The following is a 144179-nucleotide window of genomic DNA, read 5'->3' as shown; positions in this document are numbered from 1 at the left end:
TGGGTGTGAGGAGCCGAGCGATGCGAATCGCTGAGTAACCACAACACATTCCCAGCTGAAGAACACTGACTGGGACAACGCGCTGCACCATCGAGTCGAGGATCTGACCTGGAACACGTCCACTGTCACACACGGCACTCTGCTATATGTTTTACAGAATCTTACAGGCCAGAAGGAGGCCATTTGGCCCATCATGTCTGTGCTGGCCTTTTGAAAAAGCTACTCAATTCAACCCACTCCCCACTGCTCTTTCAGTGAGTGACACTTTCTTTCACCTCTGATTCAGAAGAACGTGGGTCCAGGTCCCACTCCAGAGGCTTGAGCACAAAATTTAGGCTAACACTCCGAGTGCAGCACTGAGGGGTTACTGCACTGTCAAAGGTGCTAACCTTCGGATGAGACAATAAAAACCAAATCTGCCCTATTATGTGGATGTCAAAAATCACATGGCCATTATTATAAGAAGAGTAAGGGTGTTCTGCCCAGTGTCCTGGTCCTATATTTATCCCTTAATCAACATCTCTAAAACTAATTATCTGGTCATGATTACATTGCTGTTTGTGGGAGCTTGCTGTGGACAAATTGGATGCTCTATTACCCACATTATAACAGTAACTATCAGTGTGGGAAAATGCAATAAATATATACCACAGGAAGATACAGGGCTATGGGGAGAGAGCGGGGCAGTGGGATTAGGTTGGGATTGATACAGGGCTATGAGGAGAGAGCGGGGCAGTGGGATTAGTTTTGGGATTGATACAGGGCTATGAGGAGAGAGCGGGGCAGTGGGATTAGTTTTGGGATTGATACAGGGCTATGAGGAGAGAGCAGGGCAGTGGGATTAGTTTTGGGATTGATACAGGGCTATGAGAGGAGAGCGGGGCAGTGGGATTAGTTTGGGATTGATACAGGGCTATGGGGAGAGACTGGCACAGTGGGATTAGTTTGGGATTGATACAGGGCTATGGGGAGAGAGTGGGGCAGTGAGATTAGTTTGGGATTGATACAGGGCTATGGGGAGAGAGTGGGGCAGTGGGATTAGTTTGGGATTGATACAGGGCTATGGGGAGAGAGTGGGGCAGTGAGATTAGTCTGGGATTGATACAGGGCTATGGGGAGAGAGTGGGGCAGTGAGATTAGTTTGGGATTGATACAGGGCTATGGGGAGTGAGTGGCAGAGTGGGGTTAGTTTAGGAATTGCTCTGTAAAGAGTTTGCACAGTTGTGATGCGCTGAACACCCCTTTGAGCTTGAGGATAGTTGGAAGAATGTGGAGGTGCCAAGAACAGAGATTAAGCCCCCTCCCTGGATATTTGAATGAAGCCCTGCCTACCTTTCTCAGGGCCAGTGTTGGTCACACACTCATATTTGCGGCACCACTCGTCCAGCGTGCTCAGTACACTCTCGGGCTTCCCATGTGTCGAGTTCATCAGAACATAATGGAATGCCTGATCTTCCCTTGAAATTCCGGTCGGGCAAGTCCTCAACCAGCTCAGGAATCGGTGATGGAAGAAGTGGATCAGCTAGCGGTGATAGTGGCTCACCAGGGCACTGCAGACAGGCAGTAGGACTGCAGCCAGAACAGGAAGCCAAACCTTCATCTGCGAGTGACACAATATACGAAGCTTTATTCATCTCTGAGGAGGCTCAACATCCTGCAGTAATTACTATTGAAACCATTTTCTACTAAATGTATCAGTTATTCTTCAGTGGGTTGATCTCTCTTGCCCCTGAGTCAGAATGTTGTGGGCTCAAGAGCTACTCCAGAAGCTTGAGCACAAAATCCTGCCTGCCATTCCTGATGCATATACCAAGGGAGTATTGCACCATCAGAGGGGCAGCGCTGAGGGAGTGCTGCACCGTCAGAGGGGCGGCGCTGAGGGAGTGCTGCACCATCAGAGGGGCAGCGCTGAGGGAGTGCTGCACCGTTAGAGGGGCAGCGCTGAGGGAGTGCTGCACTGTCAGAGGGGTAGCACTGAGGGAGTGCTGCACCGTCAGAGGAGCAGCGCTGAGGTAGTGCTGCACCGTCAGAGGGGCGGCGCTGAGGGAGTGCTGCACCATCAGAGGGGCAGCGCTGAGGGAGTGCTGCACCGTTAGAGGGGCAGCGCTGAGGGAGTGCTGCACTGTCAGAGGGGTAGCACTGAGGGAGTGCTGCACCGTCAGAGGAGCAGCGCTGAGGTAGTGCTGCACCGTCAGAGGGGCGGCGCTGAGGGAGTGCTGCACTGTCAGAGGGGCAGCGCTGAGGGAGTGCTGCACCGTCAGAGGGGCGGCGCTGAGGGAGTGCTGCACCGTCAGAGGGGCGGCGCTGAGGGAGTGCTGCACCGTCAGAGGGGCGGCGCTGAGGGAGTGCTGCGCCGTCAGAGGGGCGGCGCTGAGGGAGTGCTGCACCGTCAGAGGGGCGGTGCTGAGGGAGTGCAGTACTGATGGGATACTGCACTGTCGGGGGGCAATAATGAGGGAGAGCTGCACTTTTGTGGAGGGGCAGTACTGAGGGAGGGATGCACTGTCGGAGAAACAGTACTGAGGAGTGCTGCATTTTTGGAGAGTCAATGCTAAGGAAATAACACAGAGTCGGAGGGGTAGTACTGTAGTAGCACTGCACTATCAGAGGACCAGTACTGAGGTGGCACTGCACCATTCAAGGTGCTGTCTTTCGGGTGAGACATTGAACTGAGGCCTCTGAAAAGAATGTAAAAGATTCCACTGTCACTATTTTGATGAGAAACTGGAGCGTTACACAGTTTGCAGTTCTACTGCAGTGTGCATGAACCTGGAGTGGTGCGTCAGTAACTCCTGAAGCACTAAAAGACTGACCTGATCCAGCTTCAGTAGTTATACTGTACATCCTGCATTGGTGAAGCATGAAAACTCAACTCATGCTGACATGAAACATGCAACGTAATCGTCCTGTAACAGTTTCACAAATAGCCTGAGCCTTAAAGAAATGCTTTGTCACTGTCTTCACAGTGGAGGAAACAAGAAACATTCCTGAAATAATGGGAAACAAGATAAATGCAAATGGTACAAAAGAGAGATTTACATCGAGCCCTTACCATGGATGGTGACAGAGTGTTAACAGAGTGGTCTGCCCACCTTTACTCTCAAGCTGGCCTGGAGTTTGCTCAATTTGTGATCTGGGATGCTCTGGGTTTGGAACCCGATTGAATTGTTAACACCAAGACTTCTGGTCTAAGAACATTCATCTCACAGCAGCGTCAAGCATAGCTGACAGCCATTAGCAGTCAGATAATGTGTTGTTTCCGTCCACCTCCATAATCCATTCTATCATTGACAAGAGCCAGACACAGGAAAAGGAAGAGGCCATTCAGCCCTTCGAACTTACTGAAATATACAGTTGGATCATGACTGATCTGTGCCTCAGATCTATTTACCCATCTTTGACTCATATTTCTCAACATCTTTACCCAATTAAAATCAATCCATTTCAGTCTTGAATGTTCCAGTCGACCCCCAGCATTTGCAGCCTTTTTGAGGGAAGGGAATTCTAGATTTCCACTATGCTGTGTGTGAAAAAGTGTTTCCAGATTTTACTGCTCACGGACCTGGCTGCCATTTTGAGTTTATGCCCTCTCATTCCTCATTCTAACATCAGGCAGCTTTTAACGCTCAGCAATAACAGAATGTATTGGAAGCACAGAGCAGTTGGAAGGGTGGGGGGTGGGGGAAGAGGAGGGCAGGCTGACATTCTAGGCCAGAGAACCCTTGTCCTTCCAGATCCCCTGCAGAGCTTTGGTTAACTTACCCGAGTGGTCATTCTTCACTCGCAAGCATTTGACAGTGATTATCCGATAGATTGTCGACCTAGTGCGGCATCACATCCAAAACTGTCTGCGTGCACCACCTTTCTGAAGCAGGGGCCCCCTTGGTGTTTGGCCAGAGAGGTCACGTTGACGGCAACCTGCACACGACACAAAAGCAAAATACTGCGGATGCCGGAAATCTGAAATAAAAACCAAAAATGCTGGAAGTATTCAGCAGGTCAGGCAACCTCTGCGGAGGCAAGGGTCAGCCTTTCAGATTGAGATGATCTTTAACCAGAAGCCCCTGATGAAAGGTCACCTCGACCTGAAGCGTTAACACGTCTCTCTCCGCAGATGCTGCCTGACCTGCTGAATATTGCCAGCACTTTGTGCTTCTATTTCAACAAATGATTAGCACCTTTAACATGGCAAAATCTCTCAGAGCGCTTCCCAAGAGCAATGGCCAAACGGAATTTGATGCCAAATTGCGCAGGTATTGCATAGATATTAGGGTAGGTGACCAAAACCATGGTCAAAGAGGTAGGTTTTAAGGAGCATCTTAAAAGAGGAGAGAGAGAGGGGGAGAAGTTTAAGGAGGGAACTCCAGAGCTGAGGACCCAGGCGGCTGAAAGTACAGCTGCTAATGGCAGAGTGATTAAAATTGGGGATTGCACAAGAGGCCAGGGCTGGGTGGAGTGCTGAGATCTCAGGTTGTCGGGCAGGAGGAGGTGATAAAGGTTTGGAGGGCTGAGAACATGGAGGGTAACTTGAACACAAAAGGGTGAGAATTTTAAAATCGAGGTTATGGCCACGCCAGGAGTCAACGTTTTCCTGGGTTTTCCATGATCCAGCTGGGATATCATTGATTCGGAGGATGCCCAGGCTGCAGGCAGCTTCAGGGTGGTCCTACCCCTTTCTACAGGCACTGAATAAGATTGATTTATGAATGAAAGGCAAGCGCATGCGCAGCGGTGTAGCCAGGCCATAGGGCTGATTCACTACCGAACTGCACTCTGGGATGTGAAGTCCGCCATTAACGCCGCTGGCAACGTTTCTTCAGCTTTCGAGCTGTATTAATATAGGCCCAGAGCACCTAATGGATCAAGCTCTTTCTACTTTAAATATTTACGTACACAGTTTAAAAAAATGTTTGCTCCTTTCCATGCTAATTGTACAAATGTTTTTTGTTGTTTTTTTAAAAAAAATTCAAGTTTCACCGACTTCCAAAACAAAAACAACTGGCTCCAAAGCAATTCCAATATTTCAAAAACCTTGCTGGGTAGGAAAATGTCAGTCTGACTGGAACAGTGAGGTTCGTGGGGCTGCCTACTTCTGTCACTATAGTAAGCATTTAGAGAGAGAGAGAGAGAGAGAAAAAAAAACCTTCTTACCAAACCCCGGGGTTAAGTAATTACCCGGACCAGTTGATAACGTTTAAAATAGATTGCTTGAAAAATCCGAACGGAAAATTTACCATCGAGGCCCGATTGCTACGGGTGAGCCCCTCAGAGAGAAAATCCATGTAACGTGACAGACTTCCAACCGGAAGGGTCGTCATGTTAAAAACATTCTGCAACACCAAGCGACCCGGAGCCAAAGGTGACGGAATGAAGTTGTACCCTATCAGCTACTTGGCGAATTTTGGTTATTTTATGAGCAATTATTGGGTTAGAAATGGGGCGAGGATAGGGAGGGATTTGAAAAGACGGGTGAGAATTTTAAAATTGAGTTATCGCACTGGGAACTAATCCAATTCAGCGAGCATAGAAACGGGACTTGGTGCGAGTTAGGAAATAGTTGCAGAGTTTATCGGCCACGTTCCTTTGATTCCACACTCTGGAAGTCCACGCATTAACACACACCTCCCTTTCATTCTTTACAATTTTCATTGGAAAGTAAATAAATGGGATAGATCAGTAAAGAGATCTTGGAATACAAATAAATCACAAAGTATCAACACAAGTCGATAAGGCCATAAAAAGTGCAGGTATGGGGTTCATTTCTAAACAAATAGAATACAAAAGCGGGGAGATAATGTTAAATTTAACTAAAATCTTAACTGGACAATGCTTGGGACAAGCGTGCCCATTTCTGGTCTCCATGTCACAACAAGGTTATTAAAGTACTGGAAAAAGTGCGGAAAAGATTTACAAGAATATTGCCAGAATTGACAGGGGGCAACCATCAGGATGGGTTGAACAGGCTGGGAGTCTTTTGTCACAGAGAAAACAGCAAGAGAAGACCTGACGGAGGTTTTTAAAATTATGATACATTGGAAGATCTTTCCACTTGTGGGGGAGAATTGGATGCCCTGTCTTCATTCTGAGGCTCTATCGTGTTGTGTGGCACTACCACCATGCCAAATGGGGAAGACTTAGAATAGATCTAGTGCAACACTGGGTAAAGATGAAGTACTATAGGCCACCAGGAGCAGCAAAATTGTATTCTACTTATTATGAAAGTCAATTTACCTTAAAGTCCGGACAGACCTCGGAGTTTTCGTAGACCAGGAGCGGGCTGCACATGCACAGTTCTGCATTTTTTTTAATTCTTTGGGCCTAGCACGCCTGTGCATGAAGAAAAATGGTGGAAAATACGCAGGTCAGATGAAGGGGAGTGGAGCACCGTTGAAGACAAGTGCCCCAGGCAGGGGACAGGGAGAGAGGTTCCAAAATAGTCCCAAACAGGGGAACGGAACAAAAAGAAGTCCCAAAACAAAAACAAAAATACCTGAAAAAACTCAGCAGGTCTGACAGCATCTGCTGAGAGGAACACAGTTAACATTTCGAGTCCGTATGACTCTTCAACAGAACTAAGGAAAAATAGAAAAGAGGTGAAATATAAGCTGGTTTAAGGCGGTGGGGGGGGGGGGGGGGGGGGGTGTGTGTGTGTGGTTGGTTCAAGTAGAGCCAGTGATAGGTGGAGGTAACCAAAAGATGTCATAGACAAAAGGACAAAGAGGTGTTGAAGCTGGTGATATTATTCTAAGGCATGTGATAATAAAGGTACAGATAGCCCTAGTAGGGGTGGGGGTTGGGGGTGGGGGGGGGGGGGGGGCAGGGATTGAAATAGGCTAAAAGGCAAAGATAAAACAATGGATGGAAATACATTTAAAAATAATGGAAATAGATGGGAAAAGAAAAATCTATATAAATTATTGGAAAAATGGGGGATCGGAAAGGGGGTGGGGATGGAGGAGAAAGTTCATGACCTAAAATTGTTGAACTCAATATTCAGTCCTGAAGGCTGTAAAGTGCCTAGTCGGAAGATGAGGTGCTGTTCCTCCAGTTTGCATTGAGCTTCACTGGAACAATGCAGCAGGCCAAGGACGGACATGTGGGCATGAGAGCAGGGTGGTATGTTGAAATGGCAAGCGACAGGGAGGTTTGGGTCATGCTTGCGGACAGACCGAAGGTATTCCACAAAGCAGTCACCCAGTCTGCGTTTGGTTTCTCCAATGTAGAGGAAACTGCATTGGGAGCAACGAATGCAGTAGACTAAATTGAGGGAAGTGCAAGTGAAATGCTGCTTCACTTGAAAGGAGTATTTGGGCCCTTGGACGCTGAGGAAAGGGGAAGTAAAGGGGCAGGTGTTGCACCTTCTGAGGTTGCATGGGAAGGTGCTGTGGGAGGGGGTTGAGGTGTAGGGGGTGATGGAGGAGTGGACCAGGGTGTCCTGGAGGGAACGATCCCTGCGGAATGCCACTAGGGGAGGTGAAGGGAAAATGTGTTTGGTAGTGGCATCATGCTGGAGTTGGCGGAAATGGCGGAGGATGATCCTTTGAATGTGGAGGCTGGTGGGGTGATAAGTGAGGACAAGGGGGACCCTATCATGGTTCTGGGAGGGAGAGGAAGGTGTGAGGGCGGATGCATGGGAGATGGGCTGGACACGGTTGAGGGCCCTGTCAACCACCGTCAACACCTCTTTGTCCATGACATTTTTTGGTTATCTCCACCTATCACTGGCCCTCTATCCAGCTTTACTTTCCCACCCCCCCAACCCCTTAAACCAGCTTATATTTCACCTCTTTTCTATTTTTCCTTAGTTCTGTTGAAGAGTCATATGGACTTGAAACAATAACTGTGTTCCTCTCTGCAGATGCTGTTAGACCTGCTGAGTTTTTCCAGGTATTTTTGGTTTTTTTTTGGATTTCCAGCATCCGCAGTTTTTTGCTTTTATCTTAAAGAAGTCCCAGTTAAGTTAAAAGTAGGAAAAGGGCCGCAGTTAGCAGACATCAAGGGAAGAGGGGTCTGGAGAAGCCCTGGTAATCAAAGAAGGCAGAAGGTTGTTGACTACATGCTGCGAACCATTGGGGCGAGGGTACCCCTTTGGAGCAGTAGTGTCCTGCTTGGTGAGGCTATGGAGCTGAAGTTGTGCTCATGAGTTGGTTCGAGTGCAGATTCGGTAATCCAGGGAATGGAATTTCGGGAGACAAGATTCAAACCCTGCAAGGTGGGCTGTTGTTTAGGCAGTCTGAGCTCCAGCGACTCTTGGAGAGAATTCTGTTAGATCTTCAAAAATGAAGACTGGAAGCTCATGTGAGAGCAACAGAATTTCAGTGAGATTGGTTGACTCGGTGTTTACTGGTGTTTGCGTAGGTTGTTGAGAAATCCGTGGACTCTGTCTTGGTTGCATTTACTGCAAACTGCAATAGTGTGCAGTTTGGTGTGTTTGACCACAGTTTGCCTGTTAATTCACATGTACTTCATATTAGCCCTGAATTTTAGAGAATAAGATAGATATTGCAAGTTGCTTACTCTACAAGATCAGAAAGATAAAAGTTTATTTTTGTTTGTTCAAAACACATGGCATCTTGTGGTTTTATTCACTGAGCAAGTGTCTTGAATCTCAAACTTTGTCTACTTTAAACCAAACATTATTGGTCCCTAACCAAATCTTACCAAAAACCTGGGGGTCTGGTCAAAGATCATAACATAAGAAAACTGAAGTCAATGGGAACTGGGAGAAATTTCTCTGCTGGTTGGAATCATACCTAGCGCAAAAGGAGGTTGGTTGTGGTAGTTTCAGGCCAATTAGTTGAGCCGCAGGATACCGCTGTAGGAGTGCCTTAGGGCAGTGTCCACACGCAACCATCTTTAGCTGCTTCAGCAATGACCTTCCCACCAAATTAAGGTCAGAAGTGGGGATGTTTACCATGAATAGTTTAGTATGATTTGCAAGTCCTCAGTACTGAAGCAGTCTATGCCCGTATGTAGCAAGACCTGGGCAACTGATTTGGGCTGATCGAGTGGCAAGTAACATTAATGTCACACAAGTGCCAGGGCAATGACCATCCCCAACAAGAGAGAATCAAACCATTCTCCCTTAACATTCAACAGCATTACCATCACTGAATTTCCCACCATTAACATCCTGGTGTTGGCAGTGGGGAGGGGCAGAAACATAACTGGACCAACCATATAGATACTGTCGCTACAAGAGACAGTCAGAGGCTGGGAATTCTGTGCTGAGTAATTCACTTCAATAAATTTTGCAATACAACTCGCATTTATATGGCCTTCACAGGAACTATTATCAACCTTGACCCAGGCCACAAAAAGAGAAATTAGGATAATTGGTCAAAAGATGAAGGTTTTAAGATGTGTCTTAAAAGAGGACGAGAGAGGGGTAGAGATATTTAGGGAGGGAATCCAGAGCTGACAAGGGCTAGCACGAGGAAAAAGTGACCACAAAAACAATTTGATTGTTTTAACAGCTCCACTGGTCCAAAAATCACCCTTCAATGAAGGGAATCTGCTACCCTCACACACTCAGGTCTGCACGTGACTCTAGTTTCAACAAGAGCCAGGTAGTGAGAGATGAGCAACACGTTAATTCTGGGTCGCCTTCAGAGCTCTAAGCTGGAGTGCAAAGTCATAAAACTGTGCGACAGAAATTCCTAGCCAGCCTTTAGTTACAATCAGTGAACGTTACAACTAAGAATTTACAAAATGGAGCAGCCACACTATTAGCATTTAACTTTCTGATTCAAGGTTATGTTTAATAGTTCAATGGTAACCAAAATAGAAACTTTAGCCATATACATTCCAACAAGTTGTTCCAGTGGAAGCTACCAACATTGCAATCTTTTTAAAAGGACTTCAACATTCCAACCAAAAATGTGTCACAGTGAAACCTTCAATTTGATGCATGTTTGTTGGGAACGGAAAGAAATTGAAAACTTGTATTTCCTTTGACTGATGGAAGACATTAGACAAGTTCGAATGACATTGATTGCTTCATTTCAGAATAGCATTTCCATCTTTGTCTCAATATAGCAGGCTGGGTAGTGGAAACTTTGGTGTGTCTCAGCTTAAGCCCTATAGTTCTGGAGCTGCAGCACTTCCTACAGGTATCACACTGGAGCACTCACTTGGTACGTAAGCATTTTATTTTAATCTTGTGTGAAATTTAAACCATTATTAATTGGTTATGAGGCAATTTGTCAAGTGGGAATTTGTTCAGAGAACATGTAAGCAGTGTTATTCAATGCAGATCGCATCATCGCAACTGGCAGGGCCCCACATTGCTGCAATTGGCAGGGGGCAAGCCCTGTATTGTACCCGAAGGTAAAGCTGGGTGTTATTGGGGGAGGAAGAGGAGAGAGAAATGCTGTGATGTCAATGGGGAGATTACTAGAGCAGCTGAGGAGGAACATGGAGCTGAAAAATTGGGTTGCCGTTAAGATAAACACATGCTGTGAATGGATTTCTAAAAGAGGCGTAATACATATAACCTGAGGTGGAGATAAGGGTGGGCAGCACACTGCAGCCTTATTTTGTCTTGGAGGTTACCTCTTTACTACTGCATTTATTCACACTGTTTCCAAATCCGACTGACCCGGATGTGCTCTTTAGTCATCGGAATACCCAGAACAGGCCTTTTTGAAACCTTTCATTAAAGCAAGATTGGAATATACAAGTTACACCAATCCCAACGGGTGCAAGGAGGTAGTCAGCTTAAAATAATCTACAGGTGTATAAAACCTGAGAAGGCAAGAATTCTGCACATTGAGCTAACTGCAGCCAGTTTAGCTCCTCTATAATAGGACGCAGGCCATTTCTTGACTCTAATTTTTGCACATTTTGGAGAAGCTTGAAGCTGGCAGTAGTTTTACTACAAAGCGCTTTTTATGACTTTAGCAGAATAGTGATGAGAGATTAAATGGAATCTTCATCATAAAAACATTCTCTCTCTGTTACGGTGAATGTTATGCTGTTATCTTGCACAGCACTGAAGTTTCCCGTCCACTAGTTTTAACCCACTAACTTAGAAGTTTGTGTTTAATTACAGTCTGCTGCTTGTTAACCAACTGATTACCAATGGCTAAAATAAGGATGTTCTGGATTTAACAGAAACTGCAGCTGTAGTCAGTCAATTAGGACTAGGGCAAACCTGGGTGAAAGATCTGTGGCAATAATTTGAGACATTGAGGAGGAGTGGAAACCACAGGAAATAATTCACCCCAAATCAACTGTCAGTGTCCTTTGTAATCCTGAAAATGTTATTTAGATGACCTCGAGATATCCCACTCCAAGGAGACTGAGGCCAGCCTTCTTAACCCACCCCCTCACAAACAAAATCCCCGAGAGTGGGAATTATCAGATGGATTTTTAACAACATTTATAGAATGAGCTGCATTTGGGGTGGGTGCAAAACATTTCACCCACGATTACTGTTACGCAAGAACTTGTGCAGACAAGTGTGGCATAGCAAGAGCCCAGAGACATGGTTGGGGCAGAAGAGCCTTTCATCTGGTTCCAGGAGGAATGCTGGCCAGACACTGGAGAACTGACTGAGCTTCTTGCTACAGCATGGGATCTTCCAACAAGTGCACTGCCACACCTGATCCTCCTGCCGCAGGGAAACAGAGGGACACGATGCAAGGGCTGTACAGAACATCAGCTCTTCAGTGTCAATGTAGGAACATAGGAGCAGGAATAGGCCATTCGGCCCTTTGAACCTGCTCTGCCATTTGATAAAATCACGGCAGATTTGACTGTGGTCTCAACTCCACTTTCTTGTCTGCCCCCATAACCCTTGACTCCCCTGTCTACCAAAAATCTATATAACTCAGCCTTGAATAAATTCAGTGACCCAGCCTCCACTGCTTTCTGGGGAACAGAATTCCATATACTAACAAACTTCAGAAAAAAAAAATTCTCCTCATTCTGTCTTAAAAAGGCCTCTTATTCTTAAACTGTGTCTCCTAGTGCTAGTATTCCCCACAAGAGGAAACATCCTCCTGGGATTCACCCTTTCAACTCCCCTCAAGATCTTGCATGTTTCAATAAGATTACCTCTCATTCTTCTAAACTCCAACAATGGGTAATGGCCTAACCTGTTCAACCTGTCTTCATAAAATAAGCCCCTCATCCCAGGAATGAATTGAGTGAACCTTCTCCAAACTGCTTCTAATGCAATTATATCCTTCTTCAAATAAGGAGACCAAAACTGTGCCCAGTTTTCTAGGTGTGGTCTCACCAAGGCCCTGTAGAACTTTCCTACTTTTATATTCCATTCCCCTTACAGCTGGGAGGGCAAGAGAGGTGTATTAAAAACAGTAAGAGGGGTTGTGATGCATTTAATGTTGTTCAAAGGTTGGCTGGGATTGCCATGATGCACAGAGAACCATAGCCGCTATTTTGGCAGTAGGTGTTTAATTGCATACAGGCAGGGTCAGCTGGTTCACTGGGTTTTCAACCAGTCAAAAAATGGAGTTTAAATAAAAAATAAACGGTGTTCTACGGACCATTGGCAGAGCATATACTGGGATGTCTTTTGCTTGACAGAGTGTGGAGTGTGTTTCTGTAAATGCTGCACACAATGTACAGGATGAGAACAAAAAGGGGTGGCATGTTAAAACTGTCTGTGTATGGGAAGAAAGAGACCTAAAGGAAGTTCAGATGACGTCTTCTGAAATTAAAGGTGCACCCAGCAAGCAGGGAGAAAGCTCAGTTTAATTATTGTCATCGCCCATTTGACCAAGGAAAGTTTACATTCAATGTACAGGAACAGGTCATTCAGCCCAACAGATCCATGCCGGTGTTTGTGCTTCACAAATGCTGCCTCCCACCCTATTTCATCTCACTCTAAGATTCCGAGGGGGCTTGAAAGGGTAGATGCAGAGAAGATGTTGCCCCTTGTGGGGGAATCTAGAATTAGGGGGCACAGTTTCAAAATAAGGGGTCTCCCCATATTCGAGACGGAGAAGAGGAGGAATTTTTTTCTCTCAGAGGGTCATTAGCATTTGGGATTCACTTCTCCAGAGGCTGGGTCATTGAACTTATTCAAGGCTGAGTCAGGGAGATTTTTGACTGACAAGGGAGTCAAAGGTTATGGGGAGCAAACAGGAAAGTGGAGTTAAGGCCACAATCTGATCAGCCATGATCTTATTGAATAGATTATTGGAACATTACTTGGGGCGGGGGAGGGAATTCCAGAGATCGATGGGGCTGGGAGCGGGTGGGGAATCTGCAGGTTCAGAGCGGAGACACCAGATCATGTGAAGATTTAATATATAAATATATCTCTCCTGGGGAGCGGCTGGAGAAGAGAACAGGGCAAGCGGGATCAGTTTTCAGATTGCGCTAGCAAAGAGCAGGCACTGACATGATGGACTAAACAAATCTCTGTAACTCTCTGTGGAGAGAGCTGCTTTGCCTGTCAGTGGTGAGGTGTGCGCCAGTCTGTGGGTCGGTGTTTTTTAGCCATTGGCACAGAGCACGGCAGAATGGAAAAGGTTTGTTCCAGAAATCCCTCCAACACGGTCTTTTCTTTAATGATAGTCTGTGTAGTCTCTGGCGGGCGAGCTGAGTATCCATTTGGCGCCAGTGAGGTATATTATAATCCTCACAGCATCGGAACCCTCCATTCACAGAGTGACGTGTCGGCTTCTATCCAAGGGCCCCTTTCATGCAAATCAGCCCACGCCCGGGATGCTGCTGCGGAACGTGGGGTGCCCGGGCGGGAGTTCTGAGCGGTGATTCAGGCAGGTGACGCCCACCGATCCCAGTAGCTCGGCCCTGGCGGCAAGGCTTCCATTGCTAAGCGGTGAGGCATGGAGAGAGCCCGTGCTCCACGAGTGCGGTAGAGTCGAAGCTGCTGGCAGGTGGCAACCTCCCCAGTCTTCCTTGACTTCACTTGGGCGTTGCTGAGGGATGGGCAGTCTGGGTGTGCCCAGGGAAGGGAGACAAGGGGAGGACATCACAGACCTCAGGGTAGTATGCTCTCCCGAGAAGCTGAAATTTCCTGGGGGGGGGGGGTGGTGGGGAGAAATAATAATTCTAGTTAACAACTAGTTCAGTCACCTCAGCCTTTACTTGCTTGCTGTCTCTCGGAATCCCCTGGCCCCTCTATTTCTCTGTGCTCCTTCAAAATCCTCCCTTTAGTCACCATGACTTGTTACCTCACCTAATCTCCCTCACTTAATCTGTACCCGACCCTGACACCCCTCCATTTCCACTGTAAAGTGCCTCAGGATGTCTTTCCATGTTTTAGGGAAATTTCCTTACTCTAGAGAGTGATTAGAATGTGGAACCCACTACCACAGGGAGTGGTTACGGTGAATAGCAAAGATACATTTAAGAGTAGGTAGATAAACATGTGAGGGAGAGGGGAATAGAAGGGTATGCTGATGCGGTTAGATGAGGAGGGGGGTGGGAGGAGGCTCCTGTGGAGCATAAACACCAGCATGGACTGAAAACAGTAAATTTTAGGTAAAAAGAAGTGCCATTTAAGAACAAATTGTTGCTTTTTTAAATATAATAAAAACATAAAATTCTGGAAATATCCGGCAGGTCAGGCAGCAACTGTACAGGGAAACAGAATGAACATTTCAGGTTGAAGATCCTTCAGTAGAACCTCAAACGTTAACTCAATTTCTCTCTCCACAGCTGCTGTCTGACCTGCTGAGTATTTCTAGCATTTTCTGTTTTTGTTTCAGAACTCTGGCATCTGCAGTATTATATTACCTCTGTGCTTTTTCATAAGGTTTCACACAACAACAACTTGCATTTATACAGCACCCCTAATGTAGCAAAACGTCCTCAGCAGCTTCACAGGAGTGTTACCAAACAATCTGCCAGAGTTACATAAGGACACATTCGGACAGGTGGCCAAAAGCTTGATAAAAGAGGTCGATTTTATCAAGTGTCTTAATTAAGACAGGGTGAGTGGTAGGGAGATGGGGATGCTTAGGAAGGGAATTCCAAGGTTTAGGGCCTAAGCAGCTGCAGGCATGGCCGCCAACGGTGCAGCGATTAAAATTGGGAATAATGCAAACAGCTAGAATTGGGAGGAACACAGAGATCCTGGTGAGTTCTAGGCTGGAGAGCAAAGAGACAGGAAATGAAAGGGAAGAGTTGGAGAGAGAAAACTGTGTAAAGCTGGAAATCTGGACTAAAATCAGAAAAATGCCAAAAACATGCTGCAGATCAGCCTGCAGCTGCAATCTGGGTCCTGATTAACGACCTCACTCTTTCCGATGTTGTGCATTTCTGGTCTACACTCATGAGTAATGTCGAGGGCCAATTACACTGCATAAATCATTCATTGTCATTGGCAGCCTTCCTTTTTGTAAGACGATGGTTTGTGCCGTGGTGGGCAGCTCTGTGTTAAGCATCACCTGGTATGGCTCAGGATATCCACACTGGCATGGCACTCTCTGCCACATTTGCTGCAGCGGAAGATAGTGTGCTGAGGAACATAAATATCGCAGCTAAAACAATCTCTCCTCAACTCCCTGAATTTGTATTGGCTTAGTTACCTCCCCAAATTCAACCTTCCAAGAACCAAGACTCAGTTCCCTCGCCCTGGCGCATGCACTCTCGTCAGTAAGCACTACTGCTCCAACACATCAGGAAACAATCTCAATAGCGTTGAAAACAGATGGGTTGCAATCATTACAGAAATCCCTGATAGCGTATTTCCTCACTGATCCTTTTACTTCCTATTTGGTTCGTTTTGCTTCTCCTCACTCGTCCTAACACTTCAAGCTTCTCGGTGCTAAATAGCCTGACTCTGCAGAAGCCTGAGGCTGGCACCTGCAACTTTCCTGGTGCAGGAAGCGTTAACACCACCTCCAGATCTTTGGCTGGAATTTGATGGGTCTTTGCCTTTGATTCAGAGATCTTTCATAGAACCATAGAACACTACAGCACAGAAAACAGGCCATCGGCCCTTGTAGTCTGTGCCGAAATATTATTCCGCTAGTCCCATTGACCTGCACCCAGTCCACAACCCTCCAGACCTCTCCCATCCATGTACCTATCTAATTTATTCTTAAAACTTAAGAGTGAGCCTACATTTATCATGTCAGATGGTAGCTCGTTCCACACTCTCACCACTCTGAGTGAAAAAGTTCCCTCTAATGTTCCCCCTAAACCTTTCCCCTTTCACCCTAAAGCCATGTCCTCTCGTGTTTATCTCTCCTAATCTAAGTGGAAAGAGCCTACTCGCATGTACTCTGTCTATACCCCTCATAATTTTGTAAACTTCTATCAAATCTCCCCTCATTCTTCTACGCTCCAAGGAATGAAGTCCTAACCTGTTTAATCTTTCCCTGTAACTCAACTCCTTAAGACCCGACAACACCCTAGTAAATCTTCTCTGCACTCTCTCAATCTTACTGATATCCTTTTCATTTACCTTTGATTTGAAGGTCTTTTATCAAGAGCTGCAGGTTGCGCACAGCCTCGGCACTGCCCAAGAGGGCTGCCCTCTGATACCACTTGATTGCTTTCGTTAAGCTCACCGGGAGGCCTGAAAGCGAAACAAGAGATTGCTTGGTTAGTCTGCTCTGGTGGAAGGGGACTGCTTGCTGTACTGTTCATTCACCAATCCATCAATCCTGCACGGAAGCTGGTTTGGGGCTGGCAATCCAGAACGCTATCACTGGGCCATGGGTTTTTATCATTCTTTGACGGGTTGTAGGTGTCACTGACAAGGTCAGCATTTGTTGCCCATCCCTAATTGCCTTTGAACTGAGCGGTTTGCTAGGCTATTTCAGAGGGCAGTTAAGAGTCAGCCATATTACTATGGGCCTGGAGTCACATGTAGGCCAGATCAAGTCAGGACGGCAGATTTCCTTCCCTACAGGGCATTACTGAACGAAACCAGATGGGTTTTAATCAGAATTGGCGATAGCTTCATGGTCACCATCACCAATTCCAGACTTCTTAAAAAAAAATTAATTGCCATGGTGGGATTTGAGCCCATACCCCTAGAACATTAACCTGGATCTCTGGATTATTGGTGCAGTGACATTAACACTTCACCACTATCTCCCCTGTTTCCCATGGCTGACACTGTGAGAGACACAGGCAGGTGCAAAAGCAAAGGGAAAAGGATAACTGTAAGTTATTCCCAGATCTTACTATGTAGGTAAAGCTGGCACTATCCTCCTCCAAGCAGTAAAGGCTAAGGGGAGATTTAAGAGAGATGTTGAAAACTATGAGCATTTTAACAAAGTAAATAAGGAATAACTCTTTCCAGTGGCAGGAGGGTCAGCAACCAGAGAAAATAGATTAAAGGTGACTGGCAGTATTAGCAGGAGATTCACTCCTTCAGAATACTGCTTGCAACATTATAATTTAAGGCAAGCAATGTCAAAAATAACAGGATTGACAATTAACGGTAAATAACGTTAAAATACTGTAAAGGGATGGGATGACTTTTGTGTTCAGCTAAGTGAAGGATGTTAGTGTTGGAGGATTGGAAACATGTAGACTCAGGTCTTGTTTTCTCCCATGATTTCTGATTTGCTGGGAGCCTGGCTCCCCTCTTTAACTCTATCAAGGTTTAAACCCTCCTCTGATCAGCCATGATCATAACAATTGGCCTACTCCTGCTCCTATTTTCTATGTTTCTATGATAGTCCAGTACCTCCCAGTCCTTGCTGGTGGAACATTCCCAGAGCACACTGCGCATCAGCGTGTCCATGGGCTGCAGCCTTCTGGTAGAGCTCCACAACTCTCTGAAAGTCCTTCTTCACTCCCCAGCCCTTCTGGTAACAAATCCCCAGATGATATTGACTTGCAGAATCCTGCAAGGACAAATAACAACTCTTATACTCCAAATCTCAGCTGCGGTTGTCAAACACAAAATTTGTCATGGAGCTAAGTTAGCATGGAATCTTTATCAGAAATTTGGAACCAATATTAAGAAGTTGGGCCCTCACTGCTTCAGTGGGTAGGAACATGAGTGTAGTACTAAGGATCAAATACATTCCTAGGATTGTTTTCTATAATCTCCAACTCTTGACCATCTCCCACTCCCTTCGTCCCGCCAGTAATGGCTGTGCCTTCAGTCTGCCAAAGCCCTAAAATCTCTGGAATTCAACTAACCTTTGTGTGAAGCAGCGTTTCCTGGCAATTGCCGAATGGCCCAGCTCTAATTTTAAGGTTAAGGCTTCTTGTTCTGTGTTGCTTCATCAGGGCAAATAGTGTAGATAGAAACGACCAAACACTTTAATCATCTTAAACACTCAATCATACGAAGCCTTCCACACCAGGTCAGAACAGGAGGAATACAGTACAGGGTGGGGCAATGTCACTAAGTGAATTTCTCATTCGGAGAGCTGATGCAATCATGATGGGCCAAATGACCTCCTTCTGCACTGTAATAATTCTGAGGTACTTTTGCTGTCTTCGCTGAGGGTTTGGAGTGTATCTGGGATGTAGTCTATGCAATGGCTTTGCTGGTCATCATTTGAGAGTCTGAGTGCACTGTAATGGTGGGGGGAGGGGGGGTGGTTAATGTAGACATTTTCTGATAGATGAGCCAGAACTTCAGGAGGCCATTCAGCCCATCTCAAATAGGTCACCCCTTAATCCTCTACACTGCATTAAAAGCACAGAGTATCTTACCCCACTTTCAGATGCCATTGTCAGGTACCTGGCAGCTCGCTGCAGATCTTGGTGGGGTTCTTTTGTAAAGAGTACACCGAGGTAGGCTTGGGCCTGGAACAATGAGGGGACATATTGTATTTTATATATCAGAACAGTACTTTCACAGAGATCATTTCTTCCCCACCTCCCTCCTTCCAGCCTTTTCTTCCATTTTGTGCCTTATTTTCTCAGGCACTTCAGAAAGAGAACACTTTCATTTCTATAGCGCCTTTCACAACCTCAGGACATCCAAAAGCACGCTGAAGCCAATCTAATACTTTTGAAATACAGTCACTGTTGTAGGGAACATGGCAGACAATTTGTGCACAGCAAGCATCCACAAACAGCAATGCAATAATGACCAGATAATCTGTTATAAGTGACGCTGCTTGAGGTCAGCACACTGGGGATATCTCCCTTGCTATTCTTTAAACAGTGTTATGGGATCTTTATATGCACCTGAGGGGGCAGAGAGGACCTTGGTTTAACTTCTTTTGGATGAGATGGCACCCCTGACAGTGTAGCACCTCGCTCAGTGCTGGACCGGGAGTGCCGATCTAGATTTTTTTTTGTGTGTGTAGTAGGAGGGATCTCTCTGAGGAAGGCAGCAGGCGAGGAGGTTGAACGATCGTTTCACAGCATCTCGAGCTAGGAGTGTCAGATGACTAAAGATTAGGCACGACGGTAATAGTCAGATGTCTTGCCGACAGTCATCCACTTGTGAAACAGTGCTGCAGTTCAATACAGGCTCAGTCCCTTTGGGAAAGGAGAATGGGGACAAGAGAATAAAATTACATACAAGTTTAACAGCACAGACACAGGCTATTTGGCACAATAGGTCTAAGCAGATTTTTATGCTCCCCAAGAGTTTCCTCAGAAAACAGAGGTGACTCCTCAAATTTATGTAACCCTCTTGAAGGATCTTAGCAACTTGGCTGAACTATTTTGTACATGTGCAACATATGTTTTTTTTTCAAAGAAATATGATCTCTTGCCTCTTTGATTCCAGATTTGGCTGCCTTTTCCAACTGTTGTATGGCTTCCTGGGTATCTCTGGTCTCTCTTCTTGGTTTTACGTGCAAGAGGTACATGGCCCAGCGGAATTGGGCCATGTTGTGTCCTAGGGCAGCAGCGTTACTGTAATACAAAGCAGCCTGGGAGGGGAGGAAAGTGAATAGGATTGGACTGGATTACCATATCATAACATCTGAGACATTGCCCTACATTTAAAACACAAAGACCAAAAACACATGGTGGGGATTTTAGTACTTTATGTCCTACCTGGGTAAAGTGGTTTGTGGAAATGGGGTTACTCCTTGTATATTTTTTATATTCTTTCACTGATGTGCGCGTCACTGGCAAGGCCTCTATTTGTTGCTCATTCCTAACTTCCCTTGAAAAGGTGGTGCTAGTATACTCACATTAAGTAGGCAAACGTGTGGCACTTTAAGCACAGGCATACTACACAGACAGCAATGAGATGAAAGACTTCCTTTTTTTTTAAGAAAAAAGATCTTTTTATTATTCTTTAAAGGATATGGGCATAAGCAGTTATTGCCCATCCCCAATTGCCCTTGAGAAGGTGGTGGTGATAACTGAGTGGCTTGCTGGACCATTTCAGAAGCCTAAGAGTCAATCATATTGCTGTGTGTTTGTAGTCATGGGAAGGTCGGCACTGTGCCCAGGTTGCTAGACTAGTAATCTGGAGACGTGAGTAGGTATCTCCTTCGGGCAGCTGGACAATTTAAAGTCAGGTAATTAAATAAATCTGCAATAAAAAGCTAGTACAAGTAGAGTATCTGGAATCCAACAACCTGGGGGCCGAGTCCGTGCTGGATTTTGAAAAATAATCAGAACGCCTCGATTTAAATTGGAACACCTTAATGCAGTGAATAGGGGACGTGGGAAAACCAACTGGTGTGATTGCAAAGCACTTTAGGTTAATGGCCCTGTTGCTGCTGATATTAATTCACTTTTCACACATTGGATTTAATAGCTCTTTCATGCCTCCACCACTTCCCTACATCGGTGCACCCTGTTTAAAATAAGGAAAGATCAATCAAACTGAAATGATGTTAAAAATACCCTGTAGTTGTACCTGAAAACTATTTGATTTTTATTCACGCAAGATTGCACAGTACTCATTAATGACTCTTTTTGAACAGACTTGGGTCGGATGCAAGACGACAGCCAGTGCCCATGGTACTTAAAGACTTTTGGGAATCAAATGTTTGAATGTTTGAATTTAAGTTTCTATGTGGGTGGTCTTAATGGCATCAAAATTCAACATAGGTATCCTGTACTGTAGCAAGAATAGACGCATGTCCTGATCCCAAGTACAACACATAGCTAAATATTCTATCTCATTGGATTCTGCAAGAATCTTTTGTTCTTCTTGGGTGAGTTCAATTGCCTCTGCCACATCAGCACTGGGTTGAACGGGGTCAAGGTTTGCTGCAGAACGGGAAAATAATATCCAGTTTTTGGGGTACTCTACCTGTATCAGTAATATTGCAAATGAAACTACCCGATTGTCATTAAAAACCTATTTGATTCATTAATGTCCTTTACGGAAGGAAACTCACTGTTCTTATCCAGTCTGGCCCATGTGTGACTCCAGATCTATGTGGTTGGGCAATAAAAGCTGGCGTTGTCATTGGCAACCACATCCCATGAATGAAACAGGGTAAGAGCAACAAGTTTCCCTCTCGGGTTGATGTGGTGGGATTTGACCCCAGTTCAGTGTAACCACTATGCTATCATATCTGTTTGAGTGAGGAATGTTGACCATGTATTCTTCAAGCAATGCTGTGGGATCTTTAACTTCCACCTCAACTACAGGTTGATTTAGCGTCTGTCTGAAAAATAAGCGCCTACTGGCATGCATCACTCCCTCAGTACTGGGCTGGAATCTCCATCGCGATCATGTGCTCAAGTCTCGCAGTGAGGTTCAAATCTATAACCTCCTGGCCCAAGGCATACTGTACTTGTGGGAAAGGTGAAAAACAAACAGAATAGCAGTGAACACACGGCAGTAAATAAATGCAAGTCATTCTTTCTTTTTGTCAGATTCCTACCTTCTCCTTGTCTTTGACAGTGCCTCTCCCCAGCTCATAGCAGACTCCAACATTGTACTGGGCCTTGCTATAGCCTTGGTTGGCTGCTATCATGAAATAGGAGAATGCCATATGGTAGTCTTGGGCTTTTATGTTTTCCAGCCCTGTTTCGGGAGATATTTAACAAACAGAAAGATCAATGGAGCATAGATAGAGTCAAAGTAAGTATATCAAAGTGAACATTTTAATTAATGCCTCCATTCTATCAAAGTATAAACAGCAATTTTGACTTGGTTATTAGGTGAGAAGAGCATCTGGTTTGCATATGCCTTCATTGGCTGAATGGCCAGTCAACCTTCTTTCCTTAGACAGACATTTTAAAATTCTCAGTGGGATGTGGGTGTCACCGGAAATGCTGGTTATTGGTCATCCTTCAGCTGCCTTGAAACGATGGTGTCTGCTTTCTTGAACCCTTGCAGTCTGTGTGAGGAAGGTACACCCACAGTGCTATTGGGTACTGACATTAGGTATGGTCATCCAGATGAGGTATCCAGTACAAAATGTATTAGGTAAGCAAACTCAGGAGGGAGGGGATTCTAATCAGTAAAATTGCCTACCAATAATGTTTAAAATGGAAGAAATGCTGGACTCTGTAGCTCTCCTCAAGTTGGAAGTGGCTTGGTTTAAAACTTCTTCTGGATTGGGTTCCTCTCTCTATAAACAGACAGGATAGCAGCGTTTAACAGTCAACAGAGCAAAGCCATACTCATTCTTCTTAAAGTAAGGCTCAATACACTCCCAGGAATGCACTTGGGCTAAATATGGAACAAAATCACTCCTGAAACAACAACATTTCCCCGCTTAAGTTTTGCAGTGGAGAGAAGGGACAGTCTGGTTACCTGGAGATCTCCTCGCTGGCTATTTCCACATTCTGAGCATTGTATACCTTTTATAAGCAGCAACTCATCTGCAACACACAGAAGAACATATATGAACATACTAGAAACCTACTGGCATACAAGGTACTTGTGGAATGAAAGCAGAAAATGCTGGCACAGTCATGAAGGATAGAGTAGACTTCCTAAAAGGTTCTGTAAATGCTTAAAGAGCAAGAGAATAATTAATGAAAGAGTGGGACCAATTAGAGACCAAAAAGGTAACATGCATGTGGAGGTGACAGACACGGGCCAGGATTTTACGGCCCCACCGCTGTGTGTCTTTCCCTCAGCGGATGTGGCGAGTCATTTAAATCTCCATTCAGCTTGGCAGGATCGTAATATCCTGCCGGGCAGGAGGGGCCATAAAATCCCAGCATGGTTCTTAATGAACATTTTGCGTCTGTTTTCATAAGGAGTTATATAGTTATGGAATAACAACGAAAAGTGCTAGAAAAACTCAGCAGGTCTGGCAGCATCTGTGGAGAGAGAGAGAGAGAGAGAGAGAAACAGAGTTAATGGCCAGAATTTTACTCTGATCAGAGCTCTGAAGGAGAGTCATCCGGACTCGAAAACGTTAACCCTGTCTTTCCCTCCACAGATGCTGTCAGACCTGCTGAATTTTTCCAGCATTTTTTGTTTTTGTTGTATTACATTTTTTTTAGCCTAGGTCCAAATTAAAATAGGAATAGAAAATACTGGAAAAAACTCAGCAGGTCTGGCAGCATCTGTGGAGAGAAAAACAGAGTTAACATTTCGAGCTCTGAAGAGTCATACAGACTTGAAACATTAACTCTGTTTCTCTCTCCACAGACGCTGCCAGATTGGCTGAGTTTTTCCAGTATTTTCTGTTTTAATTTCAGATTTCCAGCATCCGCAGTATTTCGCTTTCATCCAGATGAAATGTATCCCAGGCTGCCAAGAGAAGCAAGGGCAAAAATTGTGGAGGCTCTGACCATAATTTTCCACCCCTCTCTGGCTACAGGTGTAGTGGCTGGAGGACTGCGAATGTTGTACCATTGTTTAAAGAGGAAGGGATAATCTGATTAATTACACACCAGTCAGCCTAACCTCAGTGGTGGACAAATGATTGGAAAAAATTCTGAGGAACAGCATAAATCGATATTTACAGAGGCACGGATTAATAAAAGACAGTAAGCATGGATTTATTAAGCGAAGCTTGTGTCTGACCAACTTGATTTACATTTTTGAGACAGTAACTCACTTGATGTAGTCTATGTGGATTTTAGCAAGGCTTTTGGCAAGGTCCCACATGGGAGGCTGATCAGTAAATTGAAAGCTCATGGGATCCAAGGGAAAGAAGCAGGTTGGATCCAAAATCGTTAGGAAGCAAAGTGTCAATGGATCTTTTTATGACTGGGAGGCTATTTCCAGTGGGGTTCTGCAGAGCTCAGTGGTGGGTCCCTTGCTTTTCATGGTGTATACCAATGATCTGGACTTAAATATAGGTACCATGATTACGAAGTTTGCAGGTGATACAAAATTGGTCATCTGGTTCATATTGAGGAAGATAGCTATAGGCTGCAGGAAGATATCAATGGACTGCTCAGGTAGGCAGAAAAGTAGCAAACAAAATTAAATCTGGAGAAGTGTGAGGCAATGTATTTGGGGAAGGCAAACAGGGAGGGGAATACACAATAAATGGTAACATTCTGAAAAGTGTACAGGAACAGAGGGCCTTGAAACGTATGTCTACAGATCCCTGAAGACAGCAGCACATGTAGATAAGGTCGTAATGAATGCTTTAAGGGCTACCTCCCTTTATTGGTTGAGGCCTAGTGTATAAGAGCAAGGAGGTTATATTCCAGAGAACCAGCTAGTCAAGGATGATACTGGAGACAATGTTTACTCAGTTTTACATTTATTTACAGAGTGAAACATTACAAGTATATACCTCCTAATTCACCTGACTGCAATTTCAGAGAGTATTTCTTTATATGTGCTTAGGTGAAACCCCAAATCATGCCTTCCACATGCATACAATTAAACACAAATGATATACAGGAAGGTTATGCTAGAACTATATAAAACGCTAGTTAGGACTGCAGCTAGAGTACCATGTACAGGTCTGGTCAGTGCATTACAGGAAGGATGTGATCACACTAGAAAGGGTACAGAAGTGATATTGAGGCTGTTGCCAGGAATGAGGAATTTTGGTTATGAGAAACGATTGGATAGGCTGGATTTGTTTACTTTGGAACAGAGGAAACTGAGAGGAGATTTAATTGAGGCGTGTAAAATTAAGAGCAGAGGCCAGCAAAACATTTGCAGTCATCAGCATCTTTAATACAACAGTTCTTCTGAAATACAGGCTTTCTAGTTATCGTTTCAAAGACTTTAATAGTATCAAAACATCTCACTCTGGGAAAAGCTACATAAAGTTGTCCATGTGTAAAAAACAGGCCTAGGAATATAAATACAAATTTTGTCTAGTTTGGCCTTGTAACTTGTTTATAGTCAAATTGGGAGCTATTTTGTCCTGAGTTGAAAAGACAGGTTTACATTTGATGGGCTCAATATTACCCCAGGAATAAACACTATTTCCTTGAAATCTGCCTGTTATAATTTCAATATCTATTACTGAAAGAAAGCAACTTCTAGACTATCAGTCTTGTTCCATGACAAAGTCCTTGTTCAGGATTCAAGTTTTGTAGCAGCATTATAACTGCTCCTTGCTTGAGTCTAAGCTTGTGTGGTGGCAGGCCCATTGGAGTTAGACTGTGTGGGAACTCTGGGGGGTATAGAGTGTTATCATCTCCTTCCTCTTTAGAACCAGCACTGATGTATTCTTTTAAATCACTTCACGGCTTTTCTAAAACTTTTTCATTCAAATCTAGTGAATCTTAATTTATAGCACAAAGAATAGCATTCAAATAATGAGTTATATCAAAGAACTGTCCCTGCTATTTTGCCACACTTAACCAATTCCATCATCACATTCATTTGCCACCCCCTCTCTCCCACGCCATACTTATCCTTTCCATCGATCCCATCCCATCCCTCACAAGAAATGATCTCCCCAGCCAGGGTAAATTTGTCGTTGGGCTCCCTTTACCTGCCGCTGTTTTTGTTCTCTGTCCATCCGTCCCCCCTACCGCCGTGGTTACCAGGAACTGTCGGCAGCTGGACAGCATCACGTGCTCCAGTCCTCCACATGTCTTATGTGCCTCTGTGTTCCAGGCACCATCCACCAAATAAACTCACCAACAGGTGCGCCCCTTAAACTGACTAATCAACACAGTCATAACAGCCAAAGATGATAGAAGATGAGGTGCCATGACGGACTTAACAGGAAGGACTTATTTCCATTAACAGAGAAGTCAATAACTGGGGGCATAAATTTCAAGTAATTGGTGGAAGAATTAGAAGAGTTGAGGAGAATGTTTTCACCCAGGGGGTGGCACTCACTGCCTGAAAGAATGTTAGAGGCAGAAAGACTCATCACATTTAAAAAAAAAACTTGGATATGCATTGAGGTGTCATAACCTACAGGACTACAGGCTAAGAAGTGGGAGGTGGGATTAGACAGGTTGTTCTTTTTTGATGGGCACAGACACGATGGGCCGAATGGCCTCCTTCTGTGATAGAAATATTTCTATGTTCCCATGCATAGCAGGCCAATCAGCATCCAGGGGAGAGTAAGAATAACCTACGGCTGCAGTCCTTGTCTATGTACAGAGCCAAAAACTTTTATTAAGAGTTACATGAACAGACATGCTTTTTACAATCCACAAACCACAAGTCAGGGCTGTGATGTAATACTCTCCCCTTGCTTGGATGGTTGTAGCTGCACCAGCATTCAAGAAGCTCGATAACATCCCGGACAAAGCAATCCACTTGATCAGCAGCCCACCCTGCCACTTTAGCCAATGACTCCCTCCAACACCAGTGCATACTGGCAGCATTTTTACCAGCTATAAGATACACTGCAGTACCTTGCCAAGGTTCCTTCGACAACACCTTCCAAGCTCATATAGAAGGGCAAGGGCAGCAGAGTATGGGAAAACTACCACCTGCCAAGTACTCCTCTGATTCATAAACCACCTGACTTGGGAACCTATTGGCCAATCCTTCATCATTGCCAAGTTAAAATCTTGCAAGTTCCCAACTTAACAGCACTGTGGAAACACATTCATCACACAGAGTGCAGTGATTCAAGCAGAAGATCCACCACCACCTTCTCAAGGACAACAAATGCCAGCCTTGCCAACAATGTCCACATCCCAAGAATGAACTAGAAGACTGTGACAGCTGCTGAGTTCAACATCCGCCATCTCTTCCTTTCATTTTATCTTCTACTCACCTTAAGTTACAATTTCACCATTTTTATGTCTTGATGACATCACTTCAGATGATCTTGATGCTCTTTTACAGCAGTTCTTAATTTAAAATTCTTATTCTTGGGTTTAGATCCCTCCATGAACCCTATTTCATAACCATCCCTAGCCCTACAACCCTCTGACATTTCCGTGTTTCTCCAATTCTGGGCTCTTATGCAGCCATGATTTTAACTGCTGGCCGTGCCTTCAGCTGCCTGGGCCCTAGGCTCTGGAATTCCATCCCTAAACCTCCCCAACCCTCCAGGTGTCTCACCTCCTCCCACCTCCCACTCTGACCAGTTTATTTGTCATCTATCCTTGTGCGGATCCACTGTCAAATTGTTTCTGATAACAACAATCCACTGAAGGTGAGGTACTGTAGCACAGCAGTGATGTAAATGGACTAGTAATCCAGAGTCACTAGTTCAAATCCCACCAAATTTGAATTGAATTAATTAAATAAATCTGGAGTAAAGAATCTCAGTAATGGTGGACATGAAACTACCGGATTGTAAACCCAACCGGTTTATAATATCTTTTATGGAAGGAAATCTGCTGTCCTTATCCAGCCTTGTCTATACACAACTGCAGATCCACAGCAATGTGGTTGACTCTTAACTGCCCTCTGAAATTGCTCAGCAAGACGCTCCATTGTGTTTTAAGAAGGCGGCCCACCTCCACATTCTCAAGGGCAATTAGGAATGGGCAAAAATGCTGGTCTTGCCACTGACATGCACGATCTGTGAATGGATTAAAAAGAAAAGATCTTGCAGTATCCCAAGGAGAACAGTTTGTGGTTCGTACCTTGCTCAATGCTTTCATTGTGTTCCTGCTGTTCGGTCCTTAAATATACAGCTTTGCCATGTGCAGGAGCAGATGATCTGGCTGACACAGAACTCTGGTCTGTCGAGTTACTGCTCGAGTGCGGAGTCACACGCTGAGGCAAAATGCACCGGCTGAATTCTACTGCACAAAACAAAGAAACTTTAATGGTCAGAGAGAGATTAACTCAGAAAGGGCAAGGCTTCTCACACTGTAAAAAAAAAAAATAATTTATGTGGCAGTATTGCTGATAATTGGGCTACAAAACCTGAATTTAAATGTACACAGAAACTTAAATTTCTGCCACTAGGGCTCTGTCAGTGCCATCATCTACTGGTAATGCACTGGTTTCCTTCTCCTCCTTCCCACCATGACCTAATAGGATGTTAGCGTCCATAAAATTCCACTGGATTAATTACTCAGCAAAGTACTGCAGTAGTTTGCTGTTACCTTCAGCAGTATTACTGATCAGGAAACCCTCCCGCTCTTACCACCTGCCATCAGATGTATTGGAAGGATCTACAGGCTAATAATAAAACTGTTCGGCCGTGTTATGAACGCACCTTCCGTGGCCATCAAGTCCTGGAGTGGGACTTGAACCCAGAGCTTCTGACCCAGAGGTAGGGTTGCTATCCACTGCGCCACAAGGCCTCCCCTAATGCATTGGTTTACTTTGCCTAGTTAATTAACTCAAAGCTGCACCGTTTAATTGCACTGCTGGAGTAATGCTGAGCTATGTAGATATGACAGAACCTGTATCTAATCTCTGGGGTAGCTGATTTAACCTGAGCTAGTGGTTGGGGTGTTAGAACTGGCTGCTGGGTGGGACACAAGAACATGAGAAGTAGGAGTAGGCCATACAGCCCCTCGCACCTCCTCCGCCATTCAATAAGATCATAGCAGATCTTCCAACTCAACCCCACATTCCTGCCTGATTCCCATATCCCTCGGATCCCTTTAGTGTCCAAAAACCTAACGATCTCGGTCCTGAATATACCCAATAACTGAACGTCCACAGCCCTCTGGGATAGTGATACAGGTGGAGAGGGAAGGGGAAAGAAAAAGCAGTTAGGCCTCCAAATCCAGATAATTCCTGATCATTATACAATGGCTCTTGATGCAAAATGTGTGCATGTGGATAACTCGATTTTAAAAAAAGCATATTGGGTCCTAGGTTTTTTTATTAAAATGAGGTAGGAGATACAAAAGCCAAGAGCTACTACTAAAACAAGACAGGTCATTAGTTAGCTGGAGTTAGAATAGTGAGTCCAGTTTATTTTAGGCAGATTCAAAGCCATGGACAGGGTGTAGAAGAGATTCAGAGGTAATCCCAGGATCAGAAGACTTAGTCATGAGGAGAAACTAGAGACACTGGATTACATTTCCGTGAGAATAAAGCCTAAAGGGAGATGTGATAAGAGTGTTCAAAATTATCAGGGATATTCATAAATTAAATCAGAAAAATCGAGTTACACTGGCTGGTGAGGTGATAACTATCATCAATTTAAAAACATCACAAAAGAGGAAGGGAGGAGACAAAGAGGATTATAAACGCTGGCCTTACCAGCCTTCTCGAGAATGAAAAACAAGCTGTGCTGATGCCCTCTCCAGCACTGGGTCAATCTGCCTGCTGATTTTCAATTTCTACACAGATGAGCGATTGAGGCAAGGTATACAGTGAGCTCAGTAGCTTGGCACTTATCCAAGCTAGTGCCCCAAAGAAGGGTCAGAGAATTAAGGGGCACAGGATATCATTTATACCTCTTGGCATTTGGGCCACAGCATTCTCCATAAGGCTCCCTACAGTTTCCAAAAATAGCGCTATGCAGAGGGGCTGCTGCAATCACCTTATTCTGGATGCATTCTATTTGCTCGGACTTGTGAATGTCAGACAAAGTGTGAACTTACTGATTCTGGCTGGTGCCAGTGTCGAAGTAACCATGCTACGGACACAGAAAGGTGAGGCTGCATCACTCTCCTGGATGCCACTGTGGTGAGAGAACTGATGATGAAGGTGTCTTGCAAACTGTAAAAGCACCACAGCAGTTGCACCCTGGAGAAGAGGAGGGCAGGAAGCACAATTAGTAAAGTTCGTACAAAAACAAAATATTTCAGTGCAAAGCACAGTTCAGCTGATCAACACACTGCAGCTGTGGCATTACCAGTACTCGTGCTGATCGTGGGGGGTATTGCAGCAGGTATGGTACTGCAGTGGTTATGTGACTGGATTAACAGCACAGAGGTGGAGAGCACTTAACTCACCAAAGGCAAGCTGTGAAGTTGAATTCCATAAATCTGCGAGCTGCAAAATGACTGTCTAACTGGTTCACTAACCTTCATGGAGGGAATCTGTCACACCTACCCGGTCCAGCCTTCAGTCCAGTCCCACACTCCGTGGATGATTCTGAGCTGGTCCAACAAATCACTCAACTGTAAAAGGACCCGATATTGGGGCTGCAGCTCATTGCCATCTCCGGGCAACTAATTCAATCTTACCAGTCAATCCTAGTGGTCAGCTATGGCTAAGTAGGTAGCACTATTGTCTGAGTCAGAAAGTTTTGGGTTCGGGCCCTGCTCTAGAGACTTGAACGTAAAATCCAGACTGATGCTCCCAGTACAGCACCAAGGGAGTGCTGCACTCTCTGAGGTTCTGACTGTCAGGTGACACATTAAACTGAAGACCCAATAGCTATTTCAGTTGTACATAAGAGATACCGTGGCCACTATTTCGCAGAAAAGAGGAGTTTGCCCAAGTGCACTGTTAATTCCTCAGCCACCATGATCAAAAACAGGTTATCTGGCCATAATCTTGGTGCAGTTTGTGGGAGCTTGCTTTGCACAAATTGGCTGCCATGTTTTCTACATTACAACAGTGAGAACACTTCAAACATACTCAATTAGCTGTAAAGCTTGTTGGGATGTCCTGATGTTGTGAAAGGATCTATAGAAATGCAAGTCTTTCTTTCTTTACTACTGTTACAAAGAACACTTCAATAAAAAAAAAATCTTTGTGATTAGCTCCAGAACTTCACGATTAACTGGGTGTATCTTGGTCTTGCTTCAAGGGGTAGTCATCATGACCTTGGTTATTACAAGCACACAGGTTCTCAAACTAGGACTGTACTATGTTTGGATAGAATATTAAAGGTTCCAAGGCAGGTCAGGCAGTGGCAATTTACTGACGCAAAGCTTGGGTTTTAGAAGCCTGTAGAAGGAAAGGAATGCTATACAACAACCAGCATTTATATAGCACCTTACCTGGAAAATGGCCCAAGGTTCTTCACAGGAGTGTTATCAAATAAAGTTTGACTGTGAGCCTCATAAGATATTAGGACAGATGGCCAAAGGTTTGGTTAAAGAGGTAGGCTTTAAGCAGGGAAGAGGTAGAGAGGCTTAGGGAGGCCACTCCAGAGTGTAGGGCCTTGGCAGTTGAAGGCATGGCCGCCAATGGAGCAATGAGACACAATAAGAAAGGGGTGAAGGGTCACAAGCAAGCATTATTGAATTCAGGCAGCAAGTTAACTTTAGCAAAAAAAAAAAATCACAGCTGTTTCTAAGCCTGCGTTCATTTACCAACAGCGTTCACTACATTTGCAATGATTGGGAGCAGAAACATTGGCTAGTAACTTCCTCTCCCTTCCTTTACAACCAAGAAAGATAAGATATTTTAATGAGCCTAATTACCAATTACCATCATTTACCACTGCACAGAACAGTGTTTGAATCTTGGATCCTTTCTTGGCTGTCTCACACAGTATTATGCTAAGACAGAGGGTGGGGGAGAAGAACAGTAAACTTCATAAGATAAAGAACATGACATACGCATTCAGTTCAAAATACCAGTTCTAGTCTTAAGCAATTAAAATAAATCGCAGAATGGTACAGCAGGGAAGGGGGTTATTCAGTCCACCATGTCCATCTGTTCCTGCACTTTGAAAGAGCGATTCGATTAATCCCATTCCCCCACTCTTTCTCCAGAGCCCTGTAAATTTTATTCCTATTCTAGTATTCATCCAATTTTTTTTTTTAATTCACTCATGGAATGTGGAGTTCGCTGGCTGGGCCAGCATTTATTGCCCATCCCTAGTTGCCCTTGAGAAGGTGGTGGTGAGCTGCCTTCTTGAACCATTGTAGTCCATGTGGTGTAGGTACACCCAAAGTGCTGTTAGGAAGGGAGCTCCAGGATTTTGACCCAGTGCTAGTGAAGGAACCGTGATATATTTCCAAGTCAGGATGGTAAGTGACTTGGAGGGGAACTTCCAGGTTGCGGTTTTCCCATCTCTCTGCTGCCCTTGGCCTTCTAGATGGTAGCAGTCATTTGGAAGGTGCTGTTGAAGGAGCCTTGGTGAATTCCTGCAGTGCATCTTGTAAATGGTATACACTGCTGCCACTGTGCGTCGTTGGTGGAGGGAGTCAATGTTTGTAGATGTGGTGCCAATCAAGCGGGCTGCTTTGTCCTGGATGGTATCGAGCTTCTTGAATGTTGGAGCTGCACTCATCCAGGCAAGTGGGAAGTATTCCATCACACCCCTGACTTGTGCCTTGTAGATGGTGGATAGGCTTTGGGGAGTCAGGAGGTGAGTTACTTGACACATGACTTCTGGTCTCTGACCTGCCCTTTGTAGCCACAATATTTATATGGCTAGTCCGTTCAGTTTCTTGTCAATAGTATCCCTCAGGATCTTGATTGTGGGGGATTCAGTGATGGTAATGCCATTGAACATCAAGGTGCGATGGTTGGATTTTCTCTTGTTGGAGATGGTGATTGCCTGCCACTTGTGTGGCATGAATGTTACTTGCCACTTGTCAGCCCGAGCCTGGATATTGTTCAGGTCTTGTTGCATTTGGACATGGACGGCCCCAGTATCTGAGGAGTTGCGAATGGTGCTGAACATTGTGTAATTATCAGTGCACATCCTAACTTCTGACCTTATGATGGAAGGAAGGATATTGATGAAGCAGCTGAAGATGATTGGGCTGAGGACACTACCCTGAAGAACTGCTGCAGTGATGTCCTGGAGCTGAGATGACTGACCTCCAACAATCACAACCATCTTCCTTTGCGTTAGGTATGACTCCAACCAGCGGAGAGTTTTCCCCCGTTTCCTGTTGACTCTGGTTTTGCTAGGGCTCCTTGATGCCACACTCGGTTAAATGTGGCCTTGATGTCAAGGGCAGTCACTCCCCCCTCATCTAATCCCCTTTCGAAAGTTACTGTTGAATCTGCTTCCAACAACTTTTCAGGCCATGTATTCCAGGACACAACAACTTACATTAAAAAAAAACTCTCACCTTTCCTCTGCCAATCACCTTAAATCTGTGCTCTCTGGCTATTGCCAGTTGTTAGAATGTTATAAAAAAAATCAAGGACAATAGCGACTGAAAGACGGAAGGGATAATTTTTCAGAAATACCAATTAGAAGATACCCTAACCTGACATGTCTAAGTTTAGGTTATGATAGCATAGTTATTATGTTACTAGACTAGTAATCTGATGCCTGGAGTAATGCTGTAGGGTCAGGAGTTCAAATCCCATCATGGTAGCTAGGGAATTTAAATGCATTTAATTAAATAAATCTGGAATAAAAAGCTAGCATCAGTAATAGGGACCATGAAAATACTGGATTGTTGTAAAAACACATCTGGATCATTCATGTTTTTTTTAGGGAAGGAAGTCAGCAATCTTTACCCGGACTGGCCTACATGTGATTCCAGATCCACAGCAATGTAGTTGACTCTCGACTATCCTCTGTAATCGCTCAGTTGTCAAGGAGGCTCACAACCAGGGTGGTTAGGTATGGGCAAGAAATGCTGGCTTTGCTAGATGCCATGAAAAAGGAGGATTTGATTTAGTCTCATATAATTCAGGATTTTTGCTTTCTTTACATTTGTGAGTAGCTTGTAGACTAGTACTGTGGTTAGGGATCATAAAGTGGTCAAGCTGCTCATTTGCAGAATGCTTCATGCAGTATAGATGACATTTAGCAAGAAAATGCTTTGCCAGATAGGAGGTCCTTGACACAAAGGAATGATGAATAAGGAAGTGGTCAACAGTCTCCCAGATAAGTCTCCCAACATAACAAACAGTGACAGAGATCAACAGATTACGAAGGAAAACTAACCAGACTGGAAATAACCGTATAATGAATCATCAAGGTGACGCAGATGGGTGAATGACAAGAGGCATATGAAGATCTTAAGTTTTCTGTCACAAACCAGTAAAGAGACAGGCAGAGAGAGAGAGACACACAGATGGAGCGTGAGAGAGGGGCAGTAAAGGGAGACAGACAGGGAGAGAGAGAGAGAGACAGCGAGGGGAAGACAAAAGAAAGTCAGTATCTAGAGCGAAAGTGGGTAATAATGTTTTCTCTGTGTATATTGATAAGATACTACAAAACTGGGCGGGGTTGTGAGGAGGATGCAAGGAGGCTTCAGGGTGATTTATACAAGTTGTATGTGTGGGCAAACACATGACAGGTGCAGTATAATGTGGATAGATGTGAAGTTATATGCTTTGGTGTGAAAAACAGAAAGGCAAAGTATTATTTAAATGGTGATATATTGGGAAATGTGGATGTACAAAGGGATCTGGGTGCCCTTGTAGACCAGTCAATGAAAGTAAATAGGCAGATGCAGCAAGCAATTAGGAAGGCAAATGGTATGTTGGCCTTCATTGAAAGAGGATTTGGGTTCAGAAGTAGGGGTGTCTTACTGCAGTTATACAAGGCCACACCTGGAGCATTGCGAGCAGTTTTGGTCTCCCTACCTAAGAAAGGATATACTTGCCATAGAGGGAGTGCAGCGAAGGTTCACTAGGCTGATACCAGGGTTGGCAGGACTGCCATATGAGGAGAGATTGGGTCGACTGGGCCTGTATTCACTGGAGTTTAGAAGAATAAGAGGAGAACTGATTGAAACATATAAAATTCTAACAGGGCTAGACAGACTGGGTGTTTCCCCTGGCTGGGGAGTCTAGAACCAGGGGCCATAGTCTCAGGATACGGGGCAGGCCATTTAGGACTTAGATGAGGAAACATTTCTTCACTCAGAGGGTGGTCAACCTATGGAATTCCCCACCACAGAAGGCTGTGGAGGCCAGTTCAGAGTACATTCAAGAAAGAAATTGATAATTTTTTGGATATTAATGGCATCAAGGGGTATGGAGAGAAAGCGGGAATATGGCATTGAGATAGAGGATCAGCCATGATCATATTGAATGGCAGAGCAGGCTCGAAGAGCTGAATGGCCTACTCCTGCTCCCAGTTTCTATGAATCAAAACTTGGCGAACTCAGTAAAGGCTGGGATAAAAACAAAAAACTGCGAATACTGGAAATCCAAAACAAAAACAAAAATACCTGGAAAAACTCAGCAGGTCATTCGGACTCGAAACATTAACTGTGTTACTCTCCGCAGATGCTGCCAGACCTGCTGAGTTTTTCCAGATATTTTTGTTTTTGTTTCAGTAAAGGCTGGTGTTGAGTCCGAGAACCATACACAAAATTCTGTTGTTCCTATTCTTACCCAGCCAACAGCATCCAATCCCGAAAACCGAGGCAACTGCTTGGAATAAAACCGAGCGCTCTGCTCCTTTTCTCTTTTTCTTTTCTCTCCACCATCTCCATTCTGAGAATCTGTCGAGCTGAGGAATTCACATACAAAGAAAACAAAAGCTTTAAGATCAGGATCACAATACATGGAATATACAGCACAGAGGACAGACCATTTGGCCCAACTCGTCCGACTGATGTTCATAATCCGCAAGTCACTTCTTATTCTATTCGGCCCCATCTCAAACTTCCAGCATCTTTCCATCCCCTTTTCTCTCATACCCTCATCTAGTTTCCGTTTGAAATGATCCAAGCTATTTACCTCAACCAACTCCTGTGGTAGAGTTCCACATTTTTATCATTCTGAGTAAAGGAGTTCCTCCCTAAGAACATAAGAAATAGGAGGAGTAGGCCATACGTCTCCTCAAGCCTGCTGTGCCACTCAATCAGATTATGGCTGATCTGATCTTGGCCTCAACTCCACTTTCCTGCTTGTCCCCCATAACCCTTGACTTCCTTCTAGTTCAAGAATTTGTCTATCTCAGCCTTGAATATATTTGCAGAATCAATCTCCATAGCTCTCTAGGATAGAGAACTTTCAAGATTCACGAACCTGGGAGAAGAAATTCCTCTCCATCTCTGCCTTAGATGGGCGACCCCCTATTTTGAAATTAAGCCCCCTAGTTCTAGATCCCTCCACGAGGCGCAACATTCTCTCAACGTCCACCCTGTCAAGTCTCCCTCAGAAACCTACAGGTTTCAGTAAGATCACCTCTCATTCTTCTAAGCTCCAATGCTCCAACTGCTCAATCTTTCCTCATAAGGCAAACCCCTTCATCCCAGGAATCAACCAAGTCAACCATCCCTGAGCTGCTTTCAATGCAAATAAGGAGACCAAACCTGTATGCCTTACAATTGCTGTGCTCTGTACAGTTGTGGCAAGACTTACCTAACTGTACGCTTATTTCCTTATTGGATTTACTAGTGACCATCTTATATTTATGGGCCCCTGGTTATGGATTCTCCCAAAAGGAAGTATTCTCTCCACGCCAACTATTCGTAATTTTACAGACTGACCAGATCACACAATACAGGCACAGTAAAATGTTTAATCAATGTATTACACAGTTGTTACAGTACAGAGGCAGGCCATTCGGCCCAACCTGGAACAGTAATAGGAACAGCATAATACACTGAGCACCTGCCCTGATCGCTTCCGGGTGTGGTAGGATCTTGGAAGTCAAAGATTTTGCATAATGGCCCAGGAAAGCTTTTTATTGCATTAAAGGTGCAATACTGCTGTGGTTGTTGTTTTAAAGGAGAAAAGTGTAAGGACAATCCCAAAATACAATGCCCCACCCTTTGAGTTAGAAACCCATCCTCTTTGGCTGGTAATTACCACTGCTTTAGTGAAGAACGCCTCGCATGCGATTTGGGTGTATGTATATCCAACATCATGGGGTGACCAAGGAAGCAAAGCACTCAATGGTCAAAAAAACACTCACAATCTCTCCACTTTCTCAACTACCATTTTACTGGCCAACGCACAGACAGGAAATAAGTTCACCCGCATTACCGGCAATGCCGGGTGTCTATTACTCATTCGTTAATTTACTTGTCAAGAAGTGAAATTCTTAAAAGGCCAGTCCGAGAGCAGGTCATTCGGCCCATTGTGCTTGTACAATTAACCACATCTGGATTCCGAATTAACCACGTGACTATATGTGTCTCTCAGTCACACGCCAATTTGGTTGACTCTTAATTACCCACTGAAGTTGCTGAGAAAGCTCCTCAATTGTATTGAACCCACTATCTTTGGTTTAAGCAGAAGGCCCACTACCACCTTCTCAGGGAAAGTAGGGATGGGCAATAATTGCTGGCTTCGCTACATTAGGTTAACAACTGGTGTACTGGGTGATACTGCTGTGGGCTTACTTTGAAAATGACAGTCAACTCCACACGGTGGATTCATGACTTACCTGCTTTCAAAGAGAGGGCGGGTGGAAACCACAGAGGGCGGCTTTAACACATCATCTTCAGCACAGTGAGGAGGAGGCAGACGCAATGAGGGTGAAGGGCCAGTGATAGGCCAACGGTGAAACACTGTGTGGGGGAAGAAAGAATTGGTGAATGAAACAGGAAAAGCCTTTTGATAACATTTCAAAAGCTGGGATTCAGCAAGCCGCTTAGTGTAATGCAAAGATTGCAACTGTTCAAGAAAGTGGTCCCTTCACCTTCTCCTCAGGGCGAAGTACGGGTGGGAAATAAATATTGGCATACAAATTAAAAATCATGATTCCCTGCTCTCCCTCCCTTTCTCTAAGGAGAGTTGAAGACTTCAACTCATACATTTATACAGTTCCTCTCATGATCTCAAGATGCTTTACAACCAATAAAATACTTTCTTAAACGTAGTTGGTGTTGAAAACCAGCAGTTAATTTGCGCACAGTGAGGTTCAGTAAACAGAAATGTGATAATAATCTATTAATCTATTTTAGTAATGTTGGTTGAAGAATAAATATTGCCCCATTGGCAAAAAATAACTCCCCTGTCTTTCTTCAAATACTGTGATGGGATTTTTACATCCATTTGTGAGGGTAGAAAGGCTTCGGTTTAGTGCCTGATCCAGCAGATTTGACAGTGCAGCAGTCTCTCAGCACCGCACTGATGTGCCACTCCGGACTTTGTGCTCAAGGCTCCGGCTTGGGGGGTTTGAGCTCACAGCCTTCTGAGAGTGCTATCTACTGATCCATAATTAACACAATTCACAATGTATGTCAACTGCCAACACGAGTTGTCAAATGCAGGTATTTTTTTTTCAGCCATTCAGCCTGCTAATATTAGCTGGAATGTTCCAAAGACAAGATTGAATGATGGTTCTCATTTCAGTACAGCACCCACAGCTAGTGGCGATGGTTATGTTATCATATACATACAGGGTGCAAAATCACCTACATCACACAAGAGTATGAAAAATGAGCAGCATCTATTGTTGTACTATGGGTTCTTTAAATATCTCAATGATGAGATCTTCAGACTTGTATATTTCAACATGAACCATTTATTGTTAACCTCTATTTACAGAGCCAAGGTTACTGTCTTGTAATGGTGCTGTTATCTCCATGCAGGCTGGTTCCAGAGTGTTCACTCTAGACTGTTCTGTCAGTCTAGTATCATGTGACTCTATGTATCATACCGTAGGCAATGCTATTCTCCAGTCCCACGTTAACCATTGCTCTGCCGAGCACCTTTACATTACAATGGCATGTAGGCACAAAAAACATCATAGATCATCCGTCATGTGGCAAAGTGTTGTGTGTGCATTAAAAGGGAGCAGGTCATTTTCTTGACCTTTACACCAAGGCCATGTCACAAAAGTGGAAGTCAGGATTTATAAGCAGTCTCACTGCTCCTTCCAATTAGGTTGGACTGTAAGCCGGGTCACTCTCACTGGTCACACCTTCCTCAGTGCCAACAAATGGTGCAGTAGTAGTGTTCCTACCTCTAAGCCTGAAGTTCTGGGTTCAAGTTCCACTCCAGGGCTTGATGGCCACGGAATGTGCGTTCATAACACGGTCAAACAGGTTAATTATCAACCTGAAAGTCCTTCTACCATGCCAAATGTAGGTGGTAAGAGTGGGAGAATCTTCTGGTCAGCCAAAACTGTTAAATGGCTCCTTGCAGTTTCTTGCTATTGGCTGTGTTCTGTGGCAGAGTCCTCTTCGTTTTGAGGGACTGTCAGAGAGAGTGCGAACAAGCTGTTCGTTGAACAAGCCTGTCAAGCCCAGTACATGACAAAGTCCGTGCCATTATATACTGCTTCCTTAAATGACTGGAGAGGAAGGGAAAGAATTGAGTGAATCAAACAGGAAAAGCCTTCTGGTAACATTTCAAAAGTGGGCTTTGAGCAAACCACTTAGTGTAATGCAAAGATTGCAAAGAAAGCGGTCCCTTCACTTTTGTCTCAGGATGAAGTATGGATGGGAAATAAATAAATAAAATCACCCAATTCCCTGCTCTCTCTCCCTTTCCCTAAGGAGAGTTGCAAAAGACTCACATTTATAGTGGATGGAATTTTCTGTCACTGGTGGGATGGGAAAATTTGGAGAGCCTCCAGCCAAGCTGTTCCAGTACAGCTGACACAGGCATCTAATCGGCAATGTGGAAAATTGCCGAGGTATCTCCTGTCTACAAAAAGCAGGACAAATCCCACCCAGCCAATCACTACCTCATCAGTCTACTCTTGGTCATCAGTAAAGTGATGGAAGGAGTCATCAACAGTGCTATCAAGCAGCACTTGCTTAGCAATAACATGTTCACTGACACTCAGTTTGGGTTCTGCCATGGTCACTCAGCTCCTGTCCACATTACAGCCTTGGTTCAAACATGGCCAAAAGAGCTGAACTCCAGAGGTGAGGTGAGAGTGACTGCCCTTGACATCAAGGCCACATTTGACCGAGTGTGGCATCAAGGAGCCCTAGCAAAACTGGAGTCAATGGGAATTGGGGAAATCTCGCTGCTGGTTGGAGTCATACCTAGCACAAAGCAAGATGGTTGTGGCTGTTGGAGGTCAATCATCTCAGTTCCAGGACATCACTGGAGTTCTTCAGGGTAGTGCCCTCGGCCCAAACATCTTCAGCTGCTTCATCAATGACCTTCCTTACTTCATAAGGTCAGAAATTGGGGTATTCACTGACGAATGCACAATGTTCAGCACCATTTGCAACTCCTCAGACACCGAAGTAGTCCATGTCCAAATGTAGTAAGACCTGGACAATATCCAGGATTGGGCTGACAAGTGATAAGTAACATTCGCACCACACAAGTGTCAGGCGATGACCATCCCCAACAAGAGAGAATCCAACCATCACCCCATGACATTCAATGACATTACCATCGCTGGAATCCCCCACTATCAACATCCTCGGGATTACCATTGACAAGAAATTGAACCGGACTAGCCGTATAAATAGTGTGGCTACAAGAGCAGGTCAAAGGTTGGGAATCCTGCAGCAAATAACTCACCTCCTGACTCCCCAAAGCCTGTCCATCATCTACAAGGCACAAGTCAGGAGTGTGATGGAATACTCCTCGCTTGCCTGGATGAATGCAGCTCCAACAACACTCAAGAAGCTTGACACCATCCAGGACAAAGCAGCCTGCTTTATTGGCACCCCATCCACAAACAGTCACTCCCTTCACCACTGACGCACAGTGGCAGCAGTTTGTATCATCTATAAGTTGCACTGCAGGAACTAACCAAGCCTCCTTAGACATCACGTTCCAAACTCACAACCACTACCACCTAGCAGGACAAGGGCAGCAGACACATAGAAACACCACCACCTGGAAGTTTATATGGCATCTTATCAAATACTTCTTTGAAATCCAAACTAGTTCTACTAGTGCCCCTTTATCCACTCTGCTTGATACATCTTCAAAGAACAATAATAAATTTGTTGAACATGATTTCCCTTCTGCAAACCCATGTTGCCTCTGTTGAAGAGTCATATGGACTTGAAACGTTAACTGTGTTCCTCTCCGCAGATGCTGTCAGACCTGCTGAGTTTTTCCAAGTATTTTTGTTTTTGCTTTGGATTTCCAGCATCCGCAGTTTTTTGCTTTTATCACCGTGTTGACTCTGCCTGATTGCAATATGATGTTCTAAATGTCCTGACACCACTTCCCTAACGGATTCGAGCATTTTCCCACTGGCAGATGTTAGGCTAACTGGGCTTTAGTTTCCCGCTTTCGGTCTACCTTCTTTTCTTGAATACAGGTGTTACATTTGCAGTTTTCCAATCCGCAGGGGCCTTTCCAGAACCTAGAAAATTTTGGAAGATTACAACCAATGCATCAACTGTCACTGCAGCCACTTTTTTTCAGACTCTCAGACGCTGGCATCCTAAGAACAAACTAAAAAAAGATGCAGGGAGGTCACAGTCCCAGGATAAGGGGTCGGCCATTTAGCATTGAAAGTAGGCGAAATTTCTTCACTGCTAAGGTTGTGAACCTTTGGAATCCTTACACGAGGGTGTGGATACTCAGTCATCGCGTATAATCAAGATCAAGATCAATAGATTTTTGGACTCTAAGGAATCTTACCTCTGATGTTCTTGTTCTGGATTTAGAACATGAGAAAGGGATTACACCTTAAATGGTAAGTGTTAGAATCAAGCAGAGGGGCAGGAGGGATACACAGGGTATTAAATGGGGCAGCATTAAGGTTGCAAAAAAGCAAATGGAAACATTTGCTTCCTGTCAGCCCTGGCTCAGTGCATGGCACTCTGATTTCTTTCAGCAGAGGTCAATAACCAGGGGGCATAGATTTGAAGTAATTGGTAAAAGGATTAGAGAGGATTTGAAGAGAATTTTTTTCACCCAAGAGGTGCCTGAACACTGCGTGGGAGAGTGGTAGAGGCATAAACATTTAAAAAATACTTGGATATGCACTTGAGGTGCCATTACCCAAGGGACTGTGGACCAAGAGTTGGAAAGTGGGATTGGGTTCGATAACTTTTTAATAGGCACAGACACAATGGGCAGAATGGCCTCCTTCTATACTGTAAACAATACTGGTTTTCTGTGAAGTGAGTTTGAGCCCCATTCCAGTGACATGAGCATATAATAAAACCATTTCCTCTGGTTGGGTTGGTGGGTGGGAATCCATTTTAAAATTAGAGCGAGGCCACTCAGGGGTGAAATCAGTTAACAAGTTCACGCAAAGGGTGGAGGAAACCCAGAACTTTCTTCTCCAAAGAGCTATGCATCTATTTAAATCTTCAAGATTGAAAGTAATGTTACTTGGGCTGACCAGCGGCAAGTAACATTAGTGCCACGCAATTGCCAGGCAATGACCATCTCCAACAACAGAGAACCTAACCATCGCCTCTTGACAGTCAATGGCATTACCATCGCTGAATCCTCCACTATCAATATCCTGGGGTTACCACTGACCAGAAACTGAACTGGACTAGCCATATAAATACTGTAAATACAAGAGCAGGTCAGAGGCTAGGAATCCTGCAGTGAGTAACTCACCTCCTGACAACCCAAAGCCTGTCTACCATCTACAAGGCACAGGTCAGGAGTGTGATGGAATACTCTCCACTTGCCTGGATGAGTGGAGCTCCAACAACACTCAAGAAGCTTGACACCACCCAGGACAAAGCAGCCCACTTGTTTGGCACCTATCCACAAACATTCACTCCCTCTACTGCCAGTGCACAGTAGCAGCAGCGTGTACCATCTACAAGATGCACTGCAGGAATTCGCCAAGGCTCCTTAGACAGTATGTTCCCAACCCATAAGCTCTACCACCTAGAAGGACAAGGGCATCAAATGCATGGGGACACCACCACTTTTAAGTTGCCCTCAGGTCATTCACCATTCTGCTTTGGAAATATATTGTCATTCCTTCACTATTGCTGGGTCAAAATCCTGGAACCCACTCCCTAACAGCACTGTGGGTGTACCTACATCACATGGACTGCAGCGGTTCAAGAAGGCAGCTCACCACCAACTTCTCAAGGACAATTAGGGATGGGCAATAAATGCTGGCCCAGCCAGCAACACCCACATCCCATGAACAAATACAATAAAATTGATCTTTGTCCAACAAGGGTTACAAGGACTATGGAGAAAAAGTGGGTAAATGGAGTTAAGGCACTGATCAGAAATGATCTAAGTGAATGGCTCAAAATGCTGAATGGCTGACGCTACCAGTGCGGTACCAAGGGAGAGCTGCACTGTCAGAGGTGTCATCTTTTTCATGAGATGTTGAACTGAGGCCCAATTGGTCTCGAGGATGGACATAAAAGATCCCATGGTCACTGTTTCAAAGATAAGCTTGGGAACTCTCCCCACTGCCCTGGTCAATATATATCCAACATCAATATTCTCAACCAGCATTCTAAAACAGATGATTTGGTTGTGTTTTTTTACTATTATTACTGGGGTCTTGCTGTGCACAAATTGACTGCCACATTTCCATTACTACAATAGTGAGCCCTCTAAAAAGTGTTTAATTGACTTTGGATATTCTCAGGTGACAAGTGCTCTTGGGATTACTAAAGGCCGGCAACTCCTACACTGCCTCCAATTGCCTAAACCAACCTCAAAAGGCAAGCTCAGTCATAAACTCCAACCCCTAACACAAAAGAAAACACCACAAAAATCCTCCAAAACCATAAAGCCCAAATCACTCTGGCTAAGTCCCAAATCCCAAAACACCCTCCCCTAAACCTCAAACTCCACCCTTTAAATCACAAACCAAACCCATTCACCCACACCCCTCTCCTTAAATCCAACACCCCAAGAGCCATAAACTCAAAGCCACTCCCAAAAACCCCAAATCCCCAACCCCCTTTCCTCAATGCCAAAAGCTCTCCCTAATCCCCAAACCACTCTCCCTAAAGCTTAAACCCCTCCCTCAATTGTCTCTCCATAAACCCCAAACCCCCCCATCCCGTCCCCCAAATGCAACCCCCAAATGCCAATCTCCTCCCCAAGCCACAATCTCCCCCCAATCCCCTCCCCCAAACCCCAATCTGCCCCCCGAACCCCAATTTCCCCCAATCCCCTCCCCCAAAACTCAATCTCCTCCCCAAACCACAATCTCCCCAAATCTCCCCCACAAACCCCAATCTCCTCCCCCCCACAAACCCCAATCTCCTCCCCCCCACAAACCCCAATCTCCTCCCTCCCACAAACCCCAATCTCCTCCCCCCCACAAACCCCAATCTCCTCCCCCCCACAAACCCCAATCTCCTCCCCCCCACAAACCCCAATCTCCTCCCCCCCACAAACCCCAATCTCCTCCCCCCCACAAACCCCAATCTCCTCCCCCCCACAAACCCCAATCTCCTCCCCCCCACAAACCCCAATCTCCTCCCCCCCACAAACCCCAATCTCCTCCCCCCACAAACCCCAATCTCCTCCCCCCCACAAACCCCAATTTCCCCCAATCCCCTCCCCCCAAACTCCTCCTCCTAAACCCCAATCCCCTCCCCCTAAACCCCAATCTGCCCCCCCAAACCCCAATTTCCCCCAATCCCCTCCCCCTAAACCCCAACCTGCCCCCAAACCCCAATCTGCCCCCCCGGATCACTCCCTCACCTCTACACGCCGCGGCCTTCAGCCTCCACATGAAGCCACCGCTCAGACCTCGGCCACCCTGGCCTCTCCGCCAATCAAGAACCGGGACCGGCCGCCCGCTCCCTCAGCGCATTGCGTCATCACGCATCATGCCAGTCATGGACGTAACTTCCGCCCCAATGTCTCCTCCAGACCGTATTCACAGTGACGTCGCTGCACCCCCGGCCCGCCCACTGACTTCCGGTCTGTCAAAAACCTCAGCTTCCAGACACAGCTCAGTGACTGGTCCCATTGTAAATCACCTGACAATACCCACCAGAAAATAATTGACTCCATTACAGGTTACACCTACAAAATAAAAACAAAATATGCTGGAAAAACTCAGCAGGTCAGACAAGCACCTGTGGAGAGAAACAGAATTGATTATAGATTATAACCTGTGTTTAATGGACATTTCTTTCTTCAGTTTTGTTGTACAAATTCCCTCAGCTTTATTGGTAAAATTAATTTTAATTGATAATATGTGAATAATGATATCCCAGCTTGATGATTCCTCTTAAACAGGACAATCCCTCTGCCTGATTCTTTACAATCCTGGATCTTCCTCTCCCTACGTGTTTAAACTGTCAGCCTTTGCTCTGTGGTAGTGCTCTTCCCTCTAAGTCAATGTCATATTTTGAAATTATTCAAAGAAGAGCAGCAGAGTTCTCCCTTAGGTCCTGGCCAATTTCCATTCCTCAGCCAACATCATAACAATGACTATCTTTTATCTTTTATCTCACTACTCCCTGTGGGGATTTGCTCTGTGTAAATTGGCTGTCATTTACCACCATCACAAAACTTGTATTGATTTAGCACTTGTAATGTAGGGAAATGTCCCAAGTTGCTTCAAGAATGAAAAGTGGAACTGTGTCAATTAGATAATATAACAGAAACAACACTTCAAAGGCAATTCATTGGCTCTGAAGCTCTTCAGATTTCCCAGATGGTATGAATAGTGCTTGAAATGCAAACTCTTTCCTTTGCTGCCAGAGCTTTCATTTTCCAAAAGCCCAGCCACCTGTTTGATCAGTGTTTTTCAAATCATTCGTTCACAGGATGTGGGCATTAATGGTAAGTCAGCATTTTTATGAACATACTAACATATGAATTAGGAACAGGAGAAGGCCATTTGGCTTCTCGAGCCTGTTCCACCATTCAATCAAATCATGGCAGATCAGCTTGTGGCCTTAATGCCACTATCCTGCCTACCCTTAATACTCTTTGGTTCCCTTGTTAGTCAAGAATCTTTCTAACTCGGCCTTAAAAATATTCAATGATCCTGCCTCCATCACTCTCTGGGGAAAAAAGTTTTACAGACTCATGACCCTCTGAGAAAGCAATTCCTCCACATCTCAGTCTTAAATGGGAAACCCCTTATTTTCAAACTATGTCCCTTGTTCTGGTCTCTCCCAAAAGGGGAGATGCCTTTTCAGCACCTCTCCTGTCAAGTCCCTTCAGGATCTTACATATTTCAATAAAATCACCCTTCAATCTTCTAAACTCCAATGGATACAGGCCCAGCCTGTCTAACCTTTCCTTATAAGATAACCCTTTCATCCCAAGAATCAGTCAAGTGAACCTTCTCTGAACTGCTTCTAATGCAAATCTGTACAGATTTGGTCTCACTAATGCCCTGTACAACTGGAGCAAAACATCCCTCCTTTTTTGTTCCATTCCCTTTGCAATAAACTGCAACATTCAATTTGTCTTCCTTGCTGTACCCTACTTACTAACTTCTTATGGTTCATGTACCATTATTGTGCATTCTTAATTGCTCTTGAATACAACTATGTTGTTTGCTAAACCGTTTCAGGGGGCATGTACACTGCATTGATGTGACACTGAAATCACATATCAACAAGACCATGTAAGGACATCTCCTTTCTTCCCAAAAGGAAATCATGAACCAGATGTGTTTTTATGACAATCCATTGGTTTTATGATCACTATTACTGATACTGGCTTTTTATTCCAGATTCTTTATTGAATCAACTGAATTTACATTCCATATCTACCAAAGTGGGATTTGAACCCACGTCTCAGGATTCTTAGTTCAGGCCTCTAGATTATAAATCAAGGAACATAAGCTTTATGCAAATGAATTAAAGGTTTTACAATGAAGTGGATGTATCTGCAATATCGCAGACAAGCTAATTAGCTAATAGTAACATATTAATCACTCTTTATGAGTGCTTTTTTTACATATGAGAAGTCACATTGGGGGTGAAATTGGTCTCGGGCACTGGAGCAAAATAGTGGGTAGTAAATTGACAGTTCATTTCACATCTTACCTGTTTTTATTTTGCACTGACTTCCAAGTGGGTCAGGCCAGCGTTGAAATAGGTCACAGATTCACTATTCACTTTGCCAAAGACTAATTTTAAGTTGAGTACTGTTAAATAACCAGCATTAAAATAGGTATTTGACCCAAATTCTTCCTGTGGGAAAAATGGTCATAAAATAATTGTATCTGTAGATATTTACTGTGAAAACTTGGCCCTTGTCACCTTTACACTCAACTATGTCAAAGCTCTTCTGGCTGGCTTGTCCAATCTCTGTAAACTTCAGTTCATGTAAAGATCTTCTACCCATACCCTAACTTGCACCAGCTCCAACTCACCCATGTGCACCCACGATCTCAAATTTAAAATTCCCATCCTCATGTTCAAATCATTCTAGGACCTCAGCCCTCCCTGCAATCTCTCCCAGCCCTAATTTTCCCCAGAACTTCGCATTTCCCCAATTATTCCCCCTGTAAATTCCCAATTTTCATTGATCCATCATTGACCATTGTGCCTTCAGCTGCCTAGGTCCTAAGCTCTGGCATGCCCTCTCCAAAGCTTTCCTCCTTTTTCATAGCACTTCTCAAAACTGCCTTGAAGTTACGCCATATCATAAATATCTCTTTCCTTTGGCCCGATGTCACCTTATGCTTGATTACACGCTTATGAACAAGCTTTGGACATTTTTACACATTAAAGGCACTGGAAAAATGCAATTTGTTATTTGTGACATTTTTTTGCAGATGCCTATGATGCCTGTGTCATGAATGGGCGATGGTGCACAAATAGTTATTGCTGAACTGAGATCTAAACATCACTTATTTAAGAGAAAGAGAGAACAAGATGGAAATGCTAGAAAATAACATGTTTATTTAATATTGAATAAAATCAATGAAAAGTATATTACTGACCAACAGCACACATACATACTTTCATACTTATTGCAATGTATGCACATTCTGAATTAACACAGCCTATGTTAAAACTATTTATCTGTACCGTTATTAATATAGAATATCTGTGTGAACATTTCAAAACCTCTCTTTTCGTACACAGTCATCTTAGGTCGCTCACAGATAAACCTAATTCAAAGCAGTTTCATGTTGTGGTTTCAGGGTCATTGGAAAGAAACCTTCATTCTGAATTTGCGCTAAGAGGGAGTCTGAATTTTCAGATGACCAGGAAGAGGACAGAATAAGACATTACGGTTTTAGACCCGTGCCGGCACAGATATTGGGCCCAGCCCCTCAATCACAGCCAATGCTTTTTGTTTGGAGGGTTACACTCAAAACAATCAGACATGCTGTACCGTGGAATGACAAGACACACAATGGCCCCAGTGTTTACGGGGAGACAGGTGAGCATGTCAAGGAGTGCAAGCAAATCCCAGCAAGGCCAGGCTTGTGAAGACTCTGTTGAATTTAACAGCAGGGCCTCAATATAATTTTTTTTTGAAATTTCCTTCTCCCATCTGATAACCAACCAGACTGACAGGCTAGTCGAAACTGAGCAGGAAAACCAGATACAGGAGTTAAATTTGAAACAGGCTCCCACTAGGTGAACTTGAGTAGCTGACGAAAGGATTCCCCCCTTGATGACTGGTCTTCTCCTTTTTGCCCCAAAGCATGAGCAAATAACCTAGGTTAATGCCCCAAATTTTTATGTGTTCACAAGGAAAATATGGATGAAAGTGGATAGGATCCAGATCCAAAGTAAAGCTTTATAAACTTGTTCTCACGTTGCTTTCAAGACCAGCATTTGTTGTCTATCCTCCAGTGCTTGAGGAGGACTTTCCATCTGAAGTCCTTGTGACGATGGCACTCTTGCAATGATGTCAAGGAATGACTTTATGGAACTGACCTAATGCTATGAACAGGTAGTTATACATCCAAATCAGGATGGCAAGTGACTTGGAGGAAGATTTAAAGATGAGGTTGTTCCCACTATATTGCTGCTCTTGTAGGGCAAGGGACATGTCAATCATGTCCATGGCAGAAACCTACATATATGTAGAAGACACTTCCCAAACAGCAAAGATAATGAATGTTTCATTGGCTTCCTACAGTCACGCGCGTACCCTACATAGCAAGAGAAAGTTCCCCTTGTCTGATTTTACACTGTCACTGGGTTAACAGTTGCCAATGCAGGGGACTCCAGGAATTCCAGATTAATCACCAGGACACTGCTGTAAGCGAAATCCCAGGAGAAAAATCAGAGGAGGCGTTACACAAAATTATGTGTTTTTTTGCTTTTTTACTTTCAAAACATTAAAAATATTGGTGGTATGGGAAGAAGGGCTGTTTCAGGAACTGGCATAATTACACAAATTGGCTAACAGGGGTCTGTTCCTTTTCCAATTGGCCAAAGGAAAGCAATGATACCTGTAGAATAGACCAATGGCATGCTGAGGTGCAAAGGTTTGAGCTGGGAGGTCTTGTCATAAAACCTCCAGGACTACACCCAAGCAGAGGTCGAGATGTTGCCTTAGAATTGACACAACATGGTTTACAATGCAAACTGCTGTAATTCACAGAAGGGTCATAAAACAGAGGACATCAATTTAAGGTGATTGGCAAACCAAGAACCAAGGACAGCATGAGGAAAAGCAGTTTTATACAGCAAGTGGAATGCACTGCCTGAGGGTTTTGTGGGGGCAGATCCAATCGTGGCTTTCAAAAGGCAATTGAATAACTATTTGAAGAGAAGCGTCTGCAGAACGATGGGGAAAAGTTGGGGGAGTGATATAATTGATCATAGCTGACTCGCCAACACAGAGAAAACAAGTCGAATGGCTGCCTTCTGTACTGTAGCCATTCTATGATTAGGTACACACTGGAGAACGGATAGAACCAAAGTCTGTAATTGAATCCCATCATGCGTAACTCACAAGTGCTTTAGGAAAAAAGTTTGAATTATTAGTGTGACATTTTCAGCAAGGCAATGATCATGAAAAGATACAATGACATCTTTAGAAGGCACAAGGATAGACATCAATACAGTTTTAAACTATAGAGTATTGGGAACTGTGTGGAGCAGTGACTTAACACATTGACCTTTCACCCCGAGTAGAAATAGAACTCTTCCAAACTAATGGGATGAGACTGCCCTCTGCTGGCTGTTAGAAACTTGTGAGACTTAGCCCAGTTCCACGTGAGCCCACAATAAAAGACTATCTTTAACGAAACAATGGAAAATGTAAAAATATAGGAACAGAAGGATGTCATTCAGTCCCTTGAGTCTATTCTGTCAATCAATTATATCACAGCTGATTAGTAAGTTACCTCCATCTACCGGCCTTGGTTCCATAATCCCATAACACCGTTATGCCACAAAAATCTAATCAATCCCAAAAGCCAGGTTAGAGTTGAGGCCCAGTGCTCAGGTAGAGGGAGATCAGGGGCCAACTCTCGTGTACCTAATCTCAAAAAGTGCTTGTTGCTGGCCCTGGGTATCTCAACAACATCCTCCCACCACCCCCAACCCCATTCCTGACCCCAGCAGTTAACCTTGTCCACTCGGATAAAATGAATAAAACAAAACTGCAAATGAGGGAAGATGAAGAAAAATGCTGGAAATACACAGGGAAGCAGACTGAATCTGTGGAGAGGAAAAAAGATTGGGTTACATTAAGTCTTTTTGTCTGCCGTGTCCTTCCAGTGTTATTTACTTTCACTGAATCCCTCTTGAGCACAGAAAATAATGGACATACCGACACAAACACAAACTCTCACACCCACGCACACAGACTCTCACACACGCACACACAGACAGACTCTCACACACGCACACAGACTCTATACACATACACACACACAGACTCTCACACCCACGCACACAGACTCTCACACACGCACACACAGACAGACTCTCACACCCACGCACACAGACTCTCACACACGCACACAGACTCTCACACACACACACACACACACACACACACAGACAAACTCTCACACCCACGCACACAGACTCTCACACACGCACACACAGACAGACTCTCACACGCACACAGACTCTCACACACGCACACACAGACTCTCACACCCACGCACACAGACTCTCACACACGCACACAGACTCTCACACACGCACACAGACTCTCACACACGCACACACAGACTCTCACACACGCACACAGACTCTATACACACACACACACAGACAGACTCTCACACCCACGCACACAGACTCTCACACACGCACACACAGACAGACTCTCACACACGCACACAGACTCTCACACACACACACACACAGACTCTCACACCCACGCAGACTCTCACACATGCACACACAGACTCTCACACACGCACACAGACTCTCACACACGCACACAGACTCTACACACACACACACACAGACAGACTCTCACACACGCACACAAACGCACACAGACTCTCACACACACACACAGACTCACATACATGCACACAGACAGACTCTCATACACGCACACACACAAACACACACACACACACAGACTCTCACACACAGACTCACTCACACGCACACACACAGACTCACACACACACACACACGCACACAGACTCTCACAAACACACAGACTCTCACAAACACACAGACTCACACACACGCACAGACACACACACGCACAGACTCGCACACACGCACAGACTCTCACAACACACAGACACACACACACACACACAGACTCACACACGCACACAGACTCTCACAAACACACAGACACACACACACACACAGACACACACACACACACACAGACACACACACACACAGACTCACACACAGACAGACTCACACACACACAGACTCACACACAGACAGACTCACACACACACACAGACTCACACACACACACAGACTCACACACACACACAGACTCACACACACGCACACAGACTCTCACAACACACAGACACACACACACACACATGGCGGAATCTTGTGAAGCTCCCAGGAGTGGGAACATGGCACATGGGGGCCATTAATTGAGTGGGAGGCAAAATATCAGCTTCCCAACAGCGGAATGAAAGTTGGTTATTAAATTAGTGCTGGATTGAGGGTGATTGTGCTTTCCGGCTGCTAGCGGTGGGAACTTATTTTTAGTACATTAACATGTCACACATGCTCATTAAAACACAACTTTTCCAGGTTAAATTGTACTATTGGAATTAAGTAGGCAGCAAACAAGAAACACATGCCTTCAGATTAACGACCGGTTAAAGGTGACGTGCAGCAGGTGAGGTAATCTTCCTGGTGGATTTGGAGCTGCTTTTCTTGTTAGGGAAGCTTTGTTGAATTGGGGGAGAAGAGACACAGATGCATCGAGATTGGGGGGGGGGGGGTGCAGCTGTGAAAGGGGAAAGGGGCATGGCTGACCGGGGGATGTGACAACCCTACGAAGGCTCCTAGGGATAGAGGGACGAAGCTGGACTACACAGGGAAGGTCAATGTCTGCAGATCATAGGCCGAGCGTGATTGTGGGGAAATAAAGTTCAATGGTGAAGTCCTGAGAGTTGAGGTTAATAGAAGGCAGGTCAAGGATGATAGAGGGAGGGTCGAAGATGACGGATGGCAGGTCGATGGTTATGGGGGGACCGGTCCAGTGTGCTGGGGAGCTGAGCAACGGTAATGGGCGGGGCTGGTGCCAGGGATATTCTAGGTTGAATGATAGTTGGTCAAGGGTGTTGGAGGGGCTGGGGGTGGGAGTGGGTTGAGGGTCACTGAAGGCAGGGCAAGGGCGATGGAACGAAGTGCCAGACAGGCCCATGACACCCTCAGTACATCCAGATTCCAGCCAGAATGAGGGCCCTGCAAGATCTCTGTATCTCCTCATGAGATGTCACTGGGTACATGGCATATGAATTACTTCTTGGCGAATGGTTTCGCTACCCACATGGAAAAAGCAGCTAAAGGCAGAAAAAAAAACCAAGAACCACCACAAACCAAACTTCAGACAAATTGCAAGAAATACTTTCAGAAAAGTCAGCAATCTTTGGATGGAAGATTTTTTTTCCCGTTACTGACCAATTCCTCACTTTGTGCAGCAGCCTAGCGCAAATGGAGTTATTTTCAAATGAATGCAGTTCCTTAGAATTTACAGCACAGAAACAGGCCATTCGGCCCAACTGTGTCACGCGGGTGTTTAACCTCCTCACAAGCCTCCTCCTCCTCCCCCCTTCTACATCTAACCTTATCAGAATAACCTTCTGATTCCTTTCAGATGAATGTGTTTATCTAGCTTCCCCTTGGATGCATCCATGCCACTTGATTCATCTACTCTCCTGATGAATGGTTGGTCCATGAAGGCAGAAGTGACCTTGGATCTGCTGAAATCGAAGGGTTAAATGTTGCTTCCCCTACTTATGGTCAAGTTTGTGATTCTTGGTGGCAGGAGTTCCATTATTAATGTTTCATTTTGGTAGGGGGTTTAAGGTTAAATGTCCGCTCCATCTCATAGGCATAGACACAAGCATTTTAAAACATTGACATCATGGAGACATTTTCAAAATAAACAAAACTGCATGACAAAGGCATCATATTTACAATATTTGCTTAGAAAAAGAAAAATAATTCCATTATATAGTCTCGTTTTGTGCAAAAAATATGCTACTTATATGGTGAAATGTAATGGGCAGGAATAATCTCAATAGATGCAATATAATACAAACTTGACAACTACTCTGGATCCTTCTACCCTGAAAATGTTTTTACTCCAGATCAGAACCAGAGTAAGGTCCCACTGTGAGGAAATAAATCTTTGAAAATTGTGAAGACAAGTTACTGTCACAACAGTTAAATGACCTTAACATGGTTTTTCCCACTTAGGTCAATGGTACGGATGTATAATAGTCCTTAAAGCACAGTGACCTCTTCATTCTGCCACTCTCTAATGCTGTCCAAGGCCAAGCTATGCATAACTTAACACAGGACGAGCATTCCAATTCAACACCAAGTTCAGATCCCCATGATCCCAAACCCAAGGAAGATCGCGATGCATCTTTTAAGACTGAGAAGTCTTGATGGTGAGCCAAAGCACCATAGTGCATGACACTAATAGAGAGCATATCTCAGGACAAGGCACAAAGCCTGATTGGTGACAAGTTTGGGTTTTAAAAGCCCACAGATTGCAAAGAGGAAGGGAGACTGAGGAGGAGTGGAGCCACACAATCTCGGAGGGCAGGGGACTGAGGGAGTTGAAGAATCTCACTGTTTGGAGATAGAGGGAGAAGGGATGAATTCAGAGAGTGGGAGACAGTGCAATTGGTCTTAATTTCAACATGGTAAGGCTCCAGGGAACAGAAAGGTGGTGTAGGACATGGAGTCGGAAATTGTAAACGAACATCATGACTTAACATAAAACCCTGTTCCAGTGACAATCCCACGTCCAGCAAATGAGAGACTAAATAGAACGGTCACATTTCCCCCAGATACACATGCACATTTTAAAATCTAAGCCCTGCTCAGTGGATGATGGACATGTTTACAGTAGGGACTCTTCGTGTCATGAAGATTTTCACATTATTATCCTGATATTCTACGTGCCCCGATTCCCATGGGATGAACCAGGCAACACGTTCGATCGAGATTTTTCTCACAGAGTTTCTACTTCAGATAAAGTTGAAAGTTCTGAGGGAGTTCTACAGTGAAGGCAGTTCCAGGGTGTGAAGATTACAGGAAGCTGTCCTCTACATCGGGCAGGTTGGGATCACCTTCAGCATCCATCTCAAGCTCTTTTGGGGCCTCAGTCGTCTGAGCAGAATCGCTGGTGTCAGTAGGCTCTCCATTCTCCACACAGACAAGGGAACTGAAACAAGAGAACCGAGAGAATGTGCCTCAATAATCCTTTCCACTCCTTAATGGAGTTAATGTTTTATTTTTAATAATGAATTCAGGTGAAGGGCCAACAACCATAATGTAGGAGATCAGCAAACTTACAAAGAAGAGGAGAGAAGGTGATGTCAATCAGAAGGTGCTGGTTCGGCCAGGGGTCAATAACCAAATTAGCTCAAATTTAAAAAAAAGAACTTGCATTTTTATAGTGCCTTTTACAACCTAACGACATCCCAAAGCATTTGCAGCTAATAAAGTCCTTTTGAAGCGTGGACACTGTTGTAAACATAGGAAGACCAGCGGCCAATTTACACACAGCAAGCTCCCACAGAGAGCAAAGTGATAATGTCCAGATAACCTGATGGCATTATTTTGAGGGATAATCACTGGCCCAGGACACTGGGGAGAACTCCCCTGCTCTTCTTCAAAATATCACCATGGGATCTTTTACATCCACCTGAGAGGGCAGATGGGGCCTCAGTTTAATGTCGTATTTGAAAGATGGCACCTCCAGCAGTGCAGCAATCCTTCAGCGCTGCACTGGAGTGTCAGCCGGGGTTTTACATTCAATTCTCTGGAGAGGAGCTGGAGCCCACGACCTTCAGACTCAGAGATGAGAGAGAGAGAAAGTGCTACCTACTGAGCCGCTGACGGCATTAAGATTGGGGGGGTGGGGGGTAGAAATGACTGGCTGAAATACTATTGGCTGTTCACAACCTTGGTGTCATATTTAATTCGGAGATGAGTGTCCAACCAGATATCATGCCATCATTAAGATGTTTACATCTGTAACATCAGCTGACTTTTCCCTTGCCTCAGCTCCTCTGCTGCATCCCTCTTCCGTGCATTTGTTACCTCTAGACTGGACTACTCTGACACACTCCTGGCTGGTTCCCCCGCATTCCGCCCTCTGTAAACTTGACGTTGACCAAAACACGGTCTAACTCGCCTAACTCGCATCGAGACCCACTCAGCCATCAGCCCCTGTGCTTGCTGACCTACGCTAACTCCTGATTCAGCAACGCCTCAATTTTAAAATGCGCACCCTGGGTTTTCAGATCCCTCCGAGGCCTCGCCCCTCTCCATCTCTGTAACCTCCTCTAGCCCCCAAAACCTGAGATACCTACTCCAGTTCTGGCCCTCTTGTCCCATTTTTGATTTTAGCCGCTCCACCATTGGCAGCCATGCCTTCAGCCACCTGGGCATAGTAGGCTCTGGAATTGCCTCCCTGAACTCTCCACCTCTCTTCCCTAAACCTCCCCACCTCTCTTCCCTAAACCTCCCCACCTCTCTTCCCTAAACCTCCCCACCTCTCTTCCCTAAACCTCCCCACCTCTCTTCCCTAAACCTCCCCACCTCTCTTCCCTAAACCTCCCCACCTCTCTCTCTCCTATTTTAAGAAGCTCCTTAAACCCTACACCTCTAACCAAGCTTTTCACCAGCTGCCCCGATATTGCCATGTCTCTCAGTGTCAAATTTTGTTTGATAATGTTCCTATGAGGTGCTTTGGAGTGTCTTACTACGGTAAAGGTGCTATATAAAATGCAAGTTGTCGTTATGTGGGTAATTAGAGATTAAAACAAAACTGGAACTCACGAAAGCAGTGCAGGATAAAACTAGGGCAAACAGAGCTACAGAAAATCAGGAAAAATGTAAAAAGCAGTGGGGGAGATGAACAGGGAGCTCACAAAACAGGGAATGATACATCACAGAGGGAGAGAGCACAGGTACAATGGGCCGAATGGGCCAGCTTTCTGTGCTGCAAGATTATATGATTGATTCGCCGCCGCTTGAAGCTTCGAGAACATGCTGGACCTTGACGTGACTTGATTCTTTACCTCGGCCTAGTCCCTGTGGCTGACTCGCTCAGGGAGTTCTCCATCGGACCGCTGGGGTCTGTGGACTCCTCACAGGGTTCTGGGTCAGGCAGTGGGATGATGTAACCATTATCAGTGCCGTTGAGCAGACCCTCTGTGCAGTTGGAGTAGATCACGTTGTCGTTGACTTGGAAGAACTTAACCTCAGTGCGAGACATCGCTGGGTGATCGCTCTTCAGGAAATCCTGGTTAACCTGAGCATATTTCTAGAGGAGGCAGGTGTGAGGTGTGGGGGGGGGAGTGGGGGTGGGGGGAGGGCACAAAAACAGCATTTCAGACATGTGGCCATTGGCAAATTCCACCCCTTCCTTTACCTTCAAATTTACCATCTCGTCATTCATTCCCCCTTATGTTCCATCATGGTCAGAGTTACCAGGTTTAAGCGTGCACACAATGCTGGTATTGGCACATCTGGGATTGGGGGGGTGGGCTGGTGGTAACTAGTACAGGCACAGCAGTAAGGGTTGAGGTGGGGTGAAGCCAATATATGTTTTCAGGGAAGGAGTTGGGACAAGACGAGAGCAACCGATTGTATACTTGAAGGCACATCTCTGTTGTTTTGGACCATTAGCATTTTTTTAATAATCTCATCCTGGGGATGTGGGACTCACTGGTGAGGCCAGCACTTCTTATTACCCATCCCTAATTGCCCTTGAGAAGGTGGTGGTGAGCTGCCTTCTTGAGCCGCTGTAGTCCCTGTGGTGTAGGTACACCCACAGTGCTGCTGGCGAGGGAGTTCCAGGATTTTGACCCAGCGACAGTGAAGGAATGGTGATATATTTCCAAGTCAGGACTGGCTTGGAGGGGAATTTGCAGGCACTGGTGTTCCCATGCAGCTGCTGCCATTGCCTTTCTGGGTGGTAGATGTCGTGGGTTTGGAAGGTGCTGTCTAAGGAGCCTTGGTGAGTCGCTGCAGTGCATCTTGTAGATGTTTACACACTGCTGCTACTGTGCGTCAGTGGTGGAGGGACTGAACGTTGAAGGTGGTGGATGGGGTGGCGATCAAATGGGCTGTTTTGTCCAGAATGATCTTGAACTTCTTGAAAATGGTTGTAACTACACCCAGGTGTATAATGTTGGTACCAATAAAGCATGCAAGTAAATATTACAAGAGTAAAATCTGTATTTCATTCAATGTTATATTTACCTTCTTGTAGCCCTCAGTAAGCAGGTTTCCCATGTACTGTACTAAATTCGAGAAAGAAGGTCTCTTCTCAAACTCATCATTCCAACATTTTTGCATGATTTGATATCTGCAACATCATTTCAAACACAAGCTATTATAAGTTAGGCCCAAGGGTAACATTCCGCCTCATCTTACCTTCCCCTCCCTCCGTCTCCCCTCCCTCCATCTCCCCTCCCTCCATCTCCCCTCCTTCCATCTCCCCTCCCCCTCGCTCTGTCTCCCTCCAAACTGTGGGACTCCTCACCTCCCTCAGTCTCCCCTCTCCAAGTTCCCCTCCAAACTCTGGAATTCCTCTCCTCCCTCAGTCTCTCCCCCCTCAGCCACCCTCTCCCTCAGCCTCCCCTTCCAAACTGTGGGACACTTCCCTTCCGTCCGCCTCCCCCACCCTCAGCTTCCCACACCAAACTGTGGTACTCCTCCCCCCTCCAAACTGTGGAATTCCTCTCCTCCCTCAGTCTCTCTTCCCACAGCCTCCCCTTCCAAACTGTGGGACTCCTCCCCTCCCTCATTCTCCCCTCCGAATTGTGGGACCATAAGACCATAAGACATAGGAGCAGAAGTAGACCATTCAGCCCATCGAGTCTGCTCTGCCATTCAATGAGATCATGGCTGATCTGATAATCCTCAACTCCACTTTCCTGCCTTTTCCCCATAACCTTGATTCCCTTACTGATTAAAAATCTGCCTATCTCAGCCTTGAATATACTTAATGACCTGGCCTCTACAGCCCTCTGCAGTAAAGAATTCCACAGATGGACTACTATCTGAGAGAAGAAATTCCTCTTCATCTCTGTTTTAAATGGGCATCCTCTTACTCTGAGATTATGCCCTCTGGTCCTAGACTCTCCCACAAGGGGAAACAACCTCTCAGCATCTACCCTGTCAAGCCCCCTAAGAATCTTATCTGTTTTAATAAGGTTACCTCTATTCTTCTAAACTCCAGTGAGTACAGGCCCAGGCTACTCAATCTCTCCTCATAAGAAAATCCCTCCATCCCCAGGATCAACCTAGTGAACCTTCTCTGGACTGCCTCCAATGCCTGTCTATCTTTCCCCAGGTAAGGGGACCAAAATTGTTCACAGTATTCTCGGTGTGGTCTAACTAATGCCTTGTATAGTTTTAGCAAGACTTCCCTATTTTAATACTCCATTCCTTTTGAAATAAAGGCCAACATTCCATTTGCCTTCCCTATTACCTGTTGAACTTGTATGTTAGCTTTTTGGACCCCCAAATCCCTCTGTGCTGCAGCTTTCTGCAGTCTTTCTCCATTTAAATAATATTCACCTCTTCTATTCTTCCTGCCAAAGCGCATAACCTCACATTTTCCCACCTTATATTCCATCTGCCACATTTTTGCTCACTCACTTAACCTGTCTATATCCCTCTGTAGACTCTTTGTGTCCTCCTTACCACTTGCCTTCCCACCTATTTTTGTGTCATCCGCACAACTGGCGATAGCACATTCACTTCCCCCATCCAAGTCATTTATATTGTAAATAATTGTGGCTGCAGCACTGATCCCTGTGGCATTCCACTAGTTACAGGTTGCCATCCTGAAAATGCTCCCCCCCCACCGCTGTATCTCAACTCTCTGTTGTCTAATAGTTAGACAATACTCTATCCATACTAATATACTACCCCCAACACCATGGGCTCTTGTCTTATTAAGGTACCTTATGTGTGGTACCTTATCGAACGCCTTTTGGAAATCCAAATATATTACATCTACTGGTTCCCCTTTGTCTATCCTGCTTGTTACCTCCTCAAAGCATCCTAATAAATTTGTCAGGCATGATTTCCCCTTCATGAAGCCATGCTGGCTCTGCTTGATTAGATTATGCATTTCTAAATGCTCTGCTATTACATCCTTTATAATAAACTCCAACATGTTAAGCTAACTGGCCTATAGTTATCTTTTTGTTTTTTGTCTCCCTCCCTTTTTGAATAAGGGTGTTACATTGGCCGTTTTCCAATCCTCTGGGACTTTTCCAGAATCTAAGGATTCTTGGAAGATCACTACCAGTGCATCCACTATCTCTGCAGCTACTTCCTTTAATATCCTAGGATGCAACCCATCAGGCTCAGGGGACTTATCGGCCTTTAGCCCCATTAGTTTCCCCAGTACTTTTTCTCTAGTGATAGTTATTGTATCTATTTCCTCCCCCCCCGTTTTGCTGCATGATTATTTAGTATTTTTGGTGTGCTGTTAGTGTCTTTTACGTGAAGACTGATCATCTCCCTTCACTCCGCCTTCCCTCCCTCTTACATTGTGCAGGTTTTTAAAAATTAGAATTTGGTGGCCCCCACTCGCTCCTTCATTCACCCCAGGCTCTTTCCCTCCCGCTCTTTTCAATCTGAGGGCTGTGCTGGTCCTCCCAGCCCTTCCTCGATCTCAATCATCATTCCTGCTTCTCCGGGCTGTGCCTGGCTCAGCAGCTCCTGATGTTTACTCACATTTCATCGGAGGCGTAGTGAGGTTTAGGCATTCTGTAACCACGCCTTATGGCGTTGTAGAATTGGTCATTAACGGGAAGTTCCGGGTACGGTGTCCCACCTTGAAAAAGAAGGAAAGAGACAGGAAGGAAAATGAAAAAGTAAATGAGAGAGAGAGAGACAGAGAAAGAATGAGGAGTGAGAAAGGAGCGTAAGGAGTGTAAGGAAGGAAGAAAAGAAAGAAGCTATCATTACTTAGACATCAAACATCAATTTGATTTCATTGTTACTGACGTAAGACTCGGTCTAGTCATCAGATCGAATTTAAAGACTGCATTTATATAGCGCCTTTCACAATCTCAGGTCATTCTGAAGCACGTTATAGCCCATGAGCACTTTTGAAGTGCAGGCACTGTTGCAACGTTGGAAGTGTAGCAGCCAATTTGTGCACAGCAAGATCACACATGCAGTGATGTGATGATGATCAGACAATCTTTTTTTTTTCCAAAGTGATGGTGGTTGAGGGATAAATACTGGTTCTGGACACTGGGGAGGACACACCTGCTGTTTCCTCGAGTGGTCCCATTTTAACATTCAACCTGAACGATGGCCCCTCTGACAGTGCAGCACTCCCTCAGCACTGGATTGTGTGCTCACGTCTCTGGAGTGAGAAACGAACCCCCAACCTTCTGATTTAAAGGCAAGTGAGTGTGCTACCCACTAAAGCACGGCAGCTAACCAATTAATTCCAGCCTCTGGAAGCCTCAGCAGAGCCGATCTTGTCGCCAGCTCCTCATCAGGGGCTTGGAGAGAACATAGAAACAGGAGGAGGCCATTCAGCCCCTCGAGGCTGCTCTGCCACTCAGTGAGATCACGGTTGATCTGTATTTTAACTTCAAGTGTTGCGTAAGGTAGATGTAACTCAGTAGGAGAGTGCACTGAGATGACAAGATGTGTGATTTACCAGGACTCCATTTAGCAATAATCCTGAATTTTCTCCCCAAACACTGGAGTGCCCTCAGAGATGCAAGAAAGTCAGAGGGGAAAGAGAGATGTTTGGAGGTGCCTTACCAAGGGTGAAGATCTCCCAGAGCAGGACTGCATAGGACCAGACGTCACTCAGCGTGGTGTACAGGTTGTTGAAAATGCTCTCTGGCGCCATCCATTTCAGAGGCAAAAAGGTCTGGGAACCAGATCAGTTAATAGTTACTAACCAGGTTACCATTTGAACTTAGACCCAACGATGACAAAATGAAGAAGAAAAGCAAAAGCAACGAAAGGAACACGTTGTGACCTGAACTGATAACATGCAACCAGGCATCCCACATGACAACTAGTGCCCCAGTGGGCCTCTTCAGCCATCTTTGGACTTATGGAGGACAATCCTCCTCGCTAGCGAATGACAATTAGGTTATTCTGCTTTGTGTGTTCTAATTTTAACATGAGAAAGAGGGAGGGGGAAAGGGGGAAGAGAGAGAGAGAGAGGGGGGGACAGGGAGAGAGAGAGAGGGGGAGGGAGGGAGAGAAAGAGGGGGAGGGACAGGGAGAGAGAGGGGGAGAGAGAGAGAGAGGGGGAGGGAAGGTGTGAGAGAGAGAGGGGAGAGAGAGAGAGAGATGGGGGAGAGAGAGAGAGAGAGGGAGACAGAGAAAGAGAGAGGGAGAGAGAGAGAAAGGTGAAAGAGAGAGAGAGAAAGCAGGGAGAGAGACAAAAAGCGGGGAGAGAGAGAGAAAGCGGGGAGAGAGAAAGGGGGATGGAGAAAGTTGAGGAGAGGGAAAGGGGGAGAGAGAAAGGAGAGGAGAGAGAGAGAGAGAAAGAGAGAGAAGAGGAGAATAGGGAAGAGAGAGTGAGAGGCGGAGAGAAAGAGCACAAAGGGGAGACAGAAAGAGAGGGGGAGAAGAGAGATATTTATACAGATAGCGATATTCAGATAGATAGTGACATTTATATGGATAGTATTACTTATACAGATGTGATATTATAATGGATGGCGGGATACTCACACTCCCTCTTGAAATATAATTGGAATCATTCATAATGTCCCGTGCTAATCCAAAGTCACAGATTTTCGCAAGTTTTCCCTCACAGATCAGCACATTCCTTGCTGCTAAATCGCGATGGACACACTGTCAAAACAAAAAAAAAAATCAATTTATTACCAGTCCACAATAATACACCAGGTGTTGTAATATGGGTTCTTTAGATATCTCAATGATGAGATCTTGAGACTTGTATATTTAAACATGAAACTTTTATTGTTAACCTTTAACTATTTACAGATCCCAGGTCACTGTCATACATGGTGCTGTTACCTCCATGCAGGCTGGTTCCAGAGAGTTCTCTCTAGACTGTTCTCTCAGTCTATTACCATGTGACTCTATACATCATACCTTGGGTGGTGCTATTCTCCAGTCCCACATTAACCCTTGCTCTGCAGAGCACCATTACATTACAATGGCATGTAGGCACATATAACATCATACTACACCAGAAACCCAGTGACATCATTAGGAACTGGGCAGGGAATGCCAGTGACATCATCAGGAACTGGGGCAGAGGATCCCCAGAAATCCAATGATATCATCAGGAACTGACAGGGCATCTGGTGGGGTGCGGGATTTTTGAATTGTTTGACCTGATTGTCTGTGAGTATTCACAGCCAATGAGTTCCAGCAACAATCCATCTCATCGGAAGCAACAGCACTCATCTGAGATTTGGGGGACAGAACACTGCACCCTATCGTTAACCCTGGGGGAGTAGTGGGACCTCTAACCAACATTCTCCATCCCCCACACCAACCCCCCTTGCTACCCCCACTACCTCCAGTTAATGAGGACTGTCCCAGCTGATCAGGGATTGGTTGCCAGTTTGGTGAAATACAAGTTACAACTTGGTACCCGGAGGAGGCTGGGCAAGGATTGAAGAGCCAACATAAAAATTTGGTAATCTGGCTTAGTGTGTGTCCTCTTTTGTCTTCCTCCTCTACTGTCCCTCACCCCTCCACATTCCCCTTTCCCTGGTTCCACACAACAGGCAGCCAACACACAGTGGAGAGTCTGACCAATAAATCTGGGCTGAGAGTGTGAAACTGACAGCACAGACCCCATCAGACACACATAGGCAGAGACGGAGTGACACAGGCAGAGGCAAGAGGCTTTAGGGAGACTGTCATGGGCACAGGCCGGCAGAGTGACTGATACAGGCAGAGAGACCGACACAGAGACAGTCAGACAGATGCATAGACACAGACACACAAACAGAGCGAGACAGACAGACAGAGCCAGGCACACAGAGACCCAGACACAGATACAGGAACAGAGAGGCAGAGACAGAGAGGCAGATAGACAGACAGGTACAGAGACAGAGACACAGACAGACAGACAGAAAGACAAAATTATAATTTTAACCTTAGTAAGGGGGAGAGAGAGAGACAGACAGACACGCACACAGAGACACGGACAGAGACAGATTTGAATGGCTTACATTTTTTAGTGAGAGGAATTCCATTCCTTGTGCCACCTGATAACTGATTCCGACCAGATCCACGTAGCTCAGTATCGGAGAGTCGCTGATCAGCAGTTTATCCTCTGTGACCTCACGCTCTTTCAAAAGAACATGATAGACTGCGTAAGGGACTTGTCATCATGATGGACTTTGATACATTTTTCAGAAACGCACCAACTTGCATTTCCATAGTGTCTTCCACGACCCCAGGATGTCCAATGTGCTTCACAACAACTGGAGTCTTGAAGTACAGCTGCTGCCATGATGTAGGAAACCCAGCAGCTGTTTTGCCAGTGGCAAAGTGCCCCAAACAATGATGTGATAATGAGCAGATAATTTTTTCGTGACATTGATTGAAGCATAGATATTGGTCCCGGGCACGAGGGAAGACCCCCTGACCCCCCCACCCCCCCCCACCACCACCCCCCCCCCCCCACCCCCCCCCACAACCCCCCCAAACCCCGCCCCCCCCCAACCCCCCTTGCTCTCTTACAGCCATGTGGTCTTTACAGGTGTCAGTTACAGCTCAGTGGGTAGCAACTCACCTCCGAGTCAGAATGTTGTGAGTTCAAGCCCCACTCCAGACACCTGAGCACTAAATCTAGGCTAATTCCCTCAGTGCAGTACTGAGGGAATGCAAAACTGTCAGAGGTGCCCTCTTTCAGATGAGATGTTAACCCAAGGCCCCTTAACCCACTCAGGTGAGCGTAAACGATCAGAAACTGACTGGACCAGCCACTGTCTCTACAAGAGCAGGTCAGAGGCTGGGAATCCTGTGGCGAGTAACTCACCTCCTGACTCCCCAAAGCCTGTCCACCATCTACAGGCACAATTCAGGAGTGTGACGAATACTCCCCACTTGCCTGGATGAGTACAGCTCCAACAACACTCAAGAAGCTTGACGCCATTCAGGACAAAGCAGCCCACTTGATTGGCACCCCATCCACCATCTTAAACTTTCACTCCTTCCACCACCAATGCACAGTGGCAGCAGTGTGTACCATCTACAAGATGCACTGCAGCAACTCACCAAGGCAGCACCACCTAAACCCATGACTGCTACCACCTAGAAGGACAAGGGCAGCAGACACATGGGAACACCACCAACTGCAAGTTCTTCTCCAAGTCACTCACCAATCTGACTTGGAAATATATCGCCGTTCCTTCACTGTCGCTGAGTCAAAATCCTGGAACTGCCTCCCTAACAACACTGTGGGTGTACCTGCACCACATGGACTGCAGCGGTTCAAGAAGACAGCTCACCACCACCTTCTCAAGAATAATTAGGGATGGGCAATAAATGCTGGCTTAGCCAGCGATGCCCACATCCCATGAATGAATAAAAAATGTCACATTGCTGTTTGTGGGAGCTTGCTGTGTGCAAATTGGCTGCTGCGTTTCCTACATAACAACACAGACTACACTTCCAAAACATTTAATTGGCTGGAAAGCCTGAAAGAGCGTCCCAAGGCTGTGAGAGGTGATATAGAAATACAAATCTTTATTTCTTCCTCATTATGTGCTCAGTTCCTGCAGTGGGGCTTGAATCCACAATCTTCCAAGTTTAACTCAGGGTGAATGGACATATTTGATTTTTGTAAAATATTAGATTCTTCTGTGCGTTTAAAATTGTGGATTGCAGTGCTACAAGTAACAGATCTGCAGTGTAAGGCAGCTGTCAGTAGATGGCAGTCACAGTTTGCAGTTCAGGAAGAACAAGAGAGGAAAGATCCCAGGGGGATACACCATGGGGTGGGGGTGGGGGGGGGGGGAAACAAGAGAGGCAAGGCTGAGAGGGAGAGAATGAGGGAGGTTACCAGCTGGAGAGGCTGTTACCCCATTCTAGATGGAGCATTTGAAGAAAAAGAATGAGAGAGGGAAACAATGAAGAAGTTGGGGGTGTGGGGGAGAGAGACAGTGGGGGAGTGGAGGGGAGAGAGGAGGGGGAGAGACGGGGGAATGAGAGAGAGATGGAGGGACATAAAGAGGGGGAGGAAGATATAGTTGAGAGGGAGAGAGAGAGAGAGAGGGTGTGTGAAAGTGAGGGAAAGAGATAGAGAGGGGAAGAGAGATGGAGGGAGGGGTGTGAAAGAGAGAGGTGTTAAATGGATCCAGCTGCTTTCTTTGTTGGAGGGTGTTTATTGACTTAGTTCACAGTCAACACTACTCCAACCCCTCCAGTGTCCCAGCTATCACTATTTATAGGGAATAATTGCCATTAAACCGTAACAATGTAATTAATAAGTCATTGACGAGGGGGATGTGAGAGAGAGAGAGGGGTTTAGAGAGAGAGAGAGAGAAGGGGGAGAAAGACAAAAAGAGAAAAGAAGGAAAGAGAAAGAAAACTTATGAGGAATGTTGGGAGTTGGAATGAGACAGAGACAGTGAGGGGTGTTACCAGTGGAAGAGCTGTTCTCCTGAGAGTATGACCTGTTGTAATCAGGGTGCTCGATGTCGGCGTAGTTTGGTTCATGTTTAGCCTCCAGCATTGGCATGTACTCGAGCTGCTCGTCTTTGGTCATGTCCATGTACCCTCCATCATTCTCAAAGGACAGGGCTACGTAACTGTGGGCGAGAGCGAGAGGGGTGGGTGAGTGAGAGAGACAGAGAGAAAGAGAGGAGCTCATCAGGAATACAGCGTGAGGGCTTGCTGCCCACGTGGTGAAACACTAAACACAGAATGATGCAGCACAGAAAGAGGCCATTCAATCCATCAATCCTGTAAGAGCAATCCAGTCAGGCCCATTCCCCTTCCTCTCCCTCCAGAGCTCTGTAAATGCTATTCTTTTTCAGTATTTATCTAACTCCCTTTTGACAGTTACTATTGAATCTGCTCCCACCGCCCTTTCAGGTAGCGCATTCCAGATCACGACAACCTGCTGCATAAAAAGAAATTCTCACCTTTCCCTCTCTGGTCCTTTTACAGACTGGTGTGAGGGTGACATTGAGAGCCACATCCATCCCTGGCTTGGTTGGCAGGTGTATAAATCGACCCCAGTTCCCTAGGGATGAACGATTGGCGGGGGGGAATTAAAATCAGAAACGTTCCCCCTGCCCTTCATCCAGTGAGCCCTGGCTGAGAATTGTTCCAGAATTCAGCAACACCAGTTGCTCGGGGAAGGTGCCAGTGAAGCCTTAATGGAGCAGCTGGAAATTTATGGCCACCATGTTGTCCAAGGCCAGGTTTGGTGCATTTTCATGTTGGGTTTCTGCAACTATTATTAACCCCGAGCCTTTACCATATTGCGTACAGTAAACATTGCCTGCATGGGGACACGGGAACGAGGGTCAGCATGAGGCCATCTACAATGCACTGTATGATCAAACAGCTTGCCAATAATCATTGGCTGGACCTCACAGGCGACAAGGACTGAGCTACCTGAAGAGGGTTTGGGAGTGTGTGGAACTGGCAACTTCAGGAGAGGAGCCATGAAATCCCTCGGACTTTCTCAACCCTCAGGGGACACATCCAGACACGGACAGGCAGATTTACAATCCATATTCATGAAGGGACCAAGCGCATTGTAGCCAAATTTGCTGGTGATACAAAAATAAGTAGGAAAGCAAGTTGGGAGGAGGATACAAAGAGTCTGCAAGGGGCTATAGACAGGTTAAGCGGGTGTGCATAGACATGCATGCACGGAGATGCATGCACAGGGGCATACAGACACCCACACACATGCATGCACAGAGAGACGCATGCACAGACATGCGCCCACAGAGATGCACGCACAGAGACATACAGACAAACAGACATGCATGCAGAGAGAGATGCAAGCTCACACAGAGATGCTTGCATAGGCATGCACACACAGAGACGCACACACCGGAGTAGAGACGCACATAGGCATGTATGCACAGAGAAATACACGCACACAGAGACACAGGCACAACACACTGCAGCCTACAACAGCAAAGAATGCTGTCTGGCTCCAAGTGCAGGAAGCCAGGAGGATGGGTTGGTCTCTTTGACCTGTGGAGTTTGACACGGTTCTGGCTACATCTGGACCAGAGCCAAAACAAACATCAAGAAAATAAAAACCAAGAATCGGAAACTATTTCCACAATTACACACAGGATAGAAATAACTGGTCATTTGCTAACAGTGTGTTAGGAATTTAAACACCCTTCATTGTTACACTGAAGCCTGCTCGGTTATTAATCCCTTCAGTTTGACCCACAAGCTCTGCCTGTAACAAAACTGCTGAAGACTGGGGAAAATCTCAGTTTAAATTTCAATTATCTTCTGCTTCCTTACTTTTGTTCAATTCCCTCAAAGGATGGGACTATGAAAGTGCGGGAAGCAACCGAGAGGGTCGAGTGAGGGAACTCTCATCATTGGACATATAACACCGGGGATGGGATTCGACTGTACAGGCAATAGTGTTAATCAAAGTCATACAGCACAGGAGGAGGCCACTCAGCCCATTATGACTGTTCTGGTCCTCTGAAAGAGATATGACAATTCGGCTCACTCCGGCTCCTCGTTCAAACTTCTGTAGAGGTGGGGGGGGAAGTGGGGCAGAGAGAGATGATAAAGGGGGAGAGAGAAAGGGGTGGGGAGAGAGAGAGAGTAAGAGAGGGAAAAGGAGAGTGGGGGGGAGAGTGAGAGAAGGGGGCAGCAAGAGAAAGGGATGGGGTAGAGAAAAAGAGAGAAAGGGAGAGAGATCACGAGAACAAGGGAGAGAGAGAGGAGGGAAGGGGAGAGAGAGAGAGAAGGGAGAGGGAGAGACAAGGGAGAGAGAGAGAAAGTGAGGGAGGAGAGAGAGAGAAAGGAAGAGTGGAAAAGAGAGAAAGGGAGAAAGATAAAGAGGAGAGAGAAGGAAAGGAGTGAAAGTAACTGTTCCTTCCCTTCTTGTGGAGTCAATGGTTCCTCTCTGGGAGAGGCACTGTGGATGCCAGGCTGATATCTCTTAATTTATTCTTAGGATGTGGGCATCGCTTGGAATTTATTAACCACCTCTAGATGCTGAGGGGTGGTACTACTTGAACCTTTGGTAGCCGATCGGTGCAATCATTTTTTTTTAAAGGAAGAGATTGTTCTTATAGCTTGAGAGGCCATTAGACCATTTCATAGGGCAGTGAAGAGTCAACAAGGTTGATTTGAGGCTGGAGTCACATATAGGCACAGACTGGGTAAGGGTGGCAGATTTCCTTTCCTAAAAGACATTAGTGAACCAGTTAGGTTTTTAATGATGTGGTGGGTGGGTTAAGCCTGATGCCAGGCCAGAAATGACCAGATCTATTAAATTCCACCTGACAATTGGTGAGATTTGAACTCGTGGGTGTTGATTATTTATGTTGCTTGGTGTTAACAGGACATTAATGACCCCTTTTCAATATTCAAATCAGGATCGTAGAACTCCAGTTATCATGTTACGATGGGACCCTGCACCATGAGCGATGGGGGAGGAAGAGGTTCAACCTCACAAAGTTTGGATTTGTTTTTTGTCTCTGGTTCTGGAGACAGACTCAGGGGTCCGTAAAAATAATCAGGGCCATTCCACCCGGGACCCTCCCAGCTGTCTGTGATTGTCGCCAGTCTTATCCTCCTTGTGACATAGCCCAACGACAGGTCACTTTGCCAATACCATACTCCCGGGGTTGGGGGGGGAGCAGAAACTGGCACCCGACAGGACAGCACTGCCACAATCACTCTCTGGCCCATCTCATCAGCCAGCTCCCCCATTTTAAAAGTCTCATCCTTGTTTTCAAATCCCTCCATGGCCTTGCCCTGTCTACCTCTGTAATCCTCTCCAGCCCTACAGCCCTCCAACATCCCTGCGCTCCTCTAGAACATCCTTGATTTTAACCGTTCCCTCACTGGTGGCTGTGCCTTCAGCTGCCTGGGCCCCAAGTTCTGGAATTCTCTCCCTAAACACCTCTTTCTCCTTTAAGATGTTCTTTAGAACTTACCTCTTTGACCGCTTGTTTTATTCATTCCTAGGATGTGGGCATCTCTGGCAAGGCCAGCACTTGTTGCCCATCCCTTGCTGCCCTCGAAAAGAATGTGGAGAGTCACCTTCTTGAACCACTGCAACCCATGAAGGCAGCTCACCATCACTTTCAAGGGCTATTAGAGATGGGAAACAAATGCTGGCTTTGCCATTGATGCCTACATCCCATGAAAGAAAATTGTTCCACAACTGCCCTGTAAGATGCCTTGGGATGTTTTACCCTGTTACAGCTGCTACGTAGTTGTTATTGTAATGGTAAAGATGTCACGGACATTACCTCTTCATCCTCTCGTTGTAGGAGTTTGTGATGACGGTATTTGACTCTCTCTGCCCTTTGTCAGCGTAATGCTGGAGGAAGGTGTGCTTGTTCCTGTACAGGTAATCCACTAGATCGCCATGGCGACAGTATTCTGTGATGATGTAGATCGGACCTGTCCAAAACAAAGTCACAGTCTCTCACTGAGCATCCAGTCTGCACCAGCCCAGCCCCGTCACACTCCGAGAGTTCAGTGTCTATCACACGACCTCCGTCACCTAATCTATAATCCTCAGGCTGTGAACAGATTCAAGGATATCCTCCAGGGCTTGAATTTTTCGCTCTTTGAGCGAGCGGGTGTGATCAGCAGGCCTGGGAGCGGATGGGAAACGGGCTCTCGACCGTGATTTCACGCCGGCCGGCCAGTTAACGACCACCCAGCGTGAAACGCGCACTGAGAGAGGCTTAGGGCTGCCTGCAGGGGAGGGGGGGGTGGGTGGGGGTGGGTGGGACGAGGGTGGGCACTGACGTCACCGCGGACGCTGGTCAGCGCTTCCAGCGAGCTCCCTGAAGGCAGACAGCTGCTCCCGGGGGAGCTGCAGACCCCCCACCCCCCCGCCCCCCACACCGCACAGAATAAACGAAGCAACAACAATGCTGCAAAATATGTCCATGCAGCACAGACAAGCATCTAAAAGCCTAACTCATAAAAAAAAACCAGGCACCGGATATCTCTTCTGATTTTATTTCCCCACGGATCGAGGTTTGAACAGAAATGTAAAGGCCTCCTGGTCGATCGGCCCGTCCGCCAACCGTAAAAGTGGACGGGCCTTTCAATTGCCTCCTTTACGGGCCTAGTTGCCCACTTAATTGTCGGCGGGCCGCTTCCGTCTGTCGCCTGCGCCCACTGAGCGAGATATCACGCAAGTATGTGATGATGTCAGGACGCTCGCCCGACATCACCTGGAGCTATTTTGTAGCTGGACGGGTCAGATGCATGCCTGCCCGCCGGGCGTTTAAATTCTGGCCCAGGTCTCCCCAGCCCTGACTGCTTCCAACTCTAAAACTCTGACTCAAATTTTAATATTACAACTATAATATCGGGTCGGACACCCGCAGTGGATTCATTAGAGTGAAACATTAATTACCGACACTGAAGATCGCACTTGTGCACAGTTCTGGTCTCCATAGTTGCAAAAAAAAAAAAAGGTTTCCTGGGGCAGCTTTCTGATGAACTGTGGCTGCTTTTTAAGCTTAGTGATAACCTGCATCAGCAGCCTTAGGCCTTCAGTTTGGGCCTTAACACCTGCTGGGCCTGAGGCCTCAGATCCAGAGTAGGCCTGGAGGAGTCCCAGATCCTGCGTAGGCCTGCAAGGCGCCCCACGTCCTGGGAGTTGGCCTGCAGAGGGCTCAGATCATGGGGAGGACCACAGGAGGCCCAGATCCTGGGGGTAGACCTGGAGGGGGTTCCAGGTCCAGGAGGTAGGCCTGCAAGGGGCTAAGGTCCAGGATAGGCCTGGTGGCCCAGAATCAAGGTAGGCCTCGGGGTCCTGTTCCAAGGTAGAGCCAGGGGTCCTGATCCAGGGTAGGGTCGGAGGGCCCTGATAGGCCTTGGGGCCATCACCTTGGGTTCTGGCTCTGTGCAAGTCTTGACCTATACTTAATAAGCATTACTTTTGGCCTTGCACTTTCAGTGGGCCCTGATCGTGGCTTGTCCACTGCCCCTGCTATATGGGGTACTACCTACGAATGAGATCAGAGACGTGAATAATACATGAATGAACTCAATCTTTACCTCCTTTGGTACAGGCTCCTAGTAGATTCACAATATTTAAATGAGGGCCGAGGTGACTCATTATTTTCAGCTCTGACATGAGGGCCTGTTTCTCACTGGTCCTTGCGGTAGCTGTAAATCACAAAGAGGCAACGAATTAGGAATTTGTAGCAATCGGACGCTGGGAGACATTGTGGGTAATTAAATTAATATGTTGAAGTATTTAACCAATTTGCGTCTGAAAGTTACTCTTGAATTTGCTTCCACTGCCCTTTACAAAGTATTGCAGGCCATTCGGTCCAACTGGTCCATGCAGTGCTTATGCTCCACATGGGCCTGCTCCCACTGCTCTTAGCTCACCCTGCCATACCTTCTATTCCTTTCTCCCTCATGAATTTATCTACCTTCCCTTTAAATGCATCTACACTATTTGTTTCAACTACTCCATGAGATTCTGCATCGCCATGACTTACTGCATGCAAAAAAGGACCCTTCTCCTCATTTTCCCTCTGTTTCTTATGCCAATTAACTTAGATCCGTGTCCTCTGGTTACTGACCCTCCTGCTGTTGGAAACAGTTTCTCCTGATTTACTCTATTGAAAACCCATCATGATTTTGACCACCTTTACTACATCTCGCCTGAACCTTCTCTGTGAAGAAGAACGACCCCAGCTTCTCCTGTATCTGCCTCCCCCCTCCGTCCCCGCAGGATCATTCAAGAGACAGCAGGGAGGGACTGTATTTCCAATGAAGGAATAGCTGGATGGGCACTTTTTTTTTATTCATTCATGGGATGTGGGCATCACTGGAGACGCCCATCCCTAATTTCCCTTCTTCAGAGGGCATTTAAGAGTCAACTTGTAGGCCAGACCAGGTAAGGATGGCAGATTTCCTTCCATAAAGGACATTAGTGAACCAGATGGATTTTTACAACAATCGGCAATGGTTTCATGGTCCTCAACAGAGTTTTAATTCCAGATTTTTATTAAATTCAAATTCCACCATTTGCTGTGGTGGGATGCGAACCCAGGTCCCCAGCGTATTACCCTGGGTCTCTGGATTACTAGCCCAGCGACAATACCACTACACCACCACCTCCCTTATTTACAAAAAATATACTGAATACTTCATGACTTAGAATTGGCGGCCTCATGTCCATGTGAAAAGGGGCGCAGTTAGGGGAAACACGCATCCCACAACTCTCCAAATCTCGCTTATGACTCCCAAGTAGCTGCTGTGCACGCCAGCCTCCTTTACCCAGGGACCTTGACTTGGCAGTTGTGCAAAACTAAGTGAGTGGTCCATCAGCTTCAGCTGGTGCGGTGTGGAGATGTCGCCCCTTGTAAGTGCATAAAGATTGGGAATGGCGGATGAGGTGGAATATCGTAGTTAGTAGGGCAATAGCTCAGATGTGGAGACCAGCAAGGTGTGTGACACACCCACAGGCACAGACCTGATGCTTTGTAAGGCTAGTGGCTGGTCACCTGTGAAGACCCTGGCACCTCACACATTATAAGCCCCACAGTAAGCCATGGAAAACTATGACAGCAGATCTGGTAGAAGTAGCTACAAAAAGCAGAACTGGAATTGAAAATAAGGGTAGCGCTACGGACAGAGGACTGAACAGTTCATGGAGCATTAAAGGACATGACATCCACAGAGAAATCAGTTTTGCTTCCTCAAGCTAAGCGACTATAAACTGTATACGGCCCATGAGAGGTCTGATGGGCTAAACGAAACATTGCTTCAAGGGTATTGCAGGTTTATGCTATAGGGACTGATAATCCAGAGAACCTGAGCTCAAATGGGAAGTTTGAGAATTCAAATCTAGCTTTAAAAATCAGGAAAGAAAATGCTGGTGTCAGTAAAAGTCGGCATGAAGCTGTTGGATTATTACTAACATAAGAAATAAGAGCAGCAGTAGGCCATTCGACCCCTCAAGCCTGCTCCGCCAGTCAATAAAATCATGGCTGATGTGGACTTAACTCTACTTTCCTGCCTGTCTCCATAACCCATGATCCACCTAGTTGATCAGAAATCTGGCCTTGTTTGTCTTTTATTGTTAAAAAAAACCCCATCTGGTTCACTCATTTTCTTTCGGGAAGGAAATCTGCCATCCTTACCTAGTCTGGCCCGTATGTGACTTCAGATCCACAGCAAAGTGGTTGACTCTTAATTGCCCTCTGAAATGGCCTAGCAAGCCACTGAGTTTCTATCAAACCTTCTACCAGTGGTTCAACAAGGCACTATCTTCTCAGGATAACTAGGAATAGGAATAATTGTCAACCATAGCAGCAATGCCTACATCCATCTCAATACCAGACAAACAATGATCCTTGACGGTATAGGAAACTGGAAATGAGAATCCCCTTCTGACTGGAGCTTCCCATCAATCTGGCTCCCCTCCCCGTGTGGGTCAGTGTGGACTCACTCTTCAACATCTTTACGGCAACTTTCATGCTGGAGTTGGAGTGACTCAGTCCATGGGCCATTGCTTCAACCACTCTGCCAAAGGCACCAGAGCCCAGCGTGCGACCTGCAAAAGACAATGAGGAAGGATCAGTCTTGTCCAAAACTCACAATCTGAGCTCCCAAGTCAATAATTCCAATGCTTTCCTGGCTGTCCTCCCACTTTCCATAAACTTCAGCTCATTCAAGTCTCTGCTACCCTGTATCCAAACTCGAGAGAGGAGGAGGATGGGCGGGAATTCCAGAGCTTAGGGTCCCAGGCAGCTGAAGACACGGCTGCCAATGGCGGAGAAATTAAAATCAGGGATGCTCAAGCGATCAGAATTGTAGGAGCGCAGAGATCTTCAAGAGCTGTAGGATGGGGAGAGATTACAGAGATAGGAAGGGGGGAGGCCTGGGGGGATTTGAACATGAGGTTGAGAATATTACAATTGAGATATTACTATGCTGGAAGCTGATGTTGGTCAGTGAGCATGGGGCTGATAGATGAATGGGACAGTTTGGTCAACAAACTATAGGTGGACACGGTAAAATGGAGGCCCAATGGTACATGGATTTGTTAAAGAGCAGAGACAAACAGAAGGTGGTCCAGGGTGCATTGTGCCTCCTGCTGCCTAGAACCAGGAACAGGATCAACCATGCAACCTACTCGCCTACGGATCATAACACACAAAACTTCACAGTAACAAGAGAAAGAATTACATTGAATTTACAGCACAGAAAGAGGCTATTCAGCCCAACTGATCTTTCTTTTATTCATTCACGGGATGTGGAATTTGCTGGCCCATCCCCAGTTGCCCTTGAAAAGGTGGTGGTGAGCTGCCTTCTTGAATCTTTGCAGTCCATGTGGTGTAGATACACCCACAGCGCTGTTCGGAAGGGAGTCCCAGGATTTTGACCCAGCGGCAGTGAAGGAAAGGCGATATATTTCCAAGTCAAGGTGGTGAGTGGCTTGGAGCCGAACTTCCAGTTTGCTTTCATTTATGCTCCGTATGAAGCTCCTCCCACCCTACTTCATCTCACCTGATTAACATATCCACCTATTCCTTTCTCCCTTGTCTTAATCTAGCTTTCCCTTCAGTGCACCTACACTATCTGCCTTTAACACTCCTTGTGGTAGCAAATTCCTCATTCTCATCACTCTTGAGTAAAGAAGATTCTCCTGAATTCCTATTGGATTTATTGGTGAATGTCTTATTCCTGTAATTTTGGTTTACCTCACATATGGAAACATCTTCTCTACAAAACCCTTTCTTCATCTTCTCCATTGTTATTATCACAACCGGTGTTAATTCCCGTGTAAACCAAGTCCCAGAGGGAAACTTGACTAACGGGACACAATCTTTCTTTTGGTATTCTGATAACGAGGACAAGATCTCAGCAGTAAGAGGCCCTGTAACACTTTTGGTTTTTTAAAAAAATTAACAGTAGAAGTTTTATTAAAATAAATAAAAGGAAACTTAAGCACACAAGGTTACAGTTACACAATTAAGGTTAGTCTCACAAAACATTTTCCCAATAAACTCTGTACTTGGTCAAAACCACAAGTAAACACCTTCCAGGCAACACTCCCTTATAGATAAAAACAAAAAAACTGCAGATGCTGGAAATCAAAAACTAAAACAGAATTACCTGGAAAAACTCAGCAGGTCTGACAGCATCGGCGGAGAAGAAAAGAGTTGACGTTTCGAGTCCTCATGACCCTTCGACAGAACTTGAGGTTCTGTCGAAGGGTCATGAGGACTCGAAACGTCAACTCTTTTCTTCTCCGCCGATGCTGCCAGACCTGCTGAGTTTTTCCAGGTAACTCCCTTATAGATGTTTAACTACGAAAAATCCAGTAATATTACAAAAGGCAAACTGCTGTAGCCTCAATAAAGGTGTACCACATGACCTTTACCCTCTTCCACTCTGCAATGGAATCCACTTCAGCATAAAACTGCTTGCTGCAGCCCAAGACTTCTCAACAGCTCAAACAACTCCAGCTATCTCCAGCTCAGCAGCTCTCCAACTCAAAAGCTAGAAAACAGCTATTCACAGAAACTCTAATATAGCTTTTCCCCTTTCATCTCAGTCCCATTGTTCTCACCCCTTTGAAATTCAAATCCTTCCAAATATAAGATCTTACAAGTTTCTATCTTGTCTTTGCTTTTGGGTCAGTAAAGATATCATATCCTCACTACCATTTACCTGTGGAGCTCCTGCAAGATGCAAATATTTTCATTGTTATCTCTGACTTCCCTTTGAAATTCAAACAACCTCTCAACATATCTAAAAAATGCAAATGTTAGATATAATTTATTTACTTGTGCTTCAATTTAAACCTCATCTTTTTCAAGTTTCCAAACCCTCAGACAACCTGACTCCAATCAAATTCCTGCTCTGCTTAATCAAATCCCACAGGGGAGGCAGTGGTGTAGTGGTATAGTCACTGGCCTGATAATCCAGAAGCCTAGGCATAATGCTATGGGGGTTGGGGCTCAAGTCCCACTGTGGCAGGTGGTGGAAATTAGAAACCTGGAATTAAAAGACTAATGTCTATTGTCCAAAAAAAACAATCTTGAAGGAAATCTGCTGTCCTTATGTGGTCTGGCCTCCATGTGGCTCCAGACCCAAAGCGATGTGGCTGATTCTTAAGTGCTCTCTGAACAAGGGCAATTGGGGATAGCCTAGCCAGCTAAAAAACAGACACCCAGCCTTCTTTACAGAATAACACAACATGCCCCATAAAACATTTTTTAAAAACTCACACTATCAGACCCTTTCATAATTTTAAAGGCTACCAGTTCTCTAGGAAGAGCCCCAGCCTGTTCAACCTTTCCTGATCAGTGTAACCTTGCAGGAAATCTTTTTTTTTCTTGCATTTTCTCCTGTGCCTCTATTTCCTGTTTATAAAATGGTGACCAGAGTGTACAGAGATCTCCAAATGTGATTGAACTGTTGAGGATACAGTGGTGTAGCTGTAGTACCACTGGATTAGTAACCTAAAGGTCTAGGCTAATGCTCTGAGGACAAGGGTTCAAAGCCCACCATGGTAGCTGGTGGAATTTAAATTCAATTAATTAATACAACTGCAGTTGAAAGTTCATCTCAGTAATGGTGACCATGAAGCTATGATTGATTGCTGTAAAAACCCAACTGGCTCACTAATGCCCCTTTAGGGAAGGAAATCCACTGACCTTACTTGGTCTGGCCTACATGTGACTCCAGACCCACAGCAATGTGGCTGATTCTTAGCTGCCCTCTGAAATAGCCTAGCAAACCACTCAGTTGTGACTAACTGCTGCAGAATAATACCAGATGGGGCTGCAGCAGGTGGCTCACCACTACCTCCTCAAAGGCATTTAAGGATGGGCTTTGCCAACAACAAAAATCCCAGGAATGAATAAAAAAAAGCTAAGGTTTGTTTCAAGTTTAACATAACTTCTCTGCTTTTCAATTCCCTCCGTCTGGAAATGAAAACCAGTACTAGTCTGCCCTCAGTGTTGAAACTTTACTCATCCCCTTTAATTGTTGTACGTGGTCCAGGTAATAGATGTTTCCATTCTATTTGAAGAGCAGTAACCTTTCCTTAACCGCCAGTGGCGGTCTCTTGTTACCCGTGATGAATCAAGACCAAGTACAACCTTCAGCTGAGGATAGGGAATGTCAGGTCAGGAGATAATTGGGACAGGGAATTGCAGATAGAATTCGGTCAAAAGAGCTTAAGAACAGGAGGAGGCCATTCAGCTCCTCAAGCCTGTTCTGACATTCAATGAAACCATGACCAATCCATAGCCTGATTTCACATATGCCCCTTATTCCTCAATACTTGTGGATAACAAAAATCTATCTGTCCCAGATGTAAGATTAACAATTAGCCCAATGTCAACTGCCATTTGCAGAAGGCAGTTCCAAATTTCCATTCCCCTTTTTGTGAAGAAGTGTTCCCCATTTTCACTCCAGAAAGGTCTGGTTCTAATTTGCAGATTATACTTCCCAGTCCTAGACTTCCCAACCAGCGGAAATAGTTTCTCTATACCTACCTTATCAGTTCCTCTTAATGTCTTGAAAACTTTGGTCAAATCACCATTAACCTTTTAAATTTCAGGGAATGCAACCCTCATTTGTGCAATCACACCTCATACTTTAACCCTTTGAGTTCAAGTATTACTCTGGTAAATTTATCCCCCAGGGCCAATATCTACTTCCCGAGGTGCCCAGAAGTGCTTGCAGTTCTCTAGGTGTGGTCTAACCGGTGTTTTGTATAGGGGGGTCTTGCCTGCTAGCTGGAGAGCCAGCAAGAGCTGTGCACCACCTCCATTGGAGAGTGCCTGCTGGATTAAGCACCTGTCAGACGCTTCAGTGGCTAAATGTCAGGCCTTCGCCAGGATCAAGCACCCTGGGGGTGCAAATCTTGCCCCCCTGAGAGCTGCTGGCCATTGGCTGGCAGTTCTCCATTGCGGCAATGCACCCAGAGGAGGCCCAGGGTCAATGAAGGACTTGAGGCCAAAGATGAGTGATAGCAGGAAGGGGATTGTGAGATTGAGGGTGGGGTGGGGGCAGGGGGTGACCTTCTGTGGCCACCACACCCTCCCCACATTCCCAATATTGGTTCCCTCAATCAGGCACTGAGTGCATTTGGACAATGGACACTTCCCCCCGCTACCCACTGCCGGGTAACTCTGAACCCCCCTGGGAGCCCACAAGCAAACCCAATGGGTTTGCTTTTTGGGTTTGTGTGTGGCGACTCCTCCCTCCCCCACCCCTCCCCACCATTGCTGGCTGTATTAATTGCCCACTTAAAGGGCCTAAGGGAGTATCCAGGTGGAAAGGCTGTCCGTCCCCGACTCAATCAAATGGGAAGGCAGCAGGGTCTGCCCCCTGCACCCTCCCACCAAATTAAGTGCCCCCCACCCACTTCCCCTCTGCTTCCAAATTCACTGCTGGGGTTGGGGAGGGGGCATGGTGGCTTGGGGGGGGTGGGGGGGGGGGCATTAAATTCCACCCATACATTCTGTTCATTTTAAAGTCCCACATTCACCTTAAGGGTGGTGGCTGCCGATATAGGCAAGTCACTCTCTTCTAACCGAAACCAGCTGCACAAATCTGGATGTAACTGCACAGGCAGAGACCGAGTCTGGATGCAGCTAAGCACGCCAGAGAGTAACATCTGGACATGGCAACAAAACCACGGGGAACATCTGGATGCAGTCGCACGAGCCGCAGACGCATCTGGGTGAGGGCAGACAGACAGACAGACAGGCACAGCACGGGTGACATTTGGATGCAGCCACCTAGATAATGATCAACATCTGGGTGTAGCTGCATAAACAGGGAGCACATCTGGACGTGGATGTTTACAGGCTGCGTGAAGGGAAGGTGTGGCAGTGTAACACACAATCTGATCTACCAAAACCCCAAGTGTGGCTCTGTACTTCAGAGAAAGGAAGATAGAGAGAGATGGATGGGGCCTAGTTGCTCTGTCACAACACCACTACCTCTCTCCAGCTCTCCACTTTATCCGTATTGTCATTCTGCTTGCCTGACATTCATCCCTGAATGAGCTGCTATTCCCTCCTGTTGAATATTATGAAGACTGACGCCATTAATTTTGGACTTTGCCACAAACTCTGGCCCCTAGCCATTAACTCCATTCCCCTCGTCTGGCAGCATCGGCGGAGAAGAAAAGAGTTGACGTTTCGAGTCCTCATGACCTTTCGACAGAACTGGAAGGGTCATGAGGACTCGAAACGTCAACTCTTTTCTTCTCCGCTGATGCTGCCAGACCTGCTGAGTTTTTCCAGGTAATTCTGTTTTTGTTTTGGATTTCCAGCATCCGCAGTTTTTTTGTTTTTAACTCCATTCCCCTCCCTGGCCACTGTCTCAGCCTGAAGCAACCTCAGAGTTCTATTCAACCCCGAACTGCCCTTCTGACCACCGCCACCCCCCCCCCCACCCCCCCACCCCCCCCATACTGTTTTCATCACAGAGACCACCTACTTTTACCTCCCCAGCGTCGCCTGTCTCTGCTCCTCCATCAGCCCGCTGGCACTGAAACTCTCATCCATGTTTTTATTGTTCCTAGCCTCAACTATGCAGTCCCAGCCAGCTTCCAATTTTCATCCTCCATAAACTTTAGCTCTTCCAATTTCATAACCTGATTTGCAGCACATTCTCTTCATGTACCACCCACTGTGCTCATTGACCTACATTGTTTCCCAGTAATCCAGCATCCTCGATTCAAAATTCTCATCCCGGAGTTTAAATTCCTCCAGACCCTCACCCCTCCCGATCTCTCGAACTGCTTCCAGCCCTACAACCCTCTGAGATCTCTGTGCTTCCCCAATTCTGGCCTCTTGTGCTTTCGCTAATTTTAATCATTCCACCAATGGCTGCCTCACCATCAGTAGTCTGGACTTCCAAGCTCTGGAATTCCCTCCCTAAACCTAAATAACTATACAGCACACAACAGCCCAGGACAAAAAAACCCAGTAAAAACTGGGAAATAGAAGTACTGGTCTGAATTGTTGTTTCCTTCTGAGAGGCCATTCGGCCCAACATTCAGTCCATGCTGGTGTATATGCTCCAATTCACAGAATCACAGAATCACACAGTGCAGAAAAGGTCCTTTGGCCCATCGAGTCTGCGCCGACACGTGAGAAACACCTGACCTACCTACCTAATCCCATTTACCAGCACTTGGCCCATAGCCTTGAATGTTATGACGTGCCAAGTGCTCATCCAGGTACTTTTTAAAGGATGTGAGGCAACCCGCCTCCACCACCCTCCCAGGCAGCGCATTCCAGACCATCACCACCCTCTGGGTAAAAGAGTTTTTCCTCACATCCCCCCTAAACCTCCTACCCCTCACCTTGAACTTATGTCCCCTCGTGACTGACCCTTCAACAAAGGGGAACAGCTGCCCCCTATCCACCCTGCCCACGCCCCTCATAATTATAAAATTGAGCTCCCTCCCATCTTTTCTCATCTAAATCTACCATCATAACCATCTGTTCCCTTCTCCCCCATATGTTTGTCTTGTCTCCCTTTAAATGCAACAACCCACAACTATCTGCTTCAACCAGTCCCTGTGGCAACAAGTTCCACATTCCCATCACACTCTAGATAACGAAGTTCCTCTGATTTTTAAAAAAAAAATCGTCCATGAGATGTGGGCATCGTTGCCAAAACCAACATTTATTGCCCATCCCTAATTGCTACAACCGAGAGGTCTGCTGGACCATCTCGGGGGGGCAGTTAAGAATCAGCCACTTTACTGTGGGTCTGGAGTCACAGACTAGGTAAGGACGGCAGATTCCTCTCCCTAAAGGGGCAATAGTGAACCAGACGGGCTTTTACGACAATCAATGGTAGATTCATGGTCACCATTACCGAGGCTCATTTTCAATTACAGAATGACTATGATTATTTATTAACTGAATTCAAATTCCACCAGCTGCCATGGATTTCTAGCCCAGTGACATTACCACTATGCCACCGTTTTCCTGGATTCACCATTGGATTTCTTGGTGACCATCTTATATTGAAGGCTTTTAGTTGAGCTCATAGCCACAAGAGGGAAGATTCTCTGTATCCACTCTATCAACACCTCTTCATCTCTCTTTCCTCCTTTAAACTCCTCTTTCAACCAAGCCTGCCTAACACCTATGCTCAAAGTTCAATTTTGCTCCTTACGCCGTGGGACATGTTACTGTCTTAAAGGCGCTATATAAATGAAAATCACAATTTCTTTTCTGGATGAATCACATTGTTTGCATACCCAGAGATAGCTGGTTCCTGGGGAACTCCCAGCTCGAGTCGTACGGAAGCTGCATTGGGTCAACGTAAATGTATTCGTGTCCATCCGAGCTGATGGACTCGATGACTTTCCAACGGATTTCATAGCGAGGCTTCTGCACAAAACAGACAAATATACTGTGGTTAAAGGGGCAAAATAGTCTGATGAAGACAGGAAGAGGCCACTCAGCCCCTCGAGCCTGCTCCAACATTCTGTTACAGCATGGCTGATCTCTAACCCAATTCCATTTATGTGCTTTTGCACCATAGCCCTTTATACCCTTACTAAACAAAAATATATCAATCTCTGTTTGGAAAATGTCAACCCACCCCCAGTGTCAACAGCTTTTTTGGGTGGGGAGGACTTCTAAATTTGCATTACCAAAGTGCTTCCCGACATCACCCTGACTGGCCTAATTTAAATCTTTTTTGACCCCTTGTTCTGACTCTCCCCACCAAAGGAAATGTTTTCTCAGATCCTTTAATCATCTTAAGCACCTAAATTAGATCACACCGTAATCTTCTATACTCAAGCCTGGTCTGCACAACCCATCATCATAATTTAACTCTTTTTATCTCAAGAATCATAATTGTGCACCTGCGCTGCTTCCCCTTGAAGGATGATATATCTTTCCTAATGTACAGTGTCCGTGCAATATTCTAGATGGGGTCTAACCAGAGGTCTGCATGATAACCTCCATCACTTCATATTCATACAAACATACAAATTAGGAGCAGGAGTAGGTCATTCAGTCCCTTGAGCCTGCTCTGCCATTCAATAAGATCAGGCTCCAGTGAGAATCAGTGTTTGTGGAACCTGCACCCCAGTGAGAGTCAGTTGTGTGAAACCCGTATCCCAGTGAGAGTCAGTGTGTGTGGAATCTGTACTCCAGTGAGAGTCAGTGTGTTTGGAACCCATACCCCAGCGAGAGTCAGTGCCTGTGGAATGTGTAGCTAGAGTGAGTCAGTGTGTGTGGAACCTGTACCCTAGAGTGAGACAGTGTATGTGGAACTCATACCCCAGTGAGAGTCAGTGTCTGTGGAACTCATACCCCAGTGAGAGTCAGTGCTTATGGAATGTGTAGCTAGAGTGAGTAAGTAGTCTGTGGGAACTGGAGCCCAGTGAGAGTCAATGCCTTTAAGTGGGAGGGGGAGAAAATGTGTTTTCTGTTAACAAGAACTAAAGTAGCTCTTAGCCAAAATTGAAACCTCCTGCTTCTGCAATAACTAATTTTTCTACAGCATTTTGTGGTGATCAGCTGACTATCACTGGTGTTGATGTCAGGCTAAACAATTAAAATACCTCCTGTCATTTAGTATTACACTTGCAGTGAGATATCATCTAAACACTGGCTTTAAAATGGGTTCTAGCTCTTGTAAATATTACCATTGAGGTAATAACTTCACTGGTAAGAAATCTGCAGATGTAGTTACTGAAAATGCTCACAGTGGTGGAGGGGGAGATGCTGTCCTGGTGCAGTGAGAGGTAATACCAGTGGCAGGCGCTGTGCTGGTGCACAGAACGATCAGACCAGCAGAGATAAATGGTTCATTTTCGATTTAGTAAGCTGTAACCAGTGGAGTACCGCAGGGATCAATGCCAGGGCCTCAACTATTTTCAATCTATATCAATGACTTGGATGAAAGGGCTGAATGCATGGTTGCTAAATTTGTTGATGACACAAAGATAGATAGGAGAGTGAGTTGTGAAGAGGACATAAGGAGTCGGCAAAGGGATATCGATAGGTTACGGGAATGGGAAAAAATTGGTATATGGAGTATTACGAGGGAAAGTGGCAGGAAGAATAGAAAAGCAGCATATTATCTAAATGGAGAGAGATTGCAGAACTCTGAGGTACAGAGGGATCTGGGTGTCCTGGTACATGAATCACAAAAAGTTAGTATCCAGGTACAGCACGTGATTAGGAATGCAAATAGGCTGTTGTTGCTTATTGCAAGGGGAATGGAATATAAAAGTACAGATGTACAGGGAGACCACATCTGGGTACTATGCACAGTTTTGGTCTCCTTAGTTAAGAAAGGATGTGGAAGAGACCAGAATTAGGGGACACAGTTTAAAGTTAAGGAATCTCCCATTTAAGGCAGAGATGAGGAGAAATTTTTTCTCTCAGAGGGTCATTAGCCTGTGGAATTCTCTTCCCCAAAGAGCAGTGGTGGCAGGGTTATTGAATATTTTTAAGGTTGAGTTACATAGATTCTTGACTGATAAGGATATAGGTGGTGGAGAGGAAAGTAGAGGCCACAATCAGATCAGTCATGATCTTATCAAATGGTGGAGCAGGTTTGAGGGGCCGAATGGCCTACTCCTGCTCCTAATTTGTATGTTTGTATGCACAGGAGGCGCTGTCATGGAGCAGTGAGGGATAACACCAGTCAGAGGTGATGTGCTGGCACAGTGAACGATAATAGTAGGGGCGGATGTGGACGTGGGCTGAGAAGGTGTGGAGGCGCGCTGGGTGGGGTGCTGTGCTGGTCCAGTGAGTGATAGTACCACATTATGCTACAATATGCATCAGGGAAAAGGCTATTAGACCAATCAAACCTCTTGTGGACCATGTAAGATAGACGGTGGCAGCATTGAGCACAGTTGATTAATAAACTGGAGAGAAAGATATACAGAGACAGAGAGAAAGACAAAAAAAAAGACAGAAAGGCAGAGCTGGGATTAGAGAAAGAGCGAGGGAAGGTGGAAAGAGGAACTGAAGGGCGGGGCAACAGAAGGAGGCTTTGTTCAGTGTGCCGAAACTCTGCTATCATCAGGCCTCAGTAAGATTGCTCACAATCGTTACATCCTGACATTAATATCTCACCTTCCGCCAAACTACAACCAGAACCACTAATGAGATGATTATGATGACCAACAAAACCAGGATAGTGGCCACGGTGACCAACTGAGAGCGGGTACCTGAAGTAGGAGAAAAATCAGAAAAGGTGAACGGTTTCACTCTTGAAGAAATGTTGTTAAATATTGTCAATAACCAACAGTGGTTCCGCACAATGTGGCACTGAGAGGAAGATTGGGGTTTGTAATAGACAGAAACAGATTGCATTCCTCTAGCGCCATTCACAAACTCTGGGTGTCCTGAAACATATTACAGCCAATGAAGTACTTTTAAAGTGTAGTCATTGTTGTAATGTTGGAAATGCAGCATCCGATTTGCGCAAGGCAACAACCCACAATTAGCAAAGTGATACTAAGAACCTGTATGATGTTGGTATGGGATAAACATTGGCCCCAGATCACTAGGGAGAACTCCTTTACTCTTCCTCAAATCGTGGCCATGGGATCTTTTACATCCATCTAAGAGGGCAAGGAAATAATAGGTAGTCAGGTTTCTAGAGCAGGATGTGAACCCCAAACTGCCTGGTTTAAGGGCAAGAGTGCTAACTATTGTACGATTGTTTGGTGTCGCACTAAGAGGTCTGGAGGTTTGTCTGGTTGATCATAAACTTTTATTAGTAACCCATAGCTATCTGGGGGCAGCTCTGCAGAGGAAGGGGGAATATCGAAGCAGGAATCGCAATCATTCAGCAAACCCTCCAACACCGGGTAGCAGATGATTGAACACAAGTGCACAGGACCAGAAGGAGGCCATTCAGTCCCTTGAGTCTGTTCTATTATTCAATTAGATCATGGCTGATCTGTACCTTGACCCCATCCACCCACCTTGGTTCCATCACCCTTAATATCCTTACCCTAACAAAAATCTATCATCTCAATTTTGAAGTTTTCAATTGACCCTCAGCCTTAACAGTTTTTTGGGGGAGAGAATTCCAGATGTCATAAGAACACAAGAGATATGAGCCGGAGTAGACCACATGGCCCGATAAGCCTGCTCTGCCATTCAACACAATATACACCTTCAAGGTACAGTCCTACACACATGCTGTCTCCATGCTCGATCCTCGCAGTCTCTATAACACAGAGGGCAGGGTCTTCCGTTCGGCGAGCGGGGGGTGGGGCATCATTTCCATTTTCAGGTTGGCAGGTGCGCAGGCGAGTCAGCTGTGTGCCCGCCGACTTGTCAACGGCCTATTGAGGCCATTAAAAAAACAATTTTGATAATCAGTGGACCTGCCCGTCCAACCTTAAGGTTGGTGGACAGGTCGGAGGCTCAGGCGGGCTTCAGACAAAGCATGAAACCTCATCCACGGGCGGGATGAGGTTTCATGAGCGATTTAAAATCTGCACATTGAGTTTTAATAAAAGTTATGGTCATGTCCCAACTCATGTGACATTGTCACATGAGGGGACATGGAAGGAAAATGTTAGGATGGCTTTTATTAAAAATTTGAAGTCCAAACTGATCTCCCTGAGGCAGCACTTAGCCTCAGGGAGATCTGTGCACTCTTTCACAAGCATGTGCAAAAGAGCACACTCCCGACCGAGGGAACCCCCCCCCAACCCCCCAACCCCCCCACCCCGGACCCGCACAGGGAGCGCACAGCGCCCTTAAAATGGCGGCACACCCCCGATCCCCCCGATGGGGGGAAAATCTTTCACAGAGTCTACCATCACATGACTCTCCACATCATACTGTGAGCGGTACTATTCTCCAGTCCCACATTAGTCCTCGCTCTGCCTGAACACCCTACTACACTAACCACTGAGCCACTGAAAGGCCAAACTGTTCAGGTAATTCTCTGAGTTTGCTTTCCTGGTAAGGAACCTCACCCATTGCAGTTCTGTATCAAAACACTAGTGTGTCTGATCTGGAATGGATGTGCCCAGGCACTGATCGACCCCACAACAATCACAAACAAAAGAAAACAATAGTTGAGGCCTTAAAATGGAAAGATTGATCGGATGAGGGATTCCAGCGTTAGTTCGAATAATGAAGGTCCATAGTGCAGCATAGCATTATTTGTACTCAGCTTCATTGTGCTGGGATTACAACACGCACCAAACGTGTGGTGGAATTTGACACTGGACCAGTGTAACACTGTCACTCTGTTAAGTCCGAGGCCACAGTCCCAACCAATGACTTGCCTGGACGTCCATTCTCAGGAGCGTTACAACACAGAGTTTTCGGACGTGGGTGTGTGCCTGTGATTCCTGTCCCCCCCAACACAATGACGCCCCCTTGATGTCAGTTGGGCTGCTGACGTCAGTTGCCAAATGGAGGCTGGACACTTCCACATGGGGAAGATGAAAAACTACACATCCTATGGTTCCACTGAATCGCCATGCAACCTGTTCTCATATGTCAACCCTTTCAGCTCTGGTAAAACCGTGCTGCACCCCTTGAAGGCTAATACATCCTTCTTGAAGTATGATGCCCAGAAGGGAATGCAGTTACTCTAGATTGGGGTATCTTTTTGCTGTAATATAACTTCCGGATCTTTGTATTTCAGCTTTCTGGCGAAGGGGTCTGGCCCACCACTTTTCTGCTCCAGCCGCCTGCCTCTACTGTCCCTGCCCCTCTCCTCCCCGGCCCTTGCTGTCTCCCCTCACCCCGCCTCACCGTGGGAAATGAGCTTGATCTCCCGGCTGACGGTTCCAAAGCCGTTGGCAGAGGAGCAGCGCACCGCAGCAGTTTCGCTGGCGCCCTCCTGGATGAGGATACTCTCAACGTGGAAGACGCGGTTTTCTGGCAGCTCGGAGATCCGTTTCTCCAGCCGGATCCTGCTCGAGTTGGTTTTCAGCGGGGTCCACTTCCCCATCTTATTGTTGCACCTAGAATAATTCATCAGATTTCGTGAGAAGGTGGCGACTGAAGTTGGACATCTGCCATCCAGGGGCAGCTTTGCAGATGTGGGTGGAAAATCGAAGCAGGAATTGCAATTATCCAGCACACCCTCCAACACGAGTGCACAGGCCCAGAAGGAGGCCATTCAGTCCCTTGAGTCTGCCCTATTATTTAATTAGATCATGGCTGATCTGTATCTTAACCCCATTCACCCACCTTGGTTCCATCACCCTTAATACACTTACCCTAACAATCTCAATTTTAACATTTTCATTTGACCCTCAGCCTCAACAGTTTTTTGGGGGAGAGAGTTCCAGATGTCATAAGAACACAAGAGATATGAGCCGGAGTAGACCACCTGGCCCAACGAGCCTGTTCTGCCGTTCAACACAATCATAGCTGACCTTGGGCTTCAACTCCACTTCCCTGCCTTTTCCCATATCCCTCAATTCCCTGAGAGATCAAATGTCTATCCGAGCCTTCATTGTATTCAATGATGGAGCATCCACAACCCTCTGGGGTACAGAATTCCAAAGATTTACAACCCTTTGAATGAAGTAATTTCTCCTCATCTCAATCCTAAATGTTCAGCCCCTTATCCTGTTTTAGGTTCCCGGACCAGCGGAAACTCTCTCTCAGCATGTACCCTATCAAGCCCCTTCAGAATCTTGTATGTTTGAATTTCCATTACCCTATGTGTGAAGAAATGATTCCTGAACGGCTTAGCTTTAAGTTTTAGGTTATGCCTCTTTCTCCTGGGATCTACCCAACCCCTCCCGCCACCCACCAGGGAAAATAGTTCTTTTTTTACCCCATCAACTCCATTCATCATCGAAACGCCTCAAATAGATCTCCATCTTAATCTTCTAAACTCCAGGGAGTACAAGCTTAGTCAATGTAACCTGTCCTCTGAATTTAACCCTTTTAGCCCTGGTGGATCTGATGAATAAAGCTAGGAAATATTTTTATTGATCAACAAATTCCACCAGAAACATAAAGGAGGGAAGCCCCATGGCCAGGAAAAAGTCAAAGTTCTCTCCCTTCTAATCCCACTTCAATCACAAGATGATAAAAACAAAAAAACTGCGGATGCTGGAAATCCAAAACAAAAACAGAATTACCTGGAAAAACTCAGCAGGTCTGGTAGCATCGGCGGAGAAGAAAAGAGTTGACGTTTCAAGTCCTCATGACCCTTTGACAGAACTTGAGTTCGAGTCCCTTACAAGATTGATTGAACTTGCATGGCCTGAACAGGGTCAAGCCACTAGGATTTGTAACCCTTTAACAGTACCCAGCTACCAACCCTGCCTAAACCCAAAACCTTGCAATGCCCGACAAGGGCACATAGGACAGCAGGTCTTTAAATTCATTCTTGGGATGTGGACATCGCTGGCAAGATCAACAATTATTGCCCATCCCTAGTTGCCACCTGAGATGATGATAATGAGCCTCTTACTCACTTGGCTCAAGTTTATGTGGTGAAGGGACTGCCACAGTGCTGTTAGGGCAGGAGTTCTGGGATTTTGATCCAACGACGATGAAACAACTGTTGATGTATGTCCAAGTCAGGATGGTGCATTACTTAGAGGGGAACTAGGTTGTTCCCATTACATCCCTTGCCCTTGTCTTTCTAGGTAGGTAGACCAAGAACAGATATCTTAGGAATTTCTGCATTTGATTACCTTTTCAGGTCATGGCATGTGTACCAAGTAACTTCTGGCAGAGGCGATCCCTCTGTAACACAGGTCACAGTCTGGATACCGCTAGGTTGAAGAAAATCATTGAGGTCCAGGATCCTAGCTGGCACTATATGTTCAAGAAAAGACAATAGTTATAATAAACCATGGCTATCGAAACCCATTGACTCCCACGAAGTGTTACTCTGTGCTATTTTCCTCACTGTATGTTCTCTGTACTCAGAAACTGAGGTCCTGGTTGAAGCCCAAAGTGCAGACAAGAGTAGCAGTGAAGATGAGTTAAGTCAACAGATTTTGTTTAGTTGACGAAGTCTTGTATTTTATAAAGCCTTTGCTTGTAGAATTAATGGAAGGACTGAGAGAGGGGAAGAGGACAGGTTGAAGGAGGGCAAGTGTTCCAGTTTGCAGGAGAGACTGAGGGAGGGGTGAAGTTCCAAAGTTTGGAGATCCTAAGAATGAATGAGTTAGAGTTGTAAATAGAATCATAGAACATTTACAGCATAGAAGGAGGCCATTCAGCCTGTCAAGTCCTTGCTGGTTCTCTGCAAGAGCATTTGAGCTAGTCCCACTCCCTGGCCCTTTCCCTGTAGCCCTGCACATTCTTTCCTTTCAGATAATGATCCAATTCCCTTTTGAAAGCCATGATAGAACCTGCCTCCACCACACTCTCAGGCAGTGCATTCCAGATCCTAACCACTCACTGCATAAAAATAAGTTTACACATGTCACCTTTGGCTCTTTTACTTTTCACCTTAAAATCTGGTTCTCAGCCCTTCCACCAAAAGGAACAGTTTCTCTTTATCTACTCTATCTTGGCCCTCATCACTTTGAACACCTCTCTATCAAATTGTCTCTCATCCTCTCTTCTCCAATCCCAGCTTTGCCAATCTATTCACGAGACTTAAGTCACTCATCCTTGGAACCATTCTCATAGATCTTTTTTGCATGCTCTCTAAACCTTCATATCCTTCTTAGTGTGGACACAATGGCAGGCGGAGGGAATTGGGAAAATTCCCAGCTCGAGAACCATTCCCCACCCCTCGGGATAAAATGCCTGCTGGGTGCTGAGATGGGTCATTTAAAAGGACTACCTTGGTACTCTTGGACTTGGTCCTGGTTGAAATAAAAAGACAAAGGTGCTCCAGCCTTGACCCCTCACAGCCCCTCAACACCCACACTCCCCATGACCCACTCATGCCACCTCATGCCCTCACCCACCCCCTATGGTCCCTCATGCTTCCATGACAAGGTATGACCCCACCAACTCCTTATGGTCCCTCATGCCAATCTATGGCACTTCCATGCTCGTTCATGCACTAGAAACTGTATTGAAGCAATTAACCCTATAGTAACACTAGGATGTGTTAAAGAGCTTCAACAAGAATGTTCATTGATTATTTTCCAGTTTCTTAAAAAAACTCCTTCTTAATACAGGGCAATAAAAGTGTCAATCGTCCAGACCTTTTAAAGTTTCAGTTGCCAAATCTGCAGGCACTTGAAACCTCTTAATCTTTTGTAAATAAACACAGAGAGCCAGAGCTGCCAATCAAGCAATGTTTGCTCTGGAGCTCAGGTGTTTAGTACTTTAATAGCTGCCTGGGCTCTTGCAAGATCCCACCAGGAACAATGTGATAAAGGATCTATTCCCTGTTTGGGTGCTACTTTAAATAAATGGGATAAATACCTGAAGAGGAAGAATTTACAAGGCTTTAGGGAAAGAGTAAGGGAGTGGGATTAAATGGAAAATGAGGGATAAACATTGGCCAGGACATAATGGCGAACTCACTCTTTTCTTCTTCAAATTAATGCTATGGGTTCTTTTATGTCTATCTATAGAAAGGTACTATACCCCGTCAGCTAGAGATTTTGTTCAGCAATGAATTCTTTCACAATGAAATAGTGTAAAATTCTTACCATTTACTCTTAAAGTGAAGGTAAACTCCTTTTTGCTGTCAGCATTCCAGACCTGAACGCTGTAATTTCCGAAATCTTCCTCCTTCACACGGATGAGGTTGAGTATGCACTGATACCTGGTGATAGAGGAGAGGGTTCAGAGAGTGATGCCAGTGTGAGGAGGATGTATCCCAAAGAGGGAGCGGAAACTGTAATTCAGGTTGAAAGAAATATTTGTTTTCCAAAATTGCTTTACTGAATTTCTCAGAAACATGTCCGAGTCTCTGTATAATGGGAGACATTTTATCATTACTCCCCAGAGAGGAAACCCACTCTCACCCTCCATTTACATCCTGCGCATTCTTATTCTCCATTTATACCCCTCCCAGTACCACTCTCCAATTAAATCTCACCCACAGTTACCTGCCATATACACCCACCCACTATCACTCTCCATTTAGCCCCCACCCACAATCACTCTCCATTTACCCCCCACCCACCCTCACTCTCCGTTTACACCCCACCCACCCTCACTCTCCGTTTACACCTCTCTCACACTCACTCTCCATTTACACCCCCCCACTGTCAGTCTCCATTTACCCCCTGCCCCCCCCTCACTCTCCATTTACACCCCGCTCACCCTCACTCTCCATTTACACCGCCCCCCCCCCCCTTCCCACTGTCTCTCCATTTACACCTCCCTCACCATCACTCTCCAGTTACACCCAGCCCACTATCACTTGGTATTGACTTCAATGGAAATTGGGTGGGTATAAATTAAATTACGTGAGGTAGGAACTTACTACTTCACTCCCACCCATGCATTACTTTTGAAATGCAATACCTTAGTAAAAATCTATTGAACTCAGTCTTAAAAGCTCCAACTGACCCCCAGCAACCACAGTCTTCGGGAGAAGCGTTGTGAATTTCATGGAATCTTACAACTCAGTAGGAGGCCATTTGGCCCAAAGTGTCCATGGCTGTTCATCAAAAGAGTTTTTCACTCCCCCACTCTATCCCATAGCCCTTCAATGCTTCTATTCCTCTCTCCCTCATATGTTTATCCAGCTTCCTCTTAGGTGTATTTACAGTATACTATTTACTTCAAATTACTCTCTGTGGTAGTGAGTTCAGAATTCTCATCACTCTCTGGGTAATAAAATTTGCTCCTGAATTCACAGAATCACAGAATTTTTACAGCACAGAAGGAGGCCATTCAGCCCATCGAACCTGCACTGGCTCTCTGAAAGAGCAGTCCACCTAGCCTCACTCCCCTCACTTATCCCGGTAGCCTTGCACGTTCTCTCTTTTCCGGTACCAATCCGATTCCCTTTTGAATACCTCGATTGAACATGCCTCCACCACCCTCTCAGGAAATTTGTTCCAGACTCCAACCACCCTCTGGGTGGAAAACATTTTTCCTCACTTCACATGCCAATTTTGCCAATTATTTTGAACCTGTGCCCACTAGTTCTTGATGTTCTCTTGAGTGGGAACAGTTTCTCACTATTTACCTTGTCCAAACCCCTCAGGATCTTGAATACCTCTGTCAAGTCTCCTCTCAGCCTTCCTTTCTCCAAGGAAAACATTCCCAACCTCTCCAACCTATCCTCATAGCTTTATCACTGGAATCATTCTTGTGAATCTCCTCTGTACTCTCTCCAATGTCTTCACATCCTTCCTCAAGTAAGGCACCCAGAACCGGATGCAGTACTCCAGATGAGGCCTAACTAGTGTCTTAAACAAGTTCAACATGACCTCCTTACTCTTGTACTCAATGTCCCTATTAATAAAGCCTAAAATACTGTATGCTTTATTAACTGCTGTCTCAACATGTCCTGCCATCTTCAATGACCTATGTACGTATACCCTGAGGTCTTTCTGTTCCTGCACTTGCTTTCGAGTCTCTCCCTTTATTTTATACTGTCTCACCATATCTTTCCTGCCAAAACCAATCACCTCACCCTTCTCTGCACTGAACTTCATCTGATTCACTATTGCCTTCATTAGTGATTATCTTATATTTATGGCCATGTGAATTGTATAATCTGGATGGAAATAATACAAACATTTACCTGTTTTCTCCCAGGGTTTTGTTGGTAAATGTCACTTGATTGGATCTTTCATTGAATGGTATATTGTCCTTCAGCCACTTGACAGTGGGGGCTGGGTATGCCGTTATATTAACCACAAACATTTTCACCTCTGACAGTTCCGCATATTCGGTGTCACTCAGATCTGTGTTGAGCTGAACAAATCCATTCGCTGTAAAAGCATTACAGAGTGTTACATCACAGAAAGGGGCCATTCAGCCCATTGTACCTGTGCCAGCTCTTTGAAAGAGCTATCCAATTAGCCCCACAACACTCCCTCCCACCACCACCCTTTGCCTCCTGTAGCCCTGCAAAATTTCTCTTTTCAAGTATTTATCGAATTCTCTTTTGAAAGTTATGACTGAACCTACTTCCACCGCCCTTTCAGGCAGCACATTCCAGATCACAACAAGTTGTTGAGTGTAAAAAAACATTTCCCCTTCCTCTTCCCTCTAGTTCTTTTGCCAATTATCTTAACATTGTGGTCCCTGTTTACTAATCCTCCTGTCTGGAAACAGTTTCTCCCTATCTGTTCTATCAAAGCTCTGAATGATTTTGAACATCTGTATTAAATTTAATCTTAACCTTCCCTGCTCTGAGGAGAACAGCCCCAACTTCTCCAATCTCTCCACATCACTGGAGCAACTGTGGCTTTCACCCAAACACATCACTGATCTGGTTGAACAGTGAGGATTGGTGTGGGAGGTGCGGGGTCACAGTTCATTGGCGTCCAACATAAAGAGTCGCAAATTAGGAACATGTAAAGGAGGTCATTTTAGGATGAGAGAAAGGTCACTTGGCTCCGGAAGCCTATCCCATCTTGAATGATCTAAACTGGATTAAACTGTTTTCTCATCCTATCTTCCAATTCCTACAGAAAAAAATGTGTGTGGTCTCTTGACCTGAGCCATTTGCTGTGCTCCCATGGTTACTTAAACCACAACTTGCTTAGCCCTCCTAAAGCCCCCAACCATTAAGGTATGTTCCGATGAATTCTGAATCCTTTTGTCAGCACCTGAATGAAACACATGTGCATGACAGAAGGAAAGGTTTTGGATACTTACACGACCTTTAATTGGACACCTTGTTACAGGTACAAACATGGGCAAATGATCTGAACTTAAGATGTGAGGTGAGAGTGACTGCCCTTGACATCAAGGCAGCATTTGGCCAAGTGTGGCATCAAGGAGCCCGAGTAAAACTGGAGTCAATGGGGATCAGGGAGAAAACTCTCCGTTGTTTGGAGTCATACCTAGCACAAAGGCAGATGATTGTAATTGTTGGAGGTCAGTCATCTCAGTTCCAGGACATCACTGCAGGAGTTCCTCAGGGTAGTGTCCTAGACCCAAACATCTTCAGCTGCTTCATCAATGATCATCCCTCTATCATATGGTCAGAAGTGGGGATGTTCGCTGATGATTGCACAATGTTCAGCACTATTCGCGACCCCTCAGAAACCATCCAAGACAAAGCAGCCCGTTTGGTTGGCACCCCATCCTCAACATTCACCCCCTTCACCACTGACGCACAGTGGCAGTAGTGTGTACCATCTACAAGATGTACTGCAGCAACTCACCAAGGCTCCTTTGACAGCACCTTCCAAACCTGCAACCTCTACCACCTAAAAGGGCAAGGGCAGCAGACACATGGGAACACCACCACCTGGAAGTTCCCCTCCAAGCCACTCACAATCCTGACTTGGAAATGTATCGCTGTTCCTTCACTGTCACTGGGTCAAAATCCTGGAACTCCCTCCCTAACAGCACTGTGGGTGTACCTACACCACATGGACAGCAGTGGTTCAAGAAGGCAGTTCACCACCACCTGCTCAAGGGCAATTAGGGATGGGCAATAAAGGCTGGTCTGGCCAATGATGCTCTCATCCCATGAACGAATAAATAAAAAAGCAATTACCTATTTGGTGGAAGCATCAAATCCCAGTGTTACAAGTAAGTAGGTGCAGGATCCCATAGAGTTAATTGTATCAATTGAAGTTAAGTATATACTGTTGGGGGTATTGATTGGCTTTACAATGGCTGAAGCCATTGCTGACTACGACTCAAACACTAGGAACTAGTGGCATTAAGAACAGCTATAATCTCATTATTCCTGAAGAGGTGCTAACAACCCTGTGCTTGCAGAGGCCAAATTCCAAAGGAATTATACAAAGGCCATTTACATTTCTAAGGACAGATACAGCCAATGGAGACCACTTGTTCCATAGGACATTGAAATCTTCTTTGACATTATTAAAGGTTGAAACATTAATCATCTCAAGGATCTAGGCAAAGGAATATACATCCTTTGTCCAAGCCAAAGTCGAGAAGTGGGAGTAATTCACATGACACCCACCACCACTCCTCCAGTTGAAAGGAACTGTTTTCCTGCCTTGTCGAGCTGCAAAAGCAGTCTGCCATCTTTCATTAGCCAAACAGCAGTAGAACCCAGAGCTTTGTCTGTTGAAATTTAGTTCATCCTCTCTCAAGTTTGCTGTGGGGTTATTAACAGAGAATTGGATCACGCCAAAGCTGGGGGGTTGGGAAAATACACCCCCACATATAAAGCGAGGAAATCAAAAATCAAAAACACCTTTCCGTTTGCAGATGGGTGATGAGGGGAGAATGCAGGGCTGTTTAATTTAAACCCCCTCCTGTCCGTAATAGTTATTTCAGCACATATAAAGAGATACTTACTGACACATGGTGTGTGAGTCAAGATAGGAGGTATATACCTGTAGTGATTTACTCTGTGAATAAATCTTTACCAAGTACAAATTAGCTTAGGTTTCTTCCTACACAAACTGGTTATCAGAAGAGCTGATGGAGGTTTCAGACTGCTCCAATCAGTTGATATGCTTAATATAAGACCAAGTCAATCTGTACTGCAATGTTTTGGTTCAGTCAGATGGACTTACTAGTATATTGCACACAATGGGCAAATCAGGTTAGCACCAATGCACCCATTAAACATTGTGCAGGACTGTTCCTCTAAAAGAGAGAGGAAGAAAGACAAGAGAAACAGAGAGACAGACAAAGAAAAGGAGAAAGAAAAATTAAGCAATAAGAAAAAGGCACACTTACATTTCTATAGCACCTTTCACAGCCCCAGGACATCCCAAAGCATTCTACAGCCAATGAATTATTCCTGAAATGTAGGAAACATTGCACCCAATTTACACATAGCAAGATCCCCATCCAGCGATGAGATAATTATCAGATGATTTGTTTTAGTGATGCTGGTTGAAGGATAAATATTGGTCACAGGAGTTCGGGAGAACTCCCCTTCTCTGTAAAGTATTGCCATGTGATCTTTAACACCCAGCTGAGTGAGCAGACAATGCCTCAGTTTAACCTCTCCTCCGGACAATGGTACCTCTCAGTGCAGCACTTCCCACAGTACCACACTGGGAATAACAGTCTGGATTTTGTGCTCTAGTCTCTTTCTAGGGCAGGACTTGAACTCACAAGCTTCTAAGTCAGAGGCGAGAGAGCTGCCCATTGAGCCCAGCTGAACACAACAAGCGTCACTGCGACTCAAATCTGCTAGCAGATTTACAATGGTTACCAACCAGGCTGACCACAATCTCCAAATCTGCGCGCTTGAAGGGGCAATAGTGAAATTGCCCACTTTCATTGGTAAAAAGTTACTTACTGAGAACGGTAATTTCCAGAGATTTCTCTTCGAACTGATTCTCGGAATAGTATCCTGTGACGCTGCAGTTGTACCATCCAGAATCTTCCAGTGTGGCCCCTTCCAAGTATAGGGTTGAGTTCACCTCATACTCCCCATCTGACACAGTTATATGAGCATCCTGAACAAAAAGGGATTGTGTGTTCAGTTCTGTTACTGAGAACTTCTAATAGGAAACAAAATTCACAGTTAGCGGAAGTCCAATGGGAGTGTTTCTTGTTACAACCATATTGTGTGGTTGCAGTGCAGGACTGAGGGAGTGCTGCACTGTCAGAAGGTCAGGACTGAGGGAGTGCTGCACTTTCAGAGGGACAAAGCCAAGGAGCACTGCGCTGTCAGAGGGGCAGAAGCGAGGGATCACAGACTGTCAGAGGGCTAGAACAGAAGGAGCATTGCACTGTTAGAAGGCAGTACAAAGGACGTATTGTGTTGTAGGATTAGTGCTGAGAGAGCTCCATGCTGTGAGAGCAGCAGCACTGAGGGAGCACTGTGCGGTCAGAGGGACGGTACTGAGGGAATGCCTCGCTGTCAGAGGGGCAGTACTAAAGGAGCGCTTCACTGTCAGAGGGGTAGTACAGAGGAAGCGTTGTGTTGCAGGGTTAGTGCTGAGAGAACTCCACGCTGTGAGAGGGGCAGCACTGAGGGAGCACTGTGCGGTCAGAGGGACGGTACTGAGGGAATGCCTCGCTGTCAGAGGGGCAGTACTAAGGGAGCGCCTCACTGTCAGAGGGGTAGTACAGAGGAAGCATTGTGTTGCAGGGTTAGTACTGAGAGAGCGCCGCGCTGTCAGAGTGGCAGAACTGAGGGAGCGCCGTGCTGTCAGAGGGACAGTATTGAGGGAGCGCAGTGCTGTCAGAGGGACAGTTTTGAGGGAGCCCCGCGTAATCAGACGGGCAGTAGTGAGGGAACGCCACACTATCAGAGGGGCAGTATAGAGGAAGTGCCACACTGACAGAAGGGCAATTCTGAGGGAGTGCTGCACTGTCAGAGGAGCAATACTGAGGGAGCGCTGCACTGACATAGGGGCAATTCCAAAGGAACACCGCACTGTGGAGGGGCTGTACTGAGGGAGTGCTGCACTGAGAGGGGCAGTACTGAGGGAATGCTGCCCTGTTGGAGACATGGGCTTTGAGGTGAAACATTAAACTGTGCTCCAGTCTGCCCTCTCGGCTGGATGTTAAAGACCCATCAGCACTTTTTTAAACAGGTGAGTTTTCCCCAGTACCCTAGCTGATATATGAGCTTTGGTTTGTTTGATGGAACAGTGTAGATGGATCTTTACTCTTTAATTAACCCTGTGCTGTACCTGCTCTGGGAGTGTTTGATGGGACAGTGTAGAGAGAAATTTACTCTGTATCTAATTATGTGCTGTACCTGCCTTGGGAGTGTTTGATGGGGACAGTGTGGAGGAAGTTTTACTCCGTAACTAAACCCGTGCTGTACCTGTCCTGGGAGTGTTTGATGGAGACAGTGTAGAGGGAGCTTTACCCTGTGCTGTACCTGCCCTGGGAGTGTTTGATGGAGACAGTGTAGAGGGAGCTTTACTCTGTATCTAATCCCGTGCTGTGGCTGTCCTACTGACATCCAAGATGCAAATCTTTTATCTCTCCAAGTCATGCTATCAGCACCAAAAAACACAACAATTTTCTCTGAAGACTTTTCAACTATTTTGATACTGTTTTCCGCTCCCTTACAAAGGCCAGTTAAACCTCCTGCAAACTCACCATCTCCCTCGGGTAGTACCATGTGAAATCCAGCAATTTGGTGTTTGCTGTACAGGTGACACTGATAGGCTCTCCCTGTTTGACCATGGTTCTCAAAGTATGAAGCTCGATATCAAGATCGCCACTGGCTGCAAGGGGGAAATGATAATGATCTTTAGTTCATAGACAACAAGTTATATAGAGTTTTTAACATAGTAAAACATCTTTAAGTGCTTCACAGGGGTGTTTTCCAGACAAACTTTGACACTGAGCCACATAAGGAGATATTAGGACAGGTGACAAGGATTAGGACAGCCAATGAGGTAGGCTTTAAGGAATGTCTTAAAAGGAAAAGAGAGAGGTGGAAAGGTTTAGGCAGGAAATTCCTGAGCTAAGGGCTTAGGCAAGTGAAGGCGTGCCCAGCAAAGATGGTGGGGTTAAAATTGGGGTTGAGCAAGAGGCCAGAATTGGAGGTCAGAGATCTCAGAGAGTTATAGGGCTGGAGCAGAGATAGGGAGGGGTGAGGCCATGGAAGGGTTTGGAAAGGATGAGAATTTTAACTTGGAGGCATTGCTGGACCAGAAGCCAAGTAGGTCGGCAAGCACAGGAGCGATGGGTGAATGTGGCTTCGTGCGAATAAGGACACAGGCAGCAGGGTTTTGGATGAGGGTTTCAGAGCAGGTGGGCTGAGGCAGGGATGGAGCTGGGCAATATTCCAGGAGCAATCTTTGACAAGGGAGTGATCACCTTCATGCGTTTCCACAAAGTATTCCTCAGACTCTCGCTCCACTCCGTTTAACGTGGCCTTACACACATAGGTTCCATCCTTGAACTTGCCGAAAAAGCCTTGCTTATTGTCATATGGCATGTCTATGAGGGTGTTGGTCTCCTGGTGTAGCAGCGTGACCTGGAGGTCCGGATTGGTCACCAGGCATGGGATGGTGAAAGCCACTGAATTTTCCATCATGATGATGATCATATCATCCGTCCTTTGTGGCCGGAACCATATGTCGGGATCTGTAAAAGAAACACAATTTCTGCCATTTTACTTTCCTTTCAGAGTGCATCATGCAGTCTCAAAAAGTTGTACACGAGTCCTCGGATTAGCGGGCCTGTCTGCTCTGCAGGGCTCAGTGGTTCAGAGAGTTTTAACCCTGTCTTAGATGGACATCCATCCCCTTCAAACAGTTGATGCCCAATTCATTAAGTGCAGTAATAGTGGAGGGGCCGGAATTGGTTTCCTGAGATACGATCACAGAACATTCAACCAGGCTAGGCCCCTGTTCCTAATCCCTGTCCAGTGATCCTCTCCAGACGGATAGTGTAGATGGACATGGGAACTTAGGAAGCAGATTAGGCCATTCAGTCCCTCTAGCCTGTGCTGTTATCAATGAGGTCATTGGAACTGTTCAATGAAGAAATACAAGGTAGCTTGGGTTCAGTCACCTGGTAGTCACATGATTCAATGATAATGCAGTTGTTGACTAATTAGAGGAATCAATGTCAATGATTCGAGAACAGAATCGGAATGAGGTGAGGAAAATGACTTGGGGAACTGTAGGTCCTTTACCCTTTCCTCCTAAGCCCATTACACTCAACACACATCTTGCCTCAAATTACTCATTTCTACATCCCCAAATGCTATTTCAATGCCGATTGAAACCTCTACTCCATTTGCTAGTCTTTGCTCTGTGACCCTCAACACTTGGATCCAACAATAGCCTGAAGCTAAAACAAAAGCAAAATACCGCAGATGCTGGAAATCTGAAACCAAAACAGCAAATACTGAAAACACACTCGGCGCGTCAGGCAATGTCTGTGGAAAAGAGAAACAGGGTTAAAGTTTCAGCCTGATATGCTTTCTCCAGAACCTTTCATTCAGCCTTCGAAACCACAATTCACCGCCCGCCCCATCACTCATAGCTTTTGGGATATGCAGGGTACAGGGAAAGAGTGGGGGTGGGGGGGCTTATAAGGGTGCTGTTGGACTAATTGGGCAGCTCTTTCAAAGAACTGGCACAGGCGTGATGGGCTAAGTGGCCTCCTTCTGTGTTGCATAGTTCATGTGGAGGACAACCAGTGAGATGGCACAGTGTATAGTGTAGGTGGGAGCAGGAAATCGCAAAGGGACATTGACAGAGTGGGCAAAACTATGGCAGATAGAGCTCAATGTGGGGAAACTTTGGATCAAAGAAAGACAAATCACAATATTTCCTAAAAGTCAAAATGTTAGACAACGTGGAGGAGCAGAGAGATTTTGATGTCCGCGTACACAAATTACTAAAAGCTGGAGCACGGCTACAAAAAAGGTCAAGGGGGGAATGGAGTGTTGGTCGTTATCTCAAGAAAACTGGAATACAAAGAGGGCAAGTTACGTTACAATTATATATAAAGCTCGGGTTAGACACCATCTGAAGTCACTGTGCTTCGTTCTGGATATCGCACCTCAGGAGGGATATATCAGCCTCGGAGAGAGTGCAGTCTGGATACAACTGATACCAGGGCTAGTAAAGTGTTCAATTATGAGGACAGGTTGCATAGCCTAGGCATGTATTCTTTTGAGTTTAGGAGATTAAGGGGTGGTCTATTGAATATTTTTAAAGCAGCGATAAGTTGATTCACCTGCCTAACAAGAATCTAAAGTTATAAGGGGTAGATGGGAATGTGGAATTCGAAACACAACCAGGTCGGCCATGGTCTTATCTAATGGCAGAGCAGGCTCGAGGGGCCGGGTGGCGTACTCCTGCTCCTAATTCAATGTTAAGGCGATTGAAGGCTTTGATTTCCTCTGCTGCAGTCCAGAGGAAGGAGGCATAACATTCAGGTTAGTGCAAGGCAGCTCAGGGTGATGTCAGGAAGCACTTCCTCACACCGAGGGTAGTGGAAATCTGGGACTCTCTCTGCAAAAAAGCTATTGAGGCAAGGTGCGGGGTGGGAGGGGGGCGGTTACAATTGAAAATTTCAAAACTAAGATTAGTAGATTTTTGTTGGGGTCTAAAGAGGTATGGAATCAAGGAAGATGAATGGAGTTAAGGTACAGATCAACTGTGGATCAATGGAATGGCAGACAGGCTTGAGGGGCTGAATGGCCTCCTTCTGTTCCTATGTTCCTGTGATTTCCACCACCATTTGTGTGAAAAGTGGCATTGCCATTTCACTCCTGAAGATTAAGAGGATCCTTCCAGTTAAACTGGACCAACTTAACTAACCTGGCACAAAGATGTAGAAGCTCATGACCTCAGTTTTATTACAGGAACAGTTGTACTCTCTGCTGTGATAAGCGGTTGCGTTATAAATGTGCAGAAAACGGCCATCAGGATAAACATTGGCGACCTTTTCATAGCTCCAGTCAATGTGGCCATTCCCGGAGCAGTTCAGAGTGATGTTGGAAGAAGGTTGCAGAATGATCTCTTTCGATTCCAAGTGACTCTCAGAACATTCACCAAGAGAACACGTAAGCAGGAATCCTAAAATAAACACACAGATTTTACACACAAACAGTTACTACATCAGCCTGAAAGAGTCTTTGACTATGAATAGAGGAGCTGCTCAGGGTCACTGGCTTTTTAACCAAGTAGTAAAGCTTGCATTCATGTGGCGCCCTTAATGTAGTAAAGGTGCTTCACAGGAGCATGACCAGATTAAACTTAATACCCGAGAGTGATACTGCCCAATCTTGTGTTACCTGCAGCCCACCTGGTTATGATGAATGTCCCTTGACCCGAGTCTGTCGCGGCCCAAAACCCACCCCCTCCCCAACTCCAACACATGGACGGTCATCAGACTGGCTGAAACCAATTAGCTTTATGGTCTGAGCACACCATCCCCTATGTGATAGGTACCTGCAAGAAAAAGATCCCATCGAATGGTGGACATCTTCAAAAAGACCAGGAGGACCATCAGCTGAAAAACACAAAAAACAATATTGTTAGTCACATATTGTCAAGGGTACAAATTCAATTTTACGGTTACCACAAGGAACAGCAGATCTTACTAAGGAGGATATAAGAGTACAATGTGGGGGAATATTCACCCAGTAATGCCACAACAACTTGCATTTATGTACCACCTGTAATGTAACATTACTACATTAAACTCTACTGTCTGTGTCTTAACTCACAGCAAGTCCTATTCCCCTGGGCTCGCTGACCTATATTTGCTCCTGGTCAAGGGATGGCTTGACCTTAAAATTCTCATCCTTGTTTTCAAATTTGTCCATGGCCTTGACCCTCATCGTCTCTGTAATCTCCTCCAACCCCACGACTCCGAAATATCAGCGCTCCTCTAACTCTGGCCTCTTGCACATCCCCAATTATAATCGCTGCACCATTGCTGGCAATGCCTTCAGTTGTCCAGGCCCTAAGCTCTGGAATTCCCTCCCTACACCTCTCCACCTCTCTTTCCTCCTTCAAGTCATTCCTTAAAACCTCTCCGACCAAGCTTTTGGTCATGCAACCTGCTGCTTGGTGCCCTATTTTGATCTATAATGCTCCTGTGAGGTGCCTTGGGATGCTTCACTACGCTAAGAAAGCTATATAAATATAAGTTGTTGTCATAATTGGTGCTGCGGTTGTAGCTAAACATCCCTATTGATTTGCAGGAGCATTGTGGGAAATAATAATGGTCTGCTGGAATTTTCAAACACAATTTTAACCCCAACATTGCTTTTCCCTCTCTTCCCTCTGCCCCTGGGATTGACTTTCTGAGATGGAGGAGGAATTTCACCGAGTTTCCGAAAGTGGCTCCACTTCTCTTTCATGTTCGCTGCAGTTGCTCACATCACTGGTACCAGGACAGGTTGCTGCACAGTCCCAGTGTCACAAACTGACACACTGGGCTGTACATTACGAGGAGAGGGGCGAATGGCTCATGACTTTGGCTCTAGCTCAGAGGGTAGCACTCTCACTTCTGAGTCAGAGCGTTGTGGGTTCAAAGCCACAGTCAAGGAGGAGACGATGGCATAGTGGTAATGTCACCGGACTAGTAAACTAGAGGCCCAGGCTAATGCTCTGAGAACAAGAGTTCAAATCTCACTGTGGCAGCAGGTGGAATTTAAATTCAACTAACAAATCTGGAATTGAAAGGCCAGTCTCAGTACCACTGGCCATAGAACCATTGTCGTAAAGACCCACCTGGTTCACTAATGCCCTTTAGGGAAGGAAATCTGGCCTGCATGTGACTCCAGACTCACAGTAATGTGGTTGACTCTTAACAGCCCTCTACAATGGTGTGGCAAGCCACTCGGTTCAAGGGCAATTAGGGATGGGCAACAAATGCTGGCCATGCCAGTGACACCCATGTCCCTTGAAAGAATAAGTTTAAAAAATCTCCAAAGATTCAAAGACAAATCTACACTGGCAGTACTGAGCGAGTGCCATTTTGTTGGTGGTGCAACGCAACGCAAACCAGGGCCCAGTCTGCCCTCTCTGGCAGATATAAAAGATCCCATGGCATTATTTCAAAGGCGAACAGGGGCGTTCTCCCCAGTGTCCTGGGCCAATATTTATCCCCTTAGCCAACACTGCTAAAAAACTGATGACTCGGTCATTGCTGAGCTGAGAGAGCTTGATGTGAACAAGTTGGTTGCTGCTTTTCAACAACAACTTGTTTTTATATGGTGCCTTTAGCATAGCAAAATGTTCCAAAGCGCTTCACAGGAACACTATCAAGCAAAACTTGACAAGACATTAAGGCAGACGACCAATAGCTTGGTCAAAGTGGGAGACTTTAAGGGAGAAAGGGAGGTAGAGAATTTTAGGGAAGGAATTCCAGAGGTGGGGCTCTAGGAAACTGAAGGCATGGCCGCCAATGGTAGAGTGATTAAAAGCAGGGATGCTCCGGAGGCCAGAATTAGAGGAGCATAGTTATCTGGGAGAGTTGTAGGGCTGGAGGAAATTACTCAGATGGGGTGGGGTGGTGGGGCAGGTTGGAGGAAGCCAGGAGGGGATCTGAAAACAAGGATGGGAATTTTTGAGTCAAGATATTGCTGGACCGGCGAGCACAAGGGCAATGGGTGAACAGATCTGACACGAACGAGGCAGCAGAGTTCGGATCAGTTAAAGTTTACGGAAGGTTAGAGGTGGGTGGAGGTGGGTGGCTGGTCATGACAGCATTGGAATAGTCAAGTCTAGCGTTAACAAAGTTTTGGACGGGGGGTTCTAAGCAGCTGTGTTGAGACTGTGTTGGTATGGGGCAATGTTATGGAGGTCGATGTGGGGAGTCTTCCTTGTGGAGCGGATATGTGGCTGGAAGCTTGGGGTCAAATATGACACCAAGTTTGCAAACATTTTGATGTTTCTTACACGAAAACACTGACTACGCCTCAAAAAATTAGTTCATTGGCTGGAACTTTTAGACATTCCGAGATAGTGAAAGTCACTGTACAAATGCAAGGCTGGGGTTTCAAGACCATGGACCTTATGACTTTGAATGGCTTAGTGCAGCAGCGGGAAATCAAGTCACAAGACTGATCCTTCCTGAAGACTTTCTCTGACTTGGCTTTCATATCAGCTTCAGCGGGAAATCCACAGATTCCTGGAATTCCTGGGCCTCTCTGTAAAAACATACAGTGTGACTCAAGAACCCGGCGGTTGCCAGAATTTTCCTCCCGTCCCATGTCCTCTGTTAGTATATTTCTTTCCCTTTTGACTGATCTCCCCCTCCACTGCTGATATCTCGCCTTGCCCTCTGCTGGCCTTTACTTTCATGAGAAATGCAACAAATTTTTGAAACACGTAAGCTTGTGGTTGCCATGACAACCACAGTAAAACTCAGTCCTAGCCAAAGCTTTGAACCCGCTTCAAACTCTCGTACTCTGCTGCACTTCCAACTGTTCATAGCAGGGGTCAAGGGAACAGCACTTAATTATTTCCTGCCTTCGACATATATAACCTAATGATAGTTCCCTGAAGTCCAGCAGAGACTACCCAGATTCCTTATGCATTTTCCCTTTCTTTAGATCTCCAGAATCCATCATAAAAATAAATACATTCCAATTAAGTGCCAAATTGGTTCGCTTTCATTCTGCATTAGGAGGGGGTGTGGGGTGTTTCTCTTAAAAAAATAATTTGTCCTCGGGATGTGGGCTTCGCGGGCGAGGCTGCATTTATTGCACATTCCTTAACTGTCCTCGAGAAGGTGGTGACACAGCTGTGCGTCTTGCTAGGTCGCTTCAGAGGGCAATTAAGAGTCAACCACGTTGGCGTGGGACTGGAGTCACAGATAGGCCCAGAGTGGGTAAGGCATCGGTTTCATGGTCACTTTTACTGACACCAAATGCTTAGAACTCTCATTCTCTGGAATTACTTGCCCAGTAAGGGAACTGCTCCACTAAGCGCCTGCCCCTCCAGGCGGAGAAATGCAACACACGGCCTCCTATTTTACACATGAGAAATGGGCGGCCGAGATTTAGGAATCAAAGCGTGAGGGGGTAGTCATCACAACCACCCTGTTGAAGCCGGAGTCCCAGCTGCTACCATATTTAGAGAGATAGATGGGCAAGTTGCTCGCCTGCAGGAAACCATTATGAAGCAGTCATCAGGGACTCTTACACTAGTGCATTTCCCGATTTCCAACGCTCGACAATTGGCCAATGTGCCTTCAGCTGTCCAGGCCCTAAAGCTCTGGAATTTCTTCCGTCTCTATCCTCCTTCAAGACGATCCTTAAAAACTACTTTGTTGAAACCAGCCTTTGGTTACCTTTCCTAATATCTGCTTATGTGGCTCAGTTTCAAATTTTGTTTGACCTGGGGCGCTTTACTATGTTGAAGGAGCTATATAAATTCAGGTCTGTGATTTTTATTGTTGCTGAGCATCGCCACTAGGGTTGCCAACTCTGGCTGGACATAGTTCGGGAGATGTCATCACATGACACCAAATTAAGAAGCAGAACCTCAAAGGTAATAATATCTGGAAATCAGATTAGAGAAATGAATGTGTGGCTCAAAGACTGGTGTGGGAGAAATGGGTTCCAGTTTGTGGGACACTGGCACCAGTATTTGGAAAAGTGGGATCTGTACCCTTGGGACAGTCTATACCTGAACTATGCTGGGGCTGGTGTCCTCACGAGCTGCCTAACTAGGGAAGTAGAGAGGGTTTTAAACTGAATAGTAGGGGCAAGGGATCTAATTTGGGAAGATGTGGTAAACCAAAAAGAGTAGAGACAAGGCAAGGGAGACAAATATTAATATGGGAAATGATAAACAGGCTGTGACAGGAAAGGGCAGAGAGTACAATTCTAAGAGTAAATCAGCAGATAAGGCTAGATGCTACAAAAATAATAAAAGGACAAAACTAAAGGCTCTGTATCTAAATGCACGCAGCATTCAAAACAAAACAGGTGAACTGATAACGCAAATGGAAATAAATAAGTACAATTTGATAGCCTTCCAGAGACATGGCTACAGGAGACAGATTGGGACCTGAATATTGAAGGGTACGTAAGGAAGGACAGGAAATTAGGAAAAGGTGGAGGAGTGTCTCTGTTAATTAATTATGGTATCAGCACATTAGAGAGGGATGACCTAAGTTCAGGAAACCAGGATGTAGAAGCAGTTTGGGTTGAGATGAGGAATGATAAAGGCAAGAAGACACTTGTAGGAGTGGTGTACAGGCCCTCTAATTGTAACAGCAATAATCATGGGGGACTTATATCTACATATAGACTGGAAAATCAGATGGGCAAAGGCAGCATAGATGAGGAGTTCATAGAATATTTTCGGGATAGTTTCTTAGAACAGCTTGCTCTGGAGTCTCAGAGCAGGCTATACAAGACCTGATATTGAGCAACGAGATAGGATTAATTGATAACCTCCTAGTGAAGGCACTCCTAGATAGCAGTGACCATAACGTAATTGAATTTTACATTCATTTTGAGGGAAAAATGAGTCAAAGACTAGTATTTTAAACTTAAATAAGGGCAGTTAGGAAGCCATGAAAGCAGAACTGGCAAATGATATTAAGGGATATGTCAATAGAGGTTCAGTGGCAGACATTTAAAGGGATATTTCAGAATACACATAATAAATACATTCCAATGTGAAAGAAAAATTCCAAGGGGAGGGCCCACCTTCTGTGGTTAACTAAAAAAATTAAAGACAGTATCAAAGAATTAAAGAAAAAGCATGTAATTATGCAAAGACAGGTGGAAGGTCAGAAAATGGAAAGAATATAAAGAATAGCAAAGAATGACAAAAAGATTAATAAGGAGGGAAAAATTAGAGTATGAGAGAAAGCTAGCTAGTAATTTAAAGATGGATAGTAAGAGTTTCTATAGATATTTAAATAAGATAAGAGTTAACAAAGTGAACATTGGTCCTATTGCGAGTGTATCTGGGGAATTGACAATGGAAAGTAGGGAGATGGCGGACAAATTAAACAGGCATTTTGTTTCAGTTTTCACTATTGAGGACACTGGTAACATTCTGGAAATAGGTGTAAATCAGGAAATGGAAAGGAGGGTGGAACATGGGAAAATTACAATCACCAGGCAAGTGGTATTGAGCAAATTTTTGGGGCTGTGGGCTGACAAATCCCCAGGTCTGGATGAACTCCACCCTAAGGTCTTGAAAGAAGTGGCTAGTGAGATAGTTGATGCACTGGTTTTAATTTTCCAAAATTCCCTAGATTTGGGGAAGGTTCCATTACATTGGAAAATAGCAAATATAACTCCTTTATTCAAAAAGGGAGGGTGACAGAAAGCAGGAAACTATAGGTCAGTTAGCCTAACATCCATCATAGGGAAAATGTTAGAAGCTATTATTAAAGATGTAATGGCAGGACACTAAGAAAAATTCATGGCAGCCAGGCAGAGTCAATATGGTTTTGTAACAAGAAAATCATGTCTAACCAATTTATTGGAGATCTTTGAAGGAGTCACACATGCTGTGGACAAAGGGGAACTGGTGGATGTACTAAACTTAGATTTCCAGAATGCACTTGATAAAGTGCCACATCAGAGGTTATTGCAGAAAATATAAGTTCATGGTGCAAGGGTAACATATTGGCATGGATAGAAGATTGGCTAGCTAACAGGGAGCAGGGAGTTGGCATAAATGGGTCTTTTTCTGGTTGGCAGGGTGTGTTATGTGGTGTGCCACAGGGATCAGTGCTGAGGCCTCAACTTTTTACAAATTATATAAATGACGTGGATGAAGGGACTGAAGGCATGGCGGCTAATTTTGCTGATGACACAAAGATAGATAGGAAAGTAAATTGTGACGAGGATGTAAGGAGGCTACAAAGTGACATAGATAGGTTAAGTGAATGGGCAAAGATCTGGCAAATGGAGTATAATGTGGGCAAATGTGAAATCGTTCATTTTGGCAGGAAAAATAAAAGGGAAGCTTATTATCTAAATGGTGAGAGATTGCAGAGCTCTGAGAATCGAGGGATCTGGGTGTCCAAATGCATGAATCACAAAAGGTTAGCATGCAGGTACAGCAGGTAATTAGGAAAGCTAATAGAATGTTAATGTTTATTGTGAGGGGAATTGATTACAAAGGTAGGGAGGTTATGCTTCAATTATACAGGGCACTGGTGAGATGACATCTAGAGTACTGTGTACATTACTGGTCTCCTTATTTAAAGAAAGATGTAAACGTAGTAGGAGCAGTTCAGAGAAGGTTTACTAGACTAATACCAGGAATGGGCAGGTTGTCTTATGAGGACAGACTAGACAGGTTAGGCTTGTATCCACTGGAATTTAGAAGAGTAAGAAGTGACTTAATTGAAACATTTAAGATCCTGAGGGGTCTTGACAGGTTGGATGTGGAGAGGATGTTTCCTCTTGAGGAAGAATCTAGAACTCGGGGTCACTGTTTAAAAATAAGAGGTCGGTCATTTAAGGCAGAGATGAGGAGAAATAATTTTCTTTCAGAGGATTGAGAGTCTTTGGAATTCTCTTCCTCAAAAGGGGGTGGAATACCAGTCTTTGAGTATTTTTAAAGCAGAGCTAGATAGATTCTCGATTAACAAGGGGGTGAAAGGTTACCGGGGGTAGGTAGGAATGTTGGGTTGGGTTTACATTCAGATTAGCCACGATCTTATTGAATGGCAGAGCAGGCTCGTGGGGCCAAGTGGCCTACTCCTGTTCCTAATTCGTATATTCATATGTATGCTCGTATGACCGCTCCACTTTCTACTGCCCTCCCCCCATCACCTCCCTCCCATTGGTCACCCAACATATCAATCACCATGGAGCACCACCTTCCCAAGGCTTTTCAACGTCTCCCGCTTTTAACTTTTGAAAATCTGTTCACCCTATGATTAGATGATACTTGACTTTAAGTGAAATAAACTCTTTTCCCAATCTCAGAACTTTAAAAAAAATGGCTGGCAAAGAAAAGTGTTCAACGAAAATACCATTTTTTAAAATGCCCCTATGATTTTTCTCCTGGAGATCTGTCTTTAATTCTTGGAGGTTCCAGTCCAGTCCTGGAGGGTTGGCAACCCTGCTGCCCAGGTTCAGTTCCAACACTTTCATTTCTGTATCTAACCTGTTCTGCGATGGCACTGGGCACTGACACAGTGCGAAATGTGCGTTGCTCCCCAGCACTGCAGCACTAAGGTTATTTGTTGCATTCACATTGAACGTAGAATCATAGAATCACAGAGAGATACAACGTGGAAGGAAGCCTGTCAAACTACCTTCCCTGTGTTGGCTCTGTGAAAGGACTATTAATCCAACTCCCTTGCTTTTTCCCTCTAGCCCTGTCCCTTCAAGTCTTTATCCAATTCCCTCTTAAAAGTTAATGTTGAATCTGCTTCCACTGCCTTTTCAGGCAGCACATTCCAGATCATAACAGCTTACTGAGTAAATAAATACTTTCTCATCTTGCCTCTACTTCTTTTGACAATTGCTTTAGATCTACCCTTTGGTTACTGTCACTCCTGCTGCTAGAAACAGTTTGTCCTTATTTAATATATCAAAACACTTCAGGGTTTTGAATGTCTATTAGATCTCCTCTTGACCTTCTCTGCTCTAAGGAGAACAATCCCAGCTTCTCCAAACTTCTCACGTACATTAATAAACACCAAGCAATGAGTTATTGAGCAAAATTATCATGGAGACTCACTCTCCCAGGATACAGATATCATCTAAAAGGAGGAGACATTTAACCCTGAATAATGGAAAAAGTATTTGGTTGAAAATCATCAGAGTACAAAGAAATGATCAAATATCCCATTGAATCTCAAGAGGATTACCGATGACTCTGAATATACCACACAAGAGGGAATAGCTTTTCCACATCTACCCTGTCAAATCCTGTTTGTTGCTTTAAACACCTCGATTAGATCGCTCCTCGAGCTTCTGCTGAGGGATCAGAAATCAACAGTGTTTGTTCCACTGTTCTTGGGCTGCTTCAAGTGATAGGTCCCATTCTGTGCAAATTGGAAAAAGGATCTGTTCAGGCACCAGCTTTTCCCGATGTTTCAAATCATAGCTGCCTCACTCCCACCCCCGCATACATAAATGAGCAACGCTCTCTCACCCGCATGGGTCCTGCTCCTGCCTATCCTTCAGAAAGATTCAGAGCTGGCAAGTACCCTGGCAAACATCCTAAACATTTCCTGAATAAACTGACCTTTTCCTGCCAAACACACAAGAAAAAAAAAACATGGGAAAAAGTACAGGATCTGTTTTAAAAGAGAGAGAGATGTTGACACAGTCCATCTGCGGGGGTGAGAGGCACACAAACAGTTAGTGTGCTTTACCGAATCTTCACTGCCTGGGAATATAAAAAAAACACAAAGGCGTGGGAGAGAGAGAGGTTACTGTAAAGAAAAACAGCTGGTTTCGAACATCCCAGGAGTCGATGTTTTTAGTTAATAGGCGAATGAAATAAAATTAGGTGCAAGGGATTCGAAACAAAACAGTTTCACTGAACTGAGTGGGCAAGGGTTGGGGGGTGGGGGGGGGTGGGGAAACAACGCGGCTCTGAGCCCCACACAGATCAGCAAGATCCCAGATTTCATGGAGAGTGAAACTGAGCCAACACCTTTGGGTCCACATGACTCTTCTTCAGAGCGCCGGAGCTCGAGGCTTTGGCTCGATTTCTCTCTCCACAGAAGCTGCCGGACCTGCTGAGTTTTTCCAGCCTTTCCTGTTTTTTTTTTCCAGATTTCCAGCATCCGCTGTATTTTTCTTTGATTACCGCAGGTTCCATCCCTGATCTGTGTTCAGTCAACAAATCTGACCCAGTGTGTGGGAAGGGGAGACGGTGGATTTTAACTTGGTTTATGGAGAGTTAATTCCCCTCCTGCCAAACGGAGCAGCAAATTCACCAATGGCCCCTCATTTCAATAAAAACAAATTGCATTGTCATAACGCCAGTCATGACCTCCAAACATCCCAAATTGCTTTCCTGCCAATGAAGCACATTTTTTGGAAGTGTTGTTACTCTTTGAATATTGGTCAAAGGAGAGGCATGTTATCTCGTTAAAAGAATGCCAAATTTCAAATGATCGGAACAATTTGTAGCATGGGAGAAAAGGCTGCTGATTGGTTGGCAAGTCAACTCCGATTGGCCGAGGTGTTGCCATGGAGAAAGCAACAGGGAACTATAGGCTCCCCAAGCTCATGGGTAATTCAAGAAAGGCGCAAGGGTTGGAACGTTAGAAACCCCTCAAACAATGCTAAAAAACAGATGATCTGCTCATTCGTCATGTTGTTGTTTATGGGAGCTTGCTGTGTGCAAATTGTATTTCCTACATTACGACACTGACTATACTTCAAAAAGTATTTAATTGGCTGTAAAGCACTTTGGGATGTCCTAAGGTTGTGAAAGGAGCTATACAAATGCACACCTTTTTTTTCTTCAGGGAGTTAAATAGTGCACTCTGCAGTTATGTTCATAAGTTTTGAAGAGTGCATTGCCTATAGAGGGACAGGGCAAGAGATATCGCAAAGCAACTAGAAAGAGATGGTGAAGAATATATTTATACGAATGTTAAGAGAAAGTGAAAGGCTAAGGGAGACATATGATCCTGTAATTGGCATGTCCCAGATCGGGTTCCAATCCCTTCCCCAAACCGAGTGTCAGCATAGATCCATTTTGAGCACAAAAGGAGGCTGTTTGACCCACTGAGTCCATGCTGGCTCTCTGTAGTCAGTCCTCAATCCATGTAGCCCCACAAGTTCATTGCCCACCCAATCTCCTTTTGACATCATTCATCACCTCCCTTTCCATTGCTCTGGGCAGCGAGTTCCAGGTTATTACCACTCGCTGTGTGAAAGAAATTTTTTCTCACATTCCCTGTTGCATCTCTTGCCAAAAACCTTAAATCTGTACCCTCTGATCCTTGCAATATCAACTAAAGGGAATGGCTTTTCTTTGTCTACCTTATCCAAATCTTTAATAATCTTGTACATCTCTGTCAAATCTCCCCTCAATCTGTTTTGCTCCAAGGAGAACAACCCTAGCTTCTCCAACCGAACCTTGTAGGTAAAATCCCTCATCCCTGGAATGGTTCTGGTAAATCTCCTCCACACCCTCACATCCTTCCTAAACTGCACTCAACCAGAACTGGATGCAATATTGTAGTTGTAGACTAACCGTTTTAATGGCTTAAAATGAACACCATGCTTTCATACTCAATGCATCTATTTATGGAACTCAAGATCCCATTTGTTTTGCTAACTACTCTCTCAATGTAGTAATTCTGCCTCTCTTCAGCTCTGAAGAAGAGTCATATGGACTTGAAACGTTAACTCTGTTTCTCTCTCCACAGATGCTGCCAGACCTGCTGGAGTTCCTCCAGCATTTTCTATTTTTACTCTCTCAATGTGTCCTGCCATCTTTAAAGATCTACACACATGCATCCAAGTCCCTCTGTTCCTGCACTCTCTTTAGAACAGTGCCATTAAGGTATATATCGGCTCTACCCCTTCTGCCAAAATGCATCACCTCACACCTCTCGATACTCAATCCCATCTGCCCATATGTCTACCCATTCTGCTAGTCTACATCCTGTGCCAACTTCTAAAAGGTTGTAGGTCAATGCATGACGGTTGGTCTTCTGGGGTTAGTGAGGGGGGTGGGGATGGGGAGTTTGGATTTTAGATAGGCCTCAAAAAAATGTTACTTAAAACTGCAGCAACAGCCTTCAAGAGTATCTATTAATCTTAATCGTTTATGATAATTACAAGACTTCTGTCTGCAAATGAATCCCAGTCTAGTGCTGAATAAAGACTCCAAATTTACTTCCTGCCATCCTTTCCTCCCCTCCCAAAATAATCCGTTAAATGAAGGAGTTGAATTGAATATCTGACAGCCACAAACTTTGCTACTGGATTCAGAATTATTTAAAATTAATAGCACAGAAACAGGCCATTCTGCCCAACTGGTCCGTGATAGCGTTTGTGCTTCCTCTCAACCCTCTTCATTCATCTTTCTTCATTCCTTTCTCTCTCATGTTTTTTATCTGGCTTCCCCATAAGCATTCACCTCACCTATTCCCTGTGGTAGCGAGTTCCACATTCTAATCACTCGAAAGTTTCTCCTGAGTTCCCTATGGGATTTCCTCTATAGCAGGGATGCGGAACCTGTGGCCCGTGGGCTGGACCTGGTCTGTTTCTCAATCCCATCTGGCATGCAGCAAGATTGCTAAAAATATAGACTGATGACAGCAGTGCCTTCAAAAGAACATTTACCATCATCGTTATGAATTCGCTTTGGATAAAAGTGTCAGCTAGATTTCTATAATAATATTTAACAGTATGATATTCAAATTCAGCTGTCACATTAAAACAGTGGCTGAGTTGAAGTTTTCTGTATTCTCTCTAAAAAAGTGAAATTAAATTTATTTTTATGTGCGTGTGACACGCGACTGATCTTGCCTATGTGTGAATGGCCTAGAATAAGAAAAAGGTTCACGTCCCCTGCCCTATGGGGTATTAGCGACTCTCTTCCACTTATGGGCCATGAGTCTTGTTCTCTGCTCACAAGTGGAAGCATCTCTGTATCCAGCCCAACAAACCCCATCACCATTTTGAAGATATCCATCCGGTCACCCCCTCAGCCTTCTCTTTTCTAGAGAAAAGAGCCCCGGCCTTTTCCCAGCTTTGAGGAGATGGCAGGTGTCACAGAAGTTTCTTGCAGTCCTTTTCCAGTGTAAATGCTGGCAATCAAGTAGTCAGGGTCACGTCAGGAAGCATTTCTTCACAAAAAGGATGGCGAAAATCTGAAACACTCTTCCCTGTCAGCTGAACCATTCTGAGATTAATAGATTGTTGTTGGACAAGGGCATTAAAGGTTATGGAACAAAGGCAAGGAGGTGAAGCTAGGAGACAGTCCAGCTGCAATCTAAATGAACGGTGGAACAAGCTTGAGGGACTGAATGGCCTTATGTTCTTACGATTATTGGTTTGATCGTTTGTGTCACCAATGTTGATATCTTGGGATTAAATTTCAGTCAATCTTTTCAGTTTGTAACAGAATGAAGCAGTTTACTTTTTGTGCAGAACATTTGCGTCTGACAACACAGAGCTCACAAATTAGTGAGATGCTCTCAGACGGGCTGAATCCCAATGACAGGCTGTATAGAAAGTGATTAGTTCTGCTAACAATGAGATTTGAAAGACAATCTGTCCTTGTTAAATCAGCCACTGTGTACTTTTCATATCAGAGGAGCATGAGATTGTTGATGTTTAAGATTCGCTATGTTAAATCCCATTACACTATCATTCTCTTTATCAATAGTACCTGTAGAAGACCAGGTCAGGAGGAGTGGGAAAGGGTTGGAGGGGCATTTTGCCATTGGCCCGATCTTTCAAACAAGGTGAGGGAATGGTGTTAGGGAGCAGAGGAAATCACGGACACAGACCCCTGTCCCATCATCGTGTGGGGGAATCACAAACACAGACCCCTGTCCCATCATTGTGTGGGGGAATCACAAACACAGACCCCTGTCCCATCACCTTGTGGGGAAATCACAGACACAGATCCCTGTCCCATCACTATGTGGGGGAAATCACAGACACAGACCCCTGTCCCATCACCATGTGGGGGAAATCACAGACACAGACCCCTGTCCCGTCACCGTGTTGGGGAATCACAGACACAGACCCCTGTCCCATCACCGTGTGGGGGAATCACAGGCACAGACCCCTGTCCCATCACTGGTTGGGGGAATCACAGTCACAGACCCCTGTCCCATCACCTTGTGGGGGAAATCAGAGACACAGACCCCTGTCCCATCACCATGTGGGGGAAATCACAGACGCAGACTCCTGTCCCATCACCATGTGGGGGAAATCAGAGAAACAGACCCCTGTCCCATCACCGTGTGGGGGAATCACTAACACAGACCCCTGTTCCATCACCGTGTGGGGGAATTACAGACACAGACCCCTGTCCCATCACCGTGTGGGGGAATCACAGACACAGACCCCTGTCCCATCATCATGTGGGGCAATCACTGACACAGACCCCTGTCCCATCACCGTGTGGGGGAATCACAGACACAAACCCCTGTCCCATCACCGTGTGGGGGAATCACAGACACAGACCCCTGTCCTGTCACCGTGTGGGGGAAATCACAGACACAGACCCCTGTCCCATCATCATGTGGGGGAATCACAGACACAGATCTCTGTCCCATCATTGTTTCGGAGAAATCGTGGTGCCCAGAAGGTTAATCTTTAATTCGAGGACGGTCGAACATTGGCATATCCTAGTCAGGGCCCAGTTTCTGAATGCACAAAACAAGGAGCCCACAGCACAGCTGGTTGCCCTGAGAGAGCAGCCAGCACCATCCACAAACAGGTGAAGGAGCCCCACCGGCACCCTCCTGGTCCCATCTCAGAGACAGTAAGCTGCAGGAGCTGGTGACTGGAGACAGGAATAGATAAGATTAAAAACACAAACGAGAGAAAGATACCAATCATCAAATGGAGACAGCGAGAGAAGGGAATAAGGAACCAGTAAACATTTACTCTCTCAGATAGAATTGGAGAGCAGATCCTGACCTTGTGTACATGTGAAACATCAGATGGTTCGCTCTATGCTACTGCGATACGTCTGAAATCTTTTCCTTTCGTACTTGACCCAGAACAACAAAAATACATGGAGTGAAAACACAAATTGTACAAGGACATAGAATGTACGGCACTGAAAAAATCCATTCGGTGCAATCTGGTCCATGCCGGTGTTTATGCTCCATACAAGTGTCGTCTCATCCCTCTTCATCTCCCTGCTATCAACGCATCTTTCTACTCCTTTCTCCCACATGTGTTTATCTAGCTTCCCCTCAAATCCATCGATGAGATTCACCCCAACCCCCCCTGTACCACATTCTCATCTCTCTCCCTCTGGGCAAAGAGGTTTCTCCAGAATCCCCTATTGGATTTATTAGTGACTATCTTATATTGATGGTCCTGTGTTTTTGTCTTCCCCATGAGCTGAAATAACTACTTTGCTCTCGATACCCTTACCTAAAATCTAAACCGATCTCCAAATCGTTCCATCTTTGAATAAATCTGGGCCCAAAAACAGCCTGGCAGCTGGGGCCACAATTTATTTTTAAAAGGTATTCAGAGGGCGTCTCCACCTTGAGACACCAACACCACCCCCCCCAGCCCTTCGCAGTCTCCCACCCTTCTGTGGCAGTGCCTACCTCTAACGGTGGGGCTGGGGACCGCCCACGGCCTCAGGAGCTCCGATTGGCTCTCCTGCCTGTGCAGTCCACCCACTGTCCCTGATTGGACGGGGCTCCCAGAGGCTGCCTGTTAATTGGCTGCCTCCGGAAAGATCGCTCAGGCAGTCAGAGCTCAGAAGCCATTGATGTTGGGAATTGGAAATGATCATCTGAAAACAAAGGCAAGAAAAGATTCCACCCTTTATTGTCCAATCCGATGATCCTCGACTCTTAACCAAACAACCTTTTCCCTCTCCCCCCATTGCCAATATTGTCATAGCTGATAAAATAAAACGAAAGAAAAAGCGCAACTTGTTAACACCCCAATGTTTTTCTATTGCAGCAGAATCCTGGAGATTAATCTCCAATTCCGGAAGAATCTTGGGTATTCCTAGAGAGCTGGCAAAACCTACTCCCTTCCTCCAGCTTCACATCTGTGGCCTTTTACCCAATTGGCAACAAATCCTGACTGTGAACTTTTTTTTTTACTGAAACCATTCCCCAAACCTTCACAACCATCGGCCTGCGTTCCCCGATTATCCCCGATAACCAGGGCCAATCCACAACCGTGACTGGCTGCTTCCCCGGAACACTCTCCAGTGACAAACGTGGGGGGAGAAGAGCGAAATAAAATTGTCCCTGACGATCTTGTGACTCTAAGCCAGCTTGGGAAGGTTTCTTTTTTTAAAATCAGTCCAAGGATTGAAGAGGCTTGGAATTAACATGAGGGGGGGGGGGGGGGCGGGGTGGGGGGGGAAAGGAAGTGGGGATTATGTTGATGGGGGTCAGATGAAGTTAGGGGCACACAGTTTCGAAACAAGGTGTCTGCTGTTTAAGACCGAGATGCGGAGGAATTCCTTCTCTCAGAGGGTTGTTAATCTTTGGAATTTTCGGTCCCAGGGAGCAGTGGAGGTTGGGTCACTGAATCAAGGCTGAGTTGGACAGATTTTTGATCGACAAGTGAGTCAAGTGTTATGGGGGGACAGGCAGGAAAGTGGAGTTAAGCCCACAGTCAGGCCAGCCACAATGTTATTGATTTGCAGAGCTGCATCAAGCGGCCAGATGATCTACTCCTGCTCCTATTTCTTTGATCTGATGTTTTTATTTAATCATAGAATCTTGCAGCACTGAATGAGGCCACTCAGCCCATCATGCTTATGCCAGCTTTTTGAAAGGACCATTCAATTTAGTATCACACTTCAGCCTTTTTATCTATTAGCACTGCAAAGGGGTCCCCTCAAGTAAGTGTCCAATTGTATTCTCTTATGAAATCTTCTTGTGCAATACTTTCATGTACTGTGTTCTAGATCTTAACAACCCACTGTGTGGAGAAATCTCTTCTCATTTCCTCTCTAGTTCTTGTGTCAATCATTTGAAATTTATGGCATCTAGTTACTCACTCACTTACCAGTGGAAACTATCAAAATCCCTCGTAATTTCGCATATTGTCGGAGTGGTGTGTAATCACTAGCATAGAACAGTTGGGCCGAATAGCCTGTTTCTGTACTGTCGCCTTCACGGAGTGGTTCACTGGGTCTACAGGGTGCACAGGTCAGGTCAGATTTTAAGGCGGCTTCAGAGAACGCAGAAATACCATTGGTCCCCAGGACAGGAAGTTCATTCAGTTCCCCCTTTCTCGCTGATATACTTATATCAGACTGCACTGGAATAAACACTGTGTCGATAAACAAAGCAAGCAAATTGGTCTAGTTAGCTTCCTGTGTGCGTGTGGGAGTGAGAGAGCGTGTGTGTGGGAGTGAGAGAGAGAGTGTGTGTATGTGTGCGCGCACACGCAGGTTTTTATTCATTTATGGGACGTGGGCATCGCTGGCTGGGCCAGCATTTATTGTCCATCCCTAATTGCCCTTGAAAAGGTGGAGGTGAGCTGCCTTCTTGAACCGCTGCAGTCCCTGTGGTGTAGGTACACCCACAGTGCTGTTAGGGAGGGAGCTCCCTGATTTTGACCCAGTGACAGTGAAGGAACAGCGATATATTTCCAAGTCAGGATGGTGAGTGGCTTGGAAGAGAACTTCCAGGTGGTGGTGTTCCAATATGTCTGCTGTCCTTGTCCTGCTAGATGGTAGCGGTCGTGGGTTTTGAAGGTGCTGTTGAAGGAGCTTTGGTGAGTTTCAGGACTGCATTTTGTAGATGGTACACACTGCTGCCTCTGTGCGTCAGGGTGGAGGGAGTGAATGTGGATGTGGTGCCAATCAAGTGGCTGCTTTGTCCTGGATGGTGTCAAACATCTTTGAGTGTTGTTGGAGCTGCACTCATTCAGGCAAATGGGGAGTATTCTATTACACTCCTGACTTGTGTCTTGTAGATGGGGACAGGCTTTTGGGAGTCAGGAGGTGATTTTCTCATGCACGATTCCTAGCCTCTGGCCTGCTCTTGTAGCCACAGTATTTATATGGCTAGTCCAGTTCAGCTTCTGGTCAATGGTAACCCCCAGGATATTGATAGTGGGGGATTCAGTGATGGTAATGCCACTGAATGTCAAGGGGGGATGGCTGGATTCTCTCTTATTGGAAATGTTCATTGCCTGGACCTTGTGTGGCGCAAATGTTACTTGCCAATTTTCAGCCCAATCCTGGATATTGTCCAGGTCTTGCTGCACTAGGACATGGACTGCTTCAGTATCTGAGGAGTCGCGAATGGTGCTGTACATTGTGCAATCATCAGCGAACACCCCTGCTTCTGACCTTATGATGATCATTGATGAAGCAGCTGAAGATGGTTAGGCCTCGGACACTACTCTGAGGAACTCCTGCAGTGATGGCCTGGAGCTGAGATGACTGACCTCCAACAGCCACAACCATCTTCCTTTGTGCTAGGTATGGCTCCAACCAGTGGAGAATTTTCCCCTGATTCCCACTGACTCCAGTTTTGCTAGGGCTCCTTGATGTCACACTTGGTCAAATGCTGCCTTGATGTCAAAGGCAGCCACTCTCACCTCACTTCTGGAGCTCAGTTCATTTGCCCATGTTTGAACCAAGGCTGTAATGAGGTCAGAAGCTGAATGGCCTTGGCAGAATCCAAACTGGGCATCAGTGAGCAGATTATTGCTAAGCAAGTGCCGCTTGATAGCACTGTTGATGACTCCCTTCCATCACTTTACTGATAATGGAGAGTAGACTGATGGGGCGGTAATTGGCCGGGTTGGATTTGTCCTGCTTTTTGTGTACAGGACATAGCCAGGAAATTTTCCACATAGCTGGGTAGATGCCAGTGTTGTAGCTGTATTGGAACAGCTTGGCTAGAGACGCGGCAAGTTCTGGAGCACAAGTCTTCAGTACTATTGCTGGAATATTGTCAGGGCCCATAGCTTTTGCAGTATTCAGTGCCTTCAGCTGTTTCTTGATATCACTTGGAGTGAATCGAATTGGCTGAAGACTGGCATCTGTGATACTGGGGACCTCTGGAGGGGCCAGAGATGGATCACCCACTCTGCACTTCTGGCTGAAGATTGTTGCGAATGCTTCAACCTTATCTTTTGCACTGATGTGCTGGGCTCCCCCATCATTGAGGATGGGGATATTTGTGGAGTCTCCTCTTCCAGCGAGTTGTTTAATTGTCCACCATCATTCACGACTGGATGTGGCAGGACTGCAGGGCTTAGAACTGATCCATTGGTTATGGTGTTGTGTGTGGAAGAGGGAGAGTGAGAGTGAGGGTGTGTGCGTGTTTGTGCAGTGTGCGAGTGAGCAAGCGAGTGTGAGCGTGTGTGCACTTGTGTAGTGGTATGCGTGTGGTGTGCATGTGTAGGGGCGCACGGTGGCGTGTGCATTGGTGTGTGCGCGTTGGTGTGTGTGTGGGTGCGTGTCTTGGTGCTGTTCCTTGCAGTGAAGATCTTGCCTGTCAATGGGAGAAACCCTCACTGTGACTCTGGAAGGAGTTTGTCACCCACTGGGAGGAGGCAATTGAAAAGGATCTTTAATCATCTTCCCTGCGGCAGACAGTGATCCCTGTGGCTCCTATATGCTTCAGAGACTTGGAAAATCTTCAGCAGGCACTTCAAAGCGCTACTATCACCAGTGACGCCTTTGCAAGATTCTCCAAATCCATTGGCAAGAAAGGCAGTCTGACTGCAGCATTGTTTCCCAAGCCAACATGCCCTGTATTGAGGCGCTATCACTCAAAACCAGCTCCGCTGTGCGGGACATGTCATTTATATGTCAGACACCAAAGTCCTGAAGCAACTGCTCTACTCGAAACCCAGTCATGGCGAAGATTCCCAGGGAGACAACTGAAACACCTTAGGGATGTCCTCAAAGCATCCCTGAAGAGGTCAAATATCGCTGTTTCCTGATGGGAGACCCTGGCCGAATGGAGAAGGCTCATCCGGGAAGACACTGGGCACAGAGAGACTTTGTCAGGAATGTGCAGAGGCAAAGTCGAGGCAAAGAAGGGAGTGCATGCACCTCCAAAGAACCCATCGGCCCACCTCGCATGTGACAAGAGTCTGAAGATCGCGTGTTGGACTGATTGTCTCAGAATCTATTGAGCTGGAGTGGAAGCAAGTCATCCTTGATCCCGAGAGACTGCCTAAGACGTGTTTGTGCAAGAGAGTTTGTGAGTGAGTGCATGTGCACGTGAGAGAGTGTATGTCAGTGCGTGTGCACGAGTGTGTGAGTGAATGCGTTTGCGCAAGCGTGAGCGTGAGTGAACAAAAAAAGCATGAGTCCATCTCTTTCTGCCTGTGTACATCTATGTGTGAGAAAGAGTGTGCGGGTGAGTGTGCGTGCGTGTGTGACTGTGTTTGTGTCTGGGAGTGTTCCAGTATGAATGTGAGTGAGCATGTCCATCTCTTTCTGCCTGTGTCTGCCTGTGTCTCTGCCCGTTGCATGTTTCTCAGTCTGTACACTCCATCTCTCTCTCAGTCTTTATTCCTCCCTCTCTTCACATGTCCCCTTAGTTTCTCTTCAGCTGTGCCCTTATCTCATTACAGTCACTCTACAACAACAGCTTATACTTACATTGCCCCTTTAATGCAGTAAAATGCCCAAGATGCTTCGCGGAATTGTAACTGAATAAAATTCAACATCTAGTTGCGAGGAGGTATTAGGACAGGTGGTCAAAAACCTGGAAAAAGAGGCAGGTTTCAAGGAACATTTGAAAGGAGGAGAGAGATGCTGAGAGGTTTAGAGAGGGGAATTCCAGAGCTTAGAGGACAGATAGCTGAAACGCAGCATCAAGGGTGGAGTGATTAAACTCAAGGATGCTTAAGAGGCCAGAATTAGAGGAGCACAGATATCTCAGAGGGTTATAGGACTGGAGGAAATTACAGAGTGGTGAGGGTAAGGAGGGGCTAAGGTATTGTTCTCTCTCTCTCTGTCTCTGCTTCTACGTACCTCTGTCACGACTGAATTGAATCTGTGTCTACCTGCATCTTGTGGCTTTTATTTAAAAAATGTTGCTGGTCACACTCAGTATTGGAAAAGGAATAACATAAAAATAAGTTAGGGCACACAGAAACAAAGAACACCAAGGGATAGAATAAATTTGAACGGGCAGGAATGATTGCAGTCAGCTCATTTTGATAGGGAACAGTTCTGTGTCAGGCCGATGTTAGTGTGTGAAAGGTTTTCCTTTAACCAGGAATGTTACATAAATCAGCAGCTGATGGGCACTTGAAGAAAAATATACACTTCCCAAGCCAGCCCCGCCTCACCATTTTTCTTAACGTGAGAACTTGTAGGGAGTGTGGAAAAGCCCATTATTCTTGTCGGACGTGGCTCAGTTGGCAGTGCTCTCGCCTATGAATCAAGGAGGCCGTGGGTTTGAGTCCCACCCTAGGGCTGATTTTCTCACCTCATCCTCTGCGCCCTCTGTAAATGGTGCCGGTGGGAAATGTTAAGGGGGCTAGCACGTGAGATCTGTGCACCCCGCACACACACCCCCCCCCCACCCCGTCCCACTTGAATTCAGGCACAGGGAAGTCAACCGTTGGTGAGGGGGCCTAATTTTCAATAGTTGAAGTCACATCCTGTCAGGACACCACCCTCTCAATTTTAACCACAGCCTCAATCAACAACAACCAACTTTATATGCCGCTTTAAACATGAAGCAACATAATAACTGTATCGTCCTTGGGAAGTGGGTGTCACTGGCAAATCCAGAATTTATTGACCATCTCTAGTCATCCTGGGGGGGTGATGATGGCCGCCTTGGTGAACCACTGCAGTCCGTGTTGCATTTTTGTAATAGGCTTGATACAACTGAGCGGCTGGTTGGGTTATTTCAGAGGGCAGTTAGGTGTCAACCACATTGGTGTGGGACTGTAGCCACATCTAGGCCCAGAATGGTTAAGGATGGCAGATTTCCTTCTCTAAAGGACATTAATGAACCAAGAAAATATCCCAAGATGATTAACGAGAGAAGTGTCATATTTGACCCTGAGACGAGCTTCTAAGCACATATCCGCACCATCACTAAGAGTATCTATTTTTACGTGCCTAACATTGCCAGACTCTGCCTCCGCCTGTGTTCCTCTGCTATTGAAAACCTTCATTGTGGCCTTTGTTACCTCTAGACTCAACCATCCCAACATTTCCCTGGGTGGCCTCCCATCTTCAAGTCTATGTAAACTCCATTATCTGCTCAATATCTACTTACATGACTCAGTGTCAAATTTTGCTTAATAATACTCCAATTAAGTGCTTTGAAATGTTTTAGTGTTAAAAGGTTATATAAAGGCTATATAGATGCAAGTTGCTGTTGATTATCAAAGGAACTTTGACACATAAGAGGATGTGAAGACGAGTGACTAAAAGCTTCGTCAAAGATGTAGGTTTTAAGGCGCGTCTTTAAAGAAGAGAGAGAGAGACAGATGAAGAGGATTAGGGATGAACTTCCAGAGCTCAGGGTCAAAGTAACTGAAGACACAGCCGCAAATGCTAGAGCGATTAAATTTGGGAATGGCAAGAAATAGAGGAGAGGTCATGCAGGGTGATAGGGCTGGAGGAGTTAATGAAGATAGGGAGGGATTTGAAAACAAGAACGTGAATTTTGAAATCAAATTGTTGCCAGACTGGTAATGAAGGCCTGTAGAAGCTGGTATTGGCAGGAGGCCCAGGAATTATCGGACCAGGAGGACTGACTCCTCTCAGCATCACCCTGAGCCTGTCCTCTGTCTAGGCCTTCCCTCACCCTTCACCCTCCACAGACCTTCCATAAATACATTCCCTAATCCTCTGACAGTGCAGCACTCCCTCGGTACTGACCCTCTGACAGTGCAGCACTCCCTCGGTACTGAAACTCTGACAGTGCAGCACGCTCCCTCAGCACTGCCCCTCCGACAGTGCAGCACGCTCCCTCTGTTTTGAACTGGGTGTACAAGCCAGCATTTGTGCTCAACTTTTTGACGCGGGATTTGAATGCATGACTTTCGGACTCAGACGCAATGTGTTACTGCTCAGAATAGCTAACTCATCTCAGACAGGAGATGCCAGCTGGGACCACAAAAGCTTCTGCTGGTTAGTAATCGGCTGAAGGCTCCTTTACTCATTGTCCCAACAGACTATAGAATCATAGCATGATACAGCAAAGAAAGTGGCCATTTGGCCCATTGTGCCTGTGCCAGTTCTTTGAAAGAGCCATACAATTAGTCCTATTTTCCGCTGCTCTTTGCACAAGGCCCTGCAAACTTTTCCCTTCAAGTATTTATCCAATTCCATTTTGAATACTATCCCCTCTATCAAATGCCCCCTTAATCTTCTCTGTTCGAAGGTGAGCAATTCGGGCTTCTCCAGTCTCTCCACATCACTGAAGACCCTTATCCCAGGTGCCATTCTGGTAAATCTCCTTTCCAATCTCGCGAAGGCCCTGACATCCTTCCTGAAGTGTGGAGCCCAGAAATGGATATTTCAGCTGGGGCCTAACCAGTGATTTATAAAGGTTTATACAATTTCTCGCTTTGCTATCCTGGGTCTCTATTGAAAAATCCAAGGATTACATTTAGCTTCTCTTTAAAATAAAAACAGCCTGATCAACCTTGTTCCAGTCCTACTCAGGCCCTCTCCCACAACGCTTTCTCCAGCTTGATGCCACCACCAAACACATCTTCCCTTCACCCCCGCTGTCGGCATTCCATAGGGAATGTTCCCTCTGGGAGACCCTAGGCCATTCCTCCATCACCCCTAACACCTCAACCCCCTCCCACAGCACCTTCCCATGCAACCACAGAAGGTGCAACACCTGCCCCTTTATTTCCCCCCTCCTCACCGTCCAAGGGCCCAAACACTCATTTCAAGTGAAGCAGGACTTCACTTGCACTTCCCCCAATTTAGACTACTGCATTCGTTGCTCCCAATGCAGTCTCCTCTCCATTGGAGAGACCAAACACAGACTGGGTGACCGCTTTGCGGAACACCTTCGGTCTGTCCACAAGCATGACCCAGACCTCCCTGTCGCTTGCCATTTCAACACTCCACTCTGCTCTCAAGCCCACATGTCCGTCCTTGGCTTGCTGCATTGTTCCAGTGAAGCCCAACGCAAACTGGAGGAACAGCACCTCATCTTCTGACTAGGCACTTTACAGCCTTCCAGACTGAATATTGAGTTCAACAACTTCGGATCATGAACTCTCTCCCCTATCCTCACCCTTTTTTGATCCCTTTTTTTCAAATATTTATTTTTTAATTTTCATATATATATTTTTTCCCACCTATTTCTAGTATTGTTATTTTTAAAATTTATTTCCATTCATTGTTTTATCCCCTCCTTTTAGCCTATTTCGATCTTTTCTCCCACACCGTCCCCTCCCCCCACCCTACCCCCACTAGGGCCATCTGTCACTTGCTCATCCTGCTTTCTACTTTTAATGTCACCATTAGCACCTCCTTTAGCCAGCATCACCACTATCAACACCCCTTCCACCTTTTGTTTATGACATCTTTTTCAATCTCTCCTTTGCTTCCACCTATCACTGGCCTTCTATCCAGCTTCACCTCCCCCACCCCCCTTAAACAGTATATATTTCACCACATTTTTACTTCTCTTTAGTTTTGAAGAGAGTCATATGGACTCAAAACGTTAACTCTTGTCTTTTTCTCCACAGATGTTGTCAGACCTGTTGAGTTTTTCCAGCAATTGTTGTTTTTGAGCCTGATCAACTTGTTCTGCCACCTTCAATAATTTGTATTTGTACACCTCCAGGTATCTGGGTTCCTGCAACTCCCTCTAATCGGGACTTCCCAAATTTTGTAAATTTTAAGTTGTTTCCCCGGCGATGAATAGCCAGGAATTCACCTGGTGCTGCTTTCCTTAATTAATTCCCTTCATAATCCTGACAATTTCAATTCGATCAGCTTGAAGTTTCCAATCCTTACTCTTCCCTTAAGCCCAAAACTCAGCTGGCTTCCTCCTTCCTGCCCCTTTAAAGCCCTCTGAGGAGCAATGGCTTCCTCTCGGGGCATGGTGAGTAGCCTTGGAGCCACTCTGAGAGTTATCTGGAGCTGTGTGTGAGCAATCACACTCTGTCCTGCTTAAAACACACTCTAAACCCTCGCCCTCTCTCCTAATCAGCGTGCTGTACCATTTAGCACATACTGTACTGCCTACTGGTTTCTTGGCCCTTCACTAATTTGTATTTATTCACAATGTGTAACATCCACAAAGTCCCAATGAGATTCACTGTGATTGTTATCGTGGTGTTTTCTCTCTTTCTTCAACCTTTTCGACAGAGTTCACCAGGGCATCCTCTTCCAATGTCTCTCCTCTATTCCCCAACTTAGTGGCACTGCTTTCATTTGACTCCACTCTTAACCATACAATCCTAATTCAGCATCTCTAGCAATGGTTTCTCTTTGTACCTGACTCTCAAATCACTTTGGGGGGCTCCCCCAAGGATCTATCCTTGGCCTCTCAACAAACTCTGTCTGCTTTCTGTCTCAGACTGAAGCATGATCATTTTGAGATATACACTACATATGTGGACAATTGGACATTTGAAAGAAAACAAACCACCAATTTAATGCAACATGATCTAAATTGAGGAATGTTCACTATGGCATCATGAGTTGGCCTAAGTAAAAGTGACTATGAAGCTGCTGGATTGTCGTAAGAATCCAACTGGTTCACTAATGTCCTTTAGAGGAGGAAATCTGCCGTCCTTACCCAGTCTGGGCCTAGATGTGACCCCAGTCCCACATCAATGTAGTTGACTCTTAACTGGCCTCTGAAATGGCCGCTCAGTTGTACCAAGCTTGCTACAAAAAATACAACAAGATTGCAGCAACATCAGCCCCCACCACCTCCTCAGGATGACTAGAGATGAGCAAAAAATTTTGGACTTGCTGGTGTTACGCACGTCTCAAGAAATGATACGGTCATTATGTTACTTATTGACAGTACACACACCTCATATCTTCTCATTTCATTCTCATTCAAGGTACAGCTGAAACGGTTCTCATTCTGTGTAGACTTTGCCGTTTTCCTGAATTTGCTATGATCCAGCATTGCTGTTCCACACGACTGCCTTCCTCCCTTGCTGTGGTAATTCACTCTGTAGTATCACAATCACTAGGTGCTCCCTGATTCCTGGTGCCATTGAGGGTCCAGATAATGGTGCCTGCCAGCTTGACAATAAGAGGCATCGGCACTAGGCCTGTACCTCTTGACGGTCCCCCAATTCCTTCATTCCATCATCAAAGCCATGATTTCAGCAACCAAGGCCTTAGTCTCTGGAATTCCCTCCCTAAACATCTCCACCTCTTTACCTCTCTCTCCTCCTTTAAGACACTCCTTAAAACCTACCTCTTGACCAAGCTTTTGGTTATCTGCCCTAATGCCTCCTAATGTGGCTCAGTGTCCAAGTTGATAATTGCTGTGTGCAGCACCTGAGAATGCTTTACCAGGCTGGATGTGCAGTATTAATATAGGTTGTTGTTGTTTTATTTGGATTATGAGACAAACACCATCTTAAATAAAAGGCCAAACTATTTTCCCAATAAGCTAAGACTTGGATAATGTTCATTAACGGGCAGAAAACTAACAACCAACTTAAGTTTGAGAAATGTGAAGCTAATATTTAAACACTGGCTTATGTGCCCTGGATTTAGATTCTATGGGCTGAAACAGGCCATTCAGCCCAACTGGTCAATGCCAGTTTTTATTCTCTGCACAAGCCTCCCCTCCTCTTCCTCCCCCAATCCCTCTATCCCCTACCCCTTCATGTGCGAATCAAGCCATAAATATATAACTAATCCAATAAGGAATTCAGGAGAAACATATTTACCTAAGAGAGTGGTGAGAATCTGGAACTCACTAGCAATAGGGACAAAGGAACAAGGATAAGCCAGTTAGTCCCTTGGACATTCAATGAGATCATGGAGTAGTTGAGGCAAATAATGTAAGTGTATTTAGGGAAACTTCAATAAGTGTGAGGGTTTTGTTGACGGGTTATGTGGGGTAAGGTGGGAAGAGGTTCACGTGACATAGACACACTGAGCTGAAAGGCCTGTGGCAAAGCTGTAAAATTCAATGTAATTCTAAGCCTCCCTCAGATGCATTAATGCTCTCTTCTTCAACTGCTCAATGCAGCAGAGAGTTCCACATTCTCACCATCACCACCACAACAGCAACATGCATTTATATGGTGCCTTCAGTACAGTAAAACTTCCAATGGCTTCTAACAGGAGGTTTATCAAACAAAATTTACCCAAGGAGCCAGGTGAGGAGCTTTGAGGACAGCTGACTAAAAGCTTGGTCAAAGAGGTAAGGATTAAAGACAATGCACCATAGTTTCTCCCAAACTCTTCACCTCTTCATGTCCATCTTATATTCAAGCCTCACAGTTGATTTTCACCACTCAACACTGGATATTGCCAAATTCAGGATTTGTACTTTTCAGTGATCATGAAGATTTTATGGTTCCATCTCCCTGTCAATAGGCCAGTAACCGAGCAAGGAAGTGAGCATGTCTGGTTATATAGCTGAGAGTCGATGGCAAAACCCACTTCATTCTACAAGAACTTTTTGCTTCCAACCCACTCATGTTTCTGGAACGCATCCATTTGTGCCTGCCAAACTCCAGGAATAATCTCCAGCGAGACACTTGGATCCCAACAGAGACAAGCCAAGCCCATGACAAGTCATTTTACACACACAACACCAGGCTCTCAAAAATTCCCTTTTCCTGTTTCGAAGAAACAGAGGGAGAAAAAACCAGGCAAACTCATTGTGAAGATCTAACAGAAGAAGATGACAATTTGCAGAAGAATGTACCTAATTAAAGCCATCAGCCTAATTGTTTTAACTATTTAAACACGTAGAGGAACTCCATCCCGTTTAGCTCCGCCAACACATTCCACTAATTCACTACAACCTTCTGAAGTGAATATACCAAGAGCTGTATCATAGAACTGGTCAGTACAGGCTGCAACCTTCTGACCTATCGTTTTGAGTCCGTATGAACCATCTCCAGAGCTCTGAAGAAGAGTCATACGAGCTCGAAATGTTAACTCTGTTTCTCTCTCCACAGATGCTGCCAGACCTGCTGAGTTTTTCCAACATTTTCTGTTTTCGTTTCAGATTTCCAGCATCTGCAGTATTGTACTTTTATTTTGATCCATCGTGACTGTCTGCTCTTACAGTCAGTTACCCAATTCGGCCCATTCTCCCTGCTCTTTCCCCATCGCTTGACGTTTCCCATCCCCAACTCCCCATCCCACCACCCCCCCCCCCCAACTCCCCATCCCACCAACCCCACCAACTCCCCATCACACCACTCTCCCAACTCCCCATCCCACCACCCCCCCCAACTCCCCATCCCACCAACCCCAACTCCCCATCCCACCAACCCCAACTCCCCATCCCACCCTCCCCCAACTACCCATCCCACCCGCAACTCCCCATCCCACACCCCTCAACTCCCCATCCCACCCCCAACTTCCCAGCCCACACCCCCCAACTCCCCATCCCACCCTCCCCCAACTCCCCATCCCACCCGCAACTCCCCATCCCACACCCCTCAACTCCCCATCCCACCAACATCCAACTCCCCATCCCACCAACCCCCCCAACTCCCCATCCCCCCACACCCCAACTCCCCATCCCATCCCCCCAACTCCCCATCCCACCCTCCCCCAACTCCCCATCCCACCCCCAACTCCCCATCCCACCCCCCAACTTCCCATCCCACACCACACAACTCCCCATCCCACCCCCCAACTCCCCATCCTACACCCCTAACTCCCCATTCCACCCCCCCCAAACTCCCCATCCCATCCCACTCCCCCCACCCCCGCCAACTCCCCATCCTTCAAGAACTTGTCCAGTTCCCTTTTAAGAGTTCCTATTGAATCTGCTCGCACCTCCCTTTCAGACTGTGCATTCCCGATCTCATCTCCTCTTCTGGTCCTTCTAATTGTCTCAGACGTTCAACTGTGAGCAAACCCATCCATACACAGATTGTCACAGCACTACCGGGGTGGGGGGTGGTGGACAAACTCCAGGTGGTTGAGAATTACAAGCAGAAAATCCAAACTCTTAAGAGGCTGAACCAGGTTTTCCAACCCCACCAAACTTTAGGGAACAAGTCAGCAGTTTACCCCCAGGTTATCTGACGCGCGATGCGCTGATCGTTCAGACTCGACCTCACCTGGTAACCCAACGCCGGCAGATTCTCCTCTTGCGAAGAGCCGAGTCCTTCGGTTTCTCCAGTAAAACTACATGGATGGAGGTTGCGGATCCCACAACAACAAACTTTAAGTCAACTCCCAGGCTTGTGGTGGAATCGGCTGCAAGTCTTGTTGTGACGGGGGAGGGGGAACACAGAGAGAGAGAGAGAGAGAGAGAGGTGGGGGGGGGGGAAAGAGAAAAAAAATCTCTAATGTTTTTCTTCCCACTAAAAGTCCGAGCGAACTCAGCTGGAGAACATAAAGTTGCTATTTTGCTCGTTGAGGAGGGTTCCGCCTGTGTTTAAAAATACAACACAAGAAAGAGAGAGAGAAAGACAGAGAAAAAAAAGTTCCTGAAACTTGGAAGAAAAAGACTCAGCTCCTGAATATTGGAGCGGGAGGATGGTGAACTGTAACTGGTTTCCTCCCCTCCTGATCTCAGTTCCCCAACTCTGAGACAATTCCCTTCCCAGTCTAGCAATCTGCCCAACTTTTTTTTTGTGCGTGTGAGTGTGTGTGTGTGTGTGTGGGATTTAAAAAGGATGTTGAGAATACTGCCTCTCCAACGCCAAGCGTTGACTCACGGTCATTGAATCGGCATCAGACCTCGGTTTAGCCCTAGAGTTGTATCGTTATTTTATAAAACCATCAATGTTGTTTACCCCCCACCCCCTCCCTCCCTCCCTCCTGAAGAGTACCAAGTGCAAGTTCTTTCATTAACACAGTTTGACATAAGATGTCGACATGAGGCACATTGTAAGCAAGAAATAGTGACTGGAATCACAAATTTAAACACATTTAGCCCCTGGTTAGAGAGGCTGACACATGCAAGGTTACATATGGAAAAAATTAAGGACTGTAGTGGTGAGCTTATAAATTCCTAGTCCATCCTGACTTTAACCCTCTATCAGCAAGGAATGTTGTCCTGTGTCTAATTCCCCCTTAACTATTCAGGAAGTCAAACTTAATTTGACTTTAATTCCAATTATTTGAGTTTTTTTTGTCGGAGATGCTTGTCTTTAATGAATAGGATTTCTGTCTGTTTTTACAGCCAGTATCTAATTCACTCTTTGCATGAATCTGATGTGGTGTTGTACATAGGGAGTCGCAAGATTCAGGTAAAGTGGGACAATATTATTGGACCAAGGTCAGTACCCATTTTAAGGCCACGCATTCGATCCTTATTTTTGTATTTCCGTAATAGTTGCCTGAGCCCATTTTGTAATGAAAATTCATTATGTAAACATGTCACGCTGTAATTCCAACCTCTGACCACTGTTGGCACTACAGAACCTTCACTGATAAGAGGGGCGAATTGTGAAGCGAGACAGACAGTTTTATTAAAGCATACATTAAAAATCTTAATTTGTAGAATGTGGGCTTTGTTGGCAAGACATTAGTCCATGGAATTCTGTTCCTCAGAGAGCAGCTAATGGAGGCAGGGTTATTATATATTCAAGGCTGAGTTAGATTTTGATCTATGAGGGAGTCAAAGGTTATGGGGGTGTGGCGGCGACAGGAAAGTGGAGTGAGGCTACAGCCAGACCAGCCATGATCGTATGGAATAACAAAGCAGGCTAGAGGGGCTGAATGGTCAACTCCTGCTCCTAATTCCTGTGTTGGCGTGTGTTTCTTGTGGTGGTGTTCCCATCTATCTGCTGCTCTTGTCATTCTAGGTGGTAGAGGTCGCAGGTGTGAAAGATGCTGTTGAAGGAGCCTTGGTGAGTTGCTGCAGTGCATCTTGTGGATGGTACACACTGCTGCCACTGTGCGTCGGTGGTGGTTAAAGGAATGAATGGTTAAAGGAATGAATCAAGTTCCATTAGTGTGTAGTTATCTGCGAAGGAGTAAATGGATAGAAGGCAGCAGCACCTTTGATTCGTACAACACTCTGTTCATGTCTGCTTATTGCCCCAGCACTCTCAAAACATTCCAGCTAATGAAGTCCCCTGTGGTTTCAAGGACCCTCCTCAGCATTTCCTACATCGAGCTTTACACCATGGTGCAGTTATGTGCAAATGCTTCCCACAGAAGTCCTCAGAACCTTGACTCATAGGAACATGGGACCACGAGGAGGCTATTCAGCCCCCTTAAGTTTGTTCTGCTATTCAGCGCGATCATGGCTGATCTGTATCTTAACTCCATCCAGCTGCCTTGGCTCCATATCCTTTTACATCCCTGGCTCAGAAAAAATCTAAAGAGTTCAGATTTAAAATTAATAATTGAGGCAACAGCTACTGCTTTTCATGGGAGAGTGTTCCACATCTTTTTGGCATGAGGAAGACTTTCCTCACTTTTCTCTGGAGTGACTTGGCTCTGATTTTAAGACTTGCAGTTTCCTCTCCATCTTCTTTAATGGGATGTGGGTGTCACTGGCAAGGCCAGAATTTGGGCCTGTCCTTAATTGTGCTTGAACTGAGTGGCTTGATAGGCCATTTTAGGGGGCAGTTAATGCTGTGGCATTAGTGAACCAGATGGGTTTTAGGAACAATCAATGATAGCTTTTTGGTCACCATTACTGAGGTCAGCTATCAATTCCAGATTTATTAATTGACTTTAAATTCCACCAGCTACTGCAGTGGGATTTCAACCCAGAGCATCAGCCTAAGCCTCTGGCTGACTAATCCAATGGCATTACTACTTCTTTGCCGTCTCTCTATGTCAATGCCCACCCTATCAATTCCTTTTAGAAATCATGAAAACCTCAAACAAATCACCACTTAACCTTTTAGATTTCAGGGACTAAAAATCTAGTTTATATAATCTCTCCTCATGTTCTAATCACGTTCTGGTGAATCTGTTCAGCACTTCATCTAAGTCCAGTTTTTTTTTTTATTCATTCATGGGATGTATGTGCCTCTGAAAAGGCCAGCATTTACTGCCCAACCCTAATTGCCCTTGAGAAGGTGGTGGTGAGCTGCCTTCTTGAACCACTGCACTCCATGTGGTGCAGGTACACCCACAGTGGTGTTGAGGGAGTTCCAGGATTTTGACCCAGCAACAGTGAAGGAACGGCGATATATTTCCAAGTCAGGATGGTGAGTGGCTTGGAGGGGAACTTCCAGGTGGCGATGTTCCCATTTGTCTGCTGCCCTTGTCCTTCTAGATGGTAGCGGTTGTGGGTTTGGAAGGTGCTGCCTAAGGAGCCTTGGTGAGTTCCTGCAGTGCATCTTGTAGATGGTCCACAGTGCTGCCACTGTGCACCAGTGGTAGAGGGAGTGAATATTTTTTGTCGATGGGGTGCCAATCAATTGGGCTGCTTTGTGCTGAATGATGTTATGCTTCTTGAGTGTTGTTGGGGCTGCAATCATCCACTGCACTCTCCAGTGTGGAAGGTATTCCACCACACTCCTGAATTGTGCTTTGTAGATGGTGGACAGGCTTTGGGGAGTCGGGAGGTGAGTTAATCATCGCATGATTCCTAGCCTTTGATCTGCTCTTGTAGCCACAGTATTTATATGGATAGTCCAATTCAGTTTCTGGTCAATGGTCACCCCCAGGTTATTGATAGTCGGAAATTCAGCGATGGTAATGCCAGTGAATGACAAGGGGAGATGGTTAGATTCTCCAAAAGATGGCACTTCTGGGGAGCCTGTGGCATAAAGGTATTGTCACTGGACTAGTATTCTAGAGAGCCAGGGTAATGCCCTGGGGTTCAAATCCCACCCCAGCAGATGTTGAAATTCAAATTCAATAAAAACCTGGAATTAAAAGTCTGATGGTGACCATGAACCCATTGCCGATTGTTGTAAAAACCCATCTGGTTCACAAGTGTCCTTTAGGGAAGGAAATCTGCCAGCCTTACCTGGTCTGTGACTCCAGAGGCTCTTAAAAATGATTGGCTCTTAAAAATGCCTTCTGAGCTAGGGCAATTAGGGATGGGTAATAAATGTTGGCCTAGCCAGTGGCACCCACATCCCATGAATGAATAAAAGGAATGTTCTCCTTCGGTACCAACCAGGGTTAGGGAGCTCAAGTCTCTGGGGTGAGGCTTGAACCTATGATTTTCTGATTTCAAGTTGAGAGAGTGCTACCCAGTGAGCCATAGCCAAGACCAGCTCCTCTCCTTGCTGGGGTCAGCTAACTCAATACAGAACAGCGATTGAGTCCAGGAGCCCACGCAGTCTGGTTGGCTCAGCTTCTGTTTCTGTAGGTTTATAGACTCTGTAGTGCCTACAGTACACTGATGCCTGTCAGACTCCAGTTAGTCCCTGACAGAAAGTGCCTTGTCCAGCAGTAGACAGTGGTTTCCAGTCCTGGAATAACATCTACAAACAGGTTAGCTGGACTGAAATATTCACCCCCTTCTTTCCTCAAAGTTTATACTCTGTGAACGTGTGAAGGGTGCTTAACGAATCAAACAGGGGAACCTGAAGAAGTCTCAGGCAGAAAATTCAAAATTTAAATGGGCAAGACATGAACTAAGGGTCATAAATATAAGATAATCACCAATAAATCCACAAGGAATTCAAGAGTAACTTCTTTCATACCCAGAGAATGGTGAGAACATGGAGCTTGTTAGCATGGGGTGGTTGAGAATAGTGTAGATGCATTTAAGGAGAAGAGAGAAAGGAATAGAAAGATATGTTGATGGGATGAGAAAGAAAGGCATGGAGGAGAATGGCGTGGAGTATAAACACCTGCCGTTATTGGGCTGAATGGCCTGTTTCTGTGCTGTAAATGCTTTTAATCTAGCAACTCTCCCCCACCCTTCCCCACCTGTTCCTTCTCCTGGAGTGAGTCTTGAAATCAGTTTTGTCTTTCTATCCATTCTGCATTACCATGAATATTCCACGTTGTTTGATGACATAGAGTTTACAGTGTATAACAGGCCATTGAGCCAAACTGGTCTATGTTCATGTTCCACATAAGCCTCCGGTATCTGGTTATCTGTATAATGGAAATACCATCACAGCAACAGCAACTTGCATTTACTTGGCGCCTTTCACAAAGTAAAATCTCCTAAAGTGCTTTACAAGAGCGTAATTTAACAATATTTGAAACTAAGCCTTGTGAGGAGATGTTGGCACCAGTGACTAAAAGCTTGGTCAAAAAGTTTAAGGAACATCTTAAAAAAGGATAGGCAGAGATGGAAATGTTTAGGGAGGGAATTCCAGGGTTTAGGGCCTTGACTTAAAGACCCAGCCAGCAATACAGAGCGATGGAAATCGGGGATGCATAACTGGTGAGAATTGGAGAAGCGCTGAGATCTTGGAGGATCTGAGGAGGTTACAAAGGCTAGGGTTTGAGACCTAGAGGTTGCCTCCTAGCTGCTTCTGGGCAGAAAGAATGTTCTTCTGATATTGGTCTCTGAGATAGGTAGGTTTTGTTGGGTAAGGACATCATGGGATATTGAACAAAGGCAGGTAAAAGGAGTTGAAATTCAGATCAAAGGATTACTTAAATGGTGGAGCAGGTCTAAAGGGCTGAATAGTCTTCTTCTGTTCTGTTGCTATTACTTCTAACCTCCAATCTCTCTCTCTCCATCTCTCTCTCTGTTGCTATGTTTCTCCCTATCTCTCTCTGCTATTCTCTCTGTCTGTCTCTCATCTACGCTTCACTTGCTTTATCTCTGGCACTCTGTCTCATCGCTGTCTCTATCTCTCTCTCCCTTTCCCTGTTCCTTGCTCGTTGTATCTTCCTCTTCCTCTCATCCCTTTGTCTCTCTTGCTCCTTCTTTCTCTGTCTCGCAATCGCCCTATCACCCTACCCCTCGCCAGCTCCTTGTCCTGGGTCATTTCTTCTGTGAATTTTGTGATCTTGTGATACCCCAAGATCTAAATCTCCCATCCTCTCCACTCCTCCTCCTTTCTCCATTCTCACTGGGTTCAAACTAAAACTCTTGTAGGGCTGATCAACCTTTTCCAGGATCTCCAAACTGTGAGATTCCTTCCCTCCCTCAGCCTTCCCTTCCTTTGTCTCCCCTCCCTCAGTCTCTCCTTCCTCCCTCTCCCTGACCTCTGTCTCCCATCCAATCTGTGGGCCTCCTTACCTTCTCTACAAGCTCTTAAAAATTTAATCTAGATGTCAATTAACCATGCGGCATCAAGAGTTATATTGACGTTCTCTGGTACAATTGCCAACCTCGGTGATGTCCTGTGCTCTCTGGCTCTTTCTTTTAAATAGGCCAGTGCTTCCCAAATTTTTTTCCTAGTGTGACCCCATTTTAATTACCCAGACTTTGCGTGACCCCAGAGTGAAAGATTGGGGGTACCAGAGTTGATAAGCTGGGGGTTGGGAGTTGGGAGGTAGAGGGAAGTGGTGGGAATCAACGCTCCCAGATCTTCCCATTAGGCCGCATGCGCATCAATAGAAAAATAACCTGAGGATTTAAAGAGGCCTCACCGCTGTTAGCACTCAGTTCGAGCTCCTCGGCAGCCATTGCTACCTCAACGCTCGCAACCCCAGTATCTCGCCTCGTGACCCACAGTTTGGAGGCCTGGGCTTCTCAGCGTAGAAAGGGACCTTATGTGGAAGCCTTATTACAATGTGCCTTTGTTCCGGAGTTCCTCTTATTGGTTCGAAACCTATCCTCTCTCAGCCCTCCAAATGCTGAAATCTGCATTCTCGCCAGCTGGAATTGGGCATGTTGTGGGAGGGAAGCAAGTTAGGAGATCACTCCTTTTCCCTTTTTGAAAACTGTAACTGGCTCCATGTCTGACATACTAACTAGCAGTCTGCTGTGTAAATTAGAAACTGAGTTGGAAGAGTTTTTAGTGCCTGTGTTTCATTTAGCTTGCGGCTTTCCTTAACTTATAATTTTCGTTTCACTTCTGTTTCCTGTTTCCATCTCTGGTTCTCCTTGCTCCCTTTAGAATTTCACTCGGCAGCTATCCCACCACAGATTTCACCTGTTACTTTTCCTTGGCACTGCTATACACCGGGCTGCAGCGGAACGTGCTTTAAGGGTTAAATTACAAAGACAGGAACACAGGGACAAGAGGAGGCCATTCAGCCCCTTGAACCCGTTTGGCCATTCAATGAGATCAAATCAGTGACCTAACTCTATATCTCCACTTTGGTCCCATCCATACCCCTTAACCTTTAGTTAACAAAAATCGATCAACCTCAGATTTTAAATTAACAATGGATCTAGCATCAATTGCCATTTGCAGAAGAGAGTTCTAAACTGCACTAACCTTTTTTGTATAGAAGTGTTTCCTACTTTTCACTCTAGGCCTGGCTTTAATTATGTTCCTAGTCCTATACTCCCCAACTAGCAGAAATAATTCCTGTATCTTTTTCCTTTAAGGCCATGATTTAATGTGGGTGACAGGGGGGTGGTCTTGGCCAATGGTTGCGGAACTGATGAGAACCTTGTGTCCCTTTTATCTGGGAGGCCCTGATGCTACTCCATTCCAATCAGGCACTTACCTAGGGCCTCTTCAAACCCTTAGGAGGGCGGAAGGAGAGCTGTTGGCCAATCAGAAGCCAGGAAGTTGCCAGGCGGTGCTCACTGCTGGTGCTAATGTACGGCCCTCGCTGGGGATCGCTGATCGATCCCTGGAAAGAAGTGACTGTGGGTGGGATGTGGTTCGTGGGGAGGGCGCCACTGGCAAGGTGGAGGAAGGGGTGTTGGAAGCAAGAGGCAGGTGGGTAGTTTCCTGTATGGACATCCCATTTCCTGAGGCCAGCTCCCTCGACTGGGCACAGGGGCCTCCCCTTACTACATCCCACCAGGAGCCTGGAGTATCTGTTTATTCACCTTCCTCCTAAAATCCAAGCTTGGAGTCACCTTGTCACTGCTTCTCAACTCACCTGCTCTTCTCTAAAAGGAAAACATATTCACTCAGAAGATGGATTGAGCGTAGAATTCTCTAACACAAAGTGTAGTTGCAGCAAAGCCCACACATTCATATAGAAGAGAGTTAGATGGTTGCTTGTAGAGGACGAATATTAAAAGGGATGTGGTATGAGAAGGAGAAGGGAATCAGACTAGGTTTGGTAGCAAAGGGAATGGGAAGTGACTGAATGGGTTGTTAAAGGATTGGGGAATGTGCAGGAGGCTGTAATTAGACTGGGTGGGATATTAAAGGCTGTGGGGAGTGAGGCGGAGAATGGGATTAGACTGGGTGGGATAATAAAGGGTGTGGAGAGTTGGTAGGATTAGACTGGGTGGGTAATAAAGGATGCGGGGAGTGAGGGGGAGAGTGGGAGTAGATTGTGTGAAGTATTAAAGGGTGCGGGGAGTGAGAAGGAGAGTTGGTTTAAATTGAATATGATATAAGAAGATGCAGGGAGTGAGAGAGATTAGATTGGTTGGGGTATTACAGGGTGCGGGGAGTGAGGGGGAGAGTGGGATGCCATTGGGTGGGAAATGAAAGCGTTCATGGAGTGAGATGGAGAATGGAATTAGACTGGCTGGGATACTAAAGAGTGCAGGGAGTTAGTCGGACAGTGGGCTCAATTTGGGTGGAATATTAAAGTGTAGGGGCATTGAGGGGGAAAGTGGGATTAGATTGGGTGGGATATTAAAGGGTGCGGGGAGTGAGAGGGAGAGTAGGATTAAACTTGGTGGGATATTAAAAGGTGCGGGGAATAAGGGGGAGAGTGGAATTAGATTGGGTGGGATATTAAAGGGAGCGGGGAGTGAGAGGGAGAGTAGGATTAAAATTGGTGGGATATTAAAGGGTGCGGGGAATGAGAGGGAGAGTAGGATTAAATTTGGTGGGATATTAAAAGGTGTGGGGAGTGTGGGGGAGAGTGGGATTAGATGGTGGGATATTAAAGGGTGAGGGGATTGAGGGGGATAATGGGACTAGGTTGGGTGGGATATTAAAGGATGTGGAGAGTGACGGGGAAGTGGGATTAAAATGGGTGGGGCATTAAAGGGTGTGGGTAGTGATGGGAAGAGTGGGATTAGGCTACGTGGAATAGTGAAGGGTTTGGGGAGTGAGGGGGAGAGTGGGATTAGGTTGGGTGGGATATTAAAGGGTGTGGGGAGTGAGGGGAGAGTGGGTTTAGACTGGATGGGGTATTAAAGGGCATGGGGAGTGAGGAGGAGAGTGGGATTAGACTGGGTGGCATATTAAAGGGTGTGGGGAGTGAAGGGGAGAGTGGGATTAGGTTGGGTGGGATATGAAAAGTTGTGGGGAATGAGGGGGAGAGTGGGATTAGGTTGGGTGGAATATTAAGGGGCATGGTGAGTGAGGGGGGAATGGGATTAGACTGGGTGGGGTATTAAAGGGTGTGGGGAGTGAGGGGGAGAGTGAGATTAGACTGGGTGGAATATTAAGGGGTTGGGGAGTGAGGGGGAGAGTGGGATTAGACTGGGTGTGGTATTAATGGGTGTGGGGAGCGAGGAGGAGAGTGGGATTAGACTGGGAGGAATTTTAAGGGGTGTGGGAAGTGAGGGGGAGAGTGGGATTAGACTGGGAGGAATATTAAGGGGTGTGGGGAGTGAGGGGGATGGTGGGATTAGACTGGGAGGAATTTTAAGGGGTGTGGGAAGTGAGGGGGAGAGTGGGATTAGACTGGGAGGAATATTAAGGGGTGTGGGGAGTGAGGGGGAGAGTGGGATTAGACTGGGAGGAATATTAAGGTGTGTGGGGAGTGAGGGGGAGAGCGTGATTAGATTAGGTGGGATATTAAAGGGTGTGGAGAGTGAGGGGGAGAGTGGGATTAGACTGCAAGGAATATTAAGGGGTGTGGGGAGTGAGGGGGAGAGTGGGATTAGACTGGGAGGAATATTATGGGTTGTGGGGAGTGAGGGGGAGAGTGGGATTAGACTGGGAGGAATATTAAGGGGTACGGGGAGTGGGATTAGACTGGGAGGAATATTAAGGGGTGTGGGGAGTGAGGGGGAGAGTGGGATTAGACTGGGTGGAATATTAAAGGGTGCAGGGAGTGAGTGGGAGAGTGGGATTAGACTGGGTGGGATATTAAAGGGTGTGGGGAGTGAGGGGGAGAGTGGGATTAGACTGGGTGGGATATTAAAGGGTGCAGGGAGTGAGTGGGAGAGTGGGATTAGACTGGGTGGGATATTAAAGGGTGTGGGGAGTGAGGGGGAGAGTGGGATTAGACTGGGAGGAATATTAAGGGGTGTGGGGAGTGAGGGGGAGAGTGGGATTAGACTGGGAGGAATATTAAGGGGTGTGGGGAGTGAGGGGGATGGTGGGATTAGACTGGGAGGAATATTAAGGGGTGTGGGGAGTGATGGGGAGAGTGGGATTAGACTGGGAGGAATATTAAGGGGTGTGGGGAGTGAGGGGGAGGGTGGGATTAGACTGGGAGGAATATTAAGGGGTGTGGGGAGTGAGGGGGATGGTGGGATTAGACTGGGAGGAATATTAAGGGGTGTGGGGAGTGAGGGGGAGGGTGGGATTAGACTGGGAGGAATATTAAGGGGTGTGGGGAGTGAGGGGGAGGGTGGGATTAGACTGGGTGACTCGTGCAGAAAAACCCTAATGCTGACTTGCTTGACTGACTGCTCTGTCTCAGTGTTTGTCTATTCTTTGCTTTCCTGCTGTCTCACGCTGTCGTCTTTCGCTCCCTACCCTCACCGTTAAAAGGTGCACTTATGTATATTTTTCAACTTTCAAATGTCTCTGGCTAGAAAACTGAATTTATTGTTTACCATATCCTGATGTGTTCTTGGATCTTCGGTAATTGGCGGCCTCCAGGATTTGGGAATCAAAACAATAACTGGCTCCAGATTCCTCCTGAGGGCCCTTGGTGTAGGGGGATGGGAGTTTGGGGATGACTCACAAATGCTTCTCTCTTTTATCAGCAGCTTTTCAATTTGTGTCAATTTCCGATTCGGAATGGACCTTATCTCATTACAAATCTTTCAAGAAAGGAGGGGAAAAAATACAATTTCTTTTGGAGTTGGCAGGTCCAATAAACAGGGCTTCTCCCCTCCAGTTAATTGTTTGCTTCTCTTATCTACCTCCTGCAAGATGTCCTGACACGGACACCATGGGCATGTCCAGTGGCAAAGCCAATGGGAAGGGTCAGGTAGGGTCATGACCCCCTTCTCCCGTCAATCCTTTGAGGCTGGCCAATGTCATGGCTCGACCAAAGCGGATTGCAACTAATTTATTTACTTCACTTTTAAACGCTGATCCCAAATACTGACCCGCCTTGGATCCTGGCCCACTGTCTCAACTTTAAAATTCCCCAACCTCCTGTTCAAATCCCTCCATGAGCCTCTCCCCCACTTTCTATCTCTGTAACCTCCTCCAGCCCTGTAACCCTCCCAGATTTCTGAGCTCCTCCAATCCCGCCTTCTTGTGCTTATCCCTGATTTGCATTGCTCACTGCTTGTGGCCGCGGTTTCAGATGCCCAAGGCCAGAAGCTGTGGAATCGGCTGCTCGGTAACCCGTCCATCGCCTGAAAAATCCCGAGTGTGAAATCCAGATTCACAGCAAAGCTGAAGAAGGTTCCCTGGATCGGGCATCCCCCCCTCGAGCATTGGAAACAACTGAGCTGGACCCATCATGACACATGCTGATGTGAAACTCGGGACACACAGGTCCATTCAACTTATTCCAATATCAAGCACTCGACTGCACAGGGAGCCCAACACTGGAGTTGTTTTAGGAGCCGGGCACCCAACTTGCACGTGAGGTGAGTTTGAAGACCTTCTGCTATTGCAAAGTATCTGGAAGTACTTTGGAGTGTTTTTGGTGACGTTGTGGTGAATTCCCGGATTTGACGGGGTGTGTTGTTGCATCTATCTCGGGGAGGACAGAGCACCTGGTGACCTGTTCACACTAAGGCTGCAACAGGGAAAAGGGACAGCCCCGGCAGTATCTGTGGGTCCGCAGCTTGGCAGGGAGATGGCGAAGAGGCGGCAGAGAGGGAGAGACCTGCACAATGTCCTCTGCCATATTGCGGCTGGACTCCTCCATACTCCTTGATAGTGACAATGCACCCAGCATCTCACTGTGCATGCCCATCAGTATACCACCCCATCTGAATCCTCTGTAGCAGAACCTTTGTGCCAAATCACCCTCCGGTGAGCTGGGATACAAGCTATTATTCTTCCCTGGCCTGGCTGTGGCCCACTCGTGCCCAGTGACTCACCATGTGTGGACCCCAAATTCACACTAGTCTTCAAGGTACATGCAGGGCCAGTGCCTGAGCTGGTGGCTGTCACGTCAAGTGGGGTGGCCTCTTCATCAGAGCTGTGCTGTTGCTCTCTCTCCGCTCCTGGGGCTGCTGGGATGCGGCAGTTGTTCTTGGGTGTCTGAAGACAGAAAATCAAAAGGCGGGGGGTGGGGTGGGGGGGGGCGGGTGGGGTTGGAGGCTGAGAGATTGGGGATGAGATGGAAAGCAAGCGGTCCGTGGTCACAGCATTAGCAGCTTACACATCACCCCAGGTAGGAGGGTGAGGGTGAGCTGATAGTTGAGAAGCAGCATTAAGGCAGAAAGATCATCCTCAATGATCTTGGTGATGGTGGATGCAACTGGCTCTGTTGTAGCCAGCCACATGCTGCTGAAAGCCATTTCCTCCGTGGGGCTTGGTAGCTTCAGGCGTCTATGTGCCCTGCTAGTTCTGCTCTGCCCCCTTCTGTTGTGTGCCACCTTGACCAGCAAGAGAGAGGGCAGAACATCAGTTCTTGTGCAACACTCTGATTGGGTGTTGCGCCTGCCACAGCTGAATAGCTGGAGGAATGTGGAGGCAGGGAGAGTTGGGTGTGAAGCTGGTAGCATTGGTAGGCATGTGAGGGTTAGGTGGAGTATCTGAGATAGAGAGCGAGGCTGGATAATTGCTGAAGGTGTGGTGTATTGAGCAGCATCCGAGATAGGTGGGATGGTAGAATGGAGATGTCAGGTAAAGATGCATGCACTGAATTTGACCCACCCATGTGAGTCAAGTCCTTAGACCCCTTGTTGCATTCCTACTAGGTCCTTGGGTCCAGATGCTGGAAATTGACCTCCCTCGCTACCTGCTCCCAATCCCTTTGAAGGGTGTTCCTTGAGGGTCTCCTGGCCCCTCACAGGACCATGATGCCTCTCCTCCTGCCCACCTCCACCACTAAGGCCTCTAGTGCTACGTCTGTGACCCTGGAGTCCTCTCTCTCTGCCCTGGGGTTCCATTTTCCTTGTCTTTTGTTGCAGCAATAGTATTCATCAACAGCCCCATGTTAGTCAATGCAATAGGGACAAGACTGCCTTTAAGAACAGAAGGCTGGCGGAACCATGTGCTGTCGGCACACGCTGCTCGGCTCCCTGCTGAGCGCAGAGGAAGCCAGCAGCATGGCCTGAAAAATGACACACATCAGTTTTTAGCTCTTACACCTTCCACCACTGGCACACGATGGGCCGAATTTCCCAGTTGCTGTGCAGGGGGCGGGTCTCACACGTCTG

The 144179-nt window shown here is 45.8% G+C and overlaps 2 protein-coding genes across 3 annotated transcripts; both read right to left on the bottom strand.

The window, feature by feature from the left end:
* Positions 1-13104: 13104 nt before the first annotated feature.
* Positions 13105-44583, bottom strand: dele1 (DAP3 binding cell death enhancer 1). 2 transcript variants are annotated; one of them, XM_041193532.1, is made up of 13 exons: positions 44468-44583; positions 37329-37452; positions 35324-35441; positions 29710-29854; positions 27784-27945; positions 22604-22671; positions 22322-22418; positions 21726-21868; positions 19644-19802; positions 18628-18720; positions 17645-17804; positions 16409-16522; positions 13105-14011 (listed from the first exon to the last, which is right to left on the bottom strand). In XM_041193532.1, exons 1-13 carry the CDS (start codon positions 44496-44498, stop codon positions 13683-13685), a joined length of 1743 nt encoding a protein of 580 aa, XP_041049466.1. In that variant the 5' UTR covers positions 44499-44583; the 3' UTR covers positions 13105-13682. The 2 variants fall into 2 exon arrangements, with proteins under 2 accessions (XP_041049466.1, XP_041049467.1); XM_041193533.1 differs by having other exon boundaries at positions 27784-27942.
* A 7032-nt stretch (positions 44584-51615) lies between these two features.
* Positions 51616-131003, bottom strand: LOC121281261 (platelet-derived growth factor receptor beta-like). The gene is made up of 23 exons (XM_041194101.1): positions 130846-131003; positions 102452-102512; positions 101819-102076; positions 99357-99626; positions 98631-98758; positions 96868-97027; positions 93199-93388; positions 91145-91260; positions 89216-89339; positions 87309-87520; positions 84654-84748; positions 81806-81938; positions 74006-74110; positions 71596-71706; positions 69822-69975; positions 65986-66152; positions 63567-63685; positions 62086-62208; positions 61156-61267; positions 60106-60205; positions 57613-57718; positions 56427-56671; positions 51616-54562 (listed from the first exon to the last, which is right to left on the bottom strand). Exons 2-23 carry the CDS (start codon positions 102507-102509, stop codon positions 54427-54429), a joined length of 3222 nt encoding a protein of 1073 aa, XP_041050035.1. The 5' UTR covers positions 102510-102512; positions 130846-131003; the 3' UTR covers positions 51616-54426.
* Between the last annotated feature and the right edge of the window lie 13176 nt (positions 131004-144179).

This window comes from Carcharodon carcharias, chromosome 8 (genome assembly GCF_017639515.1).
Source record: "Carcharodon carcharias isolate sCarCar2 chromosome 8, sCarCar2.pri, whole genome shotgun sequence".
In the NCBI taxonomy this organism is placed as follows: domain Eukaryota; kingdom Metazoa; phylum Chordata; class Chondrichthyes; order Lamniformes; family Lamnidae; genus Carcharodon; species Carcharodon carcharias.
The sequence above is the reverse complement of the archived record's forward strand: the minus strand, read 5'-3'. Positions and strand labels throughout refer to the sequence as shown.

Bases quoted from the DNA above. Each gene is read 5' to 3' on its own strand.
- LOC121281261 (XM_041194101.1), bottom strand. From the start codon at position 102,509: ATGGTCCTCCTGGTCTTTTTGAAGATGTCCACCATTCGATGGGATCTT. The intron at 93,389-96,867 runs GTAAGTAACTTT...ATGCTTTTACAG, and splicing joins TCTGGAAATTACCGTTCTCA to CGAATGGATTTGTTCAGCTC. The intron at 54,563-56,426 runs GTAAAGAATCAA...CTCTTGTTTCAG, and splicing joins GCCACAGGGACTAGGCCGAG to TTCCCTTGTCTGTGTGGAGA.
- dele1 (XM_041193532.1), bottom strand. From the start codon at position 44,498: ATGTGGAGGCTGAAGGCCGCGGCGTGTAGAG. The intron at 16,523-17,644 runs GTACTGGACTAT...TTTCGCTTTCAG, and splicing joins CCACCAGCAAGGACTGGGAG to GCCTCCCGGTGAGCTTAACG. The intron at 14,012-16,408 runs GTAAATGAAAAG...CCCCCCCCCCAG, and splicing joins AAAAGACCTTCAAATCAAAG to GAAATTTCAGCTTCTCGGGA.